Genomic DNA, 144,179 nt, shown 5'->3' with positions numbered 1-144,179 from the left:
ACAATCACTTGTAGGGCAAAACTTATGTATATGTCGCAGATTTATTTTTAATTTCAAGTATAACGACCCATTTCTGTTACTTTGTGTCTGTCCACTTCTTTCGTTTTGCATATTCTTAGAACACGCATTCTCTACCTCGCAACAGCGTGGCAAATAACTGTTTCTGCCGAACGTAGTCTCTCGAGAGCGAGAAAGAGATATTCCCGTTAAGAATGGGACTAGCAAGGAATTGACAAAAATGCCATAATGTGTGTTGGTATTAGTGTGTGTGTGGAGTGAAGTAAGTCTCCAAAGTGTGTTTGTATTGCAGGTAGACTTGGGTTCTACGCATTATTATAACGTTTGTTCTGCACATTAAGTTTTGATCGCCGAAAAAGACAGACATGCCTCGCTCCCGAATTAAACGCGTCAGAAAACGTTACGCCGACGCGGTAGAGAGTGATGCCGAGTATAAAAGTAATTCAGATCCAACATATACCATATATTTTTGTGCACTATGGCACATATAAATTCCTTTGTAAAACTGTATCTGTTATTAAAAAAAGATAAAACCCGAATTACAAGTACAAGTAGGCTGCGAAATTATTTTCAAATCAGACGAAGTTCAAGGTTACCCCAGGATGCTGTGCCATTGCCGCCGGCGGTGGTGGAGTGAGTAGAGCTGCGAGACCCCAGTCAGTAGAGCACTACCGCCGGCCGAAGTTCAAGCCCGGGTATTCTGAAGCCTAGAAACCAAAAATTACTGACGAATTTAGTTATAAGCAGACATAGTATTATGAAGAATTTAGTTAAGCACAAACACGTATAAATACAAATTATAACACATATACACATTTTATTTTATCAATCTGTAACGAACTGATTTTCTTATTTAGCTCGCTACGGATTGCAGCGGCTAGATCAGAAAGTTTGTGCGTTCGTCCCGCCAAATTTATGATTTTTTTGATTGTCCGACCAAGGAAAAGCAATGGGTTCTTATTATAGCCGTTTATTCTACTTTCTTATAGATAACTCGTCCGGCGATCTTGCTGCTCCTGCGGCGTTTTTCCTGCCCGTCTTGCCTCCGTGGTCCTGATTGCTCCTTGACCCCGACGACGAGTCGGCCCGGCCAGGATTAGGATGGTATGGGACAGGGTGTATCGTTTTGGGGCGAGGCAACGCTCGTCCTGGGACCACCTTTGCCGACCACTGACTCCACTGTCCCTCTCGAACCCGCTATGTCGTTGTCGTCTCCGCTGGAAGACCACCTGCCGGTCGGTATGGGTTTAGGATGTTATGGGGCGGGGTGTATCGTCCACGGGCGAGGCAACGCTCGGCCTGGGACCACCTGTACCGTCCACTGACTCCACTGATCCTTACTAACACGCCACGTTCTTGCCTTCCCTTCTGAAGGACTTTCTGCCGGCCGGAACGGGTTTGGGATGTTATGGTGCAGGGTGTATCGTCCACGGGCGAGGCAACGCTCGGCCTGGGACCACCTTGGCTGGCCACTGACTCCACTGACCCTTACCACACGGCAGATCCTTCTCCTCCACTCCCAGGATCTCTACTCGCTTGTAGTGATCTTCATTTCGTGTCCTTCCACTGTTTGTTATTTCCGACTTGACCGCGCGTTCTCACTCCCGAACTCCTTCTGGTACCGCTCCGACGCACTATCTCCTTCCACTCGCGATCTTGCTGTCCAACTGACTGCCCCGCATCCGTGCTCGCGCCTACCCTTTATAGGCCGCAGGAATCCCGTTATTTCCCTTTTTGCGCACGTCCCGCCCGGGTACAAGGTCCACATATTGTGCCGTTAATTTACGTCCTCTGCGCCCTCTTTGCGCACGCACCGTTACCGTTCAACCTATATGCCCTTGGCCCGCTGGAGTCCAAGGTCCAGAGCGAAATCCGTTAGTTCACGGTGCGTCTCCTTTGTGCACGCCCCGTTACCGTTCGACCTCTTCGCCCTTTGCCCGTTGGAGTCCAAGGTCCAGTGCGGTACCGTTAATTCACGGTCTCTCCGCTTTGCCCTGCACCGCGGCTGTTGCTAGGCCACTCCCCTACACGAGATTTGTGGGGAGTTTTAAGACACATCACAAGACACATCAATTAAAGCTTTTAAAATTCGTTTGTTAAAATCGGCGAATTAGCTACCGTTTACACATTTATATTTATGTTTAATTCTAATTTGTCTCTCATCTGACAATTTTTTAAAAGCGAAATATTTTTTTTAAACACTTTTAATCCTAAGGTTACATCATATTAAGTCAAATGACTTAATAAATGTACTAAATAATTAAAGGAAGTACAATAGAAATTATTATAACTACTGTAATTTCATAAACTTTCCAAAAAGAAGACATTACGTTGAGAAATAAATATTTCATAAAAATAAATTTATAAAATAAATAAAAATATTATAACTGTTTATTGCAAAAGTCATATCAAAGACACTAGAATTATTCTAGTGTCTTTGCTTTGGTCATATCTTGAGGCACGAAGTGCGGACACAAGCACTCAACAATCATTGCCTAATTAATTTTTCACACGCCGCAAGATGAATACTCTAATGACAAATATTCTTAAATAAAGTCATTTTTAAATTTATTTTGTGATAATATGTACATAGATTTGGCTATTTCTAATATATTTTCAAATAATAATAACGTTAAGGCAATGCAAAACAAGAGTTTTTCGCATGGTGCCAATTGATCAAAAATAATATAGATTTAAAGTCAAAGAACTTCTAAGGTAAAGGGCATATTTTGTCAAATTTACAATGCATGAGCATACGTGTGCACACATACAGTTGTCTGCTATCACTGTATGCGTAGAAAAGAGCTGTTCGCTGTAGCGCTCTCCGCTCTCTCGCTCTCCAACAAAAATTCGAGCCACGGCGAAAAAATCGTGTGCCAAAAAATCGTATGTCGTTACGCATCTAGTTATTCTAGTGTCTTTGGTCTGACACTTTCTTGCGTATCGCCATATTAACGAATCCTCTCTTCTTTCCAGCTCCACCCACACATGTATGCCCCTTCATGCTCCGGGGTGGCTGCCCCTGGCCCCGAGCGCCCCGGAGGATCGCTTGCATCTGCAACGGCCCCTCCTTCGTCCCGCGCCTGCAGCAGCCCCGCGTCGTTTGCCGGTCCGCGTGCCGGGCCCCTCGTCACCCCCTCGCGCGTTAATTCGGCTGCTGCGGATCCCACCCGCAACCGTTTCTTTTTTTTATGTTATTGTGCCCGTTTACGACAAACCCGGACATACGGTTAGTTTCTTGCCGTCCGGCATAATTTATTCTGATATGGTGACCTTTACCTCTTCGTCCCTCCCCACCTTGAGGCGGTAGCGCTGCCCGCCAAGCTCGAACAACTTGGCCCAGTGCACCTTTCGACTCCTTCTGCTCGGGCGCGTAGCCGCGCATCGCATGACTCCTGGCCCGCCGTCCTCCAGCCGATCGTTTCCGGCTCCTCCCAGACAAGGGCTTCCGGCGCGTCCTCGGCCTCCATCAGTGCGGGCCACGTCAACGTCACCGACTGTTGGTGCCACCGACGCCCTCCCATCTCGACCGTGCGGACCACCTGGCCGACGTGTGCCTGTGGAATCTCTCACGCCTGTTGTCTGTCACACCGTGGCCATTCCCCCTCCAGGGGTGGTGGCGAACACTAGGTGTTAGCAGCGGCGCCTGCGCCGGCGTCATCCGCGGTGGTGTCCGTGGTGGTGATTGTGTCGGCGGCGGCGGCTGTTGTGGCGGCGGCGTCAACGGCAACGGCGGCCCCGGCGACAGCGGTGGCTGTTTTGCCGGCGGCTGTGTTGGCTCCGGCTGCTCCGTTGTTGGTGCCCACAACGCTTCTTCTTGCTCTTGCAGCCGAGCCAACCGTTCCTGCCATGCGGCCTTAGCGTCGGCGACCTTTCGCGCATCCACCATCTGCTGGAACCGCCGCAGGGTGGCGTCCCGCGCCTCCATGAAATTCTTCATGTTCACCGGATCCTCGGTCAGCGGCGCGACACCGAGGCTTATCCGTCCCTGGCCCTGCGTAGCCCGCCGGACGCTTCGATAAGCCATCCGCGCAGTCTCATCCTCGTCCGATGACACCTCCGGGGTGACCGTCTCGACTCCGTCATCGTCCTCCTCACTCTCCGAAAAGAGGGTGATGACCTCAGCCGCGCCCTCCGTATTCGGTATCGGTTCGTCGTCCTCGAGGTCGACGTCCGGAATTTCCTCCGGGTCCTCCACACTCCCCGGGGATGCAGATCGCGACACCAGGGGTGACGCCAGGAGCTGGAGATAGGAATCGGAATCCCTATTCCATATCGCCCCGGGCTGTTCCCCGGCGCCGGACTCTCGTACTCCCCGGGCGTGAAAACTGTGTGCTGCCATGACGATCTCTAATTTGAAAAGACAGACTCGAGCCGCGCTCTCCGCGACGAAACCACGGTTTTATTTCTGCTCTTTGTGCCGTTATTCCGTGGGCCCGTACCGGTAACGAATCTTTTCCCGTCCGAATTCTCGCCTCGGAATTCGCAGCTGAGTGTGTGTGTTACCCGTTAACGGTTCTTGGCTGCGTACCCTACCTGTCACGCTCTCGCGCTCTGACGGGCCTGTGTGTGTGTGTGTGTTGTTGACTTCTAATCCGTATCGATACCTTGTATCGCCTTCCCCCCTTCCTCCCCAACGTTTGGGTTTTTTTTTTCTTGTTTATTCCTCGAAGTCTCCTGAGCCGCCGGCGCCCGCGCTTCCCGGCTTCAGATCGCTAATGTGTGCTGTCTTTTCTTTCTTGGTCGTTTTGTGTTCCAGGACGCATATTACTGGTGACGTGAATTTCTTTATCATGTACGGCCCGTCAAATCTCGGGGCCAATTTTGCCGCGAAACCTTCGGCTGCCTTCCACAGGTGGTGCTCTTTGGCCCATACTGTGTCCCTCACCTTGGATTTCCACGGCCGTCTTCGGAGATTATAGTGGCGTGTCTGATCCTGGGCCGCCTTCTCCATATTCCTCCGCACCAGCTCGAAGATTTCTTTCGGTTTCTCCGCCGGTGTCTGGGTGCACTTGCCGGTCCCGGTCGTCTTTTCGTCGAACAACGCATTGGGCAGCGTCGGCTCCCTTCCCTGTGATCATCACTTTGGGCACTCCGTATCTGGCCACTATCCGCTCTCGAACAGCCTTTCGCAGCGTCTCAGTGGTCGCCCTTCTCATAGGAACGATCTCGGCCCATTTTGAAAATCTGTCCACCAGGACCAGCAGCATCGAATTTCCATGCTTCGACCGTGGCAAGGGGCCCACGAAATCTGCGCACACGGTTGCCCATGGTTCTTCCGGCACCTGTGTCAAAATTTTTCCGGCCGCCTGTAGCTGGCTGGGCTTGTACTTCATGCAGCTCTCGCAGTTTCGCACGTACTTTCTTACGTCTCGATGCATTCCCGGCCAGTGATACCGAGCTGCAATCCTGGCAATCGTCTTGCGGCGCAAGTGTCCCGCAGCTGGTATGTCGTGGTTTTCGGTCATGACGCGCTGCCTCTGACCGATCGGTACACACATCTTCCACGATGCCACCTCCTCGTTGCCCGCCCGATGCGGTATATGTCGGTACAGCTTTCCGTCTTCCTCCAAATAGTCCGGAAATTTTTGCGGCTGCTGCTTCACTTTTCTTCGCATCTCCTCCAACCACCTACATTCCTGCTGCTCTCTCGGTTGTTCGTCGACCTCCACGCTCACTCTTCGGCTCATCTCCTGCAGAGGTTGTCTTGAAAGTGCGTGAACGATGTTCAGCTGGCCCTTTCTGTACGAGGTTTCGAAATCGTACTGTTGCAGCTCCAACGCCCATCTCGCTATCCTGCCGGATGGGCTCTCGATGTTAATCAGCCATTTCAGAGTCATATCGTCCGTGATGATGTAGCATATCTAACCCACCTATCAAATAAAGAATGGGTATAACTTTGCATAAATACATTGTGACACTTTGTCATAGTAAACGTAAATATACAAATACCCAAAAGACCACCAATGACTACATAAACATTCCAGAGTCCGAGTAATACGATCTAACGCTCATACATAAGCCGATCGCGGAGCGTGGGAATGCTGAGCATGCACTTTGCAGCTCAAGTGGTCAAGCTATACATAACATATGCATGCCTTCTGCATACATATGTATATGTATATATGTAATAAAGAATACCTATGTATAAGCACCCAACAGAACACACTTTGAACAGTTGAATAAAGAACCTCATAAAGATCAGAAGCTCTTCTCTTGTTATTTAAAGTGTACTTTAGCAAAATACTAACATCTCCTAAATATCAAACATTACATGGCGACCGTGACAGTGTTCACGTGTGCATGAAGTTAACGATTATAATAAAAGCATGAAGTGTCCGTGGCCAAAAGAAATAAAATGAATAAATTCAAACATTACAAAAGCATGAAGTGTTCGTGGCCAAAGAAATAAAAACAATAAATTCAAACATTACATGGATAAATGCATTACATACATAGAAATGCAGAAAGGACAAATCTTCTTAAAAAGCTTTTGAACATAAATGGCAGAGGAGCCACAATTCTCGAAGGCAGTACCCACTAAGCAAAGGGACTTGCCAACTCTGGAAGAGGCCCTACAGGAGAATCCAGATAATGGACCACGCCCACTCACGATAAATGAGTACAGGGCCAGGCAGCAGAAAAAACCGCAAAATAAACATAAAAGAAGCGGTCAAAGAATTAAGCTACTTCAGCAACGGCGACTGGTCAAGGACATGACCAAGTCGGCAAAAGACGAGGAATCCCGACAACGCTACATAGAGCGTCTTCAAGAAATAGAGGCTAAGCTTCGCAAAGGTGCGAAACAACGCAAACGGGCTGCATAAATGCCAATGCCCCAATTTGCCTAAACTTCAATCAGATGCATCCCGACAACGCTACAAAGAGCGTCTTCAAACACAGGAAATAAGTTTTGCAAAGGTGCGAAACAACGCAAACGGGCTGCATAAATGCCAATGCCCCAATTTGCTTTAGATTTAATTTCTACCCCAAGCCGAGGCGGGAAACCGCTGCTTGGAAAATACTGAAATCTGTTAGGCTTTTTCACTAGCAATGTGGTTGGAGAATTTTTTTTTAATTATTGTAAACGACTATGTGAGCCAACCACATATATTAACCATTAATATTTCCACGTCTCTGGCACTGAGTATACATATATACTCAGCTGCAAAATTTTATTTGTGTAAAATGACAACAATGAAAAAGTTATTATTTTGACTAGAAAGAAGAAAATATTTTTCCTTCCTTTAAGCTTCAAATAGAATATCTTATTTTTTTTCCTTTTTAAAGATCCGTTTCATTGAATATAGATAAAATGGGATGGTTTAGTGATTCTAGTGAGGCAAAGGACAATACTGCCAATGTAGTAAATAATGTTAGAATAATTGATCACACAGACGATATAAATGCGTTGTGGATCCTACTATTGATAATAACAATAGTATTAGTCTTGCAATTCTTGCTTACTATTTATGTAAAACATAATAAAATCATTAAGAAAAGATACATGGGCAGGGCGAATCATTTAGATCAGATTTGGAGAAAAAGAAACAATGAATAACAAATTCCATTGCAAGAATGGAATGGAGAGAAATAGCGAAATGTATAGACGAATTTCGCTATAAGTTTGACAAATCTTATAAATGCATAAATAAAGATGCAGTAATAAAAGCAGAAATGTTGAAAAACCATACAGAGATAGTAGTAAGGGAATACAATAATAAAGTTACTTTAGTAAACAAGTATACAAATAGATTCACAGCTGAGCACCTTAACAAATGTATACGCGTGATAAAATCCCTAAACACAAGATTTATTAATATCAGGAAAAGAAGACATATTCTAATTAACGTGCCAGAAAGTCTAAGTCAATTGGTGGACTTTGATACCGACCAGTGTAAAGGACTGGACGAATCTATTCAATCAAGTGACGCTGAATCCGATAGTGACATTGAAACACTAGAAGGAAGTGATCGAATTGAATATAAGCCAGAAACAATAACAATTTCTGAAATGGCACAGACATTGACAGAATTTATCAAGCTAGCCACATCTCTGATATCAGAGTTTGATGGTAGGCACGAAAATTTACAAAGTTTTATAGATGCTCTAGGTCTATTAGACACCTTAAAAGGCACGCATGAGACAACAGCTATAAGCCTTATAAAAACTAAACTTAAAGGCCATGCAAGGAATCTTATAAGTAATGAGCAGACAATCGCTGCAATCATTACTGTCAAGTGCAGTAAAAGGAGAATCGGTAGAAGTTATATCTGCCAAACTTCTCAATCTGCAACAGAAACATAAAACGGCCAACCAATACACCCAAGAGGTGGAGAAACTGACAAAGGCCCTTGAAGGCGCCTATATCAGTGAAGGTCTCAGCCAATCCCTTGCAAATAAATACAGCACTACAACAGCTGTAAAAGCCATGACACAAAATTGCTCCATTGATAAGGTAAAACTTATCATGCAAGCAGGCACATTCACAAACATGAATGATGCCATTTCAAAATTTGTAAACAGTTGCACAGAGATAGCAGGTCAAAGCAACACTGTACTGTTTTATCGAAGAGGTGCAAATAACACCAATAGAGAAGGCCGAGGTTATAATCGTGGTAGAAATAGCAACCACAACAATTACAACCGAGGCAGCAATTACAACAATAACAATAATCATAACTTTACCCGTGGAGGAAGAAGGGGTCAAAACCAAGGAAGATGCCGAGGTAACTTCAACCAGGGCAACAATAACAACAATGTGAGAATGGCGCAAAACACGTCGGAAAACTCACAGAACCCTTTAGGAAACAATCAATAAATGCAAAGGTTCATTCCATCAATTACAGTCTTAATATATTCGTAACTTTTTATAATCATTCAACTGAAAATAAACTAACATTTCTCATAGATACTGGTGCAGATATCTCACTTTTAAAAATAAATTCTGATAACTTCAAAATTCAGGATGAAAAAATAATAAACATCCAAGGCATAGGCCAAGGTGTAATAAAGTCTCAAGGAACAACCTCAATAGAACTTCAATCAATAAAATATATTATTCCACATGAATTTCATTTGGTAGACTCAAATTTTTCAATACCATGTGATGGAATAATAGGCATTGATTTTATAAAAAAATTCAATTGTCAGCTAGATTTCAAACCAAGCTAACCCTGGTTTATAATTAGACCCCAAAATTTAAATTATCCAATATATGTTCCGATAACATATAGCCCTGGCAACAATACAGTTCTTCTGCCAGCCAGATCACAAGTTATTCGGAAAATAGACATTAATAGCGTAAATGATTACATATTTGTTCCTAATCAGGAAATACACAATGGGATTTATATTGCAAATACAATAGCAGCATCCAAACATGTAGACTTCTAAATACAACTAATTTCGACCAATTGGTCAAAGTAAACAAAATCCAATATGACATTGTAAAAGATTATGACATTCATAATACCAACACTGGAAATAGAAGCGAACAAGTACTTTCAAAACTAAAGAAAAATTTTCCAGACCAATTTAAAAACCAATTAACTGAATTATGCACACAGTGTTCGGACTGGAAACTACTATAAACAAACATTAAGACTTAAAGATGATGAACCCATTTATATATAAAAAAAAACTACAGATGCCCGCATAGCCATATTGAAGAAATTCAAAAACAAGTAGGGAAATTAATTAGCGACAAAATCGTCGAACCGTCTGTATCTGAGTATAACAGCCCACTCTTGTTAGTTCCAAAAAAAATCATTACCAAATTCATAAGAGAAGAAATTGCGATTAGTAATTGACTATCGTCAAATCTATAAAAAACTACTTTCTGATAAATTTCCACTCCCTAGAATTGATGACATCTTAGATCAACTAGGTCGAGCTAAATACTTTTCATGCCTTGACTTGATGTCAGGATTCCATCAAATAGAACTTGAAGAAAACTAAAGAAACATAACATCTTTTTCAACAAGCAATGGCTCATATCGCTTCACGCGATTACCATTTGGTCTTAAAATAGCACCAAATTCATTTCAGAGGATGATGACTATATCATTATTGGGTTTAGAACCCTCTCAGGCATTCCTTTATATGGATGACTTAATGGTGATAGGATGTTCCGAAAAACACATGATTAAACCCCTAACTGATGTTTTTAATGTATGTAGGAAATATAACCTAAAGTTGCATCCAGAAAAACGTCATGATTTGACGTCATCAAAAATTATCCTGTCCCTCATGATGCGGACAGCGCAAGACGATTTGTAGCATTCTGCAACTATTATCGTCGATTTATAAGAAACTTCGCCGATTATTCAATGCACATAACTAGATTATGTAAAAAGAATGTTCCTTTTGAATGGTCAAGCGAATGCCAAAACGCATTCGAATACCTTAAAGAAAAGCTTATGCACCCCACATTATTACAATATCCTGATTTTCGCAAAGAATTTTGCATTATAACAGATGCTAGTAAACAAGCTTGCGGAGCGGTTCTAACTCAGAACCGTAACGGGATTCAGCTCCCAATAGCTTATGCATCACGTTCATTTACAAAAGGAGAAAGCAATAAGAGTAAGAGTACAACGGAACAAGAACTAGCGGCAATTCATTGGGCAATTACCCATTTTAGACCATACATTTATGGCAAACATTTCACCATTAAAACGGACCACAGACCATTAACGTACCTATTTTCTATGACTAATCCCAGTTCTAAATTAACTCGCATGCGGCTAGAGCTTGAAGAATACGACTTCACAGTAGAATACCTAAAGGGAAAAGATAATTTCGTAGCAGACGCACTCTCGCGTATAAATATAACAGAACTCAAAGACATGCAACATAAAGTCCTGAAAGTCACTACCAGGCAACAAAGTAGACAATATAAAAACTGTACAGTAACAAATAAGGAACTATTGCCTAGGCAAAGTATCCAAAATGTATCTAAGCCCAACGTATATGAAGTCATAACAAATGATGAAGTACGAAAAGTAGTGACCTTGCGAATAACTGAATCTACTTGTTTACTAAAACGAGGAAATAAAGTTATTGCAAGAATTGATGTTGACGATTTATATACCAATGGAATTTTTGATTTAGGTCAGTTCTTCCAAAGGCTTGACATGCAAGCCGGTATGCTAAAAATCAGCCAACTCAAATTGGCACCGAGCGAAAAAATCCTTGAATCCATTTCAATAGATTCTTTGAAACATATGGGCAACAAGAAATTAAAATCATTAAGAGTAGCGCTACTCCAGCCAGTGACCTTTATACAAACTGAAAAAGAGATACAATTAATACTGTCTACATTTCATGACGATCCAATTCAAGGAGGTCATACAGGCATTACAAGAACGCTAGCAAAAATAAAAAGACACTATTATTGGAAAAATATGACTCGTCATATAAAAGAGTACATACGTAGATGTCATAAATGCCAAATGTCGAAAACAACAACACATACAAAGACCCCATTGACTAACACAGTAACCCCAACAAATGCTTTCGATATAGTGATAGCGGATACCGTTGGTCCACTACCCAAATCAGAATATGGCAATGAATACATCGTCACACTAATATGTGATTTAACAAAGTATCTAGTAGCCATTCCAATTGAAAACAAAAGCGCAAATACTGTCGCGAAAGCTATATTCGAAAATTTTATACTAAAGTACGGTCCAATGAAGACGTTCATTTCGGACATGGGTGCCGAGTATAAAAACAAGGTAATTTTGGATATGTGTAAATATATGAAGATTGAAAATCTTACATCAACCGCATATCATCACCAGACCTTAGGGACAATAGAACAAAGTCATAGAACATGCAATGAATACATTCGTTCATACATTTCTGCAGACAAAACTGATTGGGACGTTTGGATACAATATTTTACCTATTGTTTCAACACAACACCATCAGTCATGCACGAATACTGTCCATATGAACTAGTCTTTAGAAGATTACCAAGACAATTCGTCGATTTTAATAAAACAGATAGAATAGAACCACTATACAATGTAGAAGATTACTCTAAGGAAATAAAATTTAAATTAGAAATAGCCTATAAAAGAGCTAGAATTATGTTAGAAAAAGCTAAGTCTTATAGGAAACAACCCGATTCCGCTAGCCTCCGCCATGCTAGCGAAGTCGAGGCTCCTCACCAGGCCCTCTACGCCGGTGACTTTCACCTCTACGGCCGGTCTCTTCCATACTCCTTTTCCAGCGCTTCTATGATTGCGACGGATTCCGGCTCATCTGTGGTCTGGTCGATGAACTCGGACAACGTCTTTCGCATTTCCTCGACCAAACCTTCCAGCTTTATCCCAAGTGCTCTTGCTATGGCGGGAAAGTCATCTTTCTTCAAGCTGTATAGCCACGACTTCCCCATCTTGCTCTGCTTTCCTTTTGCCCGGACAATCACGCTTGGGCGCCAGATGTAACGAACTGATTTTCTTATTTCGCTCGCTACGGATTGCAGCGGCTAGCTCAGAGAGTTTGTGCGTTCGTCCCACCAAATTTATGATTTGTGTGATTGCCCGACCAAGAAAAAGCACTGGGTTCTTATTATAGCCGTTTATTCTACTGTCTTATAGATAACTCCTCCGGCGATCTCGCTGATCCTGCGGCGTTTTTCCTGCACGCCTTGCCTCCGTGGTCCTGGTTGCTCCTTGGCCGGGATTATGGGGCAGGGTGTATCGTCCTGGGGCGAGGCAACGCTCGTTCTGGGACCACCTTTGCCGTCCCTCTCGAACCCGCTACGTCGTTGTCGTCTCCGCTGGAAGACCACCTGCCGGTCGGTATGGGTTTAGGATGTTATGGGGCAGGGTGTACCCTGCTCTGGTACCGCTCCGACGCACTATCTCCTTCCACGCGCGATCTTGCTGTCCAACTGACTGCCTCGCATACGTGCTCGCGCCTACCCTTTATAGGCCGCAGGCCCGCCCGGGTACAAGGTCCACATATTGTGCCGTTAATTCACGTCCTCTGCGTCCTCTTTGCGCACGCACCGTTACCGTTCGACCTATTTGCCCTTGGCCCGTTGGAGTCCAAGGTGCAGAGCGGTACCGTTAATTTACGGTCTCTCCGCTTTGCCCTGCACCGCGAGATCTGTGGGGAGTTTTAAGACTCCTCACAAATCAAAACAGGCCAACTTAGAAATCGAACTCACTTCTGAAGGTAATATGCTTAGAACCAGATGTTCTACCAAAATTTACCAAGCTAGGAAAGTCAAACTCACGTCTGAAAGTTCAGAAATTTTAACCATATAATGAAACATATATCGTACCAACATGATGCTTTCGCCGATGAATATTTTCCTCTTTCGGAAAATCTGTTTTTTTTTTCAAAAAGTACTTTATACCCCACAGTGATTTTTTTGTTTTTTATTAACTCACGGGAGTTTCTCCGCTACTTAGAATATTTGTCTGTCGTTCGCGTTTATTCGCTGGTCCCTATTCGGGGGCCAGTTATTAATTACAGTCATTCTTTTTTGTTTTGTAGATCGCAAGCGACCGTTTATTATAAATGAATATTTGAAACGAACATACAATATATTTCCTTAGGTCCGTCGCAATCAAGTGGAGGCATCAACAGCGTCGCAGCGGAGAAGTGCTGATGATCGCACTTTAACCGTTCGTTGACGTTGATGGCTGCGGATCGGTACTTGGACCAATCCTGTGGAACATCATGTGTAATGGGATCTTGGGCGTCATCAGGACCGTTGGAGTAGAGCTGCACTGTTTTGCTGACGATGTGGCAATCACAGCAGTCTCAAAAACAATCGCAGGGTTGGAAGATAAATGTAACTCTACGATTGGTGCTGCCATCATCTGGCTCGAGAAAGCCGGGCTAGCAATAGCGGCTCACAAGACCGAAGCAGTCCTACTAAGCAGCAGGAAAAAGGTGGAGAATGCTGGTCTTCGTCAAGGGCACACAGGTAACCTCTCAAGAGTCCCTAAAGTACCTGGGGGTAATGATAGACCGCAGAATATCGTTCAAGGATCACGCGAGTTACGCCAGCAAGAAGGCAGCAGCCTCTTTATTGGCTAGGCTTATGCCCCAACGTCGGAGGCCCAAGACACCTGGCCAGGGAACTGCTGGTGTCGGTAGCAAAAGCTGCTATATGCTGCACCAATCTGGAGCAATGCCACTTGCAGGGTCTCATACTAGAAAGGAGCTTGTTCGGTGCTACGGTCAATGACCCTCAGGCTGATCGGAGGATTCAGGACCATATCCGAAGATATGGCCTGAAGCTAGCGCTGACAGGCCTGCTAATTGATCTGGAGATCAAGGCTCTCAGACTAATGCAGGGTAGCGCTTCCAGGCTAGAGGCACACGAGTGGCTACTGGGTGAGTGGCAGAGCAGATGGCAAACGTCGCGACGGGGGAGGTGGACTTATCAGCTAATCCCAGAGATGGCGGTTTGGGCAGAGTGCTAACACAAATGCTTGGACTACCACCTAACCCAGTTCCTCACGGACCATGGCTGCTTCCGGGCCTATCTACTCCGGTTCCGTCACGTAGAGTCAGCCCAATGCTTGTTCTGCGTCGACGGTGAAGAAACAGCAGAACATGTGCTAATGCACAGCTCCAGGACGCTGTCAGGTACCCCGTTCAGCCCTAGTGGCTTGTTCGCGGCTATGCTGGCGAACAGCGGGGCATGGGAGCTGGGACACAGCCTTATCATGAATATGATAAAGCGTGTCCAATCAGATGGCCAAGAGAGTGGGTGTCTAAGTCAAAACAGGCGTCCTGGGTGACGGCGGACGAAGAATTCTACGTTCCCGGCTCGTCGTAAAAGACGGCTAAAGGGTGGAAGGAGGGAGTGCGACCTGGCCTCACATCCTGCTCACCGAAGTCATACCTTGACTGGCAGTCCCGGTGAGCGAGCAAGGACTGATGAACACGCGGATGTTTTGGTTTTAGTACGTAGGCATAATTCCAATAGGGCTTATGAATCGTGCATGTCACCTACGGGCGGTATGTGGTATCTTTAGAAGGTTTTAATTTTCCTACCGTAAGTCGAATAATAAAACAAAACAAAAATTCTTTATCTTCTTTATTATTGTATTTGCAGACTTTGACAGATTTTCTACCCCATACTTCCCGGCAAGCAGATATCTACGGGCTGGCAAGTACTCGTAGGTATGAATTGGACTCGATTCGTGATAATTCCTGCTTCTTCGTCACCTCATAGGCGATCTGTCCAAGGATTGCTACAATTGCACCAGATCGTGCTCGAACCGCGATGTCTGTACCCAAACCACAATGCTTTCAGTTACTTTAAGTATTCATAGCTTAATTTTAATTTCTAGGAGAGCTTTTTACAAGTAGGCTGCGAAATTATTTTCGAATCAGGCGAAGTTCAAGGTTACCCCAGGATGCTGTGCCGTTGCCGCCGGCGGTGGTGGAGTGAGTAGAGCTCCGAGACCCCAGTCAGTAGAGCACTACCGCCGGCCGAAGTTCAAGCCCGGGTATTCTGAAGACAAGAATTAAATTAAAAATTAAAATTACTGACGAATTTAGTTATAAGCAGACATAGTATTATGAAGAATTTAGTTAAGCACAAACACACATAAATACAAATTACAACACAAATACACTTTTTATTTTATCAATCAAAACAGGACAACTTGGAAATCGAGAATCAGATATAGAACATAGAACCAGATGTCCTACCAAAATTTACCAAGCTAGGAAAGTCAAACTCACGTCTGAAAGTTCAGAAAGTTTAACCATATAATGAAACAAATATTGTACCAACATTCTTTCGCCGATGAATATTTGCCTCTTTCGGAAAATCTTCTTTTTTTCAAACAGTACTTTATTGCCCACAGTGATTTTGTTTTTTATTAACTCACGGGTGTTTCTCCGCTACTTAGAATATTTGTCGTTCGCGTTTATTCGCTGGTCCCTGTTCGGGGGCCAGTTATTAATTACAGTTATTTTTTTTCGTTCTGTAGATCGCAAGCGACCGTTTATTATAAATGATTATTTGAAACTGAAACTAACATACAAAATATTTCCCTAAGTCCGTCGCAATCAAGTGGAGGCGTCAGCAGCGTCGCAGCGGAGAAGTGCTGATGATCGCACTTTAACCGTTCGTTGACGTTGATGGCTGCGAAAACCCTCTGGTCAGCATTTTGGGCACTTGTGTTTACTCAGAAACAGTGTTAAAAAACAAAATGTGGAACTATCACTTGTAGGGCAATAACTTATGTATATGCTGCAGATTTATTTTAATGGCACAGCATCTTGGGGTAACCTTGAACTTCGTCTGATTTGAAAATAATTTCGCAGCCTACTTGTAAAAAGCTTTCCTAGAAATTAAAATTAAGCATAAGCCGAGAGTTTGCCAGGCTGGGGGCCCGGGAAACAACTAGCCCAGTCGCTAATGGAGAGTCCGGGCAAGTGGCGTCAGTCTGGTCTGGTTAGCCTTACCCGGGTACTGTGGATCTCTGCCCGGGTGGACCGCTTATGTATTGTACTTAAAGTAACTAAAAGCATCGTGGTTTGGGTACATACATTGCGGTTTGAGCACGATCTGGTGCAATTATAGCCGGGCTTTAATCTGATAATTGGACATATGAGGTGACGAAGAAGCAGGAATTATCACGAATCGTGTCCAATTCATACATACGAGTACTTGGCAGCCCGTAGAGATCTGCGTGACGGGAAGAATGGGGCGGAAAATCTGTCAAAGTCTGCAAGCTATAGAGAAGCCGCTGGGCGAGGACGCCACAATGGTGGACTGGGAGGACACCACAACGGTGATGATGAAGGCAGTATCCAGTAGACAGGATTTACTACCTCTATATCCGTAGATCAGCTTACCCGAGGTTTTTCGAAAAGATAGGCAGCGCTTTCATATGATCACAGATCGCGAATTCTTGACCCAAAACCAATAGAAATCAGTTCTATTAACTCATTAGATGACTTCTTCCACACCGTTGGCAGTCTGCGCAGCTGCATCTGGCTGTAGGGATCAAAATGTCAAGAGAATAGCAAGGGGAGTGTGGCGGAAATCACGGACACTTTATTTAATTATTGTACATTCTGGAAATTCCAGTTGGATTGGATAAAAAGAAGGAGAAGAGGAGGAATCAACGACCCAGACGTTCCCAGCCACGCCAGACTAACTTACAAGCCATAAAAACAACTTATATTAACGAGAACGATCAGATGCGACCATGCGATTAAGAACGATCTACATATGGCTAAGTTGCATATTTAAGATATAGTTGTAATTCGGTTTTTATCTATTTTTAATAACAGATACAATTTTATAAAGGCATTTATATTTGTCATAGTGTTCGAAAATATATGTTATACATAAGTTATTGCCCTACAAGTGATTGTTCCACATCTTGTTTTCCAATATTGTTTCTGGGTAAACACAAGAGCCGCCATGCCAGTAGGTATCACAAGGGGATAGACCACATGGTGGTACGCGCCGTAATTGTGACACACTACTGAAAGTGCAACTACACTCTCCACGCGAGGGCGGCTTAGTTAGGTCATGTCCCTGCTAAGAGTGCTGGCTAATCGTAGTTGGGCTGGAGCTGAAAACTCTTAAAATTTCCACATCTCCAGGCCGGACTTAGGTGTCATTCGATCCGTGCCGAGAGTCTGCCAGGCTGGGGTCCGGGAAACAACTAGCCCAGTCGCTAATGGAGAGTCCGGGCAAATGGCGTCCGCCTGGTCTGGTTAGCCTTACCCGGGTAAGCAAACTAACCAAATTGTATTGTGATAGTCTTTCCTTTGCATCCCATACTCCGGATGGAGATACTTAACTCTGAAGTCTTCCCAGGTATGTAATATATAGGTATGAGCGTCCCTCCAGACGGGGAGGTGGAGTCTTAATTGCGGTTAGATCTACCCTCGCATCGGAGGAGTTACTTTTTGACGATTACCGTAACTCGGAATTTTTATGTGTAAAGCTGTCTTTTTCCGACAGATCAGTTTATATTACGTGCTCGTATATTCCGCCATCTTCTGAATTCCCAGAATATCAGAATTATCTGTCCATCTTGAATAAACTGTCTGACAGGGACCAATTGGTAGTACTAGGTGATTTTAATATACCTGGCACAATGTGGTCCCCAGAATAACAATCGAATATCCTTCTCCCTTTACCACAACATGACTTTATTGACGGCTTGCTCGACTTATCATTGTCGCAAGTTAATTATATTCGAAACTCTCTTGGTCGACTGTTGGATCTATGTCTTGTAACAATGTCCTGAAAGTGTGTTTCTGTCCAGGGTAGCACCTCTTACTCAACCTGAAGATCCACATCATCCCACTTTCGAGGTGGCAATCGACATAGGTACGGTATTAAAAGTAAATTCAGAGAAGTCCACAAAGCGAATTCCCTGTTTTCGCAAGGCAAATTTTCGGAGGCTAAACAATTTTATAGCTGGCTTTAATTGGTCCGATCTTCACTCCTGCAACATAATGATGGATGCCATTAATATGTTTTATTCCGCAATTAAATCATTTTTTGTCTCTTGTGTTCCGATGTACTATCCGTCAATCTCCAAGCCTCCTTGGTTTAATAAAGAGTAAAGTCCAGACTCTATATAAAATTAAAAAATACCGGTTCTCAGTCCACCCTCTGTAAATATTTAAACGTTCGGTTGAGCTTTACCGTGTATAATGCTCAGTGCTACAAGAATTATTTACACCGTTGTAAGTTCCAGTTTGCACAGGATCCGAAAAAGTTGTATAATTTCGTTAGCACTAAGCGAAAAACAAGTTCTTACCCTTTCTCGCTATTTTTTGAAAACACTACGCATACATCGGATCAGGCAATAGCCCTATTCGCCAAGTTTTTTCAAACAACATTGTTGGGTCATGCAGCCGCCAAAACTGTGCAGTAGACTAATCTCATACTCTTTAATATTGTAAGCCGAAGTAGTCAGTGGTAGCAGTTGCGATGCCCATAGTGCAAACCACTGTTCTCGCACGCATTTATCTGTACGGCGCTCATTCCTTGTTCTTTTTGTTATCTACCTACGTTAAGCTTGGGCGCTGCGTTTTTCGGCTGTCTGTCCCGCCAATTGCCACTTCTTAGTCTGTCGGAAGAGACTAAACTTGTGCATTCGATATAGCTCTTTGTCGGCCCTAGCTGCTGTAAACAACTCGCGAAATAAGCAGTATCGTAAAATAAACAAACTTTCTTCGGCTATTTATTATTCGCAACAGCTATTGAAAAAGCTCAATAGCTAAACATTGGTGACCCCGACGTGATAGTGTTAATTTGCATGCATTTATAAATAAATATAAATACATTAAATCGCAATCGGTTGGACAAGTGAGTGGTGATTTCGGTGATAGTGGCTGTGTTTAAGCGAGCTAGCATTACATATATACATACATACATTGCTACATATATCGTTACGTGCATTGACTCCGCTTGCATTTTCGGCATTTATTTTGTGCTCATCTTCCCGCTGAACCGAATTAAAGGCGATTTGTTGCTATGCCCGCTGAAGGTGACAAAAACAGGGTGACCTTTTTAAAGCGCAAAGCCAATGCGCTGTTCAGCGCATGAGACGCTAAGCGGAGACGCTAAGCGGATACGATGAACCCACTCTTACGGTGAGGCTGGAGCAGATTGATGAGCTGCAAAGTGCCTTCAATGTTCTGCATACAGAACTGGAGGAATTGGATTTCGACGAGAGTGAAATGAGCGAGTTTTTCGATGAATTCATCGTTGAATTCAAGGCTAGTGTGCGCTCGAAAATAGCCAAACGCAATGTGCATTTCGCGCCGCGCTCAACGCTTGCGGAAGGTGTTGTGCCCCACAAGTGTAGTGGTCCTCAAACGCAGCCGCGGCCGAGGCCGATGCCGTTGCCGCCTGTGCAGCTGCCAACGTTTGGCGGAGGCTACGCAAACTGGACGGATTTTTACTCCGTGTTCACGAGCATAATCGACAGCCATCCGGACCTCTCCAACATTGAGAAATTTCAACATCTGCGGTCATGTTTGAGGGATTCAGCGCTGGAAACTATCCGATCATTGGAGATTTCAAACAGCAATTACGAAGCGGCTTTAGAGTTGCTTCAAAAAAGGTTTGATAATCGGCGTTTCGTTTTTCAGGCGCACATCACCGAGATTCTGGGTTTAAAGGTAGTACGGAATGGTTCAGTGGCATCGCTTCGGGAATTGTCGGACAAGTTTAACGCTCACATTCGTGCGATGAAGGGTTTGGGCACCACTGAGCAAATCGCTGGCTGCATCATAGTGCAAGTGCTGCTGCAAAAGCTGGATGCGGCGAGCCAAGCTAAGTGGGAGGAGCGCTTAGAGGATTCGGTCTTTGCCAACCTTATTCCGTCGTGGGAATCGATGGCTGCATTCCTGGAGCAGCGATGTAGGACTTTGGAGGCCGTGGATTGCGCCATGGCAACCTATGCGCCAGGCGTTCAGGTGGGCAAAAATCGTTCGACGCTAGTTGCTACCACCCAAAATTCTCTTGGTTGCATGCTTTGCCATAGTGCAGAGTTTCCTCGTCTACTCCCATATCCTCGCTCTCGCCATTCCTGGATCAATTTGGACTTCTTAGAGTAGGCGGTCGCCTCCGTAATTCGTCATTGGTGACTCTGGCAATTATTTCGCATTACCATGAAAGCAATCTTCATGCCGGACCTCGAGCTCTTCTGGGAGCAATTCGATCCCAATATTGGCCTATTGGGGGGAGGAAGACGGTTACCAAGGCCGTGAACAGGTGCATCAGATGTTTTCGGATTAAGCCGCGGCTGATAGAGCACATAATGGCGGACCTTCCCAATGAGCGCTTGGAAGGATCTCACGCTTTTGAGGTAGCTGGTATAGACTTCTGTGGACCCTTCTTTCACAAGTCGGATACTCGCAACAAGCCCGCGGTTAAATGCTACGTCTGCGTATTTGTATGTTTGCAACCAAGGCAGTGCACCTGGAGCTGATCAAGGATCTCTCGACAGTTGTGTTTCTGTGCGGACTCAAGAGGTTCATATGCACCCGGCGGAAGCCGAAGCAACTTCGGTCAGACAACGCCACCAACTTTGTCGGCGCCAAAAATGAACTTCTGGAACTTCGAAGGTTATTTCTCAGCAGCGAGCATCACCTTTAGTTCCCATTTCAGAGAACCCTGCCGATCTGGACGTCCTCACTCCGGCGCATTTTCTCAATGGTGGTCCGCCTTCGTCGTTTGACGAGCCAGATATAACGGGCCTAAACTATAATCGGCTTGCCAAGAGTCAAGCGCATCTCCTTTCTTCAGCATATATTTTGGCCGCGATGGAAGGAAGAGTACTCCAGCAGCGCTCCAATTGGCGCACCCCTAAGCCTGGCGTAGCCGTGGACAACGTCGTTCCTGTTAAGGACGAGAATCTACCCCCAATGAGATGGCCTTTGGCGAGAGTCATGCAGTTGATTCCTGGCAGAGACGGCAACGCTCGAGTTGCAGAATTGAGGACCGCGTCTGGAGTAATAAGGCGGGCAGTGAACAAGCTGTGTCTGCTTCCCCTTGAGGACTCTGTTGGAAGCCAAGCCTACGTTAAGCTTGGGCACTGCGTTTTTCGGCTGTCTGTCCCGCCAATTGCCACTTCTTAGTCTGTCGGAAGAGACTAAACTTGTGCATTCGATATAGCTCTTTGTCGGCCCTAGCTGCTGTAAACAACTCGCGAAATAAACAGTATCGTAAAATAAACAAACTTTCTTCGGCTATTTATTATTCGCAACAGCTATTGAAAAAGCTCAATAGCTAAATATTGGTGACCCCGACGTGATAGTGTTAATTTGCATGCATTTATAAATAAATATAAATACATTAAATCGCAATCGGTTGGACAAGTGATAGTGGCTGTGTTTAAGCGAGCTAGCATTACATATATACATACATACATTGCTACATATATCGTTACGTGCATTGACTCCGCTTGCATTTTCGGCATTTATTTAGTGCTCATCTTCCCGCTGAACCGAATTTTTTTTTTTTTTTTTTTTTTTTTTACTTTGCTTTTATTTATTGAATCTTCTTGTATAAGAACTAACAATAAGTTTAAAAATCTTAACTATAACAAGTATTTTTTGAACAGTTGTATTATTTTTCCAACTGTTCTATGATTAAACGGCCCTAATCATTTATTCGCTGGGTTGGTAGGTCCTTTCGCCGGAGACGGGAACGGCTGCTGAGCTGGATTAGACCTCGCGCTAGGTGGTTGGGGTGCGTGTGAAGCTTGCTATGGTATTTTTCCTTAAGTTCCGTGATTGCGTTGGTAACTGATGGGATATTTAAGTCTCTTTGGATGTTTTCACTCCGAACGTACCACGGTGCCCCAGTGATGGTTCTCAGAATCTTTGATTGTGCTCGCTGAATGATGTCAATATTGCTGTTGCTGGCATTGCCCCCATAACTGTGAGCCATAGGTCCAGATTGGTTTCAATATAGAATTGTAGAGCAAGACCTTGTGATCTAGGCTGAGCGGAGAACCAGAGTTGATGAGCCACTGTAAGTTGTTGGCTTTGAGTTTAAGTTGGGTTTTTTTGGCTTCAATGTGCCTGCGCCATGTGAGTCTTCTGTCAAGGTGTACTCCTAGGTACGCTACCTCATCTGCTTTCGGGAGTGGTATGTTGTTCAATAAGAGCGGAGGACAGTCTTGTCTGTTTAGCGTAACCGTCACGTGCTTGCATTTTTGCTCGTTTACTTTTATTCGCCAGTCAGAGAACCACTTCTCAATGTCGATGAGGTACAGTGCCAACTGTGCTGTAGCTTGGATAGGGGACCTTGAACGGCTAAGGATAGCTGTATCGTCGGCAAATGTGGATATGTGCGACTATTTGTAGGGATGTCGGCTGTATAGATGAGGTATAAGGTTGGCCCAAGAACGCTGCCTTGGGGGACTCCAGCCTCAATTGTATGATCAGTGGAAGTGGCAGTGTTGCACCGCACTGCAAACTTTCTGTCATAGAGGTACGACTTTAGAAGTTTGTGTGTGCTTTCGGGTAGGGATGTTTTAATTTTAAACATTAGGCCGTCGAGCCAGACTCTGCCGAATGCTTGGGATACGTCTAAAAATACTGCTGTACAGTATTCGCGATATTCAAATGCAGTTCTTATTTCCGTTGTAATACGATTCACCTGTTCAATGGTTCCATGGCTTTCGCGAAATCCAAATTGGTGGGCTGGGATTATATTGTGATATATCAGATGTTGATTAAGTCGGATCAGCAGGCATTTTTCGAATAGTTTCGAAATGCATGAGAGTAGACTTATTGGTCTGTAAGATGAAGCGACTGTGTGGTTCTTACCAGGCTTTGGAATCATTATGATAATCGACCTCTTCCATCGTTGTGGAAAGTAACCAAGTTTAGTGATGGTATTAAAGAGCTTGGTTATGTAGCGAAATGCAGAATGTGGCAGCTGGATGATCATTTCCGGTGTTATAAGGTCGCAGCTGGGCGATTTTTTCGGGCTGAGATTGTCTTTGATTATTTTAGTTATTTCTTTAGGACGAAACACAATTGGGGTGTGTTGCTGATGGCGGTTTACGGGATAGGACGGTAGCGCGAATGTGCTAGTAGCCTGGTTTGGCGTGAACACATTTTGTAGGTGAGCGGCAAATGTGGTGGCTCTGTCTTCATCACTACGGGCCCAGCCACCTGAGGAATTCCTTATCGGCAAAACGGTTTCAGTCGGTGGGCGAAGAGTTGAGTGGGCTCGCCACAGTGACTTTTGTTTTGTGCCTGTTGGTGTGAGTTGCTCTATGTATCGGCGCTGATCGTCGTCCTCTTCTTGTTTCAGAGCGTTGGCCAGTTTCCGTGTGGCTGCTTTTAGCTTTTGTTTTGCAGTTGGGGATCTGGAAGATTGCCATTCTCTGCGTAAGCGACGTTTTACGTGGACGAGTTGCTCGATTTGTACGTTGGTCTTTTTTGAATTAATTGTATTATTTGTTATTTTGGGTGTTGCAGTAAGAGCTGCTGCAGTAAGGATGGATTGCAATGCACACGTGCAGCTCTCTATATCAGATTCAGTATTGAGTTTTGGGCTTAGCTCAATATGTGAACTTATATATTTTTTATACCTGAGCCAGTTTGTTTTGCTAGAGGTCAATCTGATTGGTGGTTTCACGTTTTCTGCGTACCGGCGGAGGTGAATTAGTACAGGCGAGTGATCAGATGACAGATCCGGCAGACATTCAGCTTTAACCAAACTGCGGGAAATATTTTTCGTAACTGCGAAGTCGATCAGGTCTGGCAGCTTATTGAGGTCTGATGGCCAGTATGTAGGACTCCCGGGGGAAACATGGTCAAGTTTATTAGTGGCTTTTATTATAGTCTTATAAAGCTGTTTTCCTTTTGGGAACAACAAACAAACAAACTTTCTTCGGCTATTTATTATTCGCAACAGCTATTGAAAAAGCTCAATAGCTAAACATTGGTGACCCCGACGTGATAGTGTTAATTTGCATGCATTTATAAATAAATATAAATACATTAAATCGCAATCGGTTGGACAAGTGATAGTGGCTGTGTTTAAGCGAGCTAGCATTACATATATACATACATACATTGCTACATATATCGTTACGTGCATTGACTCCGCTTGCATTTTCGGCATTTATTTTGTGCTCATCTTCCCGCTGAACCGAATTAAAGGCGATTTGTTGCTATGCCCGCTGAAGGTGACAAAAACAGGGTGACCTTTTTAAAGCGCAAAGCCAATGCGCTGTTCAGCGCATGAGACGCTAAGCGGAGACGCTAAGCGGATACGATGAACCCACTCTTACGGTGAGGCTGGAGCAGATTGATGAGCTGCAAAGTGCCTTCAATGTTCTGCATACAGAACTGGAGGAATTGGATTTCGACGAGAGTGAAATGAGCGAGTTTTTCGATGAATTCATCGTTGAATTCAAGGCTAGTGTGCGCTCGAAAATAGCCAAACGCAATGTGCATTTCGCGCCGCGCTTAACGCTTGCGGAAGGTGTTGTGCCCCACAAGTGTAGTGGTCCTCAAACGCAGCCGCGGCCGAGGCCGATGCCGTTGCCGCCTGTGCAGCTGCCAACGTTTGGCGGAGGCTACGCAAACTGGACGGATTTTTACTCCGTGTTCACGAGCATAATCGACAGCCATCCGGACCTCTCCAACATTGAGAAATTTCAACATCTGCGGTCATGTTTGAGGGATTCAGCGCTGGAAACTATCCGATCATTGGAGATTTCAAACAGCAATTACGAAGCGGCTTTAGAGTTGCTTCAAAAAAGGTTTGATAATCGGCGTTTCGTTTTTCAGGCGCACATCACCGAGATTCTGGGTTTAAAGGTAGTACGGAATGGTTCAGTGGCATCGCTTCGGGAATTGTCGGACAAGTTTAACGCTCACATTCGTGCGATGAAGGGTTTGGGCACCACTGAGCAAATCGCTGGCTGCATCATAGTGCAAGTGCTGCTGCAAAAGCTGGATGCGGCGAGCCAAGCTAAGTGGGAGGAGCGCTTAGAGGATTCGGTCTTTGCCAACCTTATTCCGTCGTGGGAATCGATGGCTGCATTCCTGGAGCAGCGATGTAGGACTTTGGAGGCCGTGGATTGCGCCATGGCAACCTATGCGCCAGGCGTTCAGGTGGGCAAAAATCGTTCGACGCTAGTTGCTACCACCCAAAATTCTCTTGGTTGCATGCTTTGCCATAGTGCAGAGTTTCCTCGTCTACTCCCATATCCTCGCTCTCGCCATTCCTGGATCAATTTGGACTTCTTAGAGTAGGCGGTCGCCTCCGTAATTCGTCATTGGTGACTCTGGCAATTATTTCGCATTACCATGAAAGCAATCTTCATGCCGGACCTCGAGCTCTTCTGGGAGCAATTCGATCCCAATATTGGCCTTTTGGGGGGAGGAAGACGGTTACCAAGGCCGTGAACAGGTGCATCAGATGTTTTCGGATTAAGCCGCGGCTGATAGAGCACATAATGGCGGACCTTCCCAATGAGCGCTTGGAAGGATCTCACGCTTTTGAGGTAGCTGGTATAGACTTCTGTGGACCCTTCTTTCACAAGTCGGATACTCGCAACAAGCCCGCGGTTAAATGCTACGTCTGCGTATTTGTATGTTTTGCAACCAAGGCAGTGCACCTGGAGCTGATCAAGGATCTCTCGACAGTTGTGTTTCTGTGCGGACTCAAGAGGTTCATATGCACCCGGCGGAAGCCGAAGCAACTTCGGTCAGACAACGCCACCAACTTTGTCGGCGCCAAAAATGAACTTCTGGAACTTCGAAGGTTATTTCTCAGCAGCGAGCATCACCTTTAGTTCCCATTTCAGAGAACCCTGCCGATCTGGACGTCCTCACTCCGGCGCATTTTCTCAATGGTGGTCCGCCTTCGTCGTTTGACGAGCCAGATATAACGGGCCTAAACTATAATCGGCTTGCCAAGAGTCAAGCGCATCTCCTTTCTTCAGCATATATTTTGGCCGCGATGGAAGGAAGAGTACTCCAGCAGCGCTCCAATTGGCGCACCCCTAAGCCTGGCGTAGCCGTGGACAACGTCGTTCCTGTTAAGGACGAGAATCTACCCCCAATGAGATGGCCTTTGGCGAGAGTCATGCAGTTGATTCCTGGCAGAGACGGCAACGCTCGAGTTGCAGAATTGAGGACCGCGTCTGGAGTAATAAGGCGGGCAGTGAACAAGCTGTGTCTGCTTCCCCTTGAGGACTCTGTTGGAAGCCAAGCCTACGTTAAGCTTGGGCACTGCGTTTTTCGGCTGTCTGTCCCGCCAATTGCCACTTCTTAGTCTGTCGGAAGAGACTAAACTTGTGCATTCGATATAGCTCTTTGTCGGCCCTAGCTGCTGTAAACAACTCGCGAAATAAACAGTATCGTAAAATAAACAAACTTTCTTCGGCTATTTATTATTCGCAACAGCTATTGAAAAAGCTCAATAGCTAAATATTGGTGACCCCGACGTGATAGTGTTAATTTGCATGCATTTATAAATAAATATAAATACATTAAATCGCAATCGGTTGGACAAGTGATAGTGGCTGTGTTTAAGCGAGCTAGCATTACATATATACATACATACATTGCTACATATATCGTTACGTGCATTGACTCCGCTTGCATTTTCGGCATTTATTTAGTGCTCATCTTCCCGCTGAACCGAATTTTTTTTTTTTTTTTTTTTTTTTTTACTTTGCTTTTATTTATTGAATCTTCTTGTATAAGAACTAACAATAAGTTTAAAAATCTTAACTATAACAAGTATTTTTTGAACAGTTGTATTATTTTTCCAACTGTTCTATGATTAAACGGCCCTAATCATTTATTCGCTGGGTTGGTAGGTCCTTTCGCCGGAGACGGGAACGGCTGCTGAGCTGGATTAGACCTCGCGCTAGGTGGTTGGGGTGCGTGTGAAGCTTGCTATGGTATTTTTCCTTAAGTTCCGTGATTGCGTTGGTAACTGATGGGATATTTAAGTCTCTTTGGATGTTTTCACTCCGAACGTACCACGGTGCCCCAGTGATGGTTCTCAGAATCTTTGATTGTGCTCGCTGAATGATGTCAATATTGCTGTTGCTGGCATTGCCCCATAACTGTGAGCCATAGGTCCAGATTGGTTTCAATATAGAATTGTAGAGCAAGACCTTGTGATCTAGGCTGAGCGGAGAACCAGAGTTGATGAGCCAGTGTAAGTTGTTGGCTTTGAGTTTAAGTTGGGTTTTTTTGGCTTCAATGTGCCTGCGCCATGTGAGTCTTCTGTCAAGGTGTACTCCTAGGTACGCTACCTCATCTGCTTTCGGGAGTGGTATGTTGTTCAATAAGAGCGGAGGACAGTCTTGTCTGTTTAGCGTAACCGTCACGTGCTTGCATTTTTGCTCGTTTACTTTTATTCGCCAGTCAGAGAACCACTTCTCAATGTCGATGAGGTACAGTGCCAACTGTGCTGTAGCTTGGATAGGGGACCTTGAACGGCTAAGGATAGCTGTATCGTCGGCAAATGTGGATATGTGCGACTATTTGTAGGGATGTCGGCTGTATAGATGAGGTATAAGGTTGGCCCAAGAACGCTGCCTTGGGGGACTCCAGCCTCAATTGTATGATCAGTGGAAGTGGCAGTGTTGCACCGCACTGCAAACTTTCTGTCATAGAGGTACGACTTTAGAAGTTTGTGTGTGCTTTCGGGTAGGGATGTTTTAATTTTAAACATTAGGCCGTCGAGCCAGACTCTGCCGAATGCTTGGGATACGTCTAAAAATACTGCTGTACAGTATTCGCGATATTCAAATGCAGTTCTTATTTCCGTTGTAATACGATTCACCTGTTCAATGGTTCCATGGCTTTCGCGAAATCCAAATTGGTGGGCTGGGATTATATTGTGATATATCAGATGTTGATTAAGTCGGATCAGCAGGCATTTTTCGAATAGTTTCGAAATGCATGAGAGTAGACTTATTGGTCTGTAAGATGAAGCGACTGTGTGGTTCTTACCAGGCTTTGGAATCATTATGATAATCGACCTCTTCCATCGTTGTGGAAAGTAACCAAGTTTAGTGATGGTATTAAAGAGCTTGGTTATGTAGCGAACTGCAGAATGTGGCAGCTGGATGATCATTTCCGGTGTTATAAGGTCGCAGCCGGGCGATTTTTTCGGGCTGAGATTGTCTTTGATTATTTTAGTTATTTCTTTAGGACGAAACACAATTGGGGTGTGTTGCTGATGGCGGTTTACAGGATAGGACGGTAGCGCGAATGTGCTAGTAGCCTGGTTTGGCGTGAACACATTTTGTAGGTGAGCGGCAAATGTGGTGGCTCTGTCTTCATCACTACGGGCCCAGCCACCTGAGGAATTCCTTATCGGCAAAACGGTTTCAGTCGGTGGGCGAAGAGTTGAGTGGGCTCGCCACAGTGACTTTTGTTTTGTGCCTGTTGGTGTGAGTTGCTCTATGTATCGGCGCTGATCGTCGTCCTCTTCTTGTTTCAGAGCGTTGGCCAGTTTCCGTGTGGCTACTTTTAGCTTTTGTTTTGCAGTTGGGGATCTGGAAGATTGCCATTCTCTGCGTAAGCGACGTTTTACGTGGACGAGTTGCTCGATTTGTACGTTGGTCTTTTTTGAATTAATTGTATTATTTGTTATTTTGGGTGTTGCAGTAAGAGCTGCTTCAGTAAGGATGGATTGCAATGCACACGTGCAGCTCTCTATATCAGATTCAGTATTGAGTTTTGGGCTTAGCTCAATATGTGAACTTATATATTTTTTATACCTGAGCCAGTTTGTTTTGCTAGAGGTCAATCTGATTGGTGGTTTCACGTTTTCTGCGTACCGGCGGAGGTGAATTAGTACAGGCGAGTGATCAGATGACAGATCCGGCAGACATTCAGCTTTAACCAAACTGCGGGAAATATTTTTCGTAACTGCGAAGTCGATCAGGTCTGGCAGCTTATTGAGGTCTGATGGCCAGTATGTCGGACTCCCGGGGGAAACATGGTCAAGTTTATTAGTGGCTTTTATTATAGTCTTATAAAGCTGTTTTCCTTTTGGGTTCACAAGTCGCGATCCCCAGTGAGTATGTTTAGCGCCATTGGCGTTCCACGTAGCTATGCGTAAGGTAACCATTATTTATTTGATTGTTGGGCTACAAGCATTTGTATCAAAAGGTTTTGATTACGCATCATGTCTTGAATGGTGGTCTTCATAAATGTCATAAATTCCATCATGCTCTGTTGTAAGGCTTGCATCATAGCTTCAGTTTTTGTTTCCTGCTGCGCAGCTGGGTGATAGTTTTGTTGTGTGTCTAATTTTGTGTGCACTTCATGTGGAGTTCGGGAGTTTTGGGTTGGAGGCGTCATACCTGATTTTAAAACGTTAGCAAATGTTGTCTTGTTAGTGTTGGATGTAGGCCAGGGAGCGAAACTTGCTGCTTTCGAGAAAATTATTTCAGGATTTGTCTCTGATGGTATCAGGGTAGCTGTTCCTTGGTGTGCCCGCGCCGTGTTCATTCTTTTATGAAGACGGATTTTCAGCTCTTTGTAGATTGGACAGCCTCTGTAGTTTGCTGTGTGATTGCCCCCACAGTTATTGCATTTTTTCTCGCATGCACTTTCTTTGTTCATTTGGCACTGTTTGGAGTCGTGGAGATCTCCACAGACTACGCACACCGGGCGAAGTGTACAATATGACCTCGTGTGGCCATACTCTTGGCAGTTTGTACATTGTAAAGGAGCGTTGCGTTTGTGCGGCTCTTGTACCGTGATCCTACGGTGCAGAAGGAGCTGGAGTTTGTAAATTGGGTGAACCTCGTTTTTTCTAGGAGGCTTGTTTTCTGGTTCAAGCTCAATCTTGAAGAAAGGTTGGGGCTGCCTGTTTCTGTTTTTGATATTGAACACGTTTTTGGCGTAAAATCCCTTTTCCTTTAGCGCCTCAGTTATCTCTTCGGGCGTAACATCAGACTCAATGCCCTTCAGGACTACTTGCAGGCCCTTGCTGCTTTTAAGCTGGTAGGTGTAGAAGCCTATTTTTTGTGCGGTAAAATAGTTTGTGACTTTTCTGTAGTCGTCCTCCGTTTTCGTCTGAAGTTTGATTTCGTTGATAGTACCTCTTACGAGGGGAATTATATGAAAGCTATCTTTCCCAATAAGGCCAATCAAAGTATTTACAAGACGGCTTGTGCTCTTCTCGCGGATGTATATTGGCGGAGGCTTTGTTTTCTTCGGTTCGATATCAACGGATCCCAGCGGCACGTCCTCAGCGGTATCTACCAGCAAGGCAAATCTGTTGGTATTTGCAGGGGCTACATTTTTGATCAGGGTAGAGTTGTCGCGTGTATTTTTCGGCTTGTTTCCCAAATCTGAATTTTCCGGGCTGAGTTTTCGCTTTATTGTAATGTAGCGGTCCATTCCAGTCTGCCAGGTCGACCCAGCTTTTTTGTTTACGTTTTCGTTTTGTTTTGCTGGCAGTGCAGCAGTACCGTTTATTGCTAGTGGTTTTGCTTTCGCTGACTTAGTCAGACCGTGAGCGGGTGCAGCCGATGACGAGGCAGAGCGGGCTGCCGGTCCCTCTCCAGCTGTTGTTGTTCTGTCGGAGCCAATAGAGCGGGAGAGCAGGAGCGCGCTCTTTCTTGATTTGTTGGTAGAAGAAGGTTTCCTGGGCTATGGGTTATTGACCGCTCGATGTCTGCGTTTGGGATTGTCGGTGAGACGTAGGAGAAGTACCCGTTGTTGCGCTGAATTGAGAGCCGGCGTTCGTCATGCTCACGCTGACGCTGAGCGCGAGTGTCATTCTGACTCATAGTTTTATTATTTAAGATAACAAATCACTATGTATTTAAGCGATCTTGCATCGCATAGAGCGTCACTTTCGCTTTCGGATTTTTTATTTAGTTTATTTTATTTGGCGTTCACTTCACTCAAAACAACCGATTTTGTGCGGAGCACGATAAAAACGTCTTCACACGTCGGCGATCGAATTATTACCGAACCGAATTAAAGGCGATTTGTTGCTATGCCCGCGGAAGGTGACAAAAACAGGGTGACCTTTTTAAAGCGCAAAGCCAATGCGCTGTTCAGCGCATGAGACGCTAAGCGGAGACGCTAAGCGGATACGATGAACCCACTCTTACGGTGAGGCTGGAGCAGATTGATGAGCTGCAAAGTGCCTTCAATGTTCTGCATACAGAACTGGAGGAATTGGATTTCGACGAGAGTGAAATGAGCGAGTTTTTCGATGAATTCATCGTTGAATTCAAGGCTAGTGTGCGCTCGAAAATAGACAAACGCAATGTGCATTTCGCGCCGCGCTCAACGCTTGCGGAAGGTGTTGTGCCCCACAAGTGTAGTGGTCCTCAAACGCAGCCGCGGCCGAGGCCGATGCCGTTGCCGCCTGTGCAGCTGCCAAACGAGACACAGATAAACGAGACATAAATAACTTGCTTGGAATACCAAATGTCAATCCAAGGCCACCAGCAGTCGGTGGAAGAGTTCCACCAGGACGTCTACAAAAATCTTTCTCTAATGTTAAATGAGATCGGCAGCATACAAATGAGCAGAGAATCGGAGCCCTTTGTTACAAAAATGTACAGAGAAAAAGCTCTGGATACTTTCATTAGAGGCCTTCAGCTTTAGATTATTGCGTAAAATTTGAAAAACCCATACCGGCACCCCACAATTTTCAGCCGTCGAATTTTCAGCCGCCTTTGGCCATCAACAGCCTCCACCGGTCCCTCCACAAAATCTCATGAGGATACCACCACAACACTTAGGCCAGCCACTCGCTGCGCAAATGTGTGTCTAATTTCGGTAATGCACCGTTCGCCGCACCCCGACAAAACTATCAACAGCAATGGCAACAATATAATGCCCCACCCCGTCTTTTTGCGAACAAACCACAACCAAGACCAGAACCAATGGATATGGACCGCAGTATACAGACGCGAAATTATATAAATAGACCACAATTTGACGCCGGCAAACAAACGAGCGGTCATATCTCGGACATAAACAAACGACAAAGAAACCACAACATCCAAACAATGGACATGGGTCATCCAAGTGTTGAAATAGCTGGGTCTAGTTCAAGCATGGCAGGCTATCAACAGTCGAGGCAAGAATATGAAGCCCAGAACGACATAAGCGGCACCCTGAATGAATATTGTGATGGGCAAATAGATAATTTGGGCGGCGGGCAACGAGACCACGTGTTACATTTTTTAGAGTAGAAGACTCCTCCACTACCATAATTCGAATTTAGAGTGGGCAGTGGGAAGGCTTTAAATATGTTGATTCACACAGGCTCTAACAAAAACTACAAGTTACCAAATAACAAGCCTTACATAACTGATACTCCAGGCGGCGATGTAAAAATATCGCATTACAAAAGAGCAAGCCTTTTCGATTTCGAAATAAAATTCCTTCTATTACCATCGCTGAAGACTTTTGACGCCATACTTGGCAAAGATACAATGAAGGTAATTGAAGGGAAGGGAAATTGACCTAACCATGACACTGGAAAACGGGACAAGAGTTGTCCTCAAAGAAAAACAGTACGAGGCTGTTGGCACAATAAGTCCCAGAATAAAACACTTAGAGGTAGAACAGAGAAGGAAATTAAATGAAATACTTGATTCTCATCCACTAGTGTAAGGGCAGCAATCCGAACCATATCGGATACACCTGTGTACTCAAAATTCTAACAATACTCAATGTCTCTTCAAGACGAGGTACATTATCAAATAACAGAACTCTTACACGATGACATTGTAACAAAAAAACTCGACTCCCCTGGCTAAAAAAAATACAGGGTGGTAATTGACTACCGAAAACTTAATATGGTAACTGTAGCGGACAGATACCCTACCCCTGATATTTATGAAGTGTTGGCCCAAATGGGAGACAACAAGATTTTCTAAGTGCTCGATCCGAAAAGTGGGGTTCGTCAGATTCTTTTAAAGCAATCTGATATTGAAAAGACCGCCTTCTCCATCAAAAATGGATAATACGAGCTTGCACGAATCCCATTCGGTCTGAAGAATGCACCGTCAATTTTCCAACGAGTACTAGACGATATCCTTCACGAACATATCGGTAAGATATGTTTTATTTATATTGACGACATCATCATCTTTAGTAATGATGATGAAACAAGCTACCAGAACCTTGACACCATTTTCATAACTCTTCAGCAAGCCAACATGAAGTCAGTTAGATAAATGCGAGGAGAAAATTCCATTCTTCTATGAGGAAATTATTCAAATCGACATCTACCCGACAGAACGACATCTGGTGCTCACAGCAATCGATAAATTTTCCAAACTGGTTATGCGAAGAGTCATCAAATCAAAATGTGTAGAAGACATTAGGAAAGCCTTAAGAGATATCGTGTTTTATTATGAAGTGCCTAAATTAATAGTAATGGACAATGAAAAGTCCCTCAACTCAGCCTCTATCAAATTCATGTTGACAGACCAGCTGGACATTGAGCTCTATAAATCAGCTCCTTATAAGTGCGGTAAATGGACAAATAGAAAGATTTCACTCCACACTCTCTCTCAAATAATAAAATGTTTGAAAGGAGATGGAACACATAGAGACTTAGAGGAACTTCTCGATAGAGCCATCTACTAATATAACTACACTGCCCATTCGGTCACAAAAAAAACGACCTCTAGAGGTGATCTTCGGTAAGATAGCTACCGTGGCTCCAGAAAACTACGAACGAGTTAGACTGGAATATAGACCGACTTAAGAAAAAACAGTAAACCGACAATGAATACCACAACCGGACAAGAAAGCCCAGAAAGACCTATATCAAAGGGCAAGAAATTTTCGTTGCGGTTAATACAAGATTAGATTCTAAGGAAGACCAAGTCTACATCGCCGTGAAGACGGACGTCTTAAATTAACGCTGCGCGAAATACTCGAAATTATAGAAGTTGTGTCGGCCGGTGTGAGCGGCAAACTGGCAAAACCGCACGGTGGAGTCGCGCCATAGTTTTGCGCTGCAATCACGCGAGTTAATTGTGCGCCTGTTTCAGGTAAATAGCAAATTTATTAGCTTGCGATTGTTGCATCGGATAAAACAGCTGATAGCGCTGGGCGCGAAATTCAAAATTAAATTTAAATATAAACCGTTGAAATTTAATTTAATTTAATTTTGATACTGGTTACTGGGAGCGCACAAGTCGTTAAGAAAGGGGAAAAGGCACAAAGGTCGCGGACAGACCAAATATCACCCTCTCACCGTGCTGGTGCCTAAGCAGAGGTGTCCGAGTCGAGGCGGTACAAACCTCCATCCGCTGGTGCTAGGTAACCTTAGGCCATCCTTCAGTTGATGGACAGCTCAGTGGGGGCAGTCCCCCTGATCGCAACGCCCGTTCAGGAGGAGCTCCCGACTTTGGAGATCCCCCACCAGAGGAGTCGGTAACCCGACCCATGGTGACGGAATCTCGGTCCCGTCGGTGGCGAGGGGTGAGCACGCAGGCCCCCAGCCGCCGTTGACTAGCGACTGCAGCGATGCTGTAGAGGTGGAGAACTTGGCTCCTACAGCATCTACGACCGCGACAAGTCAGAAGACGATGGACCACATCGCCGTGCCATCGCAAAAGACGGGAGGGAAGTCCCCAGCTGGTTCCCCTCATCGGTCTTCGGACGTGACCACGACTCTCCAGAACGAGGACCTGAGGGGCATACTTAACAGGTAAGTATCATACTTATTTATGAATGGCAAGATCAACATCCTGCTATCCACATTCGATACCCAACGGCACGTGACACGAGAGACAAAGGGCATAGCTTCCGAACTCTCAGCCCCTCACAACAGGGCGATAGAGCTGTACGAAGGTACTACTAGCGAGCACCGCTTGAAGAGCAGTGCTACCCAGACGGAGGTACAAAAGCCTACCAAAAAGGCTCCTCAAAATGCGCAGGTACCCAAGGTGCAAGTGCCAAAAGTCAAGGCGCCCAAGCCGATCAACCCAACGTTGGGTGGCAACAGTGAAGAAAAGGCGACATCCAGACCTAACGAGTCCAAGCCAGGCAGCTACGCATCTGTCGCCAAGAATGCTAGCACGGGTGCAGAGTGGACCAAGGTGAAGCCTACGCGCCTGCGTAAAAAATCTGAGGCACTCATCGTAAAAAAGACAGGAGAGGCTTCGTACCCAGAGATGCTTCGGAAGCTAAAATCGGACCCGAGCCTTAGCGAACTGGGCAGACGCGTACGAAAAATCCGGAGAACGCAGAAAGGTGAGCTGTTGCTTGAGGTAGAGGGTAAAGCTTCGGAAAGCGTTCCCAAGTTTAAGAGCGACCTGGAAGCGACTCTCAATGACTTGGCCTCTGTGCGCACAGGAGCGCAAAGAATAGCTATATCTTGCAGCGGACTGAACGAGGCTACGACAGCAGAGGAGCTCCACAGCCGCATGGTCGGTCAATTCCAGGGTCTGCAGATAGATCCTGAAGATATCAGGGGCCTTCGCAGAATGCGGGATGGCACGCAGATAGCCTCAGTGCTGCTGAACGCGAACGTTGCGGTATCAGTCCTTAAACAGGGTACCTTTATCGTTGGATGGTCAAGATGTCGTATCACCCGGCCGACCCACGAGATGCTACAGGTGTCTGGGCTATGGAGGAGGACAGAAACCACCCGACGGGTAGGTTTGCGTGCCCGACCTACAGAGCGACCTTAAAAGAAGCCAAGAGCCACCTTAATGCACGCCCATATTAGCGTAGTACAGCTCAATGTCAATCATAGCGCAGCAGCTCAGAGCCTCCTGGCCCAGACTGCGGTTGAGCGCAAAGTAGACATCATGCTCCTAAGCGAACCCTACGTCTCTGGTAGTGGACAATCATCCATGATCCTTGACGAGACAGGTAAAGCAGCTATCAAATGCTGCAGCTCTCTCCACGTCCAGGAACTGGCTGCTTTACCTATGCGGGGTATCGCTTATGCGAAGTTAAAACACGTGCACATGTACAGCTGCTACGCTCCGCCGAACGACACCCCCGATCAGTTCGAGGAGTTTCTGGAGGCGCTCGTGGACCATGCGAAAGGGCGAAGCCCGAAGTTCATTGCCGGCGACTTTAATGCCTGGGCAGTGGAATGGGGCAGCAGGACATCCAACACCAGAGGCCGAGCTGTGATTGACGCCATGGGAATGCTGGACCCTATACTGCTGAACGACAGACGGAAGCCGACGTTTACCAACGATAGGGGTCCTTTATTGACGTTACCTTTGTCAGCAGAGGGCTAGTGGACAACAACAACTGGATGGTCCATGACGTCATGACGCTGATCGACCACGCCCTGATCTCCTTCAGTCTCTCCCCGGAATGCATGCCCAGGAGACGGCAGAGTAGAAAAGCCGGGAAAGCATGGGACACCAGGAAGATCGATGAGGCCATGCTGGCCTATCAGATCAATTCCCTGGAAATCCCAAATGGGGACGAAGAGAGTATGGCGGCAGGCCTCATGAATATGCTGGGAAGAATCTGCGACGCAATCATGCCAAGGAAATGGCAGAGCAGATGGCAAACGTCGCGACGGGGGAGGTGGACTTATCAGCTCATCCCAGGGATGACGGTTTGGGCAGAGTGCCAACAGAAATGCTTGGACTACCACCTAGCCCAGTTCCTCACGGACCATGGCTGCTTCCGGGCCTATATACTCCGGTTCCGTCACGTAGGGTCAGCCCATTGCTTGTTCTGCGTCGACGGTGAAGAAACAGCAGAACATGTGCTAATGCACTGCACCAGGTTCACGGCGGAGAGGGAGCAGCTAAAGACGCTGTCAGGTACCCCGTTCAGCCCTAGTGGCTTGTTCGCGGCTATGCTGGCGAACAGCGGGGCATGGGAGCTGGGACACAGCCTTATCATTAATATGGTGAAGCGTGTCCGATCAGATGAGATGGCCAACAGAGTGGGTGTCTAAGTCAAAACAGGCGTCCTGGGTGACGGCGGACGAAGAATTCTACGTTCCCGGCTCGTCGTAAAAGACGGCTAAAGGGTGGAAGGAGGAGCCCTCATGGACTACACTGAAGGGAGGGAGTGCGACCTGGCGTCACATCCTGCTCACCGAAGTCATACCTTAACTGGCAGTCTCGGTGAGCGAGCAAGGACTTTAGTACGTAGGCATAATTCCAGTAGGTCATATGAATCGTGCATGTATCTTTAGAAGATTTTAATTTTCCTACCGTAAGTCGAATAATAATAAAAAAAAAAGATTAGATTTTAAGCTATCAAGTAGATTTAGAAAGGAAATAGTTAAGTTCTATTAGTACATAAAAGTAACATCAGATCATGATTACTTTCATGATTACTTACTGTGGTCACCCTGACAAACGGACTTATCGAGATGCAGATCAATAGACAAGTAGAACCCAGAATGAACATACTGACTAGCGTGGCCACGAGAATACAGAATTTGGCCATAAGTTTGCAGAATTATTTTGGGCTCGCGAAAGAAGAGATAGCGATGTGAATGCCCTTCTGCTGAGCGTGTTTGAATTGAATGAGATCAGTAGCCTACTTGAAAACAGTAATATGCCGACTTCTGGCTTGACGGTCGAAGAAATATTAAAATTTTCGTTAATCAAAATCCCTATATTTAAATCAGCTAATTTCCAACTAAACAAAGACGAAATGTGCGGAATTAATACTTTCTGGGGAAGTTCCAATGGTCTAAAAATATGTAAAAACAAATTCATTAGTAACTTAAGCAAAGACATTTGTCTACCAAAACGTTTAAATGGAAGGCAATCAAGGTGTGAGTACACCAAGGCAGAAGACATCCCCGCAATAGGGGAGCTAGATGACGGGCTGATATTGTTCAACGGCTTCAATGGCACGGTGAACTAGATGGACATCGAGAGACGATTGAGCGGCACTTACTTGATAACGTTCCTGAACGGCCGAGAGTTCAGCAATGCTGAAGTGGCTCCAACAAAACCGTTAAAACTCATTAAGCGTATACTAGGCGCGTTTCAGGAGAAAATCAAGATAGAATACTATAGTCGAGTTCCCCGAATATCAGATACCCGTTACTCAGCTATTGTGAATGCGAAATTTCATAATTTTTCTGGGATATCAATAGATATTGGGGAATAAAATGGGAAAAATTTTAAAAATTGTTCCAAAGTGTGGGGGTGACCTGTTTCGGTGCTTTAGGGCGTTAGAGTGGGAGTGGCATAGAAATTTACACGACTAATAAAATTATGGAAAAATATCAACACATTTTCCAAAAATGTGGGCGTGGCAGTTTTGGTCGGTTTTAAGGCGTTAGAGTGGGCGTTGCAAAAATTTTGTTTTGCATATCGATAGAAATTTACAATACTAATAAATATGTAAAAACATATCCACACGTTTTTCAAAAGTGTGGGCGTGGCAGTTTGGTGCGGTCTGTGGGCGTTAGAGGGGGCGTGGCAACATTGGTAAGTTTATTGACCCTGAGCGGTGAGTCTTTGTCTCTAGAATCTGTATGGTGAATCTTAACCTTCTAGTTTTTATAGTTCCTGAGATCTCGACGTTCATACGGACAGACGGACATGGCTAGATCGACTCGGCTATTGATCCTGATCAAGAATATATATACTTTATATAATCGAAAACGATTCCTTCTGCCTGTCACATACTTTTCAATAAATTAAACAAAATTTTTTCTTTCGTTTTTGAAAATTGTTTATGTCTGTATACAACTAGGATGCCGTCGATCGTGAGAAAGACTTATGTCGCCTAAGGAGTTTAATTTTAATGTCGTTTTGATTGAATGACTCCCACAGCTCTGGACTTGACATATTTTAGGTATATATATATATATATATATATATAAATTCTGGCTTTGGTGTCTAGCACTGGCATCGCTGGCATAAATTTAAATACTATGCATAAATTTATTAATAAGACAAATTAAAAATATAAATTTGTATTAATAAACGACTTATTAAAATATAGGATTAATAAAAAAGTTTATGGCAATAGGGAATGATAAACCACTAAAGGACCGATGCAAAAGCGATGAATTCCTAGGAAATGCTAATGTTAAAATAACCACTAGTTGTCATATAAATTAACCAGTGGAATTTCTTTTATTGCTTACTGCCTTTAATATTTTCTGAATATTACAAAAAAACGTTGTTGTTAAACAACGCACCCAACCAGAGCAGCGATACAATGAAATATAAATATATAATGAAATATAAATCCTTTAAAAGGATACACACTTTAAAGCAAGCAAAAGCAAAATATCAAATAATTATTTATTGGGACCTTAAAGAGATATATTCGACACATTTTGTGGATTTGTAAGAACTTTTGGCACTGAGTACGGCCGATCCAGTTGCTATCCCTGATTTTCTTTACAATCAATACTTCGACATTATAAAACATTTATATAATAAAATTTACTTACAATAAAGTTAAAAAATTTTTCTTAACACAAAATAATTACAATTATTGGAAAATTGTTTCTTATTTGCATTCTTAGGAAGTCATTTAAGTGAATTTATAAATGAGCACATTAAATAATTATTATTGTTATTACATTAAGTTATTTTGACAATGGAAGTATGAGTTGTGATCAAGCTATTTTACGATCGTGATTATCAAAACTAAACAACTGTCGCTTCAAATTTTCATTTTTCGAAATGGTGTAAGGCGAAAGTATATTGGAAAACGTTTTAGTTGTTCTGGCCTTAGGAAGTCGAATGTTAAGTATGTCATGCCTGAGCTGTTCCGATCCTTTGCTCCAAATGGGATCAATCCAAAAGGGTAATTTCTAATTGAAAAAACAACATAATAAATAATATATTTAAAAAATATATTTTGGATTTTTTGTAGCTTTTACCTCTTTGTCTTGACCATTATACTTTAGTGGCTCGTAAATGGATCCTATTGGTGGTGCGATGTAATTTCCAATGGTGTAAGTACCGTCAGTTCCATTATCTGATTTACGAAAATTTGATGAATTAGGGCGATTAAAGTTTTGTTGACGTCTACGCCAAAGTTCGGATGGTTCATTTGATGTATCAACTGCGATACCTGTCCCTAAAGATATATTTGTTAAATCTCCTGCGCCTAGACTGGCATTTAGCTCGCCAGACGAATTAAATGAACTGTTGAACAAGTGAAGAGATTTCATAGAGTTTTCCTTGTTGCTGTAACTATTGGAAAAACTTCCACTTTCCAGAGATGATCCGAAACTATTAGGCAATGATAAGTTGGTTCTTGGCGGTAAACAATTCGCTGGCACATTAAATATGTCGGTATCAGCATGATATGTTTGGAATGTTGAACAATTATTGATTGTTGCGCTTCGTTTCAGGGGGGGCTGACTGATTGGAAGTCCATTATGCTCGCCAATGTGACTATGGAAGCTCCGTTGTGCTCTATGTTTGGAATTTGTTAGCTTCTGGGATTCCAGGACGCACTGGTCTTTGCTTAAAGAACTTTGACGAACTAAGAAGGTGGCATATTTTGATCATTAATTTTATTATTCTTTAATAGGATATCTAGAGTTTACTTACGCTCACAGTTCATATTAATGGAAACCTCGCTTCTTTCTTGCGTTGGTCCGTTGTTAATACTGAATAGGTCTTTATGTGCTGCAACCACTGAATATAAATTTGGGAATCCGAATTCAAAAGTGGTGCTAAGGCCACAGTTTAAACCATTCTTGATCTCATAGAGATACATGCTTGGCCGCTGTTCAAGCATACGCACAATGGCAATTATAAACTTCATGAAACGGGTAAGACGAATACACTGTATGCCACCATCATCATATACCTGAAATAATTTGAACCTGTACATACGTTCTTAAAGTATTATAAATTTTAGTTCAGTTTTACCTCAATCGCTTGTCGCATGGCTAAAAGAGCTGACTCTGAAAGATGGTCTTTATACTTAGCATTGAAATCCCTAACCAATATGCTTTTTTCAATTGGTTTTACGAATTGTTGAGATTTAGTTAACTTAACTTCACCTCTAACGTTTGTCCAAACTGATGCAGAAGGGTCCCTTTCCATGACATACTTACACACCCTATAGCAAAGAAAACGAAATTCATGATCGTTGTTGTGACAGATGAGCCAAATGGCCTGTTCTTTTTTCTTTAGCTCGACGTAAGGCAACAGCTCAACTGCCGTAGCCATATCCATGACTCCCAAAGTTTTCGGCTGAATTTGGTAGCCATATTTCTTTTTGTGCAATACCAGCACCTGTTCTAGCTTCATACAATGCGATGAGTTTCCTGTGGCATTGCGAATTAGGTTTTCACATTGTTCAGCGAAAACTCTTCTAGCTACTTGTGGGGAGAGAACTATTTTCTTGTCCTCATCACTTGTCAACTTCATTTCCACCAAACCATTAATTGCATCTAGAAGATCGGCCAATTTAAGAAAGCCGTAATCACTGAGACGACATTGGTATGCAAAGTGGTAATGATAGGACCGTACAAACTTCTGAAATAGAATAGTGTACTGAAGAGCGTTTTGGAAGAGCTCAACCATTTCGCCGGCGAACACACACGTTTTCTCCAATTCACTGTTTGTCTGCTTTCGTTTTGGCATTGATATAAGAATATCTTTTCCGTTCTGTGCTGCGCCTAAAGTCACGATGTTGGAGCTTACCAAGCCGTCTAGAATGTCTATAAGGTCGCACACTCCATAATCAGTAATATCAAAAGTTTTATTTTGGGTCTGTGTAAAAACTAATGGCAACTGGGAAAGCAGGACTGAGTTGTTACCATTAGCGCGCAATACACGCAATAAGTCTGATGTAAACCTGCGTATTTGAATACGGTGGGATAGCGTAATTTGACGATTTTCGCCGTCTCCCATAATTTGGACAACGTTTGATAATGCCTCAAACAATTCGATTAACTTTGTATAGCCATAGTCTGCAACTCGACATTGCTTTCCAAAGTGATTGTGGTAGGCCGGAATAAAACGGTTGAATTTCATAGTTGATTTTGGTGACATCTTTAGCAGCTCTATAACCTCCCGGGAAATTTGGAAAAGCGGATCGGCAACTGAGTTTTTGAAATAGCTTCCACAATTTGTGCGATCACTTGCAGTCAGGCTACATGTATTAGAACTGGCATTAAAAGTTCCTGATTGCATTTCTTTGTTTATTTCTAACCATCCGAGAATTTTAATTCCAAAATTGTTTGCCCGAACTTGAATTCCCTGAACACAGCAGATCAAATGCTCCAAGTTAACGCCATTTTCGTTCGCCATTATTGACACATTAAGCTCTTCTTTAACGCAGTGAAGAAGGGTAGCCACCGGAATATCCCCCGTGTGTACCTTGAGAAGTGGATAAATTAGTTTCTGAATTTCCGAAATGCTCATGAAGACGTTTGGTAGTGGCTCGATTTCCTGCTCGGCCCATCCCTTGTGCTGCTCCTTTTTAAAATGAATACTACAGTAAGGAACACTATGTTGGAGTCCTTCCATTAAGGGGGATATATCGAGGGTGTTTACTAATTCCGGATTTAAGCTGATAAACTTTTCTTCATTGTTATCCGAGTTAATGGTACATATGTCTTGCATTTTGTACAAATCTAAAACACTGATAGAGGTTTTGAAGCGGGACTGAAATAGTTCTCTAAACTTATACATGGGGAGGGTGTTGAATGGGACATCCTAAAAAGTGAGCAATATTAAATAATTGGCTAAGAAAAATCGTAATTATTACCTTTAGAAGTCCTGCGACCTGGCAGCGGAGTGTGTTGACCTCGGTGAGGGAGGAATCTCGAGTATAACTGACCAGCATGCGTTTGTGTCCAATCTTCTTGCGGTGCAAATTGGAGACGACCTGCTTTGCGAACTGACGAAAAAATATGATCAGTCGAAAAGTGCTTAATGGGAATATAATAGGGAATATAATAATATAATAATATAATATAATATAATAATATAATAATATAATAATATAATAATATAATAATATAATAATATAATAATATAATAATATAATAATATAATAATATAATAATATAATAATATAATAATATAATAATATAATAATATAATAATATAATAATATAATAATATAATAATATAATAATATAATAATATAATAATATAATAATATAATAATATAATAATATAATAATATAATAATATAATAATATAATAATATAATAATATAATAATATAATAATATAATAATATAATAATATAATAGTATAATAATATTGTATTATTATATTATTTAATAATAATCTTTTTTTAAACTAAAACTATTTTAAGTGTACCTAAGGTGTGTTCCTAACACAAGAGAAAACAGAAAGAAAATCGGACTGTTTGAAATTTGTAGAAAAAAATACGTATCCCACACCATTAAACAATATTAATAAACTTTAATAATAAAAAGAGAACTAAATACTTCAGAAAATAAAGTTTTTGTTTTTGTCCGTAAAAATATAGAAACTCTAAAATAATAAGAGGTAAACAAGTTTAAATTTTATGGACTGTCTGGATAGCGTTTTAGTTACCTGATTTTAGGTACATAAAGATCGAAATGAAAGTTATCCTGTTGTTTTTTAAGATGGTACCCGTTATTTAAAAAAGCAAACAGAACAGAAAAAAGTCAAGAGTTCCTCTATAAGAAACTGACACTTACGATTCGAATATTTTTATATTTTTACCACCAATACTATTCTACTTGATTATTTGCCGGTATTACTTTAAAATATTTAATTCGAATTAGGATTGCCCCTTACATAAAGATCTGGAACAGTGACTTTGGCATAGGAGCTTCCCTCGAAGACAAGTGACACAACTGGCGTAATGGGCTTAAGCTGATTAAGTAGAAAGCTGCGTATATGTGATTCGTCCAGCGAGTAGTCCAAGTTGGTGATCTGCAAAGTAACAGCATCGCTCATCTCCGTAATCTTAGCAAAAGTATGACCTTCTTTATCTCCACCGTCTTCTCCGGTTGACCTTTGGATGGTCACCGCGGTTGTCGTAGGCCTGGAGCAAGGCAACAATACATTGGGAGGAATCATTTTCATTTTGATGTTGTGAGAGGTGATGCCGGCCATGGGGCAAGTGGTGCTTTCAACGAATGAATTGTCCACGATTGGAGCTACCGATGCCAATGTTGTATGTTGCTGCGCACAGTGGCTTGCGGTCTGATAAAGCGGAACAATCGTTTGATAAGACGCTGCACCTTGTTGGTCTTGGATGTGCGCATGGCTGCTGATCAGCGGAGTACTGGCTATAGGGAAACCAGTTGTTGAAGCAGAGTAGGAACGATTGTTATAGTACGGAATATATCGGTTGCGGCTGTTAATAGTGAAGTTTGCCGGGGTACGAACATATTGGTACAGATTAAGGTGGCTGGGAAAAGATAAGGGTTCAGAAGCATTTTGCACTTGACCGTCGCCGACATATAGGCTGTGGACCTGTGACCCAGTTTTATTAAGGCGTAGTCTTTCTGCGGTTCCTGCTTCCAAAGAGTTGTTAAAGTTCGAGTATAGTGCGGTGGTCGGCGATAATGTCGATAGCTGTTGATAAGGCACGGGATCGGAATGTTCCATTACATATATGTTTTCGACTTTTCCGTTTCTATCAAACGGCCAGCATCTATTAGGTAAAAACAAAAGAAATAAATATATATAAATCTTAATATGAAATATATGGTTTTAATGGCTTAATTAACCAAGTAGAACTAAAAATCGTTCTAACATCCAAAGATGTTTATAATGAAGGCGCGAGACACTAAAATATCAAAAATTAACATTTCCCAAATACCTTATTGCTCAGAATATGCTTGCCAGTTTGCAACAAAACGTCTCTAAATGGTTGGCTATTCCTATGATTTTTGATAATGTCCGCCGTCTTCTGAATTCCCAGAATACCTAAAAAATATTTTTAGGCTATCCAATCAGTCTTAAATAGACTGTCCGATTGGGAGCAATAGCTAGTTCCAGGTGATTTTAATATATCTGGCACTGCGTGGTCACCAAAAGAAAAAGCACCACCTAAGAAGGTGACAATTGACTAAGGAAAAGTTAAATCAGAAAAGTCAACCAAACGACTTCATTGTTTTCGCAAGATAAACTTTCTGAGGCTACCAAACGAATTCATTATTTTCGCTTAGTAAACTTTCTGACGCTAAAAATTTTATATCTGGCTTTAATTGGTCCTAAAAATGGGACAACATAATGGTGGATGCTATAAATATTTTGTAAACCGCAATTAACTTATTTTTTAACTCTTGTGCTCCAAAGTACAATTGGTCTAACTCTAATAAATCGTCATGGCTTTATAAAATATGTACACACCCATGAAATATAAAGTCCAGATTTTATACAAAATTTAAAAATACCGATTCTCAGTTTTTCTTTCCCAATATTTACGTGCTCGGTTAGGTTATAGCGAAATTTTTATTGACCCGAAACAGTTTTATAATTTCGTAATACTAAGCGCATAACAAAATTTAACGGTGACATCGGATCAGGCAATAGACGATCTATTTGCGCAGTTTTTTCAAAGAACATATTCTATAAATATTATCAAAATGGAATCTAATATTTTGTCGCACTCTAACGTCTATTCGCCAGGTCCCGAAAATTAACACTCCAATCTTTAAAAATAAGTGCTGTAAAGTCAAAGCAAACATAAAGCATTTGCCATCGGTGAGCTTCTTTCTTTAGTGCCTACTAAAATTGATATCATTTCAACCACAAGGCCTAAATGCATCCATTTTGAAATCAATGCTCATTCTTCAGGTGTTTTTACTAATATGTTGCTTATTTTGTGCGTCCTCATCCGCTCAGAGAGCGCACGTGTTATTGTGTGAGCTCCGGTAATAAAATTAAAGAAAGTGGATGAACTGAGAAAACTCCAAGTAATATTTGTAATACTAAAGTTTTCCAAAAAGTGCGAAAGTACCGTAATCAATATAAAACAAAAAATATTCTTAACTAGTGTTATGATTCAGAAAAGTGAATATATAAATTAAATTAATAAGTGAACACGTAATAAGATCGTAAAAATGAGCAGCGATCCAAAGAATTAGCGCTGAAGCTACGTAACTCGAAGAAACGGCTGTTACTCTTACACGGTATTTAAACATAGACAACAAATCAACAAAAGAGTAACCCAGCTCTACAGACTGTCGACAGCAAGAGGGCGAGCTCTTGTTCACCAACTACGCTCACCAAAACTCCTACATTATTGAGCTACCAAAGCCGAGCCCCACCATCGCCGGCTTCAACGGGAGACGCTCTGCTGGCGCAGCAAAAACACCACCAATATCCAAACCAACTGCCAACCGCAGTAGCACACAATACAATTGCAGCAAAACCCGTCAGCTATGATAAGCAACAACCGATCCTGGCCATACAGACCGGTTTGGTTCTGTGGTGTAGGCCAAAGTTCAACCATATTATAACAAAAGCAAGGAACAGGCTATGAGCTCCCATGACAACCGATTTTCCATCTTAGCAGAGGCGGAAAACAACCAGCACAGCGGGGCAAGGGATCCAAAAAAAAAGCCAAATCCCCTACCTATTTATATATGCTTTACTTTCTTTAACCGACCTGGTCAACAAAATTGTTCTGCTGGCCAGTGGCGAAAATTTGCCTGTTGTTCCGCTTATTAAAGGAAACTGATACGAAACCAAAGTTCAAACGAAGTCCAAAGAACGCTTTCGCACCAAAGACACTAGAATAGCACGATGCGTAACGCCATACGATTTTTTTGCACACGGTTTTTTTGGGGTTGCTCTAGAGGTAGCTCCAGCCTCTCACGAATTTTTGTTCAAGAGCGAGAGAGCGAACCGCTCTTTTCTACGCATACAGTGACAGCCGACAACAGCATATGGTGCACATTGTATATGTGTGCATTGTAAATTTGACAAAATATACCCTTCACTTTAAAAGTTCTTGGACTTTAAATCTATATTATTTTTGATATTTGGCACCATGTAATAAGTTATTTTTTTTGCATTGCCTTAACGTTATTATTTAAATATAGATTAGAAATAGTAATAGCCGAATCTATGTACATAATATCAATGAATAAATTTTGAAAAATGACTATATTAGAATATTTATCATTCGAGTATTCAGCTTGCGACGTATGAAAAATTAATAAGACAATGATTGTTGAGTGCTTCTTCGTGCCTCTAGATGTGACTTTTGCAACAAACGGTTTTCATATTTTTATTTTATATTATTTTTATTATTATTTATTTTATTTTATAAATTTTTATTTTCTACAACGTATTAATTTTATGAAATATTTTTTATTATTAGAATTCTTACGCTCTCAGCGAAAGCGAGCGGACAGAGATCAATTTTGGCCGTCGCCAATGTATGGCCGTTACGCAACTTTGTTATTATAGTGACTTTGTTCGAAATACCCGGAGGAAATAAAAAATAATTTCTACACCTATCAACTAAAAATCAGCAAGGGACTGCAAGTTGTACTAAAAGGTATTGAACCTACCGTGGATGAAACACACAAACGCAACGGACCTGTAGAAGTAGGGACACACCAAGACATACTGCACACTTCGATAAGTCTGCGTAGTCTGTGGAGACTTTCACATACATACGGCAAACTACAGAAGAGGCTGTACCGGTCAATAAGAAGCTGAAGAAGAGCGTGCAACGAGCAGCAGCTACGCGTCAACAAAATAAGGAAAATGCGTATTATAACTCAAAAACAACAAGAAACGCATTTTTTCGCCAAAGCCGACGATCATAAATATCACTAAGGGCACTAAGGGCAGACATTCCTATTCCGAAGCTTTGCAGCATAACCCAGGGCAGCCACAAAGCAATTTGGAAACTACAATATAATGTTTACCATGCAACAAAGTGTGATGGAACTTATGCAAGCGACTATGCAAGCCCTTGTTCAGCACTAGAATATGTGGATTTAGTTTCTTGTAGCACAACAGCTCAAATAATAAATGTCTAACCTACGTATATCCATGTGGAATGCTAACGGTATTTTCCTAAATTTAAACCACATTGATATAAGATATAAGATATAATATTCACATAACGGGTTATACCTTCTGCCGGACAGATCACCCGGATGGCAAAGCCCTCCGATGGATGGATTTCTATAACACACTGGGGGATCGCTTTATAGCTGCAGGAGACTACATCGCCAAACACATGCACTGGGGATCACGTCTCGTGACTTCTATGTGATAGAATGGTGCGCTAAGTGCGCTGGTTTTAATGGCCGTACAAAGGGTAAAAATCTAAATTACTGTTGTGATCCTTGCCGTGTGGTTGCGAACGAGATGAAATCGTTTATGCGCCAAACTAAAGGTGGCTTGAAAGAACTGATCAACAGTTTTGGCGTAGCTAGGGATAGTTTTCGTCGAGCCGATGATCTTCTTTCCGCGCTTAATTCACAGTTTAATGGCCTTAAGCTATTAGATGAATCTCCAAAGCGCAAAAAAGGCGCTGGTGGTAGGCTGCCTAAGGCCCCGCAACCACGGGCAAATGATCAACAATACTCCACAACTGATAAGATGTCAATCGCAGCAAATCCGCATATGTTGCTAAGATAGGCAGCTAAAAAAGATTCGGAGCAATCCGATCAATCCGCTGTGGAGGGACCCCACCCTGTGATTGCTAAAGATTCCGAATTTTCTGCACTGGTTTCTCAACCAGTGGTTCCACCTGTCTCGATTAGTTTCCCCGACCAAACAACGTCTGATATATTGTCTTATATACAAGACAAAACAAAAGCCGATAATATGCAAGTGGAAAAATTTAACTTTTCTTTCTTTCTTTCTAGGGACATATCATCTTTCAAGGTAACTGTGCCAAACGAGCTTTTTTCGACCATATGTTCGGGTGATTTTTGGCCGGATAGTATGGTGGTAAAAGAGTTCGAAGCTAAGATCAAAAATAGGAATAAGGGGCCCGTGGGAATTAATCTTCCCTCACGTGGCCAGACCACTGCACCATCCGCCTCTTCATCGTCTTCCTCTTCAAACTACTTATTTAACTCCGAAGTCTTCCCAGGTATGTACACTATATATAGGTATGACCGTCCCTCCAGACGGGGAGGTGGAGTCTTAATTTCGGTTAGATCTACCCTCGCATCGGAGGAGTTACTTTTTGACGATTACCGTAACTCGCAATTTTATAGCTGGCTTTAATTGGTCCGATCTTCACTCCTGCAACATAATGATGGATGCCATTAATATGTTTTATTCCGCAATTAAATCATTTTTTGTCTCTTGTGTTCCGATGTACTATCCGTCAATCTCCAAACCTCCTTGGTTTAATAAAGAGTAAAGTCCAGACTCTATAAATATTTAAACGCTCGGTTAAACTTTACCGGGCTTAATTCTCAGTGCTACAAGAATTATTTAAACCGTTGTAAGTTCCAGTTTGCACAGGATCCGAAACAGTTTTATAATTTTGTTAGCACTAAGCGAAAAACAAGTTCTTACCTTTCCTCGCTATTTTTTGAAAACACTACGGTTACATCGGATCAGGCAATAGCCCTTTTCAAACAACATATTCAACTTTACCTCTTATGCGGCATCTAAGTCGAATCTAATATTTTGACCCACTATAAACGAAAGCTCACTGCTTAACGAAAGATCACTGCTTAACGATCTTCAGCGTGTTAAGCCCGTCTATTCGCCAGGCCCCGATGGAACCCCTGACTGTGTGCTCAGATTCTGTGCGGAAGCCGTGTGCAAGCCTCTACTGAAACTGTTTACCTTATCTCTGGAAGCTTTACAGTTCCCTCATATATGGTCCTTTGTGATTCCTCTTCATAAAAAAGGTAGCAAACTACGGATCACCTCTGTTTGGAGTCCATAATACGTGGACTCGGACCGCATTGAATCGGTCCAAAAAAAAGTTCTTACTTTTTGCCTTGCGGCGAAAAAAAATTCCAAAATTGGGATGCAAACCGCATATTACCTCCTTATTCCAGTAGACTACTTTTAATTAATTTACCGTCCCTAGGAACTATGCTTGGAACAGTCTTTATTTGTAAGCTTATTCGTGGGGATGTTGAGAGGCCCGACTTGATTAGTTGGCTTAACTTCTCGGTTTCAAGTAGATTCATTAGAAACTATATACCCCTTATCTTAAATCATTGTAGATCCAACCATGAGTTCCATGACCCTTACAGAGTATTATATTCTGACTACAATAGACTTTATCCAATTCTCTGTAATCTTGACTCTCTTCCGTAATCAATTTAATAATTGATTGATTGAACAAATTGTAACGAACTGATTTTGTAGATCTCGTTGTGTGTTGTGTGCTCGTTCCACCAACGTGATCGCCCGGCTACCAGAAACAACTCTTTGCAGTTCTTGTTACGTTGATTTTTATCTCTTGTTATACTAGAAGTAAATTGTCCGTTGAGGGTGATAGTTGCTTCCCCAGGTTGCGTCCCCACGCTGCCACGCTTGATCATTGGCGAGAAGATGACCTGTTGGGCTCACTCCTCTGGTAACAGATGGTGGACTCTCAAGGCGAAAGGTGTTCTAGCCGTCCCTTGCTCTCTCCCGGCCGGTCCTGCCAGACTACTGTTGAGACAGCACCAACGCTCCTTGCGAAGGTCCGGGTTACGCCGCAGTCCTTGTCGCAAGACGCCTAGATAAAAACGAACGTTCCACCCTAGTCTTTCCTCAAGCTGGAGCGGACGTACTTGAAACGCTTTGCTTGACGGCCTCGTTTCCGCTGTCTTGCCTCTCTCGTGAACATGGGTGGTGCAGACTGCGCTGCTGGGGGCTAGCCACTAATTATTAATGTACACGAATTGAAGGAAGCTAACACCAGCATGTTCCAGGCAACCGCCTTGTTTACATTATGCAATCTCCAAAACAATCAACTGGGTTTCACAACAATCCCCCCATGTACATGGGGCTTTGCTAGAATTAAGGCCCCCTGTTCAAACACTGAGGGACACAACTAAGCCGTCTTGATGGACCTCAGCTACATGTCTTAATTTGGTGCTTGCCTCGAACGCCTCGACGTAGTGATCTTTCTCCTTGTTCATTTTCACGGCTCCCTTGCTGCTTACGCTGATTTACGTTGTTTATTAATATTCCAGTTCTTCCCGAGTGTTCCGCTTCCAGCGACCGACTTGTCTATTTAGGCCTCCTCTAACCATCATTTGTAGCGTGTAACGGTAGGAGAAGTGTTTTGAGTCAGTCTATGCAAGTCCAAATACTTTTCTTATAAAAATTAAGAAGTCAAATTACGTCTATTCTAATAACCAAAAAAAATTCTCCTTATTTCGAGTATTTTTAGGAAAATGTTTGAAAAACACTATTTAAAGTATAATTAAATAAGAAATGTTTTTGCATATTTTCTATTCTATCTATCGTTATTTAATAAATAAATAAATGAATAGCAAAGTTGTATGCAACTAAACGTGCGTTTAACGTAAGACTGGCAGTGTAAACCCCAATTTTCATTTTATTTAAAATATTTATAAGTGTAGTAAACGTAAGAATGTGTTATTGACTCTACTACTACTACTCTCTGTTATTCAATTAACCCTTGCTAAGAGTTTCATTAGGATCATTTAAAATGAATTTTGTTTAACTAAAATGATTTGATTGAAGAGATCATATATAATTACAAGATTGCAACTTTCATAAGTTAAAAAATATAATTTTATTTTACTGAATAAATACAACATTTTACTTTGAAGAACGCCGATCCTTTCATTTTAGGTCTTAAACTTAACTTATTGATCTAGTTTGATTGACCTTCAAGCCTCGACCTTTTTGAATATGGACTTTGGACTTAACAGTTATAATGAGCTTGGAGTTAGTTCTCTTGGATTCAAGTGCATTCGCCCTTGGATACAAGCGCTCTTAGGTCTTTACGATTTTATTTATTGAAATTCAAAACATATGTACATGTGTTTGAGCTTGTGAGTCTGGGCTCAGAACGTGGGAACATGCTGATTTGACAAAATTAGGCAACGGATGTTTGGTCTACTGGTGGGTGATTTGTTTGGGGTTTTCGGTTACATCCTCTAGACAATTTTGGGTTTATTCCATTTAGCCTTTCTTTGGGTTTATTCCGTTATGTGACAGTTCTTATTGTTCTTATCTACAATAGTAAGTAGGTGTGTGCAGGCATGTGCTTAAGTCTAAGGAACTTATATATGTACAGAGGTGGTCAAAAGTATTTACACAACGTGCTTTTTTTCAATTGTCAACTTTGATCGTTATTGCTCCTGCTTTTGTACTCACAAACGAACATAACGGTATTTGTCGTGCTTCTACATCTATACAAACGAAAGAAGAAGTGGAAAAAATAACTGTTTATGGGCTAAAAATAGAAACATTGAACTGATCCTTGTCTGTTGTAAAAAGTATTTATACACAATTTTCACGCGTCAAAATTATTTACACAGTGCAAATTGAAGATTAGTCTAAGCATTTAATTTGTAAAATGGCAAAAACAAAGGAGCAACTGATAGTTGGGCATCGAGCCGAGATTGTCACTAAACTTAAGACTAGTACTTTTTCATCCAAATTAGCTGAGTTGTACAAAATATCACGTAAAGCTGTGTACAATTTAGTTAAAAAAAGAACACACTGGGAAATTTGGAAAATAAAAAGAGAACTGGCCGAAAAGTTACATTGAACCCAAGAGACTGAAGACTTATTAAGGGAGTTGTACTCAGTAGTCCCACCATTAGTAACGTTAAAATTGCGGCAGCTCCGAAAAATTTAATTGGAAAACATATTAGCTAGTACAGCTCTATGAATGAATGTACTATCGTCGCAGATCAATAAGCGATCAGAGTTGACAATTGGAAAAAAAGCACGTGCTGTAAATACTTTTGACCACCTCTGTATATTAAAAGTTTGGCTTAATTTCTATTTGATATTGATCCATTGAACCATCGTACTAAAACGTACTAATTGTGATGAATTGTTTTCAAATAACCACATCAAGCAAGACTTCACAAGGATAACGAAAAATTTACCAATTTTGTTTCAATAGGTTTCGTTTGATTTCATAAGAGCATTTGTAAGAGTTCAGGCTAATGAATAACAACATTATATAACTCACTCAGGATAATTCCAACGATGAAGATCGATCACCGACGTGTGTCGCTGAAACATAAATAGGGGGTATCTTTCCCATTTTCTTGAGAACCTATCGTAGTCCTTTTTTTCACAAAAAAGAATAATTCTCCATTAAATTTTTGTTCTAAGCTCTTCATTGCCCTAAAACAAATAATTTTCTTTAACCCACTTGCTATCTCAATTTCTTCGATGGGTGAGATTAGACTTGATCACCGCGAAATGGAGCAGACCTAAGATATAGTTGATGGCAAAGCACGGAAATACGAAAGTAGGGTTATGGCCGATATGACTCTCAGGTTCGTTTCTCACGTCGACAGAAAATCAGGAGAAATCCCAATCTGGCGCTGGGGCCTGCCGGGCTGAGACGCGATCCTATTTACCACCGATTTGGATCAGTGGTTGCTGGTAGCTGCACAACCTTTTGCGCCAGCAATGGCAACGATAAGTCTGGACTGCCGCAGCACCGACCAAACACGAGTTTTGTGATCTGCAAGTTGTTTAATGTTAAAAAAAACACCCAAGTCTGCATACACACTGCACTTGCTGCCTACCAAATGAAGACCGACACTAGGACGTAATTAAATTTCTCGCACAACTGTATTCGCTAAATGGAAACAGAATCTTCCGGAAACTTCTTTATATCAGCGATGGCAAAGCAGTCATACGCTACAGCTGTCAAGGCTATCGATATTCTTATCGATACGAGAACGCTTTTAAGCTCCCTATCGATGGCTTCTCGATATGGACATTATCAGTGTTTAAAATTCAAATGTTAATAGATATCGGTGTAAGTCTAGATAAAATACTAGACAAAATCGGACTAAATCTAAATACTAAACTTAAGCTGAGTTAGACATTTTAACCATTCTAATAGCTTTGGAGTCGCTACAGGCACCGCTTCATATTCCTTGTTATTTCCAGTCACCATGTCCAAAGTCCACCGTTTCTTCCTTAAAATCAGCACGCAGACACTACACTACACTCTGTGCCGTCTCACCTGAACTTGTGTGTACCTAGCTTATTGTTTTTTTTCTTGGCGACCAAAATAATTTTTTTTTTGTTTTGATTTGATCCAATGTGATGGGAAGGTATTTTTTGTACAACCGACTAAGGGGCGCTGCAGTGTATCGTAGGGCTCGATTCGCGAGAGAATACACGCGATATAGAGAAGAGTACAGAAACGAGCAAATATATATAATTATAAGAAGAACAAGACCACGAACACTCCTGGCCCTATTGACAATAGACGAAATATGGTCTGGAAATTTAAGTTTAGGATCCAGAAGAAGAAAAGGATCTCCAACCAATGTTTTTCTGTCCAAACAGCATCCACTTGTAATTCGCAGGTATCGGGTTGACAAGAAAATTAAAAGTTTGAAGATTATGTTTGAATACAAATTATATTTAGCTACAAAAGGTTAGTAGCTGTTGATCTGCATTTTATATTACCATGCTGACATGGTGAAATAACTGATTTACAAGGGTGATGCACATGAGAATTGATAACATTTTCAAAAAGTGTAGGGATCAGATTGCTCCGAATCTTTTTCAGTTGTTGATATTATCAACATTTGAGGAATTGCTGTGATGGACAGCTGATCAGCATGTTGATCACTTGTTAGAAGCTGCGGAGCGTTTCCCTTAGACAGCCCACAACAAGCGGCTTTCTTGCCGCTACTTTTACCTTTGGAAACGGAATATGCAACTGCGACTCTATTACGTCACCAACAATATTCTAATGACTCCCAATTCTGCGTCGGAAAAAAGCTTGGCCGTCGTGAAGATAGAGCACAAGAATAGTTCTCCCGATCAAATACTAGTTGCATCGTAGAACTACCGAATGCCATATCAAAAGCTCCGTAGTTTGTGGGAACTCTCTCAACTCTGAATTTTAGTCTGCTAACAAAACTGACCCTAAACTGTAAAAATTGTATGGGAACCCATAAAGCAAACTACAAAGACTGTCCATTTCATGAGGACCAGCAATATCTTTTTTATCGCGGGACAATTGTACGTGCTCCAAACTCACAGATTTCTTAACACAGTTCAGAAAAGCCTTATCTCACTTGGTCACATAGTGCGGATTATCAATAGACTCAGAAGCCGTTCCGACAAAACAAAGCTCCTCAACTTAGTCTTTGTTAAATTAGTGCCCGCTACGAACTACAAGGAAATACATAAGCTTAAGACACGCTGTCGCCAACGGATTACTTCCACTCAAAAACGATGCCACCATGCCATCCGTGCCAATCATTTAGCAACACAAAAAATTACTGCTATAATGTAGATATCTGTGTAAGATGTGGTAAGCAACATGCCCTTGTGGACTGCCTACATGAAAACCATCCAGCAAAATGCGTCAACTGGATGGGTACCAGATGGGTACAAAATAATACAAAAAAAAAGATAAAAATATTTTTTAAAAGTGTGGGTGTTATAGGTTTGGGCAATTACAGTGGGCATAGCAACATTTTTTTGGCAAATCGATGGAAATTTTTAAGACTAATGTAAACATGTAAAAATAATCAAAACATTTTTCATAGGACTCGGCGTGGCAGTTTTGGGCGGTTTGAGAGCGTAAGAGTAGGCGTGGCAAAAAGGGTTTTTTGACATATTCATTTAAAATTTACAAAACTAATAATAAATAAAGAATTATCAATACATTTGTAAACGTGGGTTTTCAGCAACTTTGGGAGGTTTGTGGACGTTAGAGTGAGCGTGGGAAAATCTTTCACCAAACTTGCGCTGCGTCTCGACGAATAATGGGTATAAAAAGTCGCCAGGCTGTGACATAAATCGATAAATGCTATTTAAACTCCCACGCAGAACAAATAATGCAATTTTAAAACTCTATAAGGTATCAAACAACTTGGCTACTTCTCAAAGAAGTGGAAATAATCGATAAACGTAATGACACCGAAGCCAGGAAAAAATCAGAGAGTCTGCCCGTAGACAGTGATACTCATAGAAAGTTTTACTGGGACGCAGTGATAAAATACATTATTCACAAAGACATTAGTATCTACCCGTAACATGTGAAATATCCAAATAAAAAGATACTTACCTTACCAATCTAAATATTAAAAAAAATTATAAATATCTGGAGTCTTATAATTATTAGAGCCTCATCTTAATGACAACATGACTTTTCGGTCAAACTCATTACCATGATATTGCGTTCTTTATTATTAAAATGATAAGTTAAATTGTTATGAACTTCTGTTTCCATGCTTATAATGGAATTATACACCCTGTAAACTCTGACGACCTTCGCCCAGCACATTTTTTTCTGCATGCGGCCGATAAAATGCTAGCCAGTTTCCAGAGGAACCATAGGCCACCATGTGTGCAAATTTATGACCAGATACGGTGTTCCCAATGCGATGATAACGGATAACGAAATGCAGTTTATGAGCAGGGTGTTCAATAAGTTTCTGCAGAAACTGGGTGTGCGACACCAGCTCACGGTTCCATATAATCCAAGAGAAAGGTCCAACAAAACCGTAAGAAACAATGGTAGCGCAGTTGACAGGATGTGGGACGAGAAGTGGCCGGAGCCGAAGCTGGCAGTGAATACGAGTGTAGCGGAGACTATTGGATACTCGCCGGCATTCATCGCATAGGGAACAGAGCCCATGCTGACGAAAGCGTTGTTTGACAAGCAGACGACCGGGACGGTCAGGTGTACATAAACACTATCAGGGAACGCGGATAAACTGAAGGAGATCATTGAACTGGTGCAGAGGAATTCAGAGGATTCAGCCTGCGCTGAATCAATCGCCCCACTATAATCCCCAGGGGAGGCCGCGGAAACCCACGTTAAAGAACACAGTGTGGGCAAAGGAAAGGAAAGAAAATGTTAATTATTTTATCAAAACACCGATAAACCTGGTGGCAAGAATAATAAATTTTTTCGGCGGCGACGAAGAGAGTACGTGTGCGCTTGGCGGTTTCAATTTTCGACAACTTATATTTTCATACTTAGAGCCTAGCCTAACAATGGTTGGCGTATTCGCCTTAAACTAACTTACACTAGACTAAAAATGTTGTGTACTTCATACAAAACCAATAAATCACTACAACTTCAGCCAACCTCAACCTCAACCTGGCCCGTTGATGGCCTCAACGGCTTCAACAAACTGACAGCGGCACCAGCTTGTGAATCGCTCACGAAACACTGCTCCGTCGCTCCTTTTAGGGTCAGAACCATGCCGTAGTCACGTGCGTGCGTCGCGATGACTATTCCCAGCAGCCACTGTTGAGGCGGCATTTTGTCTTCTGTTACGACGACGAGTTTTCCCTCCTCGACGTAGTTCTGCTGGTTGTGCCACTTGCCCCAAATTATGCCCGGGACCAGAACGTTTGCCTGACTGAAGGGACAAGCCCCATCATCGCATCATGTCTGACTACAAAGTTCCTGAGCGTTTACTAGCCAAATACGTTCTCGGAGGATGCTCACAAGTGCTCGAGGTCCGACATGAAAATTTGAATGGTGCAGATGGCGGGTGTAGCTATGTACAAATTGGTAGCGTTTCGTCATCAGCAAGGGAAACTTGGCATCTTATGACACGCCTGATTCTGCGCCGGGTTCTCATATGAGCGTTAGCTCCTCCACCCAACTCGCAATAACGGAAAGTTGCACAAAGTGCCCATGTCCTCATGAATGAATGCGTTCAATCAATTGGCCCTTTACGAAATTCTATTTATATTTGATACTCGTACTTTTGAAGTATTTTGATAATCTTATGAAAAGCTTCATTGTATTCAGTCGGAGACAGTGTTTTTGAAAACTATATTCCTGTCTCTGGATTTTTTTATAAAGCGGATCATATAAGCCAACACTCTAAGCAGTTTGAGGTGTGATGGGAATCGCTTGATAACATCCTGCTTCCTGCCGCAAGACATCACCAAAGACACTAGAATAACAAGATGCGTAACGCCATACTATTTTTTGGTACACGATTTTTTCGCCGTGGCTCTAGAGGTGGCTCCAGGTTCTCTCTAATTTTTGTTTGAGAGCGAGAGAGCGGAGAGCGCTACAGCAAACAGCTCTTTTCTACGCATTCAGTGATAGCAGACAACTGTATGTTTGCACACGTATGCTCATGCATTGTAAATTTGACAAAATATGCCCTTCACCTCAGAAGTTCTTAGACTTTAAATCTATATTATTTTTGATCAATTGGCACCATGCGAAAAATTCTTGTTTTGCATTGCCTTAACGTTATTATTATTTAAATATAGTTTGTAAATAGTAATAGCCGAATCATAGTATCACAAAAAAGTGTCAGAAATGACTATATTAGAATATTTGTCATTAGCTTGCGGCGTGTGAAAAATTAACTAGGCAATGATTGTTGAGTGCTTGTGTCCGCACTTCGTGCCTCAAGATATGACCAAATATATGACTTTTGCTATAAAAAGTTTTCATATTTTTTTTGTTTTATAAATTTTTATTTTCTACTTCGTATTATTTTATGAATATTTATTTCTCAATATAATGTCTTCTTTTTGGAAAATTTATGTTTTATATTACAGTAGTTATAAAAATTTCCTTTGTATTTGCTTTAAATATTTAGTATATTTATTAAGTCATTTGACTTAATATGATGTATGTAAATGATCCAATTTTATTATTTAAAATGCACATTAGATTCAGTTGTTTTTCATATTCATTTTTTTATATTCCAATTTGATATGTTTAAACAGCGCGCACTTTCATCATATTGCTACGAAATTGGCCAAAACTCTCCAAATATGTAAATTCGTTTCTTTGATCAGAATTGATTTCGGCCCGAAAATCGTCTTCTAGCACAACACGTACACTTATACGCGTTCTCGTCTTTTGTTTTTACTCACACAAGCAAGCAAATTCTTTTTTAGATTTCTTACGCTCTCAGCGTAAGCGAGCGGACAGAGCGCAATTTTGGCCGTCACCAAAAAAATGGCTGCATAGTGCGAAACCGTTTCGCATCTTGTTATTCTAGTGCCTTTGACTTCACCATCCAGCTCGAAATGCACAATTCTGGGCCATTTATCCTCAAAATTGAGACAGACAGCTTTTTAGCTCGACTCATCCCAATCTAACATATAAGCTTTTATAATATCATGGATTCAGAGGGGTCTCTCCTCCACACTATAAGTATTTTATAGTAGAAAATTCTACCAGCTTCATCATCACCATCACTTGACAATACTCAATACTCTTCTTGAATCTGTGGGGCACCATCAGGATGTCATTTAAAGCCACCTGAGACGCTGTTTTGGAAAAAGCATCTAACACAACGAGCTACTTTGATGCGCATTGATGGGGAAGGACGTAATGTGGAGCGGAAGGGTCTTTATGTTAGGATCTCGAGACAACCTTCGTTTAAGCGACAAAAAACCGCCGTTTTGTAACCTCGAAAAAGTTTCCCAGTTCATTTGGACCGGACTAAAACGGCAGCCTAACTTTAAGCCGACCTGATGGCAATACCTGAGCAGTCTTCCTGTCCTGTCTTCTTCACATAAATTGTGCTCAGGCGTCAGAATTTTATTTGTAGTGTGCTGTCAATCGATTTTAACGGCTCTTCACTATGAAACTATTCTTGTTTCGGGACCCCCGACTTGTATCTGCCCGAGACAACCCCACCAAAAAGGGTCTTTCGTATAGTTGGATAGTCACCTTGCCTAATACGGCCAACAGCCATTCGAAAAATGATTCTGCTCTATCATCATACAATTTTTTTTATATTTTTTTTTTTTTTTTTGTTTTTTTTTTTTGTTTATTTATTAAGGCATACTGGGAAATCTTGGAGCCCCTTTGTGTCCTTCTTTTCTATTAATTCAGATCATTTGGGAGCGCCGGCTAACTATAGTTAGCTTTTTCAAGTTTACAATAATTTTACAGAAATTACATAACAATCACATCCAAATAGGATTTAAGATAAGCGTCAGCTTATATATCAAAGGAGATCGGGAAATGAGATCCCTCGTTTGCCTTCTATTGAACCTCCATGGTGGGCGAGGTCTGTTTAGAGCGCTGGCCAGCCGATTTCTGTGGCGCTCCAACCTATCATGGTATCTACTCGAGTGCTGGTTTATCTTGTCAAATACCGTTGCGAGTTTTAGGTCTTTGTGCAGGGTGGTGTTTCGCACAAACCACTCGCAGCCGGTGATGAGTCTTGCGACCTTATTTTGGATAGCCTGGATCCTTTTGATTTGGCTGTCGCATGCCAAGCCCCAGATTTGGCACCCATACTTCCAGTTTGGTGCTAAGATCTGTTTGTAAATTGTTTGATAGCGAAAATTTACTGCGCGAACAAATTAGCCAATAGTGCTTCGCCACCTTAGCACGTAGGCGCGTTCTGATTTCGGTCACATGCTTGGCAAATGTGAGTCTGCGTTTCAGAGGCACTGCAAGGTACTTTGGTGCTTTTGGCTGTGGTACGGGGGCTTCCTCGATGTAGACGGGCGGTGGCGTTCTCCGGTTTAAAGTATAGCAGACGTTGTCGGATTTACTGCTATTGATGCCAATGTTCCAACGTCTTGCCCATTCCGAGAACCGGTCTGCAAAGTCCTGGATACCATCGGCTGCGTCGTGCTCGCATCGGGACATGTAGGTGACGCACACGTCATCGGCAAATGCGGCATGTCGTGGCTATACATGCAGTAGAGCAGGGGGCCGAGGATACTACCTTGTGGAACACCAGCTGCCACATTGTGCTCGGTGGAAATTGCTGAATGAAAGCGCACAGCAACATCCTTCCTTCCAGGTACGATTTTAGTAACCCAAAATATGGAGCACCCATCGTCTGCCTGACTTTTAGCTGAAGTCCAATGTGCCACACTCGATCAAACGCTTCTCAAATGTCCAAGAAGGGGCTGTTACAATATTCCGTACTGTCGTAGGCAGTCAGAATTTGCTCGACGGCCCGATGGAGCTGCTCGACAGTACGGTGGCCAGCACGAAACCAGAACTGGTGCTCAGGGGTAATCCCCTGGGCTTCCATAATCCTTACAATCCGGACAGCAATCAGTCTCTTAAACACCTTCAAAATTGAAGTGAGGAGACTGATCGGCCGGTAGGAGGCGCGTTCCCTTTCCGGCTTGCCAGGTTTGTGAATCATGGAGATTATCCCGAGCTTTCACTGATAAGGGAAGTATTGCAACCTCGCAATAGCGTTGAAAACCAACGTTATGTAGAGGATCGCTTGCCTGGGCAGGGCCTTCAATGCGGCGTTGCAGATGACGTCATGTCCTGGTGCTTTGTTGCTACTCTTCTTCTACTCTACTTCTTTCGTAATACAGGGCTACAAAAATAATCTTCAAACAGAGGTCATCTACACTGTAGTGAGAAAACTTTATTTATAAGGATTCCCTGTTGATCTTCTATATTGGATTTCAAGCTATCTGAATGGCAGGACGCAACAAGTCCTCTTCAAATATATTTTTTTTTATTCTCCGAGTCATATCCGGTGTCCCAAAGGGAGCCACCTTAATCTGCTTCGTTTTAACTTATTTTTTAACGACCACCCCTTAGTAATAAAACATTTGGGTGCACTAGGACATTTCGCGCCATTTGGACTTACAATGCGATCTAGATAGCTTTCAAATATGGTGCCGTGATAACGTTTTAAATTTAAATGACTCCAAGTGTGAAGTTATGACCTTTTGTCGTATCAACCCAATACGCACGACTTACACTCTGAGTGGTTGCCCTTTGGACAGAATAACATGGGTTGATGATCTTGGTGTTCTTCTGGACCCTAAACTAAAATGTGCAGACCATATTTGGGCTATTGTCAATAATGACAGGAGTGTGCTTAGCTTTATTAATTATTATTTAATTAATATTAAATTCCAATCTTCCCAGTTCAAGGTAGATTCACTAGAAACTACATACCCCTAATCTTAAATCAATTAATGTTAACTTATATCATAATACTATTTATTTTATATTATATTCATTTCCTCGCTTCTGTGATCTTTTCCTACTTTGGCTAAGACCCATGCCCTTTCAAAACACCCAAAACGGTCAACCCCGCAATTTTGAACCATTTTTAATATTTTTTTTCTGATTTTATTAGCAAAAATCTATCGCTATTCCAGAAAAATGGTGAACGTTTGTGTTCGCATTTGCACTAGCTGAGTAACGGGAATCAGATAGTCGGGGAAGTCTTGTTTTATTTTCTCCTGTATCAAATTTAGTACACATAATTTCTTTTGAGTTCATTCGTATTGTTTCGTTAATTAAATTAATTCTGTTATTTGGCATTTTTAGTTTCAATATTTTAACCGTTTAAGAGGCTCCTTGAATATAATGTGCAGCGACAATAAAATTTTTATATCGTTATATAAAAATATAAAACTGAATTTGGCAAGTTGACCGATAAATAATCAAATTTTGACACCAATATCAATTTAGACTGTTCAAATCTGGGAGTTTGGCAAAACAATCAAATTTTGTGATCAAAACCATGTTCAATGATACCTGTTAAAATTAGAATCGCTATACCCAAATTTGCAATCTTTATCTGTATATGTTTTTTCTAGTGGAAATATTCGCCGATAAGAACAGAAAGAATTATCCTGAGAAGAAGTGATAGCCTAAAGATTTTCTTTTTTTCTGATTTTTTTGGGTATGGACTTGAGTTTATAGACATATTTTAGGATTCAATAGGTAGATAGAACATTACTTATTATTAAATAAAAAGTGGTTTAGGTGAAGGTTTTCGTAATTGTAATGCAAATAGTAAGAATACGTGTTCGACTGCTTGTACTTATATTTTACGACCATAACCACGTTTTCATATGTGGTTAAACTGCGTAAGTAGATCATAATGTTGATTATGCTGATTAATAAATTTGTACTATGCCCCCACCGCCAGCTGCCTTGCATTTCCGTCAACCGACCGGGATATCCGGTATTCGGTCTAAATATTTTTAATCGAACCCTGTTAAAGTTCAGGTGTACTTTTGGGGACAAAATATACTGAAAACAAATCTTAATATTAGTGGCACCGGAAATTCCAATTTGTTTTCTATAGTTAAATATTAATTCTTTAAAATTAGTAGAATTCATTTAATTTCTTGTACTTATTCATTTGATTCTAACGAGGTATTTTTACAAAAGATTATATTTGCAAAAGTTTCCGGTTGTGACTGAGATAGGAAACATCAATGTTAAGGATTCCTAAATAAAAATTTAATTTTCGCGAAAAGTCTCAAATTAACACCATATTTTATAAATTGGGAATTAATCACTCTACAATATGGACTATCACAATTACTCAACCATTTTCAACAGTTTTTTTAAACTTTATTCAAAGTTAATATTATATTTTGAAAGTTGTACGAGCTAATACACAAACTAATAAGATTATAAGTACAAAGTAAGCAACATATTAGTATTTACACAAAGTACAATTTTTATTGGTTTAGGCCTTGTGGTTAAAAAGATATGAACATTAAAATTTAATCTCGCAACTTTGCTTTAGAACGAAGCGGAAACAAAGAAGATAGAGAGTTGCGAATCTTGAGTTGCCAGTTCTTATAACTATAAATGATTAAGCAATGTTTTCTTGTAAATCAAATCGTTCCAGACTCAGTTTCCCATCATCTACGAGAGACCATCTGCTCCGGCATATCCTGCCGCCGGGTTCGTTCGGACAGATTAAGATCCGTTCGACCTTTAGTGCTTTAAGTTGGCTCCAATGGCACTTTTCGCGTCGCTTCCCACCCTGGCCACAGTCAAGGAGAACGAGAATACGGGTGAACAACGGGAAGCAGCGAAAGCAGCAGGGATCTGCTGAAAGGTCAACAAAGAGGACAAATCCTTTCCTCCTCACGCCCAGCATGTTGACTGGATGGCAGTTTAGGAAAATTACTTCGTATTAAATCTGCTGGTCGACGTTTCTCATTTCCCTTGCTTCAGATATTCTGCTTAGCCGTTGGGTAGCCATTTTAAAAAAAAAGTCTGCTGTCTGAGACGATCATGCCTCTCGCTTATATCGCTCGATATACCGGTCCTGATACCCAGCGAGCTAGTTCAGCAACTCGATGAAGTGTATAACAGTTGAAAAGCATGCTAGTCCATTAAGGTGCCTGACCCAGACCAATCATTTGCTTAGGGAAATCTTGCCGATCAACTCCTCCATCAGGGTAGGGTTTCTCCATTCGTGGTTGACTTTAGAAAGCGCTTGGAAAAGATACCGAAACCAACATAAAACAGAGATAACAAATGAGGTACTACCAATCAAATAACAACACTATACAACATCACCATCTTGAGTTTATATGTATTATGTAGTTAATTACAATACCAGCAAGGATTCGGCAGTGCAATTAGATAATACAATTATTACTGGGCGGGTATGGGTCTGGATGTGCAAAAGATCGAGAACGCGTACATAGTATTCTATATCGGTAAAACCTCCAATAAAAATGATCGACTGAAAATAGTAAGCAATTAGTTTCGTAAATATTTACCAAGCCTCGAGCACTTGACATCTGATAACAGGGCTCTATTCTATGCAGTATAATGCGTCTGAAAGGGTAAACCGAGCGGTAATCAACATTTTTAAGAGCGAATGATCATTTCCAGCCGATATTATTTTACTCTGCGAGTGCGGGTAATATCTAGGACATCCATCACAGTATCCAACATGGCGGCCAATCCGATCATCCACACACATAACAATGCCTACCGTAGAAAAAGGAGTACAAAAGTTTGCTGGCTGGAGAGAGTGTGAGTGTATTACCTCCGATCAGCTGGAGCTGGTGGGAAAGACCCATTCATTTTCGGCAACAACAGCGCCATTACTTTATTATTCCACACACAGAAAATTGTGTTAGTGTAGCAATTTAACATTGCCAATAGAGTCTCTTTCGCTTTCGATTTATTTTATGTTATTAACTACAATATTTATCGTACTTCACTAAAATCGAGTGATTTTATACGGAGCTCGATGAAAACACGTCTGTTCACTTGAAGTGCTATAGGCACTAGCACGTGAAATATTTTAAGTCTTCTGACGTTGTTATTATTATTTAGCAAACTTAAGGCTAAGTTATTTTAATGTATTCTTAGTCTGTCTATATATTTTTTCCTATGTTTTGCTATTTCTTCTTTAACATAAGGGATTCCTAAGTCTTTATGGATACTTGCATTTGAAATATAAAATGGAGCATTAACAATTTGTCTTAATATTTTTGATTTCAATACAATTGAAGTTTACAATTTTACGACCGTGAAGATTATAATATTACCATAATTACCATAAAAATACTATAGTTCATCTAGTCAGATATATCATCACAAACTCGTAGTTACATCAGTAAATAAAAGTAGCAAAAGCTTTTGTACTCACTCAGAATGTCGTGTTCTAAAATACAATGACAACATGATAAAATCGAAAGGAAACAAAGGAAATCACAAGAAGAATTAAACCTCTATAAAGAAAAAATGTAGTCATCACCATTACTTAAAAAAACAACTGTCTGGCATATTACCGAACAGTGCCACCTTTGGTCTAGAAAGTCAAATCATATCATCTAAAAATTTGTATAACTTGGGCAATGTTCTTCATTCCATAATCTTGGCCTTGCTAGTGCCAGTTAAATGCGATCGAAACTATAGCTTGTGACACTGATCGCGGCGGAGTTGGACAGAAGGGTTAAGTTGCTTGCTATTTCGAGTTGCCATATAGGCAATTGTAGCACTGTTCTTTTTGACTGCAAGTGCACTTTCTGCAAACAGAAAGATGGCATACCGGCTATTAGTGCCCAGTTCCAACCTCCACCCGGCCAATCACCCAAACGAAATACACTGTACCTTCCAACCAGAGGACGAGAGAGCGTACAGAGTGGTCATCAAGGGACTTCACCACACAATGGACAAGGCAGAAATTAAAGAGTAATTCCACAATACAATTGGCAGGACATCCAAGAAAACAAACTAGGGATCTTTTTTGTAAGTCTCAAACCAGCGAGCAACAACAACGATGAACACAAAATAAAGAGGATTTGCAGGTCAATTGTCACCATTGAGCCGCCTCTGAAATTCATCGACGTGCCGCAATGCTTCAGTTGTCAAGAATTTGGACATAGCAAGCGATACTGCTTCCTGCTCCAAAAAGGAGAATAAGACGGCATGCTGCCTTCACTGCCAAATGCACAAGCTGCACCCAAAGTCAAACCCTCGCCCATATTTATAACCGTCACCAATGGGTATAAGCTACAAGGATGCACTCATCGTAACCCAGAAGTCGCAGCCTAACCCCATAAACCCCCAGAAGCCCCAAAACCCAGGTCAAACAGTCGCAATATTTGTCCGCCATTAAGGCATGATGGCGAGGATGACGAAGTCATGATCTCCCAAAACTCAAAATTATCATTTGGAACGCAAACTGCATGCAAAGGAGTAAGGCCGAAGTGGAGCACCACATCAAAACAAACAAAGTCGACAAGTGGCGTTAATGATATGCAGCGATTAGGAGGAATAGGCTCAATGTCCCAAAATTAGGAACACCAGTCTGCAGGGAGAAATTACCATCGGAGCAGTCTATTTCCCTTTCAGGCAGTCGCTAACTTTCAACAGAATTCCTAATGGGCAGCAAGCCCATCATATTCACTGCCCGCTTTGTCAGTTCTGTTGGTGATCTATTGTAGCACAGCAACTAGACTCCATCCCATCATATTGCCGTCTGCGGTTGTAACTACTGAAGCTGCGCACACAGCGAACTTGCCGTCTGGTTGTCCGCAGCTTTTCGCACACCACAGTGCCGTTGTCCGCGTCGTCATCCGCATCTTCCGCCAGCAGAGCGGACTGCTCCTCTTCCAGTTTGTCAATCATCTCGGCGAGATTCTTCTGAAAGTGTTCCGGTATCAATTCAAAAGGCCAGGCAGGTATGAAATGCCAAAGTACTGGAGAATCACAAGTACCGTAGAATTATTCAACAATAGTGCCCAAGTGCAATCGGTCAGCAGAACAGATCGCAGGGCCATAAATATGCGCTACGGATCCACCGGACATACGTCCGCCTTCGTAAGCCGCTTTATTCAGTACAAAACAGGCGTGATGGATTTCACGCTGTCATGCGAAAATATCAGGTCCTTCCTCCTCCTGGAGGAACGTATCCACCGGGGGCTGCGGATCCTGATGGGGATGCGGGTGTTGACGCGGGGTGGCTGCTGCTGCAAGGGATGGTTTTGGGCTGGCTTTTGGAACATCATGCCACTGAGTGCCTCCTGGCCCACTTGTTTATCCACACCCTGTGAAGGTGGTATGGTGTATGGTGGTTTAACCATTCCACCGGGTCCTACTTGTAATCAATCCTGCAATCCTATTCCTGATTGAACGCTGCAGGTGGCCCCAATCATACAAAGCAATGCCGCCAACAAAAGTTAAGTAGAATCTCCCCCCGAACAGAGGATTTAAGCGTTACGAGAATGTCATCAAATTCCCCACTCAAATCACTCGATTTCCTCAAAACCAAGGTCATCGAGCTCGTTGTGCATTTTTTTAAATGTTTGTTGAAGCTCATCGATCAGCCCAACCTCACATAAAGAAAAAACTCATTAAACGAAATTAGTGCAGAACTTGACATATGTATGTAGATAAATTTCAGTCGTCTTGCGCTTTAAAAATGGCACCCTGTTTGCATCAGCATTAACGTTTCCAGAATTCTTAGCAACCAGTTTAACAGCAGCAACAACGAAGAAACGGCGAATTCGGTTCAAGCCTGAAAATGAACGCAAAGAAGATTTTGCGGCAGCTTCCGTTATCTGGCTATGTACGCGCACAAATATAACCTGTATCTATAGGCAATCTTTTGTAACCAACGAAATTACTTTTAATCTTCTGATTAGCTATTTTGAGCAATAAAAAGACGTTTTTTTATTTAGTGATTTCGAACGATAAGATTTTATTGGTTTAAGCGAACGAGATTGTGCATCGATGCGATATGTACCAATTCCGAAAGCAAATGATAATGAGCAACTTAATTGCAGAGCGAACAGCAGAACGTTAAGTCAAAGGTATAGATGCGAGAGTACAAGAGAGAGAGCGCGAAAGAAAGAAAGACAGCTGAGGTGTAGCAAAATTTAACTGTCTCCAAAATTGGCGTATTTTCAAAGTATAAATTCAGCAAGTGCTGAATTCGGCTGCGTGACCCGACACGGTAGTGAACGCGAATAAGTCCTCCCAATCCACCTTTGCTTTTCGCAGATGAGAATGCCCTAATGTCATCCCTAATATAAAAGAATGCACGCCCAGACTTCTGCATAATAGTTTGTTTTCCTTCGTTTCTTCTGTATTCTTTATCCTGTCGAAGAGTAATAGGGTATACTAGCGTTTCCGACCATATAAGGGGTATATATTATTGATCAGAATCAACACGACTCGGCTAATCTGGCATTGTCCGCTAATCCGTATGAACGTCGAGATCTCAGGAACCAAAGACACTAGAATAACAAGATGCGTAACGCCATACGACTTTTTGGCACACGATTTTTTCGCCGTGGCTCTAGAGGTGGCTTCAGGCTCTCTCGAATTTTTGTTAGAGAGCGAGAGAGCGAAGAGCGCTACAGCGAACAGCTCTTTTCAACGCACAAAGTGATAGCAGACAACTGTATGTGTGCACACGTATGCTCATGCATTGTAAATTTGACAAAATATGCCCTTCACCTCAGAAGTTCTTAGACTTGAAATCTATGTTATTTTTGATCAATTGGCACCATGCGAAAAATTCTTGTTTTGCATTGCCTTAACGTTATTATTATTTGAAAATAGATTAGAAATAGCCAAATCTATGTACATATTATCACAAAAATAAATTTCAAAAATGACTTTATATAAGAATATTTGTCATTAGAGTATTCATCTTGCGGCGTGTGAAAAATTAATAAGGCAATGATTGTTGAGTGCTTGTGTCCGCACTTCGTGCCTCAAGATATGAACAAAGCAAAGACACTAGAATAATTCTAGTGTCTTTGATATTACTTTTGCAATAAACAGTTATCATATTTAATTATTTAGTATATTTATTAAATCATTTGACTTAATATGATGTAACATTAACATTAATAGTGTTTCAAAAAAAATATTTCGCTTTTAAAAAATTGTCAGATGAGAGACAAATTAGAATTAAACATAAATATAAATGTGTAAACGGTAGCTAATTCGAGCGGCAATTTTAACAAACAAATTTAAAAAGCTTTAAAATTATAATAGTCAGGGCGCGAATTTTTAAAATTGTTTTTATTTTATCATATTGCTAGGAAATTGGCAAAAACTACCCTAATATGTACCATGGAAATTCGTTTCTTCGATCAGAATTGATTTCGGCCCGAAAGACGATTTCTAGCACAACACGCACACTTATACGCGTTCTCGTCTCTTGTTTTTACTCACACAAGCAAGCAAATTCTATTTTTAGATTTCTTACGCTCTCAGCGGGAGTGAGCGGAAAGAGAGTAATTTTGGCCGTCACCAAAAAAAGTGGCTGCATAGTGCCAAACCAATGTATGGCCGTTGCGCATCTTGTTATTCTAGTGTCTTTGCAGGAACTATAGAAGACTATATATAGACGCAGCACAAATTTGTTGAGCCATGTTGCCACGACCACTCTACTCTCGACCAAAACTGCGATTTAAAATTTTTCTTATTTTATTCACCAATATCTATCAATATCCCAGACAAATTATGAAATTTCGCGCTCGCATTTCCACAGTCTGAGTAACGGGTATCTGATATTCGGGGAATTCGACTAAATTGTTTTTTATTAGTGTTGTACATTTTTTTTCGATATACTTGGACCACGCCCTTCTAACGCCCACAAACCGTTCAAAAATGACGCTCCCATTCTTTTGAAACATTTTTTAATTCATTTTATTTTATACCCCAATTTCTATCGATACACCAGAAAAATGATTAAACTTCTCATTCTCACTTCTCACCCGCTCAGTCAGGAACTCGAATATACAATAGCATTCGGCCTTGATTTTTATTTTACATTTTAATCTTTTAAATTTGTGCAAATTATGACTTTGCAGTTTCACCATACATTTGCATACATATGGTACATACAAGGTCTGTACAAGGTCGTTACAAGAGTCAACCTCTGCTTCAACGAAAACCTTTCTGGCACGTGGCAAGACTATCCCCCTTTATTTCATCACCAAGAATGACGAAAACCAAGCGTTTCTGATTCTCTTTTATACACCACTACACAAACACACTGCACACTGGGCCAGATTCCCTTTGTTTTTTTTTTGGCATAAAGTCAAACAATTTTGTAAATTGTATTTTAACTACATATTATGAAAGAGCATACATTAGGGGCACCAAAACGATATTTAAAAACATTTATGTTGCAACACTGCATTTTTTTTGCGATATCAAATTCATATCTTTGAGCTGTATCAGCTGTTTGTTCAAGCAACATTGGCGCGAAGCTTTTACTGAACTTTGTGATTCTGTTAAAAATACACCACGTGTCCAAATATTTACAAATAAAATGAAACATAAAGGTCAAGGTATGATTAATATAGGTATAACTTAATGATTTAGAATTATGTGTTGTGTGTTGTCGTCTATTGTGGAGTGAGAAATGGTTTGTGCCAACTTGAGCCCAATACTAATAACTGATGTGTTTACTCAAAACTTTAATTAAATTGATGTTAGTAACGCCTTGTGCCCAAATTTGCCTATGCTCTTTATATTTTATCCGTTTAAGACAAGTTTGAGATTAGCCGATCGGTTCTGCTGGATGAATGGATTATAGGATATCGAAATGGCAATGCCTTAGTTGACTGGGTTGTTGGCGAATTTAAATTAAATGATATAACTATTGACGAGAAAGCTAAAATCGCTAAGCAAATCAGAAGCTTTCGCCTATATATAATGAAAAATCTAGCTAAATGAAACCGTACAATTGAAAAAACATTCCAGTTGGCTTTCATCCACGATGATGGTTGTCGTGGACCAAAACAACAACCAAGTCGCTTCAGACGGTCTAATGGGACAACCTCGACTTCCTTACAGTGATCACTGCTCAAAAAAAGCAACGGATCTGGCTAAAATTAATGAAAATAGTACAAGTCTTCTTGTCCATGCAGCATCAATTTTAGCCAAAAAGGAAAAAATGGGCGATACTGCTTTTGTATTAAAACAAACCATCCATGGTTTCATCGGATCCTTTACTTCCAGGCCTTAATATAAACAAAAAATCGTCTCAAAATAAAAAAAATGTAAAACATATTAATAATGAACATTTTTCGGGAAGCGATGATATTAACTCGGATTCGGATCACGATGATCCATTTTCTATGCATTTGGGCGTAAAAAATTTTGATTAATATAATAGTATAATTATATGTATAAAAAATAAATGCATAAGAAAAATTCAGCTTAAATTTATTATATTAATTAATAAAAAGAAATAATCATGCAACATCCACTCCTTAACTTTATATTCTAGTATGGATGGGCGTGGTCCGATTTACTTGAAATTTCACGTACGTATTTTAAATGTCAAGTGCATCAATTCTACAAAAATGCAGCTCTTTAGCTTTATTATTTGACTTTATGTCAAAAAAAAGGGAATCTCCCCCAGTGTGCACTGTGGTGAGTTTTACCGGACTCTATCCGTCCCATTCATGCCCATGCCAGACTACGTTGACAGAAACTATTTCCGTCTCGCTTTATGAATACAGAAGAAATGCCCCATAAAATACCAAAACAATATGTCCAGCGTTCAGCAAATACAAAATGTACGTTATACCTTAAAATTAAAAAGGAATATACGACACGATCTTCCTGAGCTACACACGTCCTCGTGTGCTTACAACCTGTAGATTACTCAAAATACAGTACAGTACTCAACTACGACAAATGGCGAATGGCCACATAATGTGCAGATGATGATGTAAAATGATGTATTATCCCTCACTGGCTCGACCTGTGGCACTTTCATTACCACAATGTCGCAGCCCTAACTCTAATGGACTAATTTTAGTCACTCTGTTGGGCGTGCAATTAAGAGCCAATTGAATCTCGCCCAAAGCGTCCTGCCAAGACCCCTGGCCTGTTTCAGCTACAGCTACGTGACTATTGGCACGACATGCGCCAATTGCAATTAAGTGAAGATCTTTTTTTTGAGCAGAGCATAAATATCTAAGCATAGAGATAGAGAAACTACAGCATTGATCAGCAATTAAACAAGAAGGGACACCAAATAATGATACTAGAGATCTGATAACCTTAGTGCAACTATCTATATCCAACTTTATTGTATGGGAAAAGTAAACAAATTTAGTGAGTGCATCACAATCACGTATTCCTTTTGGTCATCTTTACTGCTAAGCTTCCCTGTTATGTCAATATGTACAGTATGTCATTGTATACTGATCTTTGATATCGGATGCAATTCACCTTGTATTTTGCCAGATTTGATGCCTACAAACTTACAAACATATTTCGACATTTTCTCAAACCAATAGTACTCATACATTTTTTTAAGGGTTCTCTTCCAGCCAAGAAGCCAAATGGCTTCATATATTGTACATTATTAACAGCAGACCACATAAACTGCTTTGGTATAATAGGAAGGAAAGTGGTTTTCCCGTTCCTTTGAATATTTCGATATAATATTCCTGACCTGAGGTTATTACGCAACTTAGAAACAATAGACGATACCTGTTGATCTTTTTGCTGTTCGTTACTAGTCAAATTAATGTGTTTTCAACTATATCAACAGGCTTTAAATGGCCTTCAGGTATAAGATTTCCGGAAAGGAAATCAACGTATATAAACAGCCAACGTCTCCAACTCGTATGAATGATAACGGAAATTCTGCGGGAAACGTCCGTTTACTGAAATACCCAATAACACAAGGCTTGTTTTCTATTTTGTGTAACAAAATAGCTCCATAGCCGCACTGGCATTTGAAGCTCAATAGGAAACTGTAAGTCAAATATTATAAGAACAGGTTCATTAGTCAAAATTGTAATTACATTCATTCGTATTTACTCGTGCTCTCTATTCCATGCAAATAAAATAGCCTTTGATGTTAAAGTATAACGAAGTTTTAGCAATTGTGAGAACTTGGGCACAAGCTGGCAAAAGTACAAAGCTAGCCCAATAAACTGTCTCAACTGTCACAGACTGCGGGGGCGGCAGATCAACAAGAGCTTGTATTTTTTAGGATCAGACCCACCTCATCTGCTTTAATTCCAAAACCTAAATACTAAATACGAGATTTAAGAAAAGAGAATTTGGACATATTGAAAGAAAATTCTTCAAAACTACCTGTAATCTATCGAATGCTTCTTCCTTAGAGCTGGGAGCTATAAGTACATCGTCCTGATAAGCAATGACGTATTTATAGTTAAGATCACCTAAAGCACAATTTATCGCTCATTGAAAAACAGAAGGGACATTTTTAAGCCCAAAAAGTATTGCCAAAAATTCATATTATCCCCCTGGAGTTACGAATGCTGTTTTCTCTATTGAATTTGGATGAATGATAAAATCCATTTGCTATATCTGAATACGATTTAGCAGAAATAAGTGGCAACGGATATTTATCGGAAACTGTTTTCGAATTTAATCCTCTGTAGTCGACACAGAGACGGTCTTGTAGTAGGCTAGAGGTACACATACATAAGTTCAGTTCATAATAGCAACATAGTATATAAACATTAAGTACTTGTTCGCTTTCGGGTGGCATTCTCTCTGTTTCGCAACATCGGCCCTGTAGCAACAAGCATAGAGGCAGATCGCAAACTGAGAGGGAGTCAGTCGAATGCTAAAGCTGAACACGTGAAGTAACAAATAAATCAAAGAGTCCAACTCCTGCGTTTGTGTTTTATTTAGATAAGAGGATATATAGTACCCCTACATTATCAGAAGTGGGCCGATCACGAGCCAAAAAAGAAAAAAAAATGAATATAAACAATGCATCGACGGCGCAATTAAAAGGATGGTTGAGTGAAGTAAAAGAACCAACCACGGGAACAAAAAGAGAATTGATTTTGCGTTTGAATAATTTAACAAGCGAAAAGCGAAATCAATTGAAATTATTATCAAAAAGCGAGGAAGAAGATTTGGACGGAAGCAGCAGTAATAATGTTCAAAAAGGAAAAACAAATAACGGAAAAGACGGAGAGCATAAAGACGACGAAAGTGACAGCGAAGCTGGAGATAGCAACGAAGACGGCGATGAGAAGAGCACTGTGCGCAACGACAAAAGTAACGGCGAACATGACGACAAAAGCGGGGAACGCAGTTACAAGAACAACAGTGCAGACGGCGCCCGCAACAACAACAGCGGCGACGGGAATAGCGACGAAAACAAAGTTTGCGACAGCGAAGACGGCGGCGGTGAGAAAAGCAACAAAGAATGTGGCAAGAATAAACGAAATACAATGGGACAAGCTGTGCAAAATATGGATTTATTATTGCGTATGGCAACCGAGGCAGTAAATGAATTTTCGGGAGATACATGTGCGCGCAAATGGATCTTACAGGCGAAAAACATAGCCAGCGTTTATGGAATAAAGGAACCGTATATAAAGATGTTGATTGTCAGTAAGATAAAAGGAAAAGCATGCATGTGGTTGCATGCAGATCCAGAACGTGTATTGCTACCAACGGAGCAGTTGGCGGCTGAGCTAATATCAATGTTTGGTGAGAGGAAGTCGAAGTTAGAAACAAGGCGAAAATTTGAGGAACGAAAGTGGACAGCGAGCGAAAGCTTTGTTGCTTATGCAGACGATAAGGTGATGCTTGCACATGGAATAAACATGGATAAGGAAGAATTGGTGGCGCTCCTCATTGAAGGTATTCCGAATCAAATGCTACGTAACCAAGCCCGTATCCAATGCTTTGAAGATATCCAGCACATAAAGAAGGCATTTGCGGAAGTGAAACTACCGAAAATGGATGAAGCAGACAAGAAGGTGGCATCGGTGAACAATAATAGCAGCACACTCTTGCGTTGTTTCAATTGTAATTCGAAGGGACACTGGGCCAAAGAGTGCAGGAAGCCAAAGCGCGAAAAAGGGTCATGCTATGCCTGTGGTGAGATGGGGCACTTTGCAGCAAGGTGCCTGAAAAACAAGAATGGGGATGAAAACAATTACGTAAGATATTTTGAAATTAATTTTATGAACAATGCTAAATCAAAATTTATTACAGCATGCCTCATAGACACGGGAAGCCCCATTTCGTTCATAAAAAATAGTAAAGTACCTAAAGATGTTATTGGAGTACCAGTTTTAAGTTCATTTTACGGATTAAACAAAAGTCCCTTGAAAACATATGGAAAAATATTGTTTTACATTATAAAAAATTTGAATAAAATACACTTTAATTTAATAATGGTGGCAAACGAGTCTATGAATCATGATGTAGTATTGGGAAGAGATATTATGGAAGCATGTAATTTAATCTTGAATCTGGACACCTTGAAAATGATTACAGTGGATAAAATTGAAAGTCGATGTAACAAGAAAAGCGATAAAATGTTAAAGGAAGAAAATATGTTCAACAATAATAAAACAGTTAGCGATAGTGTTAGTCAAGGTAGTAGTAAAAGTCAAATGAGTAGTGCTGTCAATGCTGAAATAAGCAAAGTGGAGAGGGAAATGTTTGAAATTAATAACTCAATTGATTACAAAATAGGTGATCAGGTGGATCATAGTATAAAATGTCAATTTATTGAGTTTGTAGAAAACTGTTATGTTAATAAAGAAGAAGAAGATTAGCATTAGAAGATTAGCATATACTGAAAAAGAAAAGCTGCAGATTATCTTAGATGCTAAAAAACGGAATTATTAAACCGAGTGATTCAGAGTATGCATCTCCGATGGTGTTAGTGAAAAAGAAAACAGGAGACCTAAGATTATGTGTTGATTACAGAAAACTTAACAAAACAATGGTCAAAGATAATTATCCTTTACCATTGATTGATGATCTGTTGGATAGATAAGTAAATAAAACGATATTCTCGAAGTTAGATCTTAAACATGAATACTTTCATGTTTTTGTTAATAAGGAATCAATGAAATATACATCTTTTATGACGCCTTTAGGACAGTTTGAATTTTTAAGGATGCCAATGGGGCTGAAAAATGACCGGCGGTCTTTCAGAGATTTATTAATAGAATTTTCGAGGATATGATAAGGCAGGATAAAGTTATTATATATATGGATGACATTATGATAGCTAGCAAAGGAATTAAGGAACAAATGGAAGTACTTAGGGAAGTTTTTGACAGGTTGACGAGGAACAAATTAGAGCTGAGAATGGATAAATGTGAATTTCTGCAATCGAGTGTACAATATTTAGGATTTTTAATAACAAGTAACGGAATACAGGCCAATTACAATGGAATAGAAGCAATTAAAGATTTTCAAGTACCAGATAAGGAGCATGGTGTCAGAAGCTTCTTAGGATTGTGTTCATATTTTAGAAGATTTATTAAGGGTTTTTCAACGATTGCAAAACCTTTATATGACTTATTAAAGAAAGACAAAGAATTTTCGTTTGAAGAAAAAGAGTTAGAATGTTTTGAGACACTTAAGAAAAAGTTAGTGGAAGCTCCAGTGTTAGGGTTATATTGTTATAAGGATGAAATAGAGTTACATACAGATGCAAGTGCGCAAGGTTTTGGTGCAGTGTTATTGCAAAAGAAAGAGGATATGAAATGGCACCCTATATTTTATTACTCGAAAGCCACAACAAAGGATGAGGCCAAATATCATAGTTTTGAACTTGAAACATTGGCCATCCTGTATGCATTAAGAAGATTTAGAATCTATGTACAGGGAAAGAGATTTAAAATTGTTACGGATTGCAACGCATTAAGTCTAGCGTTAAATAAAGTAGAATTAAACCCTAGATTTGCGAGGTGGGCATTAGAACTATTAGAGTACGATTTCGAGGTAGTTCATAAAGCAGGAAAGCATATGCAACATGTGGATGCATTGAGCAGAAATACGAACATATTAGTGATAGAAACTAATACTTTTGAAGATAATTTAATTATTTGTCAAGCAAGAGATGAAAAGTTGAAAGATATTAGGAAAAAGTTAGAGAAAACGGAAGATAAAATTTTTGAAATGAGAAATGGTGTACTTTATAGGAAGGCAAACGGTGGAAGATTGTTGTTTTGTGTACCAGAAGAAATGGTAGAAAAAATTTTATATAAATATCACAATGAATTAATTCACTTAGGGAGAGATAAGGTTATAGATGCTATTGGTAAGATTTATTGGTTTTCGAATATGAAAGAAAAAGTTGTTAGGCATATAGGAAATTGTTTGAGATGTGTGGCATTTTCACCGAAGTCGGGAAAAGAAGAAGGAATGCTGCATAGCATCCCAAAGGTAAATGTGCCGTTTGAGATAATACACATCGATCATTACGGAACAGTAGACAACGGTAGAATAAAGTAGAATCTGTAGAATCTGTTTGTAATAATAGATGGATTCACTAAATATGTTAGGTTATACGCAACAAAAACAACGAACACAAAGGAAGTGATTCTAGCTTTAAAGGATTAATTTAGATCATATAGCAGGTCGAAATTTATAGTATCAGATAGAGGGACCTGCTTTACATCCGAAGATTTTGCAAAATTTATGGGAGAGTATAATATTAAACACATAAAGATAGCGACAGGTTCACCCCAGGCCAATGGACAGGTAGAAAGAGTCAATAGAATAGTAGGCCTATGATAGCTAAATTAACAGACATTGAAAAGGGATTGCATTGGGATGCAGTTATTGAAGACGTAGAATTTTCTCTGAATAATACCAAACAAAGAAGTGTAGCGCAATCTCCCAGCAAGATGTTGTTTGGAATTGAACAAAAGGGAAAAGTTGTTGATGAATTAAGACAAAAATTAGAAGAGTTAGATAATGTTAGTGAAATTAGAGACTTGAAAAAAATTAGAAGAAAAGGATCGGAATCGCAATTAAAAGCACAGAGGGATAATGAAAAAAGATATAATAATAAGAAAAAAGGAAGTACGCAGTACAAAGTAGGAGATTACATTATGGTTAAGAATTTCGATAGTACAGGAGGAGTTGCTAGAAAGCTAATACCTAAACATAAGGGTCCATATGAAATAGAGAAGGTATTGAAAAATGATAGGTTTTTAATTAAAGATGTTGAAGGTTTTCAATTGGCGCAAAATCCATATCAAGGTGTCTGGAGTAGTCAAAATATTAAACATTGGATAGGGAGTAGAAAGTAAATTTGTATAATTAAAGATAAGAAAAGTAAAAAAAAAGAAAAAAAAAAAAAACAAAAATGTAACAAATAGCGGCTAAGAACAATGTAATAGTTATAAGTTGGAAATTTCGAAAAGATCAGGTGATCTTAAATGTCAGGATGGTCGAATTGTAGTAGGCGAATTGTAGAGGTACACATACATAAGTTCAGTTCATAATAGCAACATAGTATATAAACATTAAGTACTTGTTCGCTTTCGGGTGGCATTCTCTCTGTTTCGCAACATCGGCCCTGTAGCAACAAGCATAGAGGCAGATCGCAAACTGAGAGGGAGTCAGTCGAATGCTAAAGCTGAACACGTGAAGTAACAAATAAATCAAAGAGTCCAACTCCTGCCTTTGTGTGTTTTAGTTAACTAAGAGGATATATAATACCCCTACAGTCTATACCGTTTTTCTTTTAAACCCGTAGTATTGGACTCGCAAATGGAGAGGAACTGGGTTTTATAATGTTGGCACTTATCAATTGTTGAATTAAACATCTAACTTCCTCTTTCTCCTCCGTGACTGGACTGTCTTGTTTGGATCAATTAAACGTGTTTAAAATGTTTAGCTTTCTTAATAACCCTTTGAATCAACGATTTGATCGGGCTTTTACCACTTTTTTCTCGAATTTTGGGGGAGGAGTCGTGGGAATTGCAAGGTATGGACATGCGATCTGCCGCGTTAAAGACGATGTTATTGCCACCTTTATAGTTTTTTCCATAAGTTTACTTGTTTTTAATAAAATTGGCTATAGTTTTGCGATGTCTGCCGGTTTTTTCTGCACTTTTTTGAAAAGACAGCCCGCATTCATAGAAAGCTAAGATTTCGGATTTTTCCTGCAAGGATAACAGCATTCCTCTTCCCATTTTTAATGCAAATTAAAGCAAAATTTTCAACGTAACAGCATACAAAATTTTGTTGTCCTACCTTTCAAATTATGGAAGACATTCAAAACTGCATTGAGGGGCGCTAATCGGATGATGCAATATACGAATATACGTGTCCAATTTTTCGCCGAAAGTAAAAGCAGTAAAAGCAAAGCAGAATTAAAAAGATAGCGGTTCTTCTCAGTACCTCTTTTTTATCCTCAAAGAGAGAGGGGATATCAGTGAACAAAAAACAATAACATTGATAGATTTTCATGCAATGGCAAAATACAGAACATTAGAAGAAACGGAGCCACGCAGGGGGCGCTCATCTGATGACGCGCAGTGTATAAATATCATTTAAATTTAACGACATTTCTAGCAATTGCGTGTTTCTGCTTGGCACGCGCCATGCAGGCGCCTTTTCTATTCCTGTGATGTGCGGCAGAGAACCGTTAGAGTTTCTGCCGAACGTAGTCTGGTCGCATTAGTATTGGTGTATGCGGACTAGAATATGTAAGTCTCCAAAATGTATTGGTATTGCGTGTAGAGTTAAAAACTACGCATAATTCTGATTTTGTGAAAAGAGATTGGGTCGGACAGTTTTCGATCATTGCGCAGAACAGATATGCCTCGCTTACGCGCCAGAAAACGTTGCGCAGACAATAACGAGAGTAGTGAAGAGGAAGAAGGGTATCTAGATAACTTTCAAATAAGGTGGTGGTCTTTGGACAGAATGATTCAGGGTGATGATATTGGTGTTGTTCTAGACCTTATTGTCAATATGGTGGTTAGAGGTGTTTGGTTTTATGTATATAAATGGAGTCAAAGGAATGGATCACATGTTTGGAGTACACATTAGTAGTTTACACGGACCGCATTGTATCGGTCCAAAAAAAACTTCTTACTGTTGACCGTGCGGCACCTAAATTGGGATGCAAACCTCTTTTTACCTCCTTATTCTAGTAGACTACTTTTAATTAATTTACCATCCCTAGCTAACGATGCTTTGAACAGTGTTTATTTGTAATCTTATTCGTGGTGAAGTTGATAGACCCGACTTGGTTAGTCGGCTAAACTTCTCTGTTTCAAGCAGATTCACTAGAAATCTTTGTAGATTTAACTATGAGTTGCTTTAATTGCTTTAAGAGCGGCAGAGAGTCAGGATTACAAGTTATCATCTGTATTGGATAAAGTCTATTGTAGTCGAAACATTAAACTCTATAGAGTTTATGGCATACGCAACTTATGAAGATTGCCGAGACGGTTAATGTTGCTTGCCTCTTTTTGTTGCCTCTTGGCTTCTGGGCTGTTGGCTGTTGGGTCCTGGGTGTTGGGTCTACGGTGCCGCTGCATTTCGCCTAAAAATGTCAAGTCACAAGTGTTGAATTCACACTTGACAAAGCAGCTGCCTGGGGACGTTTGGGAAGAAGTTGGCGAGGGAGCAGCGGAACACTGCCAACTCGCTAGCACATTTCAACTGACAGCTTTCATTAAACATGTGTCCTTCCTTGCCGCTCCGCAGGACTAATCTCAGCCAGTCAAAGTGAATCGCGAAAATGGCAGCTGCTCCACCACCGATCCATCTACCATCTTTACTGTGTTTTGCCAGACACGCCCACCAGCTGCAAGTGGAGCTTATTAATTGCAACAATTGCAACCACTTTTTGGGGCAAATGTTTTCGTGTCGTTGCCAGGACTTGAAGGAGTCGGGGGACTCTAAAGAGTTTTATGGTTCGATTATAATAGATTTTATCCAATATAGATGATAATCTGTAATCTTGACTCTCTGCCGCTCTTAAAGCAATCATTTCTCACTTTTTGTTAGTCTAACAGCATTAAACAGGTATTGACCACATTTTATATATATAATTTGGATATTTGACAATCAACGAGTTATGAACAAACGTATTCCGCAATAATTCCAGTTCCGACTATTACCGAAGCTAGGTTAGCTCTACCACTTTTTGGAAAGTACGGTGGTATATCGGATAAACAGCAATAAAAAGCTATATTTATTAACTCTTAGCTCGGCAAAATATAGATTATCCTCTTAAGATAAACTTCTGATATCAAACAAAAATACGAGTAAGCAAGGTAAGAAAAGCTGTGAATTGTTTTTAAATTTTCTTTTAGAGTGTTGACTCCCCACCAGCATACTAACGCCCACAAGACGCCAAAAGTTTTACGTCTAAAGTGGTTTTGTTTATATCCTACCGGCATGGCAAATCCTACCGGCATGACATAACAATTTCAAAATTCCTCACTCATAACTGCTGAGTAAGACGTTTTTGTCAAGGATTTGGAAGTGGCTTCTATAGCTTCTGTAGCTAACGGATTGACAGACCGACCAAAGATGGGCATGGACCCATCTTATTGGTCGCTTAGCTAGCGGAAAGGCCAACGCGAAATTTCATAATTTTTCTGGTGTATCGGTTTATATTTTTGGGTATGGTAGTTTTGGGCGTTAGAGTGGGCGTGGAAAAAAGTTTTTGTCATATCGATATAAATTTACAAGACATATGCAAAAATCTAAATGTATCAAACGATTTTTCAAGACTGTGGGCGTGGCAGATTTGGGCGTTAAAGTGGGCGTGGCAACATGGGTCAACAAACTTGCGTTGCGTCTAGGTTTTCAGAATCTGTATAATTAAACCCAAACTAGTTCCTGATATCTCCACGTTCATACGGTGGGGAAGCCAGACAAGGCCAGATTAACTCGGCTACTGATCCTGATCAAGAATATATACTTTATATGGTCGGAAACGCTTCCTTTTATTATATACTTTTCAACGAATCAAGTATACCCTTTTACTCTACGAGTAACGGATATAAAGAGCAAAACATGTCCAAGCAGGACATATCTGTTTTTATCGATTTCTAAAGATGGTAATTTATGTGGCTGTTACTTTAATGAAAGACCGCATATGCAGCTAACTTTTACAATTACGTAAAGAACATTTAATTTCTTACCTATAGAAACGTTCCCCCATTTTGTACGAACTTTAAAATTGTTCGTGGTTTTTTCTTCTTTGGTTTGGATTTATTTATGATTTATCTGAAATTTACCAAAAACTGTCAGTAGAATTTAGAAATTTTACATGAAAATTACGGATTTCCAATTATGTGACGATTTAAAGAAACATATCCAAAAACATAACTGCACAAGATTTTCATTCAAGAAGTAAAAACCCCTTAGTGAGCTATCGGAGCTAACTCCGCCCAAATGCATATGTCAACTGCGGAAGGAAGGCCTGATTGCTGCCATTTCAAGCTTAGCAACAAATCAAACTTAGCAACGGCTGTGCGTAACGCAAAGCTTGGAGGAAGAGAGTGTTGAGAGACAGTGTTCCTAAAAAGAAAATTTGAAGAAACGGAATCTGTAGAAAAGAGTTTTGAGAAACAAAGTCTAAAGATTAATTGAAGAATAGAGTGTAGAAGGAATACCGTTAAAGGCATTCCGAGCGCTGGAAGCGGCACAGTCGAGAAGAACGAGAAGACGAGTTAGCAACGCCCAGCAGCGTTAGCAGCAAGGGAGCTACAGCCGTGAAAGTTTGCAAGGAGTACGATTGGTCCGTCGAGATGTTCCGTCACAAGTCAGTCTAGTGACTTGTGTCTCAGTCTAGTGACGTGTGACAAATCACTGCTAGGTTGAGACGCCTTTCTACACCACGAATCGCCACCACGAGCGCCATTCAGTTAGTTGATCTCATAGCGGAGCGCTAGTCCCGTTCCAGAGGGGATACTGCAAAGTTTTGTCCCGACACGGTGCAGTCACCATCATTAAACGCCAAATCGTTTTATGAGCTTTTAAAGGTGAAGGGTTAAACAGCTGATTGAGAGAATGCAATTCCAAGGTATGTTGTTTTTAACGTATGTAGTTAATATATGTGTAGTTGTACTGTTTCTGTGTTGTTTTACTTCCAATTTATGTGTATTTTTACAGAAAATTCTAACGTGTCCCCTGTGTTTCGTGGAGTATAACTAATTTTCTGACAATTTCTGACTAAAGTTAAAAACGTCAGTTTTGACGGTCTTTGGCGGTAAAGTAATAGCTTTTGCCCATTTTTGCTCGTTTCCCTAAAATTTTATTTTATATAGGCAAGTTGGAGTCAAAGCGACCTCCTGGATATTTGGAGGCGTAACAATCGGCAAGTAAGTTATTGCAATGTATGGATAATGGGGGACGTTACCTATCAGATTTCATCTTCAAAAAAATATAAATAAAATCTTAAGACGTGTACCTACATTGTGAATATAAATATATATTTTCCGATGCCTACAATAGTTCTGAAAAAAGGAAATTATGGTGCCGTACCCTGTATATAATTTGTACGGTCGGAAACGCTTCCTTCTTCCTGTTACATACTTTGCATCACATCTAGTGTAACCTTTTACTTTACGAGTAACGGGTTAAAAAATACAATATTTAAGAATACTGTTTTCAAGCCTATCCGTCAGTCAGACACCAATGGGTCCTCATTAAAATTCTCTTTCTTGTATTTTCTGAGTCACATCCGGTGTCCCAAAAGGGAGCTACCTTTGTCCGCTTATTTGTACCTATTTATTAACGACCTTCCCTTAGTAATAAAACATTCGCGTGTACTTATGTCGCAGACGATGTTAAATTATGCCTCATAAGGACATTTCCTGCTATTTGGACTTACAATCCGATCTAGATATCTTTTAAATATGGTGTTGTTATAATGTAATAAACTTAATGGCTCCAAGTGTAAAGTTATGACCGTTTGTAGTATCAACCCAATACATGCTAATACATACATACTCTCTAAGTGGGTGGGCTTTGGACAGAATAACAAGAGTTGATGTTCTTAGTGTTCTTCTGGACCCTAAACAAAAATGTCGTATATTCTCAATAAGGTCAAATGTGTGCTCTTTTTTAAAAGAAGGTGGTCAAAGAAATTCGATAATCCGTATGATGAAATGAGACAACGAAAAGCAGTATTCGATAATTGCGAGTACTAAAGACTATCTGGAAAAGGCGCCAGGGAATTGTTTGTGGAAGTATCGGCTGCAGCTTAAGAGGCAGAGCATCGTAGGTCCAACCAGTCATGGTGAACTGCAAACTTGGAAAAGCTGATCTGCAGAAGGCGTTGTGCGCAGCGACGGGCAGAGCCGATCGTGAGGCGGGTACTGCAGGAGCAGAGGCAAGGTGACGAAATCTGGAGGACGCGGAGTCTTAAGCATCCCGGAGTCTTACGCAGCGTGGAGTCTGGAGAAGCAGATCTTGGTTGAAGACAACCAGGGGCAAAAGATTTTTAAGCTTGAAGAGTCTGAAGGAAAATCTAATTGGAAGAGTTGGCGAGTATTCTTAAGAAGCAGTGCACCTAAAGGGGTGCAACCCAAAAATTAGGATAACCTTTTTGAAAACGGCTGGCAAGCAGTAAAAGAAGACTGTATGTATGAAATTTAAAACTTTGATGCCATGTCGCGTTTGTCAGGTTAACATTCGAAAATATCGTCTGTTAAGGTTCATCACAAGTTAGGTATGCAAAGGAAAGGAAACACCCTACATGAATATGTGTAAATTAACTAAAGATTGATCGCACCGTCTTGCGATACTGTCGTCGTCAGGATTCCTCCAGAGGTGAAGGGCTTCCTTCGCTGGCTGCTCCGTGGAGTCCGGGGAGCAGAAGAGTATTTTTTACGTTAAGAGGAACTTTCCTCTTTTAACTGCCAGCCTTGTGGTCTGGCAGAGTAAGTAATAAAAATATGTTTTACGACGCTTAGTCGGAGTTGACGAGCTGCCGATCTTTATTCTGATAAATGCAAATTCAAACTGAACTTAAGGCTAACAAAATATGAAACTCATAGCGGCCACTCCAACGGGTAGTGTTTGCCGGCTATGCACGGGCTTCCGGACAGACGCTGTGTCAGCAATTTGGCCGGAGCGAGTCTTCGGACGATCGGTCGTAGCCGTCACCCGGTTAACTTAGTTAACTTGTACAAAGAAAAAAGAATAAGTATAAGTATAGAAATTCAAAAAGGGAGTTTCAGACGCAAAGGCAAGCAAAATTATGTTGTACCAGAACTAACCTAAAGGTGCAGATCGAAGTCACATACAAGGTATCTTACAAGATTACAAACCAGAGCTTTTTCGCAAATGCTTTAAATGCAGGATCCGTCCCACATAAAAATGGATTGTAAGAAGAAAGATAATAAATTCTTTCGATGCGGACAACTAGGTCATCACACTTCATTATGCACGATCGAAGTCGAGGTGAACCAGGAAATCAATGCAAATACGGTACTGCAAATAGGTTTCACTTCACCGACGAGTTTACAGCTTCTGGTATTGAACTGAATGTAATAGAGCATTTAAATCTTTAACTTAAAGGACCTTTAGGCACAGGCTTGATGCGGAGAAACATTTTTCCTAAACTAGGCAACTGAATCCTCACCGAAAAGGACAATTGCTCGACGGGATTATGCAAGAATCAGGTGTTAACGTTTGCAAGTATAAACATACTCATCGAAATAGAAAACATCAAAAGGTCAAGAGTTTGATTGAAAAGTATGCAAGTGTGGGCGTGATCATTTTACTTTTTTTGTAGGCGTGAGGGGGGCGTAGATAAAGTCGTTTTTATATACCGATTGAAATTGGGAAGAAAAACAATATAACGAAAAAAAATCACATTTTTCAAAAGTGTAGGCGGTGCAGTTTTTGGCGTTTTAAGTTTGGCGGCAAAAAGTTTTTTGGCAAATCGATAGAAACTTACAAGACTTATACATAAATGAAAGAATATCAAAACATTTTTCTAAAGTGTGGGAGTGGCAGTTTTGACCGGTTTGTGGGTGTAGGAGTGAAAAAAAGATTTTTATCAAATAGATGAAACTTTAAAAGACTTATAAAAATATAAGAAAAAATTTAAAAGTGTGGTCATAGCAGCTTGTAGGGCTTGTGAGCGATAGAAAATTTAGACTAAAAATATGAAAACGTTTTACAAAAGTTTGAGCTTTTAAAACAAGTGCAATCATTCCAATCAACAATCTGAACACCAAACCTTTTCTTTCAACTGCTGTTTAGCAAAATCGATAGATAACATTTTAAAAAAAGTCTAGTGTTTTGTATCAGATAACAACCTACTTAACGAAAACCAATTTGATTTAAAAAAGGCAAGTCGCCTGCGGATTGTCTACTCCATTTAGACTATCTCATAATGAAGACAAAAATTCACACGTCCCTCGTCAGTCTTGATTTTTTAAAAGGCTTCGATCGAGTAGGTGTGCACATAAAAACACACCCACGACAGGAATGAAAATTATCAACTATATAAAAAATTTCATAATTTGTCAACGTCGGTCTGATGCATCGAGCCCATTTCCCCTATTCAATGGAATCATCCAAGGTTCACCCACATCCTTAATACTATTCCTCATAGCTTTCAATAAATTATCCAACATAATAATCCTTCACCAAGAAATAAAATTTAAAGCATGCGACGACGACTTCTTCCTTATAATAAATTTCATTAAACATAAATACAAAATTTAGAATAGACAACGTTTTAAACAATTGGAGAATTGGGGCTCCTTCTCAGGGGCATTGCTATTTCAACATAAAGTCCAAGCTGCAACGACAAGTTCCTATCGTTACTTCAAAAAATTTTAGGGATAACATTAAACAATAAATATAAATGAAAGACAAACATAAATTCACTTCTACCTAAACTCAACGATAAAATAAATCTTGGCCGACGATCAGTAATATTTTGATATAATATATCAGTAATCGGTTTGCTACAAGCACGTTGAATCTTTATAGCTCCTCCCGGATCCAAGAAAGCACCACAGTTGAGCAGCTCCACCAGTAGAATTTTACTTCAAATACGTTCAATTTACATATTTCAGCTGTTAGTCGAGCTAGGAGTTCAGCTCCGCAAAGCTCAAGATTTGGCACGGGTAGGGCTTTCAAAGGGGTCACTCGAAACTTTTAACAAAGTTAGTGGCTTCTGTGCGATCGTGCCATAGAAACTTACACACAGGCTCCATAAGATTCAACGATGGCATCGCAAAAACCTTGAATCTCTAATTCTGAGCTTGTAGAGCTGGTCACCCTTAGGAATGAGGCATGCCAAGGCATGCACAAAAATACAGCATATATCAGGTCATTCTGAATCTTGCGCCAAAGGAAGGCTGTTATCCCAGGACAGCTTTTACTTGCAGGCTTCCTGCCATAATACGTAACAGTATCCAGCTTAAATACGAGCAGATGACCTTAAGCTATCATTAGGCGAAACCCTGACACACCGGTACATTTCACAGATGTCTACTGTGATTGCAACTGGATGCGACAAAAGCCAAGAATAATCTGGGCCAGCCTTCAGAACATCGTATAAGAATAATCCTGAATCCTGAAGTGGTGGTGCTGTTTCATGACGCTAGGATGAGGCAAAAAATACCGATGGGAATAAGATTCTTCTGTCGGAACGAAGACGAGGATAACTTTCCGAAGTGAGGCCTAGTGTGGCGCCAAGATCCGCAGGTACAGCAATGGCCGGAGCTGAACTGTCTCAATACTCTTAAGGCAATTTATACAAAGAGCCAGTCTTTTTTATCCTCTAACAATTCTAAATTGTGCGCCCAGTAGCATTATATAAAACACATGTCGGACGGTTAATATGTGTGGCAAGAAAGGCTGACCTAGACATATTATATGTACGATTAATTCCCAACTGGCTGCCTGGCGCATCGCCAGCGTCGTGCATCGGTGCTCAAGAAATGATGCCAAGTATTCCCACGTAGGATTTTCATTTATTAGTTAGCATACCCTCTAGTGAATTTTGGAAGCTCAGGAGGGGTATCAACGGTACCCTATTCCGGAGTGAACGGTAGTGATGGTCAAAATCACACTAATAAATGCCGCCAGCAAAGATTGAGAACGGGGGGCGAGGTGAGCTATGAAATATCTCCCCGAAATCGTTCCACTCTATTGCAGACGCCTTGAGCTTGAAATTTGTCACCCTGTTTGCATCAGTAGTAAAGTTTCCAGAATTTTCAGCAGCCATGCCAACAGCAACAACAACGAAACGGCAGAGACAGCGACAAGCGGGGAGATGAGTGAAAAGAAGAATTAGCGGTATAATCGTTATTTGGCTACGTTCGATTACAAATATAACTCTTCATGAATATGCAATCCCAACGGAGTTACTTTAAATGTTTACTGCCCTTAATTTTATCTGAATAGTGCAGACACAAAGTGTTGACCACCAACGCACAGGTGAATAATTTGCATTACATATTGCTTAAATTCATATCACGCCGGGGTCACCAAAACGTTGGAATAATACTCTTTTTTATTGGATATTCTTAAACGGTTAATTGTTGCGATTTCAAACAATTTATGTTTATTTTATTTTTACGTAGTTTACGAAAGCTAATTGATGGCAATTCCTAAATTTATACTTTGTAGATAAGCCAACTTTGGAGACAGTTAAACTCAGCGACACCTCAGCTGTGAAGCAATATCAATATCTCCGTTATCTAAGCTGCCCTTTTTCACGCCCTCTCTAGTTCTCTTACACCTACACCTTTGGCCTCGCGGTGTGCTGTCCGCTCTGCAACTAGGTCGCTCAATATCATTCGCTTTCGTGACTTATACATATTGCACCGATGCCGAATCTCGTTCGCTGAAACCAATAAAATCATATTCGTTCGAAATCGCTACATAAAACTCGGCTTTTATTGCTCACAAATAACTAATAAAAAAGCTTATTAGCTCAAAAATGGGTAATAGATTTTTTTCGTTTTAACAATCGTTTCGGTTCATATAAAGTTACAGTCATGCTGGACAACATAATTTTGTATTCTTTTATATTTTTTTAAATATTCTTATTTCTAATGTGCATTGGCTTAATTGTATTAAATTGTTGCCCTGTATCGTTTTATGGAACATCAGGCAATTTTTTTTAATTCGTATTTCACTTAAAGTATATAATGTTAGGCTAAATGTATGTAGTTGATACAAATGTGTGTAGGCATTTTGTTATACCCGTTACTCGTAGAGTAAGAGGGTATGGTATACTAGATTCGTTGAAGTATGTAACAGGATCAAAAGCCGCATCGATCTAGCCATATCCAAATCTGCCTGTCTTTCCGTATGAACGTCGATATCTCAGGAACTATAAAACCTAGAAGGTTGAGAGTCAGCATACAAATTCTACAAGTCTGTTGATCCATGTTGCTACGCCCACCTTACCGCCCACAAGCCGCACATAACTGCCACGTTTCTTTAAAATTGTTGGATATTTTTTCATAATTTTGTTAGTCTTGTACATTTCCATTGACTTGCCAACAAACTTTTTGACACGTCCACTCTAACCCCCTAAAGCCGCCGAAATGGCCAAGCCGCACTTTGGAAATTTTTTTATAACTTTATTCCCCAATATCTATGGATATCCCAGAAAATGATGAAATTGAGCATTCGCATTCACACTAGCTGAGTAACGGGTATCTGATAGTCGGGGAACTCGACTATAGCATTTCTCTTGTTTTACGTTCTGATCAAGTCCCAGCAGTCTAAAGTAATGACATACATCTCGAGTGACGGGTGTAGAAGAAAGTCTAAAGTAATGACATACATCTCGAGTGGCTGGGGTTTAGAAGAATACACCATGCACAAGGTAAGTCCCAAGGTGGTCCTGTTGGAAATATAAGATTGCATATCATCTGTTTGGCAACTTTATTACTCTCTCAGAGAGCAAGCTTCTCTTGCTCTCATTTGCCACTCAAAGTAGTGAAGCATGTATACGAAGTTATGTACACAGTTCAGTTCTATTAAAGCATTCACCCTAATCACATCTCATTGTCTCAATCATTTTACCGCGGCGGCACTCTTATGCAAACATTTGGTTATGGGCCCAGGCCCTACGCGTAAAGAAATGTATTGATTCGTTTACAAAGTATTCGTGAAGTGATCAAAGTGAAGTAACCAAAAATAAAACAAAGTTAAGAGAAAAGAACTCGCGTCTATCTTTGTTTAAGCCAATGCGGGATAAAGAGACAGTTAAGTGTCTCGTATACCCCTCAGCAACACGGAATTGCTGAACGTGCAAACCGCACAATTGTGGAAATGGCCAAAAGTCTTTTAATACATGCTGGTTTGGATGAATTTTTATGGGCTGAAACGTCACTTGCTAGCTGAAGCCAGCAGTACTGACGATGAAGAAGCCGTTTACGACAGCGATGAGGGCAGGACGTTTGTCAGTGCCAATGACGACTCTGATGACCAATCTGCAGATGACACCCTAATGGCACAACAGCGAAGGCCAGGCCGACCAAAGTTCATACGAACTGGCCAACCAGGAAGGCCGAAAAAGGTGTATCAAACTCTTCAATATTTGAATTACGAGGAAGATGAAGAAACACCGCAGTCGTTGGAGCAAGCACTCAAGGGCCAATTGTAAATTGGCAGGATTCAATGCGAGCGAAGTATGAAGCGTTAATAGCCAACAATACATGGTCACTGGTAGACCTGCCCAAAAGCAATTGGATCAAAATGGGTATTTCGCATCAAGAAAGACAAGGATGGCGAAATAGAGAGATTCAAATCACGACTTGTTGCCAAAGGTTGTGGACAACAATTTGGAGTGAACTACTGGGAAACATATTCCCCGGTAATCAGGTACGAGACCATCAGGATGCTGCTTGCAGTTGCTGCAGAAAAAGACCTTCACATGCATCAAATTGATATATCAAACGCATACCTAAACAGCGACCTTGAGGAGGATGTTTATTTGAAACAACCAAAAAATTACGTTGACAAGGAAAATCCTGGAAAAGTCCTTAAGTTGCAAAAAGCAATCTATGGGCTTAAGCAGTCTGAACGACTGTGGAACGATGCCTTAAATGAAGTTCTTCAAAATATGGGCTTTAAAAGAAGCAAGAACGAGGCATGTTTATACTACAAGAAGCAACAAAACGGTTTTAGCTATATAGCTGTCTACGTTGACGATTTGATCATCATATCTCCCAAAGAAAGCGACATAGAAGACATCAAAGGGAGCATAGCAACAAAGTTTGATATGAAGGATGGCGGCCAACTGAGATATTTCCTTGGGATGGAAATAAGCCGAAAGGGACAAACAGGTCCTATAAAGCTATGTCAAAAGCGCTACATTGAAAATCTACTAAGACGGTATGGCATGCAAAGCTGTCGACTAGTGGGAACCCCATTTGACCCTGGTTATGAATCTGGTTGCACAAATGAGAAATGTGCAAAGGTAAATTTAACCCATTTTCAATCACTAATTGGTTCGCTTATGTATTTAGCAGTAGTAAGTCGACCAGACATATTGCACTCTGTCAGCAAGTTATCACAGAGAAATACAGATCCTCACCACGAAGACGAAGCAGCAGCAAAGCATGTGCTACGATATTTGTGTGGGACAATCAACCTGAGCATTATCTACATGAAGACCGGCGAGCTGGTCAAGGAATTCGCAGACGCAGATTGGGCAAACGACAAAGTCGACCGAAAGTCGTATTCAGGATATGCATTCCTTATGGCTGGAAGTGCATTTTCATGGGGCTCATCAAAGCAGAGCGTCATCGCCCAAAGCAGCACCGAGGCTGAATACATCGCCTTATCAACAGCAGCAAAAGAAGCAGTGTTTTTAAGAAGACTCTTACAAGAGATGGGATGGTTCGACAAGGGGCCATTGAAACTACTATGCGACAATCTGAGCGCCTCGAGTATTGCCAAGAATCCAATTAATCACAAGCGTACAAAACACATTGATGTCAGATATCATTTTATAAGGGACAAAGTTAACAAAAATGAAATAATTGTTGAATATGTTAACACTCAGAATAATGTCGCAGATATACTAACCAAAGCAAAAGCATTGTGGCTTTTTGAAATCACTTGGATTTGTTTAAATTTGTAATTGCAAAACAGATGATGTTGATCTTAAGCAAAAGTGTTGGAAATATAAGATTGCGTATCATCTGTCTGGCAACTTTATTACTCTCTCAGGGAGCAAGCTTCTCTTGCTCTCATTTGCCACTCAAAGTAGTGAAGCATGTATACGAAGTTATGTACACAGTTCAGTTCTAATAAAGCATTCACCCTAATCACATCTCATTGTCTCAATCATTTTACCGCGGCGGCACTCTTATGCAACCAGGTCCTCAGCGAGACGTGGTGGTCGAGCTATGTATGCAGCGGATGCAGTTAATTTTTTTTTTATCCCAAGTTCCCTTTAAGAATATTTGAGTTAGATTTAATTAGTTCTAATTACATATTAAACAAATTGTTGAAGTTAGGTAAGTACAACATTTATAAGCGTATGTAAACAGATGTAAACGTACTATATGTGAAAAGAACTGAGAGACAGAACAGATCATATAGATTTGGCTAGTTTTTAATCACTCGCGTTTTTTATAAAGAGAATACTTGATTTTCATCTGTGAATCTCGTGGTTCCGGGTAGATTTAAATCTAGGGCACATTATCGAAAACAGTCTGTCTAGCTGATGAAAATAATCTGGGGATTCAGAAGACTACGCGATGTATGATAAAACAAGAGAGAATGCTATGGTCGAGTTCCCCGACTATTGAAATTTCATAAATTTTTTGGGATATCCATAGATATTGGGGAATAGAACGAAAAAAAAATGTAAAACATGTTTGTAAAACAAGTATGGACGCGACCGTCTTGGCGGCTTTAAGGCGTTAGTGGGCGTGGGCATGGCAAAAAGTTGTTTAGCAAATCGATATAAATTTACAAGACTAATAAAATTATGAAGAAATATCCATCAATTTTGGGCGGTTTTAGGGCGTTAGAGTGGGCGTGGCAAAACGTTTTTTTTTGGGAAACGATAGAAATTTATTTTGGCCGGATAAAGATTTTCGTAGATGAGAAGTCTGCTTCCGCGATTATTTTTGATTACGGAAACAGTTAAAAGGTACGAGAGAGCATCATCACTATGAATGATGGCAATATTAGTTTTGGTAAATCAACGTAGGTGATTGGAAGGCCTCGATTTACTTTTCTTGAGACTGCCTGATGCCGGCTTTTATAAACTTTTTAAGCTCTGTTCTATATCTTATTTGATGATCTTTAGTTTTTGTGAAGAACTGACGTCATCGACATACACGTAGCATGTTTATTTAAGATCTGTTCCGCAAAGCATCATCGATTGTCCTTTGGAAAAAATTTGGTGCAATTTGCAGTCCGAGTGGTGCAGAATGCAGTTCTGTAGTTCTGTAGAAATGCAGTTCGTCATTAAAAAATATTTCAGGGGTTTCCCTGTATTTCTCTAATTACTCGATTTGATGGAATTACGATTTAAGGTCCGATGTTGTAAAATGTGGAGCTTTTCCCATAATTTGAAGTATTGTAAAGTATTCAGCGTCAATAGCGTTCTTTAGTTTCTTAAAATGGATAACGATACGTTTTTCTTATTGCCATTTTCACAATGTCCTTTTTTATCGAAAACACACACGCGGTTGTTGTAAGGTTATCTCGATTTTCTGATTATGACCTATGCGATACGCCCATTGGGAAAAGGTTATTTTTAATAATTACGCGTTCCCAATCGGATTGGATAGTAGCGATTTTATTAAGGAATGGCTTGATAAGGGTCTGCAAATGTCCCGGTCCCGGTTGCCAAGGCCCTCGACGATTCAATAATACAATTATCATTATTGTGCCGCTTTCATGTTCTAGAGAATTCTTTACGAAAATAATATTTGCATTTACCTTCTTAACAAAGTCCAGTCCAAAATGAGAAATAAGTGGCTAAGACCGCATATGCGTTTTCCCCACTTTATTGTGGACCGGTAGTGCCTGAAAACCGCATAGGTCTCCAATTCCCTTGACTCCCTTGACTCCCGAATTCGGGCAAAGAAGTTTGCTCATAGACATCTACGGTTGGGGATGTGACCTAGGAAGCTAATTAATTTTCTTTTCAAATATTACTTTGCTTTCATGGTTACCTGAAATGTATACACATTTTGTACTCCCTGGTTACATTAAAACATTACATGTGCTTTTTTTTTACTAATTTGTTTTCAGATTTTTGAACCTTGCTGAAGTTCATTTTCACACCTTTCCAAACTTCTGCAGAATTTGTTAAGATTTTGTACATTGATTTTTCTTCAGATTTTGTTGACAATATTCAGAATTTCGTTAAGTAGTAGTTAAGTAACATTTCTTCCGAATTAGAAAGCGCTGCAATCTTAATAAAACCAAACTGAATCCTCATTTATAATGGTTTCTTAATGACTCCGCCCCATTTCTGTCATCGCCGTCTGTCCGTTGTTCCAGGTCACCTCCAACACCTGTACCATCACACAGCATTTGGATTACTTAAAGGATTACCTTTTGTAGGCGGAATATAATTTTTCCAAATTACCAACGTTTTTCCGCGGCATAGAGTTAAAAAAATGTACATTTACTTTATGCGAAGAAAATCTAGGCTCAACAGGCTTTCCAGGTAATTATTAATCGAGGGAGCGTATGGTGATCTGTCTTAAGCGGTTAACTTTAAGCTTGTAATTTTCATAATATATAGGAAGATGAGAAACACAGCACTCATCTTATACATACATATTTCAAATATATATTTTAATACTAGGTAATACTTAATACTTAAGAGGTAAGACAAGAAATTACGATATAGTCGAGTTTCTTGATACCGGATACTCAGATAGTGGGAGAGCACAAGAAAAATGTACTGTTTCATTTTATTAGGTTATCGATTAAAATTGTCAAAAAAACTGTAGACAAATAAAATAATTTTTCGAACGTGTGGGCGGCTTGAAGTTGAAGTGGCTTGAAGTAGAGTGGCCGTGGGCAAAATTGTTTTCGCATATAGATTCTGATCGAGTGATAACAGCAAACTATCCAACAACAATTCGACACCTGTTTAGGTTCATGATATAAAAAAATGCTTCCACGAGCAGGATTTAAGATCATCCGCACAACTATCACATCATTAATTTTTTGTACAATAAAAAATAAAGATATTTTTTTCTAAGCTTAAGCCATGTGGTGTATGCTCACTTCATACTGTACATATTTTATAGGCTCGGGAAATTATACGAAAAGCGTGCATAATGAGCCATTTTATTTTATTAACTCGAATTTATTTAATCTGTTTTAGCCCTAGCTTAAATTGTTACGTATGTTTATGTGTACATCAATATAAATCCCAACACTCTTCATAAGATGCACGCGTAGCAACACGACACATCCTCCTTTCCAATCCACAACACACATCAATATCAATTTCCAACCAATTTGGTTGGAAAACAGTTTCAATTCAACTATCTATATGAATATGAATATGTGTTTAAAATCGTCGGATTTTGTGAATACTAAACGAAAAGGAAATTTAAAATATAATATCCGAATTGGTTTCAAAACTTGCGAAGTGCTGCAGACCATCAAAATAAATGTGCTTATGGTTGAATTTGGGTTGCATTTTTATCGTGCACTATACAAATTCTACATGAATTTAGTTTTAAGCCATTTTCTTGGCATACATGTGCGTACATAAAAATGTGTATGTATATGTATACTCCCGCGCGAAATGCAGTCAATGTAATGTTCGTTAGCACTTGTTTAAGTAATTTGCCTAGAGCCTTAACCAGTCATTGGATTATTAAAATGATTAAAATCGTTATTCATAGATCATTCTTAATTAATATTGGTACTATAATCATAGGCTTAGATTAAGTAATATAGTAATTCAATTAATATTTTACTAATGGTCATGCCACTAAGAATATTTATTAATATTTGTTGTACTTACATGATTGTATATGAACTAATTATATAATTTACGACAATAAAACTCAAAATTCACTTAAAACAACACGGCACATGCGAAGCTTAGACTTTGTGATCCCTTAAACAACTGAGGAGGCTACGTGTGTAGAAAACATTGATGACTTGTGTGGAGGCTGGAAGGTGGCGGGCATAGGCACTGGAAGGTGATTGAAAAGTTTGGGGTTAATTAAATTTTTATTATTTTGATTAAATAATTTTTCTTTTTGTAGTTTTATAAAATTGTCTTGGCTCAATTGTAGTTTCTTTAACAAGCACCTTGTTCAACAAACAAAAAAAAAATAAAAAAAGGAAAAATTGGGAGGAAATTCAATTCATCCAATGAACTTACAGATATACAACAAGAGAGAATGCTATAGTCGTTTTCCCCAACTATCAGATACCCTTTACTCAGCTAGTATGAATGCAAACGCGAAATTTTTATCATTTTTGTGGGATATCGATAGATATTGGGGAATAAAATGAGAAGTAATTAAAAATTGTTCAAATGTGTGGGCGTGACCACTTCGGCGGCTTCTTGGCGTTACAGTGGGCGTGGCAAAAAGTTTTTGTCAAATCGACTAATAACTGACAGTTTTGGGCGGCTTGTGGCCGTTAGAGTGGGCGTGGCAATATGCGTCAACAAACTTGCGCTGCGTCTATGTCTCTAGAATCTGTATGCTTAATCTCAACCGTCTAGTTCTTATATTTCCTGAGATCTCGACGTTGACACGGACAGATCGACTCCGGCTATTGATCCCTATCAAATATATTTATACATATGTAAGCTCTATACAGTCGGAAACGCTTTCTCCCGACTGTTACATACTTTTCTACGAATCTGGTATGCCTTTTTGACTCCACGAGTGACTCTTATAACTACCAATACAATTATTTACTACAATATTTTGGCTCATCGTGATATTACAGACTTTACTATTGCACAGAGTGAGGGAATTTATAAAGAACATAATAATTTTGGATTGAACAAATTTCTCGAAATCCGTAATAAAACTCAAATCCTTATCTGAATTCAAAATCACACAACTTCAATACAATTGGGTATTTGTATCAATATCCACCAAGTTACCCACAATATTCTCAACCCTTCCATCCTAATTTTAATCAATACCACCCAATTATTTCAAGTCCAGCCCATATATCAGCATTCAACCAAGTATTCCCAAAAGTCATTTCCAACAAATCCAAAATCCTCAAACAGCACATTTTATAAGAAATACATACCCTCAACTACAATACAACAAGCCTCCACAACTAAGAATTCTAACTTCAAAATGTCTATTGACGAAATGAGATTCCAAGACGCACATGAATTCGAACAAGTCCAACCTAATTATTACGAACAACAGTATTATGACCAAAATCAATACAATCCATATCAAAATCATGGGTTCATAAATGAAGGGCAACAACCGATCCAACCCGTACAAATTAATAACGAAATATTATATATCAAAATATATATATATCAAAATGGTTCTGAACTAAACGAAAATTTTCGGTCAACGGCCCCGACAACACGAATACATAAAAATAGTATACAAAGGGTGCACATACAAATGCCTACTAGATACAGGATCAACAAATAATATGATCAATGGAAAATACATATCAAAATAGTATATGTGAAGTTTTAACATCAAATGCCTACTACTTCGAAAAGCTTGATTATCTTACCCAGCAATAGTATTTTAAAAATAAATCAAACATTTCATGTACACAGTTACGATAATTAGCATATCGTAATTGGTAGAAAATTGTTGACAAATGCGCAATCAGTTAGAAATTAATAAATAATTAATTACCTCAGAATCGGAAAGAACCCAGAATTTTTATATCCAAAAAACACCAATCCAATTACAATCCTGATTTATATCAGGAATCAAAAAGAAATTGATTTTTCACAATATCAATTACATCATCTAAATAAGGAGGAATATTTTAAATTGAGAAGTTTATTAAATAAATTTAAAAATCTTCAATATAAAGGAGGAGATAAACTGACATTTACAAATACCATTAAATAGGTACTAAATGCAACACATAACTCCCCAATTTATTCAAAACAATACCCCCTTCCGGAAACACACCAAATTGAAGTAGTAAACCCAGTACAGGAATTGCTAAATCAGGGAATAATGAATCCTACCTGGGTAGTACCAAAAAACAACAAAATGTATCGAAATCCATGATGGTATAAAACCGAACCCTCTTAAAATAAAGCCATAGATTCATATACAATTCCAAAAAAGGTGAAAGAATGCAGAGCTTTCCTTGGATTACCCGGTTATCATCGTAAATGTATCCCAAATTGCGCAGACATAGCAAAACCAATGACCAAATGTTTAAAAATGGGTGCAACGATAGATGCACAAAACCTTAAGTACATAGAGTCATTCAAAAAAACATATAGGTTTAATAATAAGACAACCTATAACCCGATTTCGAAAAAATAAATAAATTTAACCACAAATGCCAGTTAAATTAATAAATTTCTCGTTCTCAAATCCAATATCCTTTATTAGGAGATCAATCAATGAACATGAATTACATTACAGAGCTATCGAAAAAGAATTACTCGTCATAGTTTAGGCAAGAAAAACTTTTCGACATCAAGCTCTTAGATAGCTTCATAAATTAAAGGAACCGAATGCTAAGTTAGAAAGATGAGGAGTTAGATTATTCGAATACCAACTTAAAATCGATTCTATTAAAGGGAAGGAAAATTCTGTTTCCGATGCATTATCAAGAACTAAAATTATTTTAATTAATTATTTAAAAAACAATTAATCTTCATTAAATCCCATAAAAATAAAGTAGAGCATTCAATAATATTCGGTAACTCCATTACCACAATTCAATATGATATAATAACACTTGAAAAGCCCAAACAAATTTTACTTGATCATTTTACTCATAGAAACATTACCATTTATATTGAGATCGATGTAGATCTTAAAATTATTCAAAGAGCACACATAGAAATTATTAATACCACTTACCCAAAAGTAATTCGCAGTCCTTTCCTATTGAACAACGTTGGTTCGTTCATACGCCGAATTCAAAGAAATCATACTTCAATCACATGAGAAACTGTTACACCCTGTTATACAGAAAATGACAAAATTATTTATTTTATTAAATTTTATTTATTTACTTGATTTATTCCAAATAGCCAGCTACTAATTCAGAATATAATAAACGAATGCAACATATGCAATTTGGCCAAAACAGAACATAGAAACACCAAAATGCCTTTTAAAATGGCACCTAACCCGGAACATTGCCGAGACAAATTTGTAGTAGATATTTATTCATCTGAGGGAAACATTACATCAGTTGCATTGACATTTATTCTAGTTATTCTAGATACACTTGAAATTAAAACAAAGAACTGGATAGAATGCAAAAACGCACTAATGCAAATTTTTATTCAGTTAGGTATGCCCAAATTTTTCCAGTTTAGCTTTGAAGCGATGGCTTGATGAAGAAAAAATCGAATTACAGTTTAATAAAGCAAAAAACAGGGTATCAGACGTCGAAAGATTACACAAAACAATAAATTAAAAAATTCGTATAATCAATTCATCTGATGATGAAGAAGTAAAATTAAGTAAAGTGACACTACCTGCTCAAATTTTCTTATACGCTGGGCATCCAATATGAGATACTCAAAAAGTAAAGAAAGGAATATATTGTAGAAAAGCTAAATGAAGACCGACAGGAATTTAATATTGACATCAAATACAGAAAAATCCATTACAAAATCCATTTATAAGTTATAAAACTGTAGAAAACATAAACGAAGACCATTACAAACTCACTAACCAAATACTACAAAACACAATTAAAGAAACAAAAGATAATAATACCATTAAACTTTCACGAGTAGCTTGAGTATAACGACGTTGCTTCTATTATTAACCACGCGCCACACTCGACAAATTCAAATAACAAAAATCGATTCCGACCTTGACTACATACTCTTTTCGAGCAATCCAATTAAAATACCAGTGGTATATAAACAATATTGTCTAAGAATAAATTTTACGGAAATCAATTCTATCATTAATTCTTTTGGTAACAAAATCACAGAATGAAATACTTATACAATAAACTACTGAAAGATTTAAATACTTTTAATCAAAGTATCAACTTGGATTGACCACAAAAATATCGAATTATTACTCATTTCACATATCTCTATTAACCAAAAAACCATCAACACCATTAATATAATTCCGTATCCTGGCCATAATGGGTATCAGTTAGACTATTCAGATCAACAAACATATTTTGAAGATGAGAATAAAATGTATAATCAATACAAAAAAAAAAAATAATAATAATAATAATACTCATTAAAAATATAATTAAGCGTAAGAATTTAATTTGTAAGTTCATGCCGACTCCCTCAAAGGAAAATACGTTGAACCAAATACAATACTTACTATCTCTCGCTCCAGAAAGAGGGCAGTATAGAAACAATTTTTGTCACTAATATTTAGTCTTAAGCTAAGATCAAAAGATGAAATACGTGAACACTATTCTTCAATAATTTTTTATTCCTTAGATTTGTCCTTAGTCAACTGATGGGACATTAGTTCGACTCTGTGTCTTCTGTATCTTATCCTCCCTCCCTCCCAGCATTTTGACATACTCTGGCTTATATCTTTTGGTTGACGTATCTCATTTCACCTGCGCCATGCATCCTGTCTACCAGTTGGAGAGGGGAAACTGCTCTGGATCAAGTACGCCGGCAGAGGCGATCGTGCCTCTCCCTTCCATCGACCCCTGCAAACTAAAATTGTTACCATTTAATTATTTAAAAAATAGTTTTTATTTTTTATTATTTAATATTTATTCGGTTTATTCACTTATACTATTACAGTACAATTTATTACTAGCTTATCTTTAATTTAAAGCTGTTCACGATCTCGTCCCTTTTCAGACTGATCTTCTAAATCTTAATCCTAACCCACTCCACCTCGGCCTGAAGCTTTACTTTAGGGTTTTTTTTCTGCTTTCAAATATGTTTAGGATAAAAGCTTTGCACTAAAATTACAATATTTCAAAGCATTCTGAAATTCAAATTAGCTGACTGTCGCAGTTTGATTGAACCGCAATAAGTTGATCATAAGTCTCCAAGTGGAAGTTATGTTCACTTTAAGTTTGGTTATTTATCGGCGACAAAAACAAGGGCAAAGGCAATGCAGCTGAGATTGGAGTTTCAAATTTATGGAGTTGGATAACTCTCCTCCCTTCTAAAATGACGCGCCATGCTTCATAATGAATTTCGCTTAAGCGCTCTCTTAATTCTGTTAAAAATTCTTTCTCAGTATATGGTTTTTCTAGTTCTGGCCGTTTTTGTTTGTTTACAAATATAATCTTTCTGAATTTTATTATTAATGTAGTAATCAAATACAAAATAATTAAAAATTTTAATATAAATGAAATTGATATTTTCCAATTGTAAATTTCAATAAATGGGGTTAAAATATTAATGTTCTGAGTTGTTGGATTTTAAATATTCTGTTAGTGGTTATATACTATGAAATATTATTTATTGTAGTTGTCCCGTTGAATGTTATTAAATATGACCCGTCTAAATGAGAATTGTTTGAATTATTATTTCTATTTATTAGAATAGCACCTTCTTGAAAGATATCTATCTTATTTTTTTCTCGTATTTGCTCTCCATTTAGTAAGCGGGTAAAACAAGTTTTATCTTTACTTAAAATACCATTGTTATTAAGAAGTTCGTTCTTTTTCAAGAACGAATTTCATAAAAAGTATTTTCACATTTTGCGACCTGATTGCTTATTAGTAATTTTCCATCATTATGTGAAATAGATTTGGCATAATAAATTTCGCATCTGTTTGTTATCGCAGGGTATTTGATATAAATAATAAAAGGAGTTCGTTATGTAGTAAAATTTTGAATACGGAGATATCCATTAGATCTCCAATAATTACAAGCGTTTGTTGGTGTTTTAATATTTCTTTAATGTCTTAATTAGTTAATATTTTTGTGTTAAATACATCAATTTTTGCCAGTGTAGTAGTATTAATTATGTTTTGCAAGTTGAATGTTATCAATCGTAAACGATGTTTTCTTTACGGCAAATCTTGATTAATAAAAATGTTTTTAAGTGATTTTATCTCGTTAAACAATTTGGAATTGATAATAAATTGTTGGTTATTGTTTTCTATTAAGTGGTTTATTATGTGTTTTTGTGGTTTATAAATTTTGTATGAAAATTATTTTTTAAATTCGATTATATGTCGTGTCTTATCAAAAACTCTCCATGAATCATGTATTGTATACTTCCCCGTTGTTAAAAACTGTTGTTGCTTAAACTCATTTAACGGTTTACGGGTCTCTTGTATTACATCTTACAAAACTACTTTCAGCAAAATGCTGTGTATTTTGATCTGAGCTTGATTGTTCTATATCGTTGTTTGTAATATTAATTATTTTTATTGGAGATAACGCGTCAGCTACGACATTTCTTGTTCTGGATTTTTATATTATTTTTGGGGTGAAACTTTCTATGAAAGAATACCATCTTTTCATTTCTACGTTCGGGTTTTTATAAAAGAAAAAGTTTTTGTAAAAGATATAGATTGATGGTCTGTTTGTATCTCATACCGATTAGTCCATATAAATAATTTTTAAGAGCCCAAACTATGGCTAACATAAAGTTGTTCGAATTTACTTAAGGTTTTAGATATGAAAGTAATTGCTTTATTATCCTGTGATAAAACCGCTCCGATGGCTACATCTGATGCGTCTGTTGTCAAAGTAAAATTTTATTATAATCTGGTTGCACTAATTCAACTTGTGCTTTTAAATTATCTTTTTGAGTTCGTTAAGGGCTTTTACAGCTGGATCATCATCTTATTTTTGTAGACATTCTCCTAGAAATTTTACCATTCTCTCCTCCTAAATATTTGGCTAAAGGTTTTGCAATTTTTGCGTAATTTCGGACAAATTTTCGGAAATATCCATTGAGGCTTAAAAAACTTCGAAGCTCTCTAAGGTTTTGTGGAGTCGCATACTTTGTGAGAAACAATATAACCAAGAAATGCTGTATCTTATTTAAAGAATTTAGATTTTCATATTGGCTTGTTGTAAAATATGAATTATTTGAATTAGATTGGTATACTGTTGTTCAGTTGTATTTGAAAAGATTATTATGAATGATATCCATATTACTAGTCGATGTTTAAGAGTTCCAAAGGAAGGAGGGAAGTTCGAAAAGGAAGTTGCATATTTATATATTTTTTTTTGATTTGAAATTATTATTAGATTATACATTTTTTCTTTGTCGGAAAATTTAACGACAGCGTGTTCAGGATTTGTGGCTCCCCTGGTACGTGACGAACAAGGTAATCGAAAGAGACCTGAAAGTTACCCGAACCGACTGGCAAATATCCTAGTTAATCCCATCTCCCATCGAAGGCTGAAGAGGGTACACCCTAGCGATCTCCCTACCCGGAGGATAGTAAAATATATTACACATTAAGTAATTAATAACTTAATAAATTTTCCCTTCTGTAGGGGTACTATATATCCTCTTATCTAAATAAAACACAATGTCTGTTAATTTAGCTATCATAGGCCCTACTATTCTATTGACTCTTTCTACCTGTCCATTGGCCTGGGGTGAACCTGTCGCTATCTTTATGTGTTTAATATTATACTCTCCCATAAATTTTGCAAAATCTTCGGATGTAAAGCAGGTCTCCCTATCTGATACTATAAATTTCGACCTGCTATATGATTACAAACAGATGTTTCTTTATTCTACCGTTATCTATATATTATTACAAACAGATGTTTCTTTATTCTACCGTTATCTACCGGTTCGTAATGATCGATGTGTATTATCTCAAACGGCACATTTACCTTTGGGATGCTATGCAGCATTCCTTCTTCTTTTCCCGACTTCGGCGAAAGTGCCACACATCTCAAACAATTTTCTATATGCCTAACAACTTTTTCTTTCATATTCGAAAACCAATAAGTCTTAACAATAGCATCTATAACCTTATCTCTCCCTAAGTGACCTAATTCATTGTGATATTTATATAAAAATTTTTTTTCCATTTCTTCTGGTACACAAAACAACAATCTTCCACCGTTTGCCTTCCTATAAAGTACACCATTTCTCATTTCAAAAATTTTATCTTCCGTTTTCTCTAACTTTTTCCTAATATCTTTCAACTTTTCATCTCTTGCTTGACAAATAATTAAATTATCTTCAAAAGTATTAGTTTCTATCACTAATATGTTCGTATTTCTGCTCAATGCATCCACATGTTGCATATGCTTTCCTGCTTTATGAACTACCTCGAAATCGTACTCTAATAGTTCTAATGCCCACCTCGCAAATCTAGGGTTGAATTCTACTTTATTTAACGCTAGACTTAATGCGTTGCAATCCGTAACAATTTTAAATCTCTTTCCCTGTACATAGATTCTAAATCTTCTTAATGCATACAGGATGGCCAATGTTTCAAGTTCAAAACTATGATATTTGGCCTCATCCTTTGTTGTGGCTTTCGAGTAATAAAATATAGGGTGCCATTTCATATCCTCTTTCTTTTGCAATAACACTGCACCAAAACCTTGCGCACTTGCATCTGTATGTAACTCTATTTCATCCTTATAACAATATAACCCTAACACTGGAGCTTCCACTAACTTTTTCTTAAGTGTCTCAAAACATTCTAACTCTTTTTCTTCAAACGAAAATTCTTTGTCTTTCTTTAATAAGTCATATAAAGGTTTTGCAATCGTTGAAAAACCCTTAATAAATCTTCTAAAATATGAACACAATCCTAAGAAGCTTCTGACACCATGCTCCTTATCTGGTACTTGAAAATCTTTAATTGCTTCTATTCCATTGTAATTGGCCTGTATTCCGTTACTTGTTATTAAAAATCCTAAATATTGTACACTCGATTGCAGAAATTCACATTTATCCATTCTCAGCTCTAATTTGTTCCTCGTCAACCTGTCAAAAACTTCCCTAAGTACTTCCATTTGTTCCTTAATTCCTTTGCTAGCTATCATAATGTCATCCATATATATAATAACTTTATCCTGCCTTATCATATCCTCGAAAATTCTATTAATAAATCTCTGAAAGACCGCCGGTGCATTTTTCAGCCCCATTGGCATCCTTAAAAAGGATGGCACGTCTTAAAAAATGTATATTTCATTGATTCCTTGTTAACAAAAACTTAAAAAGTAGCCATGCTTAAGATCTAACTTCGAGAATAATAGAATTTTATTAACTAATCTATCCAACAGATCATCAATCAATGGTAAAGGATTATCTTTGACCATTGTTTTGTTAAGTTTCCTGTAATCAACACATAACCTTAGGTCTCCTGTTTTCTTTTTCACTAACACCATCGGAGATGCATACTCTGAATACCTCGGTTTAATAATTCCGTTTTTTAGATATTCATCTAAGATAATCTGCAGCTTTTCTTTTTCAGTACATGCTAATCTTCTAGGAGAACAACTAAACGGTTTCAGGTCATTGAATCTTAATTGTATTTCACACCGAATCTCCGGTTCATTCGGTCTTTCTTTATTAACATAATAGTTTTCTACCAACTCAATAAATTGACATTTCATATTATTATCCACCTGATCACCTTTTTTGTAATCAATTGAGTCATCTATTACATTAATTTCAAACATTTCCCTCTCCGCTGTGCTTATTTCAGCATTGACAGCACTAATTTGACTTTTACTACTACCTTGACTAACACTATCGCTAACTGTTTTATTATTGTTGTACATATTTTCTTCCTTTAACATTTTATCGCTTTTCTTGTTACATCGACTTTCAATTTTATCCACTGTAATCATTTTCAAGGTGTCCAGATTCAAGTACATCATGAATACTACATCATGATTCATAGACTCGTTTGCCACCATTATTAAATTAAAGTGTATTTAATTCAAATTTTTTATAATGTAAAACAATATTTTTCCATATGTTTTCAAGGGACTTTTGTTTAATCCGTAAAATGAACTTAAAACTGGTACTCCAATAACATCTTTAGGTACTTTACTATTTTTTATGAACGAAATGGGGCTTCCCGTGTCTATGAGGCATGCTGTAATAAATTTTGATTTAGCATTGTTCATAAAATTAATTTCAAAATATCTTACGTAATTGTTTTCATCCCCATTCTTGTTTTTCAGGCACCTTGCTGCAGAGTGCCCCATCTCACCACAGGCATAGCATGACCCTTTTTCGCGCTTTGGCTTCCTGCACTCTTTGGCCCAGTGTCCCTTCGAATTACAATTGAAACAACGCAAGAGTGTGCTGCTATTATTGTTCACCGATGCCACCTTCTTGTCTGCTTCATCCATTTTCGGTAGTTTCACTTCCGCAAATGCCTTCTTTATGTGCTGGATATCTTCAAAGCATTGGATACGGGCTTGGTTACGTAGCATTTGATTCGGAATACCTTCAATGAGGAGCGCCACCAATTCTTCCTTATCCATGTTTATTCCATGTGCAAGCATCACCTTATCGTCTGCATAAGCAACAAAGCTTTCGCTCGCTGTCCACTTTCGTTCCTCAAATTTTCGCCTTGTTTCTAACTTCGACTTCCTCTCACCAAACATTGATATTAGCTCAGCCGCCAACTGCTCCGTTGGTAGCAATACACGTTCTGGATCTGCATGCAACCACATGCATGCTTTTCCTTTTATCTTACTGACAATCAACATCTTTATATACGGTTCCTTTATTCCATAAACGCTGGCTATGTTTTTCGCCTGTAAGATCCATTTGCGCGCACATGTATCTCCCGAAAATTCATTTACTGCCTCGGTTGCCATACGCAATAATAAATCCATATTTTGCACAGCTTGTCCCATTGTATTTCGTTTATTCTTGCCACATTCTTTGTTGCTTTTCTCACCGCCGCCGTCTTCGCTGTCGCAAACTTTGTTTTCGTCGCTATTCCCGTCGCCGCTGTTGTTGTTGCGGGCGCCGTCTGCACTGTTGTTCTTGTAACTGCGTACCCCGCTTTTGTCGTCATGTTCGCCGTTACTTTTGTCGTTGCGCACAGTGCTCTTCTCATCGCCGTCTTCGTTGCTATCTCCAGCTTCGCTGTCACTTTCGTCGTCTTTATGCTCTCCGTCTTTTCCGTTATTTGTTTTTCCTTTTTGAACATTATTACTGCTGCTTCCGTCCAAATCTTCTTCCTCGCTTTTTGATAATAATTTCAATTGATTTCGCTTTTCGCTTGTTAAATTATTCAAACGCAAAATCAATTCTCTTTTTGTTCCCGTGGTTGGTTCTTTTACTTCACTCAACCATCCTTTTAATTGCGCCGTCGATGCATTGTTTATATTCATTTTTTTTTTCTTTTTTGGCTCGTGATCGGCCCACTTCTGATAATGTAGGGGTACTATATATCCTCTTATCTAAATAAAACACAAACGCAGGAGTTGGCCTCTTTGGTTTATTTGATACTTCACGTGTTCAGCTTTAGCATTCGACTGACTCCCTCTCCGTTTGCGATCTGCCTCTATGCTTGTTGCTACAGAGCCGATGTTGCGAAACAGAGAGAATGCACCCGAAAACGAACAATAACTTAATGTTTATATACTATGTTGCTATTATGAACTGAACTTATGTAGGTGTACCTGTAGCCTACTACACTTCTGTACTTGATAATTAAGAAACCACTTGGTCTCATATACCTTTATACACACATTAGTTCAGAGGAATTGACTAAAAGATTCCTTTTGGAACCAAAATAAATAGAATGAGATGTTTAAAAAAAGGATTTGTGGATTACTTTTTTTGTTGACGGATAATTCAACGTCGACGTGCTCAGTATTCTTTGATTCCAAGCTATACAAACTTTCTTCGCTCATGATACCCTGCATCTAGTTTAGCTCCGGATTCTAAACCTTTTACTTCATAAAATTGATGTTTTGTTTCAAATATTGTTAATATATGGTAATATTTTATAATTGAGTATCCAAGAACTGTAAATACTCTCTTGTGTGTTGGCATACCAGTAGGTATCACAAGGGCATCAACGCCCCACCAACGGTGGTACGCGCCGTTATGGTGACACATTACTGGAAATGCAACTACACTCTACACGCGAGGGCGGCTGGAAACAGGCTCTTAGTTAGGTCATGCCTCTGCTAAGGGTGCTGGCTAATCATAGTTGGACTGGAACTGTTAACTCTCAAAAATTTCCACATCTCCGGGCCGGACTAAGGTGTCATTCGACCAGTGCCGAGAGTCTGCCAGGCTGGGGACCCGGGAAACAACTAGGCCAGTCGCTAACGGAGAGTCCGGGCAAGTGGCGTTCGCCCGGTCTGGTTAGCCTCACCGGTTACTGCGGATCTCTGCGGATCTGTTAATAAAACAGTCTTAATTGGCCAAACGGTGGCTGGTACAACAAATGAATAATGAAACCCTTGACTTTACTGACGTGAGCGATCAGGTCGTCGAGCCTGAATAACCTTCTATTTTTATATTTCCTGAGATCTCGACGTTCATACAGACAGGCGGACCGTCGGAAAAACGGATATGGCCACACTTCCTTCTGCCTGTTACATACTTTTCAACGACTCTAGTATACCCTTTTACTCTACGAGTAACGGGTATAACAAACATACCGAATGCGGTTTTAATCAAAATATATGGTACACGTCCGACTCAGAACTTTTCGATTCCCGTTTTTTAAAATGACGTGACTTTGAATTAAGATCGGCAATCAACATAGATTTATCACGTGGGTTCAACTTCATGTTGGGACAATATCTGTTTCATTATATGGTTCATTTGGCTGAACTTTCAGACGTGAATGCGATTGGCCAGTTTTGATTAATGTATATTTTTGTTATATTTTGTATTTATGTGTGTTTGTGCTTAACTAAATTCTTCATAATACTATGTCTGTTTTTGATTAGATTAAAACTAAATTCGTCAGTAATTTTTGGCTTCAGAATACCTGGGCTTTAACCTTGGCTGGCGGTAGAGCTCTACTAACTGGGGAGCTCTACCCACTCCACTACCGAGTCTAAGATTCTTCTCCGTGAATATAACCATAAAAGGTTCAAGACCTTTATGACACACGAGAAAAACACCGTGCGCATTTTGACTGACCTTCTTACGGGGCATTGCCGTCTCACAGCCATTTTCACAAGATTGGCATTGCAGACAGTGAACTCTGTCGCTTCTGCTGCATGGAGGAGGAGAGCTCTGCACATATTATATGTGATGATATGATATGCATGGCGCTTTCCATCAGGAGGAAGAGACTCCTGGGCATGTATGTAGTCCCACGGGAAACAATTGCAGCCCTGGCCCCCAATAAAATTCTGGCATTTATACAGTACATTGGACTTCAGGGGGATCCTTGAGTCATGAAGGGGTAGTACAATAGATCCGACTGGGTCGCAGTACACATACAAACCCACTTAATAGTAATGAAAATTGGCAATTCATTTTTATTTTCATAAAATCGATTTTTGATATAGCTGGATGTGGCTCCTGTCTCAATTAATATTTTTTGTTTTGCTTTTTTTTTTTGTTTTTCTGTCTTTTCTGGTTAAATGAAGTTGCCTTTTTTTAATAAAAATTATTAAAAATTATTATGATTATGTCCGTTATTATTATACCTTCGTTTATAATTATTACTCTGACGATAGTAGTTATTATTCGGACGATTTTCATACCTTATGGGACTATCTACGTGCATTGGTTCTGGTCGGGGTTGTACGTTAGAATTGCTATTTAAATTCTAATTATTAAATAACAATTACGCGAAATTTTATCATTTTTCCGGGATATCGACAGATATTGGGGGATATTGACCGGCTTTAGGGCGTTAGAGTGGGCGCGGCCAAATTTTTTTGGCAAATCGATCCTGATCAAGAATATATATAATTCTATGATTTTAAACTTCTCTTGCACAGATTAACTTATATTAATATTATAAATGGAAGAATTTAACGATATTAAACCGACTTACGACAAGTCGTACAAATGTATAAGGTAAAATAGAGAGGTGCAACAATACACTATAAATAATCATGCACGGCTATTGATAATAACATTACCTTTTTAGATTGTTAAAGGAAGAAAGCTTAGATTCGAATACAAATCCCAAATAAAATAACAGACTCAGCTGCAACCTCAAGGGAATATGTGCGACAAATCTAAAATTATGTCTTGTCGAAAAATTATTATGATTCTGTCTGTTATTATTATACCTTTGTTTGTAATTATTACTCCGACGATAGGAGTTACCTTGTGGGACTATCTACCTGCATGGTTCTGGCGCGGTTTGTACCTTAGAATTCTTATTTAAATTCCAATTATTATTTTGCGGCCAATTATTATTCTGATTATTGTTCCAATTATTATTGTTTCTATTTGATGTATTATTATTCTGTCTGGAATCTACTGGATTAAATATATCGTTTTTTCCTTGATTTTTATTTTCATTCCTAAATCCATAAAACCTATTTGGAAATTTGGGCTTGAAAGTTTTTAGACTCTAGTTCGTGACACTTTGCCAGAGCATTTGGCAAGTCTGGTGGAATTTAGGGAAAAGAGTGTTTCTGAGATTAAGCCATTCAATCCAGAAATAAAAATTCTAAGAGCGTTGCTCCTAATTGTTTTATTCGTTTCTTTGGTTATTTCACTGTTCTTTCCATATGTCATGATTTCCATAATTTTATTTATGAGTAGACATTTTCTTGTTTACTTCGTTGTAGAATTCTGTAATGCTTAAGCGTCCCTGTCTAAGGATGCTTAATTCTGATTCGAGGATATGGATTGTTCTTTTATCGTTATAAATGAAATTCAATCTAGAAAAAATGGTTTGAATGTTTAAAATTGTACCATGGTTAGTTAGAGCATCATTTTCTACTCCCATGATTTTATTACGTTGAATTGTTAAAGCAATAAAAATATAAAATATTTATATAATATAATATATTATATTATATAATATTAAGCAATAAAATAATAAATAATAATAAAATATTGTTCGCTTTGAATTTTAAATAGGCTCATGGCAGTTTCTGCCATTACTTTCCATATTATGTTATTTCACCTGTGAACTTTGGTAAGGATTTAACTACTTCTAGGGTAGTTTCGCATTTTATAGTTGGGTCAATTGTTTTAATTTTATAATCCTCCACCTTATTTCTGCAAGCGTTTAACTGCCCTTCTATCCTTTTAATTTTTCTGGTCACTTTACGGTAAATAAATTCCATTTTCAGCTCAGTGGCGGTGGATATCCTGCCCGCAGAAAAGGTTGGTGCTGAACCAAAACCATTCAAAACCATTTATTAACTTTTCCAGCTTCTAGTTTTCTTTAATTGATTTTGTAATGTTTAATTTTAATCTTTATAGCATTCCCTATAGCTGCTCTTATTTTATGAAATTATTGTTTTTTTTAAGACTCAATGTTATTTTCTGCTCAGGATACTTTTCGTTGGAGTCTTCCTTTCGTTTAGTTTTGCTGATTACTTTCTGTTGGGGCCTTCCTTCAGTTTAATAGTCCTGATTATTATCTATTTGGGTCTTTCCTCTTTTTTTTCTATTCAGTTGTAGCGAGGGATTGCCCTGAGCACTTCCTTCCTTCTAAGTGTTGATTTTTTTCATTATTTGTGGTTAAAGATTTGTGTTTGGTTTTATTTTTGTTTCTTGTTGAGTCTGATTTTTGTTATTAAGAGTGCCTTGTACTTTGTTTTAAGTATTCAGTCCATCTTTATAAATATTAAATTTTTATGGATTATTGCATTAATTAATTTCCAATTAAGTTTTTCGACGATCACTGCCACAGTAGTTAGATGTCGTAGAATTAATGTGGATGTTTTAGTTTATCCACTAAAAATGTGAGTTGTTGGCGTCGTAAGTTCCATTTAATATTTAACTTATTATCGTTAATATTTTTTTATAACTTTTTAAGTACACCACCCCACGTTGGGCTCCAATTAAAAGTGTTACTATTAATTTATTTAAAAAAATAGTTTTTTATTATTTAATATTTATTCGTTTACTTCGAGGCCCGAAACCGTCGCGTATATAAATATTCCAATAATACACTCCCTAGGCAATAAAATAGCAAATAGCTTTGCCAGCTAGATCAGAAGTAATTAGAAAGATTGAACTAATGTCTACTGACACACATTTTCTTATCTCCATAACATTCCTGGCTTTATAATAGCAAGTCTACTTGTAATCACTTAGAACGTGTTGACTCTCTTTATAAATACATCCGTTAAAGACGCTATTGTTAACAGCGCAAATATACAAAGCACTTCAAAAGTATTAGTAGTTCTTAAAATTCCGTCGGTATTTAAAAACGATTTAACAAAACTGTGCAATTTTAGTCTCGAAACAGAAACCATATCAGCTAATAACTTTTTAGGCAAAATTACAGATGAAATGACAAATATAATAGAAAAGATATAGATAACAGCCCACTTCTCCTGGTACCTGAGAAATCACTGCCTAATTCGGCGGAAAAGATATGGCGATTTCTAGTTGACTATCGTCAAATTAACAAGACCCCTAATTACACCTAGAAAACGTCCGAAACGGACCTATGGATATTCCAGAAAAATGATGCATTTCGCATTTCCATTAGCTGAGTAAAGGGTATATAATAGACGGGGAACTCGATTGCATCATTCTGTCTTGTTTCTGGCTTAAGTGTTTACATAATAAGCCTTAAAGAATATAAATACACAAACACACAACGCGCTACTTTCTTTGGTATTGAAAATAAATTTAAAATAATTCTTACATAAAAGTAATAAATGTGTTTATATATGTTGCAATTTTTATTTTATTGTTTCTTTACTTGAGACATAAATTAATTATAAATATTATTATTGTGGCTAGCTTAAAAAGTCTTGACGAAACTATAATATAATTCAATTAGGGTATGAGTTATTTTCGGATGCCATAGCAAATTTCTTATTTAAAAAACATGCCATCTTTGGAGACAATTAAACTTAACGGCACCTCAGCTGTGCAGAAATATTTTCGTTATCTAAGCTTCCATCTTTCGCGCTCTCTCTCTTATACTCTCGCACCTACATTTTTGGCCTCGCGTTCTGCGCGATTATGTAACATAATCATTTGAAATCGCTACACAAATAAATTGTATTAACTTAGGAATTGCTGGCGGTTGCGATAAATAGCTCTACAAATAGCTAATAAAAAAGCTTATTAGCCCAACAGTTAAAAAATTTGAAAAGTGTTCTAAAGAGATTTTATTTAGTTATAATATTTCTAATTATGATGTGCTTTTTTTGCAGACCAAACATTCTAAGGTTGATACTTGAACTGCAGGAAACTGCTCTCAGCGGTTGTCATATAAATGATGAAGGTCCTTATAAAAAATTTTTCCGGTTGAAAGCATTTAAGTAGCGGTTCACTAGAATACATGTAATATAAAGTAAAGGTCAATAACATTGGGACAACATTATTTCTATTTTAGAAATATATAAAAAAATTAAGTTTTATAAATTTAATATTTGTTATCTGTCGGCTCACGCAGAACCAGCATTCGCTTTTATTATCTTGTGCATATCATTATCACACATATCGTTCGAAATCGCTAAATAAACCTTGTGCTCCATAACAGCTTATAAAAAAATTATTAGCTGAACATATGGTGACCCCGACGTCAGCTGGTTTATGCATAAACAATATATAGTGCAATTCATACAAAGCTATTTAAGTCCTAAACTTAAATTAATTCGCTATTGTTGATTCGCGTGTGCTTTTCAACAACAGTTTGTATCTGCAATATTCAGACAAAATAAAGGCAGTGAAAAGAAAAAAGAAACTCCGTTGGTTACGCAAGATTGCATATACATATATTCTTCTTTGCGCTCATCCTCCCGCTTGAACTGAATTCGAGTCGCTGTTTCTGCCGTTTAGTTGTTGTTGCAATGGCTGCTGGAAATTCTGGAAACGTTACTGCTGATGCAAACAGGGTGACATTTTTAAACAGCAAGGTGGCTACAATTTAAAATCGAGCTGCCACCCTATCAGCTCTGGTATATTTTAGTTAGATGAGTCCGTTATTACTGTGAGGTTGAAGCTGATTGATGAGCTTCAGCAAACGTTTAGGAAAATTCTTAACGAGCTCGAAGAACTTAATTTTGAAGAAATTAACTTGAATAAGAAATTTGATGACATTCTCGTGACTCTTAAATCCTCGGATCGCACGGAGACAACAACTTTTGCTGACATGCATCAATTGAGTGCACCACGCCCTACGTCATCTGGGAAACTTGGCTTCGCCTTCACAACATGAAAGATCACAGGCTGTAGAAACGCTTGCCTCGAAGTCGCATGATACCGAAGAACCTTCTGCATTGCCTGGAACGTCTGTTGCTCTTATTGCACAGGATCATGGTAGAGATGTTGTGCTCCACTAGACGTATCGACTCTAGATCTCAACTGCCTCTAATAACAATCCCATTCAATTCAGCTTCAACTTAAGGGACAAAATCGGCAGCTTGTGTCACTGGTTCGTCACCTTTCAATGCGATCTCGAACGTCTAATCGACCAACATTAGTGTTGTTATTGCATCTATTCAATAAGCCTTTAATATTTAACATCAAATAAATGCGTTTACAATCAACAAGAGTAGGAATATTTAATCCCAAAATATTAAAACTTGAAGAAATAGAAAACATAAATGACTAAAAGACACCAAAGACAAAAGTCTAAAGACTAAAGACACTTTTATTCTAGCTCATATAACCACTTGATTTAAAGAAACACAAATATACAGAATTATAAAAATTGACTTGATTAAGAATAATTAATTTCAATAAAAAGTATTTTATTTCGAAAATTCGCCAAAATCATTAGCAAACGTATTTTAATCAAATTTAATCTGAAAGGGTCGACTGGGGCAGTAACAGGCGGGCAGAAAGAGAAAAATGAACCGCGCATGCCGTTGTGTGGAGCGGGACCGCAGCCGCAGAGAAATTGAGACCCTGTGATGTGTACTTAATTTAATTGCTAGGAAATGTATTAATAAAAAAAGCACAACTGTTGAAGTGAACATATAAAAATCAAAAATATATATAAAATGCTTGCTGAACTAGGTAGAGCCTAACCCTACATCGGCAAAAAAAAAATTACCGAACTGCGAATCTACGCTAAGAAAAATTGTCTGAACAATTATATTTTTATATTATATACTGTCGGGTATAGTAGGAGGAGACTTAGTTTTCATTACTTTTGTATTTTTAATTTTATTTAAATTTTAGTATTTAATGTTTTTTATATTAATTAATCTTACCTAATCTAATTATTTTACCAAGATGAATACATTTTCAGAGAGTGGGCGTTTAAATTTTTGAAAGTTAAGTTAGTTATAAAGCGAGCGGGCTTAGCGTTAAACAGAGCTAAAAGTCACTTTTGTATGCGACGAGTACGCTATTTGGCCCAGATTATCGGTGACGGGAAAATACAGACGGCCCTGAAAAGGTAGCCGCGATCACCGATTTTCCGTTACCAAAGGGTATGAAAAGTTTGCGGAGTTTGATGGGATTGTGTGGATGGTACCGGAAAATCGTCGCAAACTTCGCAATGCTTTCTGCACCCTTGACCGTCATAATGATTATGAAGCCGAAGTTTGGCTTAACAAAGGAGGCAATTGCGTTCAAAAGCGTTCAGCAAACTCAAAGAGTGTCTCAGTAAAGCTCCGGACTTGTGTAGTCCGGATTTAGCGAAGCCGTTTGCAATACATTGCGACGCCAGTAAGTCAGACGTAGGGGCGGTGCAAGTATCTGAAGAGGGTGACGAGCGTCCTATCGCCTTCGTCTCAAAGAAACTGAACAAAGCTCAACGCAATTACACAGTTGCATAGCAGGAATGTTTGGCCGCTGTAGTAGCTCCTAAGAACTTTAGAACTTATGTGGAAGGACTCCAATTCAAGATAATAACCGATCATGCTTAATGTCGCTCAAGTGGTTAATGTCCAATCATGACTTAAATTCACGACTAGAGCGATTGGCACTAGCTTTGCAAAGATTCAATTTTGAGATTGAACACCGCAAGGGTTCTTTAAATGTTGTCCCGGATACATTGTCTCGTGTAAACGAAGAGATTGTGGCCGCTGTGGATTTGCAAGATTATTGATTTAGATTCAGAATTTTTTCAGTCTGATGAGTACACAAAATTAGTAGAGATACTATCAGACAACGGATCTCAATTTCAAGCTAGAACGTTCCACAAACTGATGGAGCAGTACGGCGTTAAGCACACGTTGACCGATGTTCACTCGCTTCAATAAGGGCTGCAATAACGGCATATCTAAGCCTCGAAAAAAGGAATTGGGATGAATTCCTCAGTTGAATATGTTGTGTTATAATATTACGTGCTGCTGGTCCACTGCGTTTAAAAGATAAGTTTAAGTTTCAATATTACAAGCTTTAAACTGGTCTACAAGTTTAGACGGTCTCTGAACCTGCTATGCAAAGAACATGAATCCATCACCAAGTAAATCAGAACTGCGCTCTAGTGAAAATGTTGTTACTCTTTTTAAAACACACGTCAAGGACGTCGTGCTGCATTTGCCAATCATCTAGCGACGAACTGGATGCTTATGTTCACTGCTTCACTGCTATTGTCGTCAAGACTGGACGACGGGCTACGCCATCACCGCGCCAAGTAGGCCCAAAAACTGTTAGAACACGCATACTTAATTCTGAGCCATGAGCTTTTTTTAACCTCAAAAGGAGCCTCAGAGAGAAGTTCATAGTATCAGGGGATCCTGCAACTAAGCAGACCCTCTCAGAAACCGGTACGAAATCCTCGGACACCCTGCTCGTAGAATCTGACCTTGACAACAACAGCGAATTCTCAGTCTGGAAGTTAACGATAGGAATAAAAAGGCAGCCGCTCTACCAATCGCCAGTACATGGACACAATGGCATTGGCTCAAACAGATGGTTCTAAAGCGAATGCACGTGCTGACCATTTGTTCTCCATCTTCACCCCCTTCCAACTGACGGACGACTCCCACCGAGAAGAAGTCGTAAACTTTTTGGATGTGCCTACTCAATCTGCCCACCCCATGAGATATGACACTCCGCAAGAAGTCAGTCTCCAGCTAAAGGCCCTTCAACTGAAAAAGACACGAGGACCTGATGACATTGACAATCGTGCAGCCAAATTCCTCCTACGCAAAGGAGTTAGCTAGTAAAAATTTATAGCGCCATGCTGAGACTAGATCACTTTCCTAAGAAATACCCAAAGCCGGCAAACCCCCAACGCAGACAGACTCATATCGCCCAATAAGGCTCCTTCCAACCTATTCTGAGGTTAAGAAAGCCTTTGACAAAATATGGCATGAGGGACTTTTGTACAAAATTAAGGCCCCCGTTCGTGGTCGTAGGCGTTCGACAAGGAAGTGTACTTGTACCTTTTGCACAGCAGATATACCAGTTCCGTCCCCCAGTATTCCCTCGGCCAAGGTACTAGTGGCTACATACGCTGACGACACAGCTATGGTTACATCGAACATGTCACTGCAAACGGCCATGAACGCAGTACAGTAATGGCTGGACGACATTGAAGTCAGCCAAGTGGAACACAGCTATAAACGGTGCTAAGTCCGATTGTGTGACCTTCGCGTTTCGGCCGATACCTTCACTGGCCAAATTTACAATAGTGGGATGATAGGCAACGTCAACTCCCACTGTTATCTGGGAGTCCACCACCATCGAACTCAGCCCATATGACAGCAATAAAAACAAAGTGCCTTCAAAAGCCTTAAAGAGCTGGACTGTCTCTGACATATATCTTTCCCACGATCGATCGCGACGGTAACGTCGGCAGCATACAAGTTAACACGCGCAGGGCCAAAATCGCTAACTCCACGATAAGATCGGACGCGGCCGCAGTAACGTCAGCGCGACTGCAACTAAGTCGCGAAATATGACTCCTGCATTCCAACATTCTACTGCCCGGAGCGTGTGAAGCGCAATGTCAGCGTTCTGCCGTGAGCGCTGCTTCAGAAGACGGGCTACTTTATATTAAGCTTAAGTTTTCTGTCTTCAGTTTTAAGAACTCATCTGAACGCGCATAGTCGCAGAATAAACCACAATAACTAAAATTGTTGTCTGTTAATTGGCGCCCACGGCACTCTTATAGAACTCACAATATTTGTTCACCAGCCAAAGCTGTGACAAATAAACGAAAAAGTGCGAAGTGAACTGTGACAAGCAAATTACAAGTGCAAAGCTAATTATAGAACTCAGAATATTTGTTCACCAGCCAAAGCTGTGACAAATAAACGAAAAAGTGCAAAGTGAAGTATTTTTTCCGACCAAGAACAAAGCAAACAAAGCGAAAACAAGAATAAAAATAAAAAAGCTAAACAAACGGTTAAAACAACATACAAATTAAAAAGAAAAAAACGGCTAAAACAACATACAAGTTAAAAAAATAGAACCCCAACACGAAGTGTCGAGAGAGTAAAGAAAAAATCAACAAGTGCACGCATCGGCAGTTTAAGCAGTTACCCAGAAATTAAATACATGTAAGTGATTTGTTCATTGTGCCATTATAAATGCAGAAAAGATTTAGCGACAGTAGTTTAGAAGACTATATCCCCTCTTACCGAGAATACAAAAACCGCACAATGACGCAACAAGAATCAGTACAGATTGACCTTCACATACGAAATTGTCTGGCAGAGCAAGCACAAATATTTGACCAAAAAATAGCAACTTTAACAGAACGCCTTAAAGGCTACTGCGCCAGAGGTGACAGCTTATAAGCCTATAGAAATCATACCAGAAGTTAGATGTGAAGAGCCCCTAGACATAGTTAAATCTATTCCTGAGTTCGACGGCAAACAAGAACATTATATCTCTTGGCGCCAAGCGGCCAACGCCGCATATAAAGTCTTCGAAGCTTATGACGGAAGTTCTATGAAATAGAAAGAAAGCTGACGCTTTTAACTAACAAAACTCTCATGACCCACGACGCAGCTTCGGCAGCTGTGTTAAATGACAAATATAGAAACGATGCACTTCACACATTTATCTCAGGCCTGAAGAAATCTCTAAAATGGGCAGTTTTTCCAGCCCAACCTCGAGACTTACAGACTGCCCTGGCATTAGCACAAGAGGCAGAATCAAGTAACGAGAGAAGCATTTTTGCCGCAAACTTTGCTCGGCACATAGAGGAAAAAGCGCAAAAATCTGGGAATCAGAGGTCCCAAGGTTCGCGTCAAAACTCCCAGCAAGAGAGCGACGCTCCCACTATCTTTAGGAAAAATCCCCATTACCAGAAAGGTAACGGTCAAAAGCCGAACACTTCAGGTAGCGCTAGACAGAGATATTAGCAGAAGCCACAAGAATCAACTTCCGAACCCATGGAACGTCCACGAACCCAACACGTCATCACGCTTTAGACAGCCCACTCAAGCAACAAATTTTAAAGGTGGTCATTCAGCGAAAAGTCGCCAATCATTGAACCACATGCCCAAGACCAAAAAACCGAATACGAAGAACAGGCAGAATCCGAGGCAAATGCGGCTGAAGACGATTTGTCTGAGGTCGAAAGCTGTAATTTTTTAGGGGTCACTCCCTGCTTCCGTACATCACACGTACAGTAGCGGGGCAGACCATAAAACTTCTTATCGATACAGGGACTTCGAAAAATTACATTAAGCCACTTCTAGGGCTGCCACACTTTGTGCCAGTCGACAAGCCATTCCAGGTAAAATCACTACATGGTCATACAAAAATTGAACGGAAGTGCCAAATTCAACTTTTTAAAACTAAAACATATTTTTTTATTTTAGAAAATCTAAGTGATTTTCACGGCATTATTGGCCTAGACTTACTAAAAAAGATTAACGCCAATGTTGATTTCGAAAAAAATTGTATCACTTATGATCGCGGTTCAGAGCCAATCAAGTTTACAAAATGCCAGAACGTAAACTTCATAAAAATAGACGATGGCGATGTTCCTGAAGTCATTAAAGATGACTTTAACAAAATGATTAATAAAAGAAGAGGGTCATTTGCAGATGTTAATGAGTCCCTGCCCTACAATATCAATACAGTTGCCACAATACGAACTGACGGGGAGCCAGTATATTCTAAACTGTACCCTTAGCCAATGGGCGTATCCGAGTTTGTCAACGCAGAGGTTAAACAACTTCTAGCGAATGGCATAATAAGACCGTCCAAATCACCTTACAACAACCCGATCTGGGTTGTCGATAAAAAGGGGGTAGACCAATCGGACCACAAGCTAAAGCGTATGGTCATCGATTTTCGTAAACTTAACCAAAAAACGACTGATGATAAGTACCCCATCCCAAGTATTTCAACCATATTATCAAATATGGGCGAGGCACAGTACTTTACTACTCTTGACCTCAAATCGGGATTTCATCAAATCGAATTAGCGGAAAGGGACCGGGAAAAAACCGCTTTCTCCGTAAACAACGGAAAATATGAATTCTGTAGACTCCCTTTTGGTTTGAAAAATGCGCCAAGCATATTTCAAAGAGCCATTGATGATGTCTTAAGAGAGCAGATAGGGAAAACCTGTTATGTCTACGTCGACGACGTAATTATTTTCTCTAACAACAAAGAAGACCACGTTAAACACATCGATTGGGTGTTAAACAGTCTTCAGACGGCTGGCATGAGGGTGTCTCAAGAAAAATCCAAGTTCTTCAAAAAGAGCGTGGAATATCTGGGATTCACGGTATCCCGCGGCGGGATTCAAACTTCGCCAAGTAAGGTTCAGGCCATAAAAGACTTCAAACCGCCAAAAACCTTGTTTAGTCTCAGATCATTTTTGGGGCTAGCAAGCTATTATAGGTGCTTTAGAAAAGGCTTTGCCAACATCGCACGACCCCTAACGGACGTCTTAAAAGGCGAAAATGGTAAAATAAGTGCCAACAATTCAAGGAAAGTAAACCTTGAATTAACACAAGATCAACTAAAGGCTTTTAATAGACTAAAAGACGTATTAGCCTCTGAGGACGTTATTTTAGCATACCCAAACTTTAAAAAACCATTCGATTTAACTACGGATACCTCAGGGCACGGTCTTGGAGCTGTGTTGTCTCAGGACGGACGTCCAATAACCTTGATTTCTCGAACATTACGAGACAACGAAGTAAACTTTGCAACAAATGAGAGGGAACTCTTGGCCATTGTTTGGGCCCTAAAAAATCTTCGAAATTATTTATATGGCGTAAAAAATTTAAATATCTTCACGGACCATCAACCGTTGACTTTTGCCGTGTCGGATAGGAACCCAAATGCGAAGATAAAACGCTGGAAAGCTTTTATTGACGAGCACAACGCAAATATTTTTTACAAGCCTGGCAAAGAGAATTTCGTGGCAGACGCCCTATCTCGCCAGAATGTAAATGTACTCGAAGATTGCCCAAACTCTGATATTGCCACAATACATAGCGAAGAATCTCTTACCTATACTATCGAAACGACCGAAAAGCCTGTAAATTGCTTTAGGAACCAGATCGTAATTGAAGAATCTAACGCCCCATCAGTTAGATCTACTATTTTGTTCAGGGAAAAAACCAGGCACGTTATAAGATTTGTTGACCGTAACACACTTTTGCAAACAGTACAAGACGTCGTAAATGCCAAGGTAGTTAACGCAATACATTGCGACCTACCCATTTTGGCATTCATACAACACAGTCTAGTAAAAGCGTTTCCGTCAACCACATTCCGACACTCCAAAAATATCGTGATAGACATTGTCGATAAAACCGAACAGAGAGAAATAATTATTGCAGAGCATAACCGAGCGCACCGAGCAGCGCAGGAAAATGTGAAGCAAATTCTCCGGGACTACTTTTTCCCAAAGATGAATTCGCTGGCAACAGAGATTGTCGTAAACTGTAAGGTTTGTTCAATGGGTAAATATAATCGACATCCGGTCAAGCAAGCGATGGGTGAGACCCCAATCCCATCATATGTTGGGGAAATATTGCATGTTGACATTTTTAGTACCGACAAAACATTTTTTTTAACATGCGTCGATAAACTCTCAAAGTTTGCGGTCGTCCAATATATTACTTCACGCGCAATCGTGCACGTAAAGTCACCGATTTTACAGCTGGTAAACTTGTTTCCCAAAATAAGGATCATTTATTGCGACAACGAAAAATCTTTAAATTCCGAAACAATAAAAAATATACTAAACAATTTTGATATTCAGATTTGTAATGCCCCACCACTCCACAGCACCTCTAATGGTCAAGTGGAAAGATTCCACAGTACCCTTACAGAAATAGCCCGTTGTCTAAAAATAGATAAACACCTTAACGAAACCAAGGACATAATCCTTTTGGCGACCATTGAGTATAATAGGTCAATTCACTCAGTAACAAACAGAAAACCGACAGAATTAATTTGCTCCGCCCCTTCGGATTTATTAACAGAAACTAGGGATAAAATTGTACTTGCGCAAGAAAAACAACTTGGGTACATGAACCGAGATAGAATCCATAAAAAGTATAAAGTAGGTGAAAAAGTATGGCTAAAATCAATCAAACGATTAGGTAATAAACTGTCACCACTGTGCACGGAAGAAGCCATTGATGCTGACTTAGGTACGACGGTTCTAATGAAAGGAAGGGGGTGGTCCATAAGGACAACCTTAAGTAAACCCAAGAAAAAAAAATTAAAAACAAATATAAATAAATAAAAAATTTCATCGCTTATAGTACTTTTAATTTTAATATTTTTATTACAGGTTAGGATATTTGTGTGTGCTGGCTTCCGCAATCACCTTGACAATAACGACTATGAAACTTAATGACTATTCACACGCAGACTACATACCTATAATAGACGGTGACTTAACGATATGGGACAGATACGGATATCTCGGACACACTTCTAACATAACTTCTTATGAAACTTATGTTGAAGATACCAGACGGCAACTGAACTACTTTGGAAAAGACCATATGCGAAATTTGATAACTACTGACTTGGGGCACATAGAATCACTAATAGCTACGATTAGGGTACACCATAGACATGCTCGCAGTATAAATCTACTAGGTACAGCACTCAAGGTAATAGCCGGAACCCCAGACTTCGACGACTGGGAACAGATTAAATTTAAACAAGGGCAATTAATAGATTCAGCAAATAGACAGATCGAAATAAATACGAAACTTCAATCTCGACTAAACGAAATTACAAGGTCAATGAATGCAATAAGTAAAACAGACAACGCGGACTCAGAACACCTATTTGAAAGTATACTTGCTAAAAATAGAATAATTATTACAAACCTAGAAGACTTGATACTGTCGGTAACTCTAGCTAAAATAAATTTAATAAGCCCACTTATTTTGGATAGTGTTGACATTCATGAGCTGGCCAATGAACTTCTCACAAATACGAGCTTAGCAGATATTTTAAGAGTATCTAGCGTTAAAGCCTTTCAGAACAACGATTTATTGTATTTCTTAATAAAATATCCTAAACCAGAAACAGTTTGTAAAAAAATTAACGTTTTCCCAGTTCAACATAATAAGATAATATTAGACTTTGAGAATAATAATGTAGTAGCCGAATGCGGTGCACGAATCTACGCCGTCAAGGAATGTAACGCAGCCATGAGTACCACCTTCTGCAAGAGATTGCAGAACCCGACTTGTGCTCAACAATTGGTGTCTGGAACCGTCGCACAGTGCACCACTCTCCTTGGCCATCTGGATCCGGTGACACTTGTTGAAGAAGGTGTCCTGATTATCAACGACGCAACCTTCAGGGTCGAAGATAGCCTAGGCAGCAGTAAGATGATCTCGGGAACCTACTTAGCCACATATGACGATCGTATATCTCTAAACGGCACCCACTACGAAAACCACCAGGGCGTCCTAAAGAAGAAACCCGCTGCGGCAGTGGCCTCTCAGATCAATGTGACTAGCCATCGAGATCAACTAAGCTTGTCGTTCTTGCACGAGCTGTCGCTGCAGAACCTCCAACATATTGGTAGTCTGAAATCTGACATCATTTCGAGACCCATTTTAAGCAGTGGCATCACCATCGCCGTGGTCCTAATTGTTTATGGGATCATCCAAAGCATCCGTTACTGTCGAGTCAAAAGACGACACCCCGACTCCAGCATCGAGATGACGATACCTTCCCGAAAAGCCGAGGACGACTTTAACCTAACGCGGGGAGGAGTTAACACGCGCAGGGCCAAAATCGCTAACTCCACGATAAGACCGGACGCGGCCGCAGTAACGTCAGCGCGACTGCAACTAAGTCGCGAAATATGACTCCTGCATTCCAACATTCTACTGCCCGGAGCGTGTGAAGCGCAATGTCAGCGTTCTGCCGTGAGCGCTGCTTCAGAAGATGGGCTACTTTATATTAAGCTTAAGTTTTCTGTCTTCAGTTTTAAGAACTCATCTGAACGCGCATAGTCGCAGAATAAACCACAATAACTAAAATTGTTGTCTGTTAATTTACATAAACACTTTTCAAACTCTTAAACAAAGGGTCCAGCCTGTAAACCCTTTGATCATCATAAAAAATTTTAATAATCCAAATTAATTTAACAAAAGATGCAGCCTGGCGATGTATAGAGTAGTATATAGGCCACAGGTTAAACCAATCAAAATATTCTGACCAAAGTCCACTTTCGTTGCCCTCGTCGCTGTCACCGACAAAAGCCACAGTTATAAGAATAATGCACTTTGTAAAATCAGTTTTACATTGGGAATCTAAAAAGAATCTTACCAAAGAAAAACAATTTTTTGATTTTATTCCCGAAGCGAAAACAAAACTTTTTTACCTTAACATGTTTTTTTATATGGTCGGAAACACCTTCCTCTACCTGCATAACGGAAGGATTTTTGTGTTAACAATTTGGCAGTAACAATGTAAGAGACACGGAAAAGCAGAATCTGCAGAGTCATCACCGTTGGAAGCTTGTAAAGCTTGTAAACACCCAAAGAGTTTACAAATTACGGATAAGGCATCCTTTCCTACGTAGCTGATGGATTCAAAGCGGAGTACTCAGGAATCTTGGTGAACCTAAGGGTATATATGCAAAAAGCTTGTGTGTATGAGTAGTGTCGTGGTGAAATTCACAAGAGTTGAAATTCACGAGATCTGTTGGGAAATAGCGATCATACCGAGGTGCTCGTGGTGAAGAGGCGACTGAAGCAGTGGGTATTAAAGTCTCGATGAATAATCGATAGTGTGCTTGCGGTCAGCTGTGACACACCAATGGAAGGTCATACCAGATGCAGTATGAAGTAGCTGGAATATACCAGACGGAATGCAACCCATATAAGCTGCACCCGGAAAGTTTGGGATAATTCGGTTATCGAAAAAAATGTGCGTTTCAGCTGATCGTGATTTCCGCCGATGGCCTACACCTCGGCTTGTGTTTCCTGTTTGTTTTTTTTTCGAATAGAACAGTCGACGAGTCTAGTTGTGAAAGAGCCTTTCGAAAAGTCGTAACCTGCGGTCATAAGTATTTTCTTGTCGTGGGAAATATTATCGTACTGCGTTTCTTCGACAATATTGGTGCGCGAGATAAGTCCGTCGTGTGTTTCCCGGCAATAAAAAATTTTTTTAAGCCGGAAAGATCGTCGCTTGGCACAGCCATCGCGCCGCAGCCTTGTCGCCAGACCCCAAGTTTCGACTGGGGCAATATCAGGTCAGTAAACTTCGGAAAAAAGTGAACTGTGGTTTGATGCGGTAAATATTATTGTAGCTGAAATTGAAGGCAGGAGAGTCTTCGCTTGGCAGCTTTTACGCATCCGCTTCACTATCCTGACCCCACGGTTCGACGGGGGCCGTCACCGGCGGGCAGAAGGAGAGGCGATAACTAAGCCAGGCCGTGTAGTGGAGCGCCTTCCCAGCGAGGGGCAGAGAAGGACAAGCAGCAGCAGCGGGATCGCAACCGGCAATAAGCCGGGACCCCCAGGAGGGTTATTTAAATTAATAAAAAAAAGACGGAGAATTATAGCGTGATTGGTAGTCCAGAATGGACATTAAAATTAAATTAAAGCGAGTTTAAATTGATTAAAAAATTTTAATTATGCGTAAAAACGCTAAATGTCTGACCTAACCTTTACTCAAATGTATTAATCCCCGAACCGCCATTTTGAGCGTAGAGAGTAAGAAGTTAAATTTTTTTTATGATGTATTTTAAGTTTAACAATAAGCTATAAAAAAAATGTTTACTCGAGCAGGAGACTCAGTCATGTCATTTTCTAATTTTTCTTGCATTTAAATTGAATTCCCATTAGTACTTAAAATAGTATGTAAGCTAACCTAAGCTAATCATTTTTTTTTTAAGAAGAGTTCATTTTCTGAGAGTCCTCGTTTGAATTTTCGAGTAAGGATTTATAAAAGTTTCTTCGCAGTCGTGTAATCCGAAATTATAGCTTCTCAAAGTATTTGCGGAAAATGCCACACTTTCGTTTCAGCTCATCTGCGCCGGGAGATCGATCTTTCGCCGAGGAGTGAAAAGTTGAGTGAGTTTCATTTATAAAACTTTTTTTATTATTGGAAATATTCGGTAAAGTACGACGATAAAATTTTACGGGAGGTCATCATTTTGATGGCGTACAAAATTTCATTTATTTTTATACACACTGCTCATAAATTATTGTTCCTAATGGAGTGGCGAAAGTAGCCGATTGAATTATAAAAAGAAAAAAAAAGAAAAATCTAACCCGATTTACTCGCGGCCCACTCTCAAACAAAAAAATGTTTTTCCTCTTCTCTTTAATAATTCATTATAATAATGGAAAAAAAATAATTCATGGAACAAGATTATAGAGAAAAACCACACTGAAAGTACCTTTAACTCTTTAATTATAACGTTCTTGAATAACGGCTTAAACCTTTCTTTTCTGATTTCGCAACAAAAAAACCTTGATTTAGATTCCCTCGACTTACTTTAGTTTGTGTTTACATATTTACTTGTTTCTTTTATTATGTACTTATTTGTAGCTATAAATATTATTATTAATTATTGAGCAACGTTGAATATTGAAAATATGAATTTCTAAAAACTTAAATACTGACTCGGCTGATGTTTCTCCGGACGTTGGGTACTTAAGGGGCCACTAGAGCCATGCTCTTAAGGAAAGTGGTCTTAGGTAGGGTAGGGCAATACGCGAACACGATTCCACCTGTGCTTCGCAGGCGACAAAACTCTCAAGCTTTTCCTCCTTTTCTAGAACTGTCCCCTTCAGGAGGTATTAACTAGCTCCTTCATTTTGTTGTTGTAAGCACGCTCAATTTCTTGGTCTTATTCATTATTGTGTGTAACGAAAAGATATCTATACAAGCAAGACCAACACACCCAACGCCATGAGCTAGAGCCGGCCTCTAAAGCGTGCACCCGCGAGTACAGGTACTCTAGTCTTCCATCCCTTTATTTTGTTACACGTTACAGTGGGTGCAAGATTGTGTGTGCAAACGATTCTGGTTGTGCGTACATAGGAAGGAAAACTGTCAACATTATCGGAGAGGAGCGATCACTTTTGGAGAAGATGGTTAAGATAGCGGAGCTCAAGGCAGTAGTTGCTAAGAGACAGGAACTTGGAAGTTGCAGGCTTCAGAGCAGAACTATTGCAGAGACTAGTGGAACAAGTGAGTTCTGAAAAAGTGGACTTGCCAGAAGCAGTTTGAATTATGAGCCAACACGAGGAATCATTCGCAGCCAGGCGGTTGCGATTTCACAACTACAACAGTAGATGACAAATATGTTAGCGCAGTTTGTCAGCAATATGCCAACAGCTAATCGGCAGCAGCAAAGGAAGATGAGATTGATATAGACGAGTTTGTCAAACGTAACCCAGGAGATCAAGCGGCGATCAGCCATGGTAAAAAAGCGTCGGTTAAGAAAATTGCATATACCTCACCAGACTATGACCCCGGAGATCAATGCGTATTAATGCTACGAAAAATTTATACTTTTTGCTATATATACGCAAAGCTGAAAGGTCCTTTTAAAGTGTGTCTTGATTCTTTTACATAAGAAATTCGGATCAGAGCCTGACGAGGTATAAGTCCATTGCAAATGCCAGAAGATCGAAGGAAACCGTAAAGGAGTATTGTTTCCGTATGTCTACAGGTATACAGCACAGAGAGTTGCAAAACAATATTGCAGCCATTAATTTTTCGTCGATGAAGGAGTTTTGCGACGCTACCGAGTCATATTTTATAAATAGAGGGAGGCACAATACAAATAAGGAGTTTTTACCCAAACTCAATACTTTTGAGGTAAGGCTAAAAAATTATATGAACCAATCAAAGCCAAGAGAAGCTAGGTTTCTGGCCACCGATGAAATATGCCAAGCCGCACAGGTGATGCGTTTGGGCACATCCAATCAGGATAAGCTGTTCACACGGATGATCTAAATCAACGATAACGGCTATAACGCTTTCATTGATACTGGAAGGTATAATTCGCAAATCAGTATAATCAGTAAAATTCGGAAATCGATTGCGGACGAGATCGACAGGAGTGCCTCATAAAAATAGTGGGCATATGTGGAGGTTCACGTATCCTTACCGAAGCTATGGTTGTGCGTTTTGAAATCGCGGAAAAAATGGTTACAGCCAAAGTTTTGTTGTTTGGGACAAGATGTCATTACATATGCTGAGTTTGGAAATTCGAGCCAAGCGAGATAGAAGTCAAGTAAACCGTTTAAAAACCGTGTTCATTTTCAGAAAGAATACGAACGGAACAAAGTATGTAGTTTTCTAGACAAGTTTACGGACGTATTTTCCACAGAATTGGTAGGCATCGGCAAGACGAACGTCGTCTCGGCAAAAATAGTTGTTGAAAGTGGCCAAGTACTTTCTTAAGCGCCATACCGAGCCGCAGAAGGAAGTTGTTGCCAAGATTGTGGATGAACTTTTAAAGCGCGACAATATTTTTCCATCCACGTCAGAACAAGCCAGCCCGGTGGTGACTATCAAGAAGCTAATCGGTAGTGATCGACTTTGCATCAATTACCGCCAGTTCAATGCGTTTATCACCACGGATGGATTGTTTGAGTATAAACGCCTTCCTTTCGGACTTAAGAATGCACGTGCTGCATTCATATGATGCATTGCAGAGTTACAGAAGCGAAATGTGAGAAATGTGAGTTGTTGTTATCAATCGTATTTCTAGGTCATCAAATACACCCAGATGGAATCATGCCCGGAGAAGTCAAAACTAATGTCATTGCAAACTTTGAAAAGCCAAATAATATCACCGAAGATCGAAAGTTTTTGGGTCTCATTGGATATGGTCGTTAGAGTGGGCGTGGAAATAAGTTTTTAGTCAAATCGATAGTAATTTACTCGACTACTAAAATTATGAAAAAATATCTACAAGTTTTTCAAAAGTGTGGACGTGACAGTTTTCCGTGGTTTTAGGGCCTTACAGTGGTCAATTTAGGTCCACTGTGACTTTAAGTCACTTTTAAGTGACTTTAGGTCAAAAGTCTTTGGTAGGTGTCTTGTGACAGGAGTGGTGTTTGTGAAGGTGGTTCTGGGAAAAGCTTTGGTTTGGCCAAAGACATTAGAATAACAAGATGAATAACGCCATACGATTTTTTTGCACGGGTAATCCTGAACGCTTGTTGAATATTGGTAATGGGCCTGCTGAGGGTAATACCAAGTTATTTATAGACCTGAAGTTGGTTGATTCTTCTTCCATTAAGACTAACACCAGGACAACACCTGCTCGGTTGGTTCTCAGGGTTAACTCAAACGTTCCAGTTCTCAGCCCGTTGCTGGTATGCTTTCAAGTATTTCTGTAGACCCTCACTGCCATTTTCTCCGCTGATGCGTTCGCGGGTCCGCTTTGTCGACCTTCAGGTCGGCGAACTCCTATAGACACATGGTGTCGTGACGGTAGTCCTTAGTTTTGTGCACGGTGTTTTGCTGTAGAGGCTATTGGAAAGAAAGTGTATGCAGTAGCTGCCTTAACTTTTTCTTACATACAACGGGCAGAGTATGGTATCCTGGGCTTCTGTACAAAGCAAACAGGTTGTTTCCACTTCAGCTGTATTTGATTATTAAAAGTTTTCTGAAAGATCGAACGCACACGTCTCTGCTGATGAATTCAAATCGTCAAAGAAGACAATTGCAGCTGGAGTTCTGCAAGGAAGCATCCTAGCGTAGGAAGGGTATTTGCTTCGGAAACCAGTGACAGAAGTAGAGGAAGAAAGTGTGCTCTTAGCCACTTACGGACGATACGGCTGTGCGAAGAGCTAAAATATTTTGGCTGCCACTTATAGTATACAGGAATACTTGGAAGCATCCCAGCAACGGGCTGAGAACTGGAACGTGTGAGTTAACCCTGAGAATTGTGTCAATGCGACGTTCAAGAATGGAAGAAGAATCAACCACCTTCAGGTCTAGAAATAAGTTGGAATAACCCTCAGCAGGCACATTAACAAGCGTTCAGGACCACGATAGCTAGGATGTCTTGGCTCATTAAAACACTCAACAAACTATCGCTTGACTGCAAGGTGAATATTTACAAGTCCACATTGTCCCCCAGTTTGTTCTACGGTCTTCAAGTATACGGCGTTGCTGCCAAGAACCTAAATAAGATCCGGGTTGTACAGGAGAAGACCCTAAGAAGGGTTTCTGGAGCTCCTTGGTAGATAATAACCAGGGACATCAAACGCGATCTCAAGGCACCAAAGCTCAGAGCATCGCTGAAAAGTACATGGAATGGCTTTATGGGCTGGAGTCAGAAGAAGGCTCTAACTACTCCACCCTCTTGACCTCCCCGATCGGGACTTGACATCGGAGGATTTACTAAACATTAATAATAATTCTCCATAGTTATAATAGGATAAAACTTCTGTAACAAACACGCACTGAAACTAGAACTCGATAAACACATCAAATGTAGTTGCCACATAGGTAACGTTGATCAAATAAAAAATTCCCTATATTGTTGATACACACAAAAAATGTCGATTTCGACCTGTGTACACCTCCTTGCTGCTCCAACGGGAGAGGCGTGCCAGTGGGCTGTTAACGAACGTAAAGTCGATTATTGACTCTGCGCTGGGCCTGTGCCCGCACTAGTTCTCAAATGGGAAACTGCCCAGCAAGGACTATGTAGCGACATCATCTTATATTGTGTGTACGCGCATGTACGAAACAGGTGCAAACAGCTTCGGCCCACACTTGAGCTGCGTAGAGCAGGTGGGATGTTAAAACGCCCGTCAGAAACTTTTCCGGATGGCTTGTTTTGGGCCTCTCGTCAGAGACCCAGTATTAGCGCTGCCTTTTGAAGCAATCGATGCACGGGTTCAGAGTGGACCAAGGTCAAGCCTATGAGCCTGCGCAAAAAACCGGATGCCTTGATCGTTAAGAAGACGGGCGAGGCTTCGTACGCAGAGATGCTTAGGAAGCTAACATCGGACCCGAGCCTTAGCGAACTGGGCATCCACGTACGCAAAATCCGGAGAACTTAGCAAGGTGAGCTGCTGCTCGATGTAGAGGGAAAAGCCTCGGAAAGCGTTCCCAAGTTTAAGAGCGATCTTGTAGCGGCGCTCAACGACTTGTCCCCTGTGCGCACGGAAGCGCAAAGAATAGCGCTATACTGCAGCGGACTGGACCAGGCTACGTCAGCAGAGGAGCTCGACAGCATCACGTTATCCAACCCATAAACATAGCACCCTTCCACAGTTTATAAACAAATTTCAATTCTCAATCTCGTCGGCATTTCCTTTGTCTTTGTTTTTGTCATTGCCTTTGCCTGCGCTTAGCTACCCGCTAAAATAAACAACCCAAACTTACCCAACCCAAACCACGGCCAACTTATTGCGCTTCAATCAAAAAGTGCATCGATCAGCATAATTGAATTTCACAATGCATTGGAAAAATTTCAGCATAAAGCTTTTATCGAAAGTTCAGAAAGTTTCAAAGAAAAGCTTCTGGCCGAGGTTGATTAGATTAGGACTCAGAATTTGAAGATCAGTCTGATTCGGGAGGATTAAAAGAACGGGTTACAAATGTATCGATAGATAAGAATAAGTGTCTTGTAATAATGTGATATGTTGAAAAGTTTAACACCAATAAAAATAATAAAAAATTAGAAAATATTTTTTTTCAAGAATTTATACCGCAAAAAGTTAATTGGCGCCCAACGTGGGCGGCGTACTTAAAAGTTCTAAATAAATATTAACGAAAATAAGTTAAATACAAAACGGAACTCGCGCCGCCAACAACCCATATTTTTAGTGGAAGAATTAAAAACATCCACAACAATCCAAAGACACCTTACTACTGTGACAGTGATCCTGAATAAACTTAATTGGAAACCAATAAATGCAATAATCCAATTAGGAATTTAATATAAAAGGTGGACTGAATACTTAACACTAATTACGAGAACACAATAATAAAAAAACAGAACTTAACTACAAACCCAATTAAAACCAAAAAAATTAAAAAAAAAAAACAAAAACGTAAAAAATCAACACCTAGAAGGAAGGAAGAGCTGAAGGCAGATAAAAAATAAAACACTAAGTCTTTAAATAGAATCTAAAAAATTAAGATCAATATACCGAGAGTACTACAAGCTTTAAAATTAAACATTATCAGTTTTAAAACAATCTGGAAGATTTTATAAATAGTTTTGAAAATTTAAATTTAACAATGGCAACCCGAGGTTCAGTACCAACCCTTTCTGCGGGCGGGATATCCAGCGCCAGTAACCTGACAATGGAATTAATAAATAGATTAATAATGTACAGTTGAGTGAAGTGACCAGAAAAATTGAAGGGATAGAAGGGCAGTTAACCGCTAACAGAAATGAAGTGGAAGACTATAAGATCCAAACAATTGACCGAACCATAAAATTCGAAACTACATTAGAGGTAATTAAATCCTTACCTAAGTTCACGGGTGAAATAACACAATACGTAGGCTGGAGAGAAGTGGCAGAAACCGCAATGAGTCTATACAAAATTGAAAGTGAACAATATTGTATCGCCTTAACAATACTACGTAATCAAATCATGGGAGCAGCACACGATGCTCTAACCAACCATGGTACCGTTTTAAACTTTCAAGCAATTCTTTCAGGATTGGATTTTATTTATAGCGATAAAAGACCAATCCATATACTCGAATAAGAATTAAGCATCCTTAGACAGGGACGTATGACCATTACAGAATTTTACAACGAAGTTAACAAGAAAATGACTTTACTCATAAATAAAACTATAATGACTTATGGAAAGGACAACGTTATAACCAAGGAAACAAATAAAACAATTAGAAGCAATGCTATTAGAATTTTTATTTCTGGATTAAACAGTTCAATCTCAGAAACACTCTTCTCTCTTAGCCCACCAGACTTGCCAAATGCTTTGGCAAAGTGTCAGGAACTAGAGTCTAACAACTTTAGAGCTCAATTTGCAAATAGGTACAATGGATTTAGGAATGAAAATAAAAATCAAGGAAACAACCTTAGATTTGCCTCTAGACAGAATAATATTACGCCAAATAGAATAAATAATAATTGGCCACAAAACGAGAACTTGGGAACGAATAACAATTGGAACTTTAACAATAATTCCAAAGTTCAACCACCACCAGAACCTATGGAATTAGACAACTCCATAAGAGTTCAAAATCGTCCGTATAAAAATTATAACCGTCCTAGGAATAATAACAGCAAGTGGAATTATAATAACAACAGAGAAAATTTTAATAATAATTTCCAAGGAAATAATTATAACCAATACCCAGCGCAAAAACCCATCACAAACGCACGACAGGTTAATCAGTCCGAAACACACCTCCCGATGGGGGTAAATAATATCAACGAGGGCCATTTTTTAGATCAGCACCCTACAGAGGAATGCCTCATATAACAAGGGTAGACAGAAAAACTAAAAGACAATTTAAAATATTAATAGATACAGGAGCCACCGTGCTATATAAAAAGGGTATTTATGAGAATAAAAGAGAATTATCAATACACAAAAGAGTATCTACTGTTCATGGATATTCAATCATAAAATATTATCATTTGATAAATATATTTGGGAAACAACATTTATTTTATGAAATTGAGGGTCTAGAATCTGATCTATTAGTTGAATTCAATCTGTTAAGAAAGATTGGAGCTAAATTAGATATCGAGAAAGGAATCATGGAGTATAAGGGAAATAAAGAGAAACTCGAATATTTTGACGAGGAAAAAAACGATTTATGTTTAATTGAGGAAAAAAATATTCTTCCATTGAAAGAATATATTATCAAAAAATACTTTGATGAGCAAAAGTTATTTAAAACCGAAACGGTTATTGCTGAAGGCAGTTTATATAGTTCGGGATCTGAAAATCCTGAACACGCCGACGTTGAATTATCCGTCATTAATAAAACTAATATTTCGGGATCTGAAAATCCTGAGCACGCCAGCGTAGATTTATCCGCTAATAAACAATATATCAGTTTGGGATCGAGCAATCCTGAACAAGCCGACGATGTTAATTCAGTCATTTTTAAATCAAATAGTTTAGGATCCACAAATCCTGAGCACGCCGTCGTTGAGTTATCCGACAAAGAAAAAATTCATAACCTAAATATAATTTCAAATCAAATAAAAGATCTTGAAAATAAAGTTATGAATAAAATTGAAAAGGAGCATTCTAAAATAAATATACAAATTCCTTTTCGTACCGATATTCGAGGAGAAATACATACTGAAAATGACAGGGCAAATTATAGCAAACAATATCCTATGTCGGTCTCAGATTTCGTTAATTATGAAATCGATAGAATGCTAAAAGAACAAATTATAAGACCAAGTAGAAGTCCTTACAATTCACCAGTCTTAGTAGTGTCCAAAAAATGTCGAAACAAAGATGTGTAGGGGTACTATATATCCTCTTAGTTAACTAAAACACAAAAGCAGGAGTCGGACTCTTTGGTTTATTTGTTACTTCCCGTGTTCAGCTTTAGCATTCGACTGACTCCCTCTCCGTTTGCGATCTGCCTCTATGCTTGTTGCTACAGAGCCGATGTTGCGAAACAGAGAGAATGCACCCGAAAACGAACAATGACTTAATGTTTATATACTATGTTGCTATTATGAACTGAACTTATGTATGTGTACTGTACGTGTCTGTCATATTATTAACATGGTTTGACCACTGTGCTTGCAAGACGCAGCTGCGCAATGAGTTGGGTATATTGAGAGGTCATTCTTAGAATTTGACTACCACGAAGAATATGACTGGCGCCAAAGTACCGTTACGAGTGAGGCGACGGCGTTGTCGCGCTGTCGCCTAGTGTAGTCCAGCTAGCGTGTGTAAAGGATAGATCGATGCGTAGAAAATACGATCAGTTGCATACAGACGATCGCGCACGCCGGTTGGAATTCGCTTCACTCAAATAGTTTAATTGCCAACATGGGAGATCAGGCACAAGAAAATGTCAACGCTGCGACATCAGAAGTGGGATCTGCTTTGCCTAAAAATATCACCGATGCATACCTGGCAGCTTTACAAGTGCAAAACAACAACCTAATGGAGATCATCAAAAATATGCAGACACCAAAGGCATCGGAAACTGATGAAAAGGGAAAATATATAATTCTCCCAAAGTTTCATCCTGAGGGAGCTGGTGCAGATGCCTCAGCTTGGTGTACAACAGTGGATCTCATTTTTGCTGATAAAATGCCCGAAGGTAGCAGCCTGATGATAACTTTAAGTAAGGCGCTAGAGGGAAGTGCATCACAATGGCTGTCCCAAATATGCTTTGCTGGCATCACATGGCCACAATTTAAAGAACTCTTAGTGAAGAAGAGAAAAGCAAAGTGCGGGGTAAAGTTGATTAATTACTAAAAGCTTATTCGGCCAAGCTGTTCAACTTTCGCTAGTCCCATGATGCTAGTCAAAAAAAAAGAATGGCACCGATCGACTGGGTGTGGACTATCGCATGCTAAATGAAAATACAGTGGCTGACAAGTATCCATTGCCCCTCATCTCAGACCAAATTGCTAGGCTTCGGGGTGCTAAATATTTTTCGTGCATAGATATGGCAAGCGGCTTTTATCAAATTCCAGTCCATGAGGACTCAATTGAACGAACAGCGTTTGTAACGCCAGAGGGTCAATACGAGTTCTTGACAATGCCGTTTGGTTTGAAAAACGCACCATCTGTTTTCCAGCGGGCTATAATGAAGGCCCTAGGAGATTTAGCCTACACTTATGCAATTGTGTATATTGATGATGTTCTCATAATAGCAGAAAGTAAAGAAGATGCGCTAGTTAGATTGCATAGAGTGTTGGAGACATTAAGTAAGGCTGGATTTTCATTTAATGTCACTAAGTGTTCCTTTCTCACCACAAAAATAGAGTATCTCGGATTTGAAATAAGCAAGGGAGAAGTCAGGCCAAATACACGAAAAATTCAAGCTTTAAAAGCATTACCATCACCCCAAAATGTCTCACAACTAAGACAATTCATTGGTTTAGCCACATATTTTCGTCAATTTGTGTTAAATTTCTCCCAAACACTTAAACCTCTGTATCTTCTCACATCTAAGAAAAACACTGACTTTGTTTGGTTACCAGTGCATGAACAGGTGCGAATAAAAATAATAACTATATTGACCCAGACGCCAGTTTTAATCATATTCGATCCGCAATACCAAATAGAGCTGCATACTGACGCAAGTTGTATTGGGTATGGAGCGATCCTGTTACATAAAATTGACAATAAACCTCATGTTGTAGAGTATTACAGTAAGTGTACGTCTCCCGCCGAATCTAAATACCATTCATACGAACTGGAGACGTTAGCAGTGGTAAATGCTATAAAACACTTCCGGCATTATTTGCAGGGACGTAAATTTGTAGTACATACTGACTGTAATTCTTTAAAGGCCAGCCGTACAAAACTAGATTTAACACCGAGGGTGCATAGATGGTGGGCGTTTTTACAGGCATTTGATTTCGAAATAGAGTATATAAAAGGCGAGCGAATTGGCGCATGTGGATTTTCTCTCTCGAAATCCAGTGCTTGAAGAACATAAAGGACAAAGTCTATTGTTATTACTGGTTCGAAAATATGCCTAAATATGTGTGTAGATTCGTAGAAAATTGCATTACATGTAAATTTTCTAAGCCACTAGCGGGAAAAGTGCAGGCTGAGCTGAATCCTATTCCTAAAATAGAAATACCGTGGCATACGATACATATTGACATCACAGGCAAATTGAGTGGCAAAAATGATTTGAAGGAATATTTCATCGTCCTTTAGATGCCTTCACCAAGTTTGTTTATTTTCATCACACACTAAATGTATATTCTGATAGCTGCATTAAGGCTGTAAAATCAGCCGTGTCCTTGTTTGGTTTACCCACTCGAATTATAGCAGATCAAGGACGTAGTTTCGCAAGTAAAAGCTTTCGCGATTTTTGCTCCTCTCAAAAAATTAATCTACATTTAATTGCTACAGGTGAAAGTAGAGCAAACGGTCAGGTAGGACGTGTCATGAGCACCCTGAAAGGTATGCTAACGGCTGTCGAGTCTAGTCAGAGATCATGGCAGGATGCGTTGGCTGAAGTGCAGCTAGGAATGAATTGCACGATTAATCGTGTGACTAAGTTTAGCCCTTTGGAATTATTGATTGGTAAAGAAGCTCGACCTTTTGGCTTGTTGCCGCTAAACGAAGATAACGATGATGAGGTAGACAAAGAAAATTTGAGAAAGGAGGCTAAAAAGAAATAGAAATAGAATAAATGGAAAACATTCTTAGAAATATCCAGAGAGCCTTGGAATCCTGAAGTATTATCACTTATGTGGTAGATTTAAGACAACACACGAGGACGTGTATTATGTCAGGAAGGCCGTGTCGCATTACGGATGTATTCTGACCACTGTACGTGTCTGTCATATTATTAACATGGTTTGACCACTGTGCTTGCAAGACGCAGCTGCGCAATGAGTTGGGTATATTGAGAGGTCATTCTTAGAATTTGACTACCACGAAGAATATGACTGGCGCCAAAGTACCGTTACGAGTGAGGCGAGTGTCGAGGCGACGGCGTTGTCGCGCTGTCGCCTAGTGTAGTCCAGCTAGCATGTGTAGAATGCGATGCGTAGAAAATACGATCAGTTGCATACAGACGATCGCGCACGCCGGTTGGAATTCGCTTCACTCAAATAGTTTAATTGCCAACATGGGAGATCAGGCACAAGAAAATGTCAACGCTGCGACATGTACCTCTAGCCTACTACAATTCGACCATCCTGAAATTTAAGATCACCTGATCTTGTCGAAATTCCCAACTTATAACTATTACATTGTTCTTAGCCGCTATTTGTTACATTTTTTTTTTTTTTACTTTTCTTATCTTTAATTATACAAATTTACTTTCTTCTCCCTATCCAATGTTTAATATTTTGACTACTCCAGACACCTTGATATGATATGATATTTCTTAACAATTGATCTGAAATCAGGATTCCACTAAATTTTAATGAAAAATTCAGATATTGAAAAAACCGCTTTCTGTATAAATTACGGAAAATTCGAATTCTTACGTATGCCATATTTCAAAGAGCAATGGATGACATATTGAGAGAACAAGTCGGAAAAACTTGTCATGTTTATATGGATGATTTAATAATAATATAATAATAATAATATAATAATTTTCTAATACAATTGAATAACATTACACTGATTCAATTCAAATTCAATTTTTACAAAAAGCACAAAAAGTTTTCTAGGCCTCACCGGCTATTACCGTAAATTTGTCCGAAATTATATAAAAATTGCCAAACCTGTAACCAAATACTTAGGAGGAAATAATGAAAAAATTTCTAGGAGAATGTCTACAAAAATTACAATACAGTTAGATGACCCAGCTGTTGAAGCTTTTAACGAACTTAAAGATAATTTAATAGCACGAGTGGAATTTGTTCAACCTGATTATAACAAAAAATTCACTTTAACGACAGACGCATCAGATATAGCTATCGGAGCAGTTTTATCACAGGATAATAAACCAATTACTTTCATATCCAAAACATTAAATAAAACCGAACAACTTTATGCCTCAAATAAAAAAGAATTGTTGGCAATAGTTTGGGCTCTTAAAAATCTCAGGAATTACTTATATGGTGTTGTTGGTATGGAAATACAAACAGACCACCAATCTTTATCATTCACAATCTCAGATAAAAACCCGAACGTGGAAATGAAAAGATGGTACTCTTTCATAGAAAGTTTCACCCCGAAAATAATATATAAACCCGGAACAACTAATGTCGTAGCTGACGCATTATCTCGAATAAAAATAAATAATATCACTAACAGCGATTTAGAACAATCAAGCTCAGATCAAAATACACACCATTCTGCCGAAAGTAGTTTTGAAAATGTAATACAAGAGACCCGAAAACCGTTAAATCAGTTTCAACAACAACTGTTATTAACAAAGGGGAGGTATACAATACATGAGTCATTGAATGTTTTTGATAAGACACGACATATAATTGAATATGACACGCCAGAAAATTTAATATAAATACTAGGGGAGTATCTAAAACCGAACATAACGGTAGGAATTCATTGCACTTTAGAAGATCTTTATCATATTCAATTACCATTAACGAATAACTTTACCAACAAATTTCTTTATACTAAAATATTTCTACAAGACGTGGAAAATAATGAAGATAAAGCTAGAAGACACACATAGTCGAGCTCATAGAGGTTTAGATGAAAATTACAAACAAATCAATAGATTATATTATTGGCCAAATTTATTTATCAAATTAAAAGAATATATAAAAAATTGTACAATTTGCAACGAAAATAAATACAACAGGCATCCTATTAAAATTCCTATTGGGGAAGCCCCTATTCCAACTAAAGAAGGAGATAATTTACACATCGACATTTATTACGCGCAAAGTCTTATTTTCGTAACTTGCATTGACGCGTATTCAAAATTCCTGGTTGTAAAAGAAATACAAAACAAACTAAACATCGAGAATAAAGTAATGGAACTACTCCAACAATTTCCCCGCGCCAAAGTAATTATAACTGATAATGAACCGAGCTTTACCTCTGTCCAATTTAAATCCTTTGCACAAAGATGTGGTTTAACTCTACATTTCGCAGACCCCAGACACAGTACCTCGAACGGACAAGTAGAAAGGGCACATTCAACATTAACAGAATTAGCTCGTTGTATAAAGGAAGAATTTAATCTTACTGACTATTCTGAAATAATTATTAGAGCCGCAAAAGAATTCAATCAGAGCATCCATTCAACAACAAACCAAAAACCTTTTGATATTCTTTATAATAAAATTAATCACGAAAATATTTCAAGAATTCTAAAGAACACACAAGAAAAAATGTTAGTAACACATAATGAAGGTTGCAAAGAAAAAGAATACCATGTAGGTCAAGTTGTTTATGAAAAGAAACACGGAGAAAGAAATAAGCTAAAAACTAGATACAAAAAACAGGTTGTTAAGGAAAACTTACCTAACAAAGTTATAATCAATAATAGAAACAGAACTATCCACAAAGACAACATTAAGTTTTAACAAATACCATTTTTTTTTTTATTTTATTAAATTACAGAAAATGCATTTCTTATTACTTCTAATACCATTCGTAATGATAACCACTTCAGAAATAATTGATTACTCCAATCACGAATTCTTCCTGTTCATGGACAAAAAGGATGTCCTTACCTATGAATCATATGCCGACTTATTCCACGTAACTAACTTAAGTTTTTATAAATAAATAATCAATCTACAATCAGGATATGTTAGAAAGGATACAAATATTCGGACAAAATGGGAAATTACTTACGAAATACAGATACTGGAATTAATTCTGTCACAATTGATACCAACTAGATCAAAAAGGGGAATAAATGAGTTAGGCACTGTTTGGAATTGGTTAGCTGGAACTCCGGATCACGATGATTTCATTAAAATACAGAATAAAATAAATGATTTGATTGAAAACAATAACCAACAATTTATTATTAATTCCAAATCGTTTAAAGAGATAAAATCACTTTCCGATCACTTTAAAAACATTTTTATTGATCAAGAATAGCCAAAATTGATTTATTCAACACACAAATTTTAAATAATGAAGACATTAAAGAAATATTAGATCACGAACAACAACCTATAATTATTGCAGACCTAATGGACATCTCCATATTCAAAATTGTATTGCATAAAGAACTCTTAATTATTTATATAAAATACCCCGTTATAACAAACAGATGCGAAATTTACTATGCCAGATCCATTTCACATAATGATGGAAAATTACTAATAAGTAATCAGGTCGCAAAATGCGAAAATACCTTTTATGAAATATCTAATTTTAAGAACTAACTTTTTAACAACTATTGTATTATAAGTAAAGATAAGACCTGTTTTACCCGTTTACTAAATGGAGAAAAATCAATTTGCACTAAAATTCTAGAAAAAAATAAGAATATAGATATCATTCAAGAAGGTGCCATTCTAATAAATGGAAATAATATTGTGAACGATTCTCATTTAAACGGGTCATATTTAATAACATTTAACAGCACAACTACAATAAATAATATTTCATACACCAACTCAGAAAACAAAATACTTGAGTACATCACTACCAACCATTTTAAAAACCTGGAAATATCAGAATATATAAAATCCAACAATTCAGAACTTTCTCTTGACAACATTAATATTTTAAACCCATTTATTAAAAATTTACAATTGGAAAATTTCAATTTCATTTATATTACTAATTTTAATCATTTTGTACTTCATTACTATGTTAATATTAAAATTCAGAAATTATATATTTGTAACCAAACAAAAACGGCCAGAACTAGAAAAACCAAATAATGAAGTAGAATTTTTAACAGAATTGAATGAGCGTTTAAACGAAATTAATAATGAAGCGGGACGCGTCATTTTCGAAGGGGGAGAGTTATCCAACCCATAAACATAGCACCCTTTCACAGTTTATAAACAAATTTCAATTCTCAATCTCGTCGGCATTTCCTTTGTCTTTGTTTTTGTCATCGCCTTTGCCTGCGCTTAGCTACCCGCTAAAATAAACAACCCAAACTTACCCAACCCAAACCACGGCCAACTTATTGCGCTTCAATCAAAAAGTGCATCGATCAGCATAATTGAATTTCACAATGCAGTGGAAAAATTTAAGCATAAAGCTTTTATCGAATGTTCAGAAAGATTCAAAGAAAAGCTTCTGGCCGAAGTTGATTGGATTATGACTCAGAATTTGAAGATCAGTCTGATTCGGGAGGATTAAAAGAACGGGTTACAAATGTATCGATAGATAAGAATAAGTGTCTTGTAATAAAGTGATAAGTTGAAAAGTTTAACACCAATAAAAATATTAAAAAATAAAAAAAATTTAAATAATTTATACCGCAAAAAGTTAATTTGCATGGTCGCCCAATTCCAGGGCATACAGTTGAACCCAGAGGATGTCAGGGGCCCCTGCGAGACGGGACGCAGATAGCCTCAGTGCTGCTGAACGCTACCAAGGTGCGGACTGTTGTCTTAGATGCGGTGAGCGTGGTCACAAGGCAAATGGGTGTGTTTCAGCACCAAAAAGCCTGATTTGGAGTAACGACGTGGACAGAAAGCACCCGACGGGAAGCTTTGCGTGCCCGACCTACAGAGCGAGCCTAAAAGAAGCCAAGAGCCACCATAATGCACGCCCGTATTAGCGTAATACAGCTCAATGATAATCATGCTCCTAAGCGAACCTTAAATCACTGAGACGGGACCATCCTCCATGATCCTAGACGAGTCAGGCAGAGCAGCTATCAATCGCTGGGTTGCAAGATAAATGTAACACTACGATTGGTGCTGCCATCATCTGGCTCGAGAAAGCCGGGCTAGCAACAGCGGCCCACAAGGCCGAAGCAGTCCTGCTAAGCAGCAGGAAGATGGTGGAGAATATGACATGAATATGTCTCCGTCAATGGCACACAGGTGACACAGGTGAAAGTATCTGGGTGTAATGATAGACCACAGAATATCGTTCAAGGATCACGCGAGTTACGCCAGCAAGAAGGCAGCCACCTCGCTGGCTAGACTCATGCCGAACGTCGGGGGCCCTAGATATCCGGCCAGGAAACTGCTGGTGGCGGTAGCAAAGGCTTCGCTGCTATACGCTGCACCAATCTGGAGCAATGCCACTTGCAGGGGCTGATACCTGAAAGGAGCTCGTTCGGTGCTACGGTCAATGGCCCTCAGGCTCATTAGAGGATTCAGGGCCATATCCGAAGACGCGGCGCTAGCGCTGGCAGGCCTGCCGCCAATTGATCTGGTGAGTGGCAGAACAGATGGCAAACGTCGCGGCGGGGAAGGTGGTCACACCAGCTCATCCCTGAGTTGACGGTCTGGGCAGAGTGTCAACACAAATGCCTGGACTACCATCTAACCCAGTTCCCCACGGACCATGGCTGCTTTCGGGCCTATCTAATTAGGTTCCGCCCAGTCAGCCCAATGCTTGTTCTGTGTTGATCGTGAAGAAACAGCTGAACATGTGCTAATGCACTG

General features: G+C 39.6%; 1 protein-coding gene and 1 pseudogene across 5 annotated transcripts, besides 93 other annotated features; both read right to left on the bottom strand.

Moving 5' to 3' along the window:
* Positions 1-23: part of a mobile genetic element that runs on past the window's edge.
* A 121-nt stretch (positions 24-144) lies between these two features.
* Positions 145-424: a mobile genetic element.
* A 1,119-nt stretch (positions 425-1,543) lies between these two features.
* Positions 1,544-1,763: a mobile genetic element.
* Positions 1,764-13,140: a mobile genetic element.
* Positions 2,092-2,941: a mobile genetic element.
* Positions 5,873-12,153: a mobile genetic element.
* A 191-nt stretch (positions 13,141-13,331) lies between the features above and the next one.
* Positions 13,332-13,692: a mobile genetic element.
* Positions 13,693-15,084: a mobile genetic element.
* Positions 15,085-15,810: 726 nt separating this feature from the next.
* Positions 15,811-16,254: a mobile genetic element.
* Positions 16,255-16,381: 127 nt separating this feature from the next.
* Positions 16,382-16,517: a mobile genetic element.
* An 856-nt stretch (positions 16,518-17,373) lies between these two features.
* Positions 17,374-17,440: a mobile genetic element.
* Positions 17,441-17,762: a mobile genetic element.
* Positions 17,763-18,885: a mobile genetic element.
* Positions 18,886-21,789: a mobile genetic element.
* Positions 21,790-22,008: a mobile genetic element.
* A 1-nt stretch (position 22,009) lies between these two features.
* Positions 22,010-24,383: a mobile genetic element.
* Positions 24,384-24,389: 6 nt separating this feature from the next.
* Positions 24,390-26,959: a mobile genetic element.
* Positions 26,960-31,662: a mobile genetic element.
* Positions 27,180-31,481: a mobile genetic element.
* A 246-nt stretch (positions 31,663-31,908) lies between the features above and the next one.
* Positions 31,909-38,287: a mobile genetic element.
* Positions 34,598-37,716: a mobile genetic element.
* A 51-nt stretch (positions 38,288-38,338) lies between the features above and the next one.
* Positions 38,339-38,444: a mobile genetic element.
* A 46-nt stretch (positions 38,445-38,490) lies between these two features.
* Positions 38,491-39,137: a mobile genetic element.
* Positions 39,138-39,716: 579 nt separating this feature from the next.
* On the bottom strand, positions 39,717-99,758 carry Marf1 (Meiosis regulator and mRNA stability factor 1). 5 transcript variants are annotated; one of them, NM_001259203.2, is made up of 11 exons: positions 99,667-99,758; positions 99,512-99,612; positions 96,475-96,648; positions 82,667-82,751; positions 51,466-51,610; positions 44,219-45,083; positions 43,189-43,320; positions 41,340-43,136; positions 41,016-41,277; positions 40,337-40,947; positions 39,717-40,267 (listed from the first exon to the last, which is right to left on the bottom strand). In NM_001259203.2, the coding sequence occupies exons 6-11, from the start codon at positions 45,035-45,037 to the stop codon at positions 40,070-40,072; spliced, it is 3,819 nt and encodes a 1,272-aa protein (NP_001246132.1). In that variant the 5' UTR covers positions 45,038-45,083; positions 51,466-51,610; positions 82,667-82,751; positions 96,475-96,648; positions 99,512-99,612; positions 99,667-99,758; the 3' UTR covers positions 39,717-40,069. The 5 variants fall into 5 exon arrangements, with proteins under 5 accessions (NP_001246132.1, NP_724393.2, NP_724394.2 ...); NM_165414.2 differs by lacking the exons at positions 51,466-51,610; positions 99,512-99,612; positions 99,667-99,758 and having other exon boundaries at positions 39,737-40,267; positions 96,475-96,586; NM_165415.2 differs by lacking the exons at positions 51,466-51,610; positions 82,667-82,751; positions 99,512-99,612; positions 99,667-99,758 and adding an exon at positions 53,544-53,701 and having other exon boundaries at positions 39,737-40,267; positions 96,475-96,586.
* Positions 45,331-46,049: a mobile genetic element.
* Positions 47,162-47,622: a mobile genetic element.
* Positions 47,644-47,859: a mobile genetic element.
* Positions 47,879-48,074: a mobile genetic element.
* Positions 48,274-48,657: a mobile genetic element.
* Positions 48,658-50,689: a mobile genetic element.
* Positions 52,097-52,630: a mobile genetic element.
* Positions 52,875-53,225: a mobile genetic element.
* Positions 54,661-55,236: a mobile genetic element.
* Positions 55,420-55,527: a mobile genetic element.
* Positions 56,027-56,282: a mobile genetic element.
* Positions 56,331-56,495: a mobile genetic element.
* Positions 56,850-57,356: a mobile genetic element.
* Positions 58,469-59,555: a mobile genetic element.
* Positions 60,311-61,820: a mobile genetic element.
* Positions 61,832-62,531: a mobile genetic element.
* Positions 62,600-62,719: a mobile genetic element.
* Positions 63,785-63,874: a mobile genetic element.
* Positions 65,360-65,539: a mobile genetic element.
* Positions 65,546-65,758: a mobile genetic element.
* Positions 66,463-67,121: a mobile genetic element.
* Positions 67,130-67,183: a mobile genetic element.
* Positions 67,222-67,891, bottom strand: CR43359 (annotated as a pseudogene).
* Positions 68,728-68,780: a mobile genetic element.
* Positions 68,891-70,311: a mobile genetic element.
* Positions 68,997-70,102: a mobile genetic element.
* Positions 70,644-79,283: a mobile genetic element.
* Positions 70,783-72,160: a mobile genetic element.
* Positions 74,180-79,224: a mobile genetic element.
* Positions 80,049-80,402: a mobile genetic element.
* Positions 80,407-81,516: a mobile genetic element.
* Positions 80,832-80,928: a mobile genetic element.
* Positions 82,140-82,529: a mobile genetic element.
* Positions 83,382-84,015: a mobile genetic element.
* Positions 83,482-83,857: a mobile genetic element.
* Positions 84,136-84,627: a mobile genetic element.
* Positions 85,443-85,657: a mobile genetic element.
* Positions 86,337-86,520: a mobile genetic element.
* Positions 86,790-87,403: a mobile genetic element.
* Positions 89,804-90,203: a mobile genetic element.
* Positions 90,358-92,840: a mobile genetic element.
* Positions 93,238-93,542: a mobile genetic element.
* Positions 93,705-94,198: a mobile genetic element.
* Positions 96,848-97,335: a mobile genetic element.
* Positions 97,366-101,121: a mobile genetic element.
* A 2,107-nt stretch (positions 101,122-103,228) lies between these two features.
* Positions 103,229-103,336: a mobile genetic element.
* A 539-nt stretch (positions 103,337-103,875) lies between these two features.
* Positions 103,876-108,337: a mobile genetic element.
* Positions 104,069-108,213: a mobile genetic element.
* A 234-nt stretch (positions 108,338-108,571) lies between the features above and the next one.
* Positions 108,572-110,006: a mobile genetic element.
* Positions 109,027-109,151: a mobile genetic element.
* Positions 110,007-110,522: 516 nt separating the features above from the next.
* Positions 110,523-113,101: a mobile genetic element.
* A 35-nt stretch (positions 113,102-113,136) lies between these two features.
* Positions 113,137-113,232: a mobile genetic element.
* A 948-nt stretch (positions 113,233-114,180) lies between these two features.
* Positions 114,181-114,228: a mobile genetic element.
* Positions 114,229-115,938: 1,710 nt separating this feature from the next.
* Positions 115,939-128,014: a mobile genetic element.
* Positions 117,383-117,959: a mobile genetic element.
* Positions 118,050-118,359: a mobile genetic element.
* Positions 118,413-125,062: a mobile genetic element.
* A 1,860-nt stretch (positions 128,015-129,874) lies between the features above and the next one.
* Positions 129,875-130,007: a mobile genetic element.
* Positions 130,008-130,128: 121 nt separating this feature from the next.
* Positions 130,129-130,178: a mobile genetic element.
* A 6-nt stretch (positions 130,179-130,184) lies between these two features.
* Positions 130,185-130,380: a mobile genetic element.
* A 117-nt stretch (positions 130,381-130,497) lies between these two features.
* Positions 130,498-131,516: a mobile genetic element.
* A 365-nt stretch (positions 131,517-131,881) lies between these two features.
* Positions 131,882-132,228: a mobile genetic element.
* A 1,446-nt stretch (positions 132,229-133,674) lies between these two features.
* Positions 133,675-133,822: a mobile genetic element.
* Positions 133,823-135,462: 1,640 nt separating this feature from the next.
* Positions 135,463-139,053: a mobile genetic element.
* Positions 136,040-136,388: a mobile genetic element.
* Positions 136,389-138,461: a mobile genetic element.
* Positions 137,653-138,256: a mobile genetic element.
* Positions 139,054-140,809: a mobile genetic element.
* Positions 139,311-139,422: a mobile genetic element.
* Positions 139,474-139,896: a mobile genetic element.
* Positions 140,810-143,052: 2,243 nt separating the features above from the next.
* Positions 143,053-144,179: part of a mobile genetic element that runs on past the window's edge.

The sequence above is a fragment of the Drosophila melanogaster genome, chromosome 2L, assembly GCF_000001215.4.
Source record: "Drosophila melanogaster chromosome 2L".
Lineage (NCBI taxonomy): Eukaryota > Metazoa > Arthropoda > Insecta > Diptera > Drosophilidae > Drosophila > Drosophila melanogaster.
Note: the sequence above shows the minus strand (reverse complement) of the source record. Positions and strands in the feature narration are given on the sequence as shown.

Excerpts from the sequence above, each read along its gene's own strand:
- Marf1 (NM_165415.2), bottom strand. The coding sequence starts at position 53,596 with ATGTTTCAGCGACACACGTCGGTGATCGATCTTCATCGTTGGAATTAT. Across the intron at positions 45,084-53,543 it reads CATCGTTGGAATTATCCTGA|ATGCTGGCCGTTTGATAGAA; the intron begins GTGAGTTATATA and ends TTTACCTAATAG. Across the intron at positions 41,278-41,339 it reads CCATGCGACAAGCGATTGAG|GTATATGATGATGGTGGCAT; the intron begins GTAAAACTGAAC and ends AAATTATTTCAG.